This window comes from Molothrus aeneus, chromosome 1 (genome assembly GCF_037042795.1).
Source record: "Molothrus aeneus isolate 106 chromosome 1, BPBGC_Maene_1.0, whole genome shotgun sequence".
Lineage (NCBI taxonomy): Eukaryota > Metazoa > Chordata > Aves > Passeriformes > Icteridae > Molothrus > Molothrus aeneus.
In genome coordinates this window covers 116013016-116157194 of record NC_089646.1, presented here as the reverse complement: position 1 = coordinate 116157194, position 144179 = coordinate 116013016, and the positions used below count along the sequence as shown (strand labels likewise).

Here is a 144179-nt window from a genome sequence, read left to right as displayed (position 1 = left end):
AGGGCCAGCTGCACCCCTCCCCCCGGCCTCCATCCTGCTGCAGGAGCCCTGGCAGGGATGCAGCACTCAAGTGCTTCTTTCCCCACTTCCCTCCTGCCCCACTTGTGTGATGTAAAGCAATCCTTTTGTTTCCTCTTTAAGACATTAGCCTCAGGGGCCATTACAGGGAAAAAAAGGTAGCTGAGGCTCTTTTATCTGAAGGAATCCATTAGGAGTGGGGGTCTTTTCCTTCTGCATGCCTAGGGAGCAACTCCTGCCTTTGCACTGCTCCAGGGACATCTCGTTGCTCCATGGTCACCTCCTCCCTGCCTCATGGCCATCTCCTCCCTGTTCCAGGGACATCACAGCACTGCTCCAAGGACATCTCCTCACTGCACCATGGCCTCCTCCTTGGGGCTTATGGCCAGCTGCTCATCCCAATCCAAAAATGGGTCAAACGGTGTCACTATGCAGAAAGGATGAGTCTGCTGTTCAGAGCCCCCTGAAAGGAGAGGCTGAAAGGAGGAGGAGGAGGACGTGTTTTTAAATACACCCCAGTGTAACAGATTGGCTTTCTCTTTGCTGACATTTTGGGTGACTGAGGGGTATTTAGTGCTCTGGCACGTCTTTGTGGCTATAGAAAGCAGAAACTCATTCTTGCTTTGTTTATTCTTGCACCAAAAGCAGCAGGCTCTGTGCATTTGCAAGATTCCAGGACCTGAGGCTTTAAATAAAACCCCTGATATTTTGATATTCTTAATAAACTTGCAACCACTGAAATAATAATAAAAAATGGAAAGAAAAGAAAAAAAAGACAGGAAAACTAATTAGGTAGTGGAGGGGAGGGGTTCTTTTTGAGCATACCCTTTGCACTTCCCCAAATCTGGAATCACAGAACAAACATTTGTGCTGTACAGTGCATGCCACTAGGACCCACAAGGACCTACCTTAGGCTAATATAAATTGCCTGAGTTCCAGGAAGGCATTAGCAACAGATAGGAGTCTGCCCCAACCTCACCGGAGACCAAGCAGCCGTGGTCAGCCCAGAGCCAAAGCCAGCCCGCCGGCCCAAGTGGGTGTATTTACCCAGGCTTGGTGTTAACTGCTAGCACTATTATGTGGCTTTACCGCAGATAGGAGCTGGCTTGCACGGCAGTGATTCAGAAGACAAGCAGGGCGAGGACAACGAAATAATCCTAGCTAAATACTGTGCTCAGCACAAAAGATGCAGATTAGGGTAGAAAAGGTGCCAGCGTGCCTCTGCCTTGCTCCTGTTTAAGTTGTGAGATATTGGATGCATTTAAAAGGCCTTACTCAGCGCCTGCCTGTATCCATGCAAGGGGAAGCACCTCTGGAAGCCTTCCCCATAGGCACGGCCATGATGGGCACCACTGAATAGTTAAAAATAGTGGGAACAAATGAGAGCAGCTGCCAGAGCCATGGTGGGAGCATGCGTGTGAGCAGAAATACATGAGAGCCCTTGGCCAGAGCTGGTATGAGCAGGAGCCTTACCATGCCTCTTTGTCAAAGTCATTGGGGAGAGAAATGCCAGTGGGCTGACAGCAGGAGATCACCTCCCTGGGCCCTGCCCTGTCCTGCCCTGCACTGCCCTGCCTTATGATGGCTTTAGGAGGGAGGTGGAGGGTGAGGGAAGGAAGGAGGTACAGGCTTCCCTCTCCAATTTTGTTGCTTAGAAAATGTGGGGTCATGGGGAAAGCCATAGGGGGGATTCACACTTTGTTCTTTAAAAATCAATGGTTGTACGTGCCTTGAACCCACATGCTTAGTCTCCAGAATGTTTCAAGTTCATGCAGTAGGCCCAGAGTATAAAAAATGAATGTAGGAGAACTCCTGCCAGGAAGCACACATGGGAAGGCCAGTGTCTCTGCTGTTGCCCATTCTGACAGGTCTCCCTCTGCTGTATCGTAAATGTCCTCCCCACTCGCCATATGTCGCACATACCCTCCCTGGGCTCACCAGCACAATTATGCTAGGCCTCAGCACAGCCAGGGGACAACATCACTTTCCCATCAGTTTAGTGCTGTTGTCGGTGGCTGGGGAGATGAGTGACCCCCAGCTAGTTCTGTCACAGCCAGCAGAGAGTGGGAACAGGGTTGAGTCCAGTTGCTCGAGGCAAGACAAGTGGAAACACAAAGGTAGAGGGAACAGCACTGGTGTGAAAAATATTTAAACATGTATAATATTGTAGAAGCAACCTCTTTTGCTATGATGATCCTGCTTCAGCACAGGCTAGTGCCACAAAACAAGTGGACATTTGTGTTGTCTGCTGGTAGGACAGCACATGAGCACTGACCTAAGCAGCCCCTCTGGTAGGGCTCCAGCACCAGGATCCACAGCTCAGGTCTGGTGTCCTACTGTGCAAACTCATCAGCAAAGTGTCTACACCAATCTAAGCAAGTTTACACAGGGAGAGGGGTCCTACAGCAAGTGTATATTTTGTATTAGGGTTTTGTGCCAAGGAATAAGATGCAGGAAGGGCGAGGTGGGTGACTCACACACATCCCAGCTGCAGCAACAGCCTGGTGGGAAGCGGGCACCAGCGAGCATGCAGGTCTCAGGACAGGCCCTGAGCACGTCCAGTGGTGCCTGTGAAGATGTGTTAAAAGCAGCCTGATTTCCAAGCCTGGGCATACCCCAGGATTCCCTTCAAAGAAGGAAAGTGACCAGCAAGCCCATGGCTGCCCATTAAGGTGACATCCTGGCTGGTCATTTCTCAGGGCTGTGCTGCCAGCCCCTCAGCACTTCAGGGTGCCGTGGCTGAGCATGACTCCACCACAGCCATGTAGTGGGTGTCTTCTGTCTTCTGGCATGGCAGAAAGTCACCGAGCAGCCACAGAGCTACATCTGGTGCTGGAGGTAGCATAGGTGTCTTGCTCATCCTAGGCTGATGTTTCCAGCAAGGCTGGTGAGCAAACAGAAGTTTATTGCCTCCAGTCAGGGAGGATGGCTGCTCAGGCCTGCCCACCACTGCATTGTGCTCAGCCATGTAAGTGTGTGAGGAGTGTGTGCTCCTCAAACCGTGCAAGTCAGGCTGATAAGAGCCAGGGAGAACTGCAAGGGATTTTGAAGAGAGTTAATACAAATAAAACAGGTAATCTTTAGGAGAATTGCAAAAAAGTCTTGTCTTTCTCTACCTGGAAAGTTACTGCTGACACCGAGAAACTGTCCTAGCAAAGAGCTCCTATAAGACATTGGAGGGATGTGATGGAAACCCCACCATTTGAAATGTGATTGACTGGACAAAACATTGAAAATATGACGGCTCCGAAGCTGCCAGAAAAATACATCAGAGCTGATCTCATCTATGACAAGTGTATTATGTACTTATGGATGGATCTATACAATACCCCACATCTGACCCGGGGTCACAGGCATAAAACAGTGGGAGTCACTATAAACACACTTATAATTATTTGGGAAATTCTTCTCTTCCTTCCATTCATTAAAGAATACTATTTTGTTTCTCTTTCCACTACTTTACTCACAAAGAATTTGAACCTCAGCAGATTAGGGTTTGCAGAACATTGTGGGGTTTGGAAAAGACTTTAAAATTCAAGCCACTCACTGGAGGAATCTGCTCTGCCAAGATGTGGAGAAAATGTACTCCTTATCCTTGGGAATCGCTTCTATATCTCATTGGTGTGCAAACAATAAACAACACTAAGGGTGATGTTTCTGACAGTCCTTGCAGCCTCATGAGCAGGATTTATGCCAGGTGCCTGTTACACATTGCTGTCACAGTCCTGTTGCTTCCTGTGCAATTATACTCAATCTTGGGAAGGTGGACCTGGCATTTTTGCCAAACACTGCTCTATGCAGAGGCCATATGAAGATGATGCTGTGTGAAGGGATAGAGAACTTTTTTCACCTGCTCCCTGCCCCAGTTACAAGCATTTCCTGGGGCAGAGGCCAGACATACTGGGAAAAAGGGCTCAGGGAGTCCAGTTAGCCCAGCTGGTAGGCTTGCACACCTTGGCAAATAGAAAATAACTTATACCCAGAACTTGTTTAACCCAGCATGTTTTAACCTGTTTGGGTGTCAGCTCTGGAGTCTGACCTTGGGTGCTCCCAACCCTCAGGAGAACACCATGCTCTTTCTGCAGTGGTGCCCTCAGCTGCAAGTGCCCAGGGCTGAGGTGGCCTGCGAGAGGCAGGTGGGCTTTCCTCAGCCCTTCCTCAGCCACTTCACCCTTGCACTCACAGAGGCAGGAAGGTTGCTGCCAGTCACATCTCCAGGCACTGCAGCAGCTGGGGCTGGACTGTCTTGACCCAGACTTTGTGTCATTCATTTCTCCTCCACTGGGGAATGGCTCTCTGGGGCCTTCGACATCTGCTGCCTCTTGCCCAGGCTGCAATGCTGATTATTGGAGCTGGCATGGGTTCAAGAAGGGACTACAATATTTTATTGTGCCAGTGCTGGTTTTCTGAAACCTACCCCAGAGGCTAGGAGGATGGATGGATAGGGAAGAGGTGGACACGGTTCTCCATATCTCTGTAGCATGGGAGGGCTCCCATTCCCAAGGGTGTTGCAGCCAAAGTGCCAGTATCCAGTGGGAAGGGCATTTTGCTTGCACTTGGCAAGGGGCTGTGTGAGGAGAACACATCACTATGAAAGGGAGAGAGGATGCTTTCCTTGGCTTGGCTGGGGAGGGCTGGAGGCAGGATTGGGTAGAAATCCTCCTGACAGGCAGAAAAGTAGACAGGGGAGTAAGATAGGAAAACCAGGAAAGTTCAAACAGGAAGGCAACATCAACAGGCAAGCAGCATAACCGAGGTCACCTGTTGGAAAAGCTCCAGGAAAGTTCCCACTTATTCAGGGAGTCCAGAATGTGTTGAGTCAAAGTCTATTAGGAAATTAATCTGGTGGGCCGAGTGGGAGGTGCCTTCCTCCATCTTACCCTCAAAAATACTTTGGATAGTGTCTCACAGCTACTGCCCTGAAAGGCCAAGAAACCCATTGCAAATTGCTGCATGATCCCCAGGACAGCACTGCCCCCAGCCAGGAGCGGTTTGTCAGCAGGCTGACAGGGAATAGTGGAAACAGGAGCCATGGACTCCTCCCTAATTCAAGAGGGAAGATTTTTCCCAGCAGGATCTTGACAAACCCAGTAAACAACCCAACAGCACACCACTGAGGCCATGTCAGTCCACACTCTCCCATCCCACACTCACACACCCTGGGGACAGAGCCCTCAACTTTTGTGGGTGTTTTCTCAGCCCTGAGCACATCAAACCTGAGGGACATGTGAGATGGACCATTGCTGGGAGGAAAGTGGCTGCATCCATGAGACAGAGAAGGAGGGCTGGAGCTGTAACAGCTCACCTCATGAACACCACTGCAAACACCACACCAGAGGATTAAGGTCTCCATTAGATGGTTTCCCAGGGTTTTACAGATCAGCTGTAAAACTGTGAACGGGGACAAAAGCTGGCAGCATGGGAACAAAGTTGTTGCATCATTTTTCCTATGCAGATTTGCCTCAGCCATTTCTCAGCCCTCACCCTGCTCAAGAACTGAGCTGGAGTGATGACATTTGAGCACTGCATGGCCAAAAAAACCTACATGTGCAAGGAGAAGTAGAGAAGAATCCTGTGCAGGATCGGCATTACCGAGCTGTCTTGTGCCTCTGGGATAGCTCTGTGCTGAAAGAAGACAATAAATAACAGTGACTGATGGCAGTAGCAGCATGCCCTGTGCAGAGGGCTCTGTGGAGGACACCAGCAGGATCTGCAGGCACAGAGTCCTGAAAGCAGGAGGGTGGCTCGAAGTGCCCATGTGGTGCCCAGCCCCACACTCTGTGGGCAGGCACTGCTGCCTCCCACAGAAGCAAATTAATACCTCCCCTCCCTCCCTCCCTCCCTCTCTGCTTCCCACCCGCTCCTGGCACCACCTCCGTGGCCACCGGGGAGGGAGCCCGGGGGGCGCCCGGTGGCGCAGGGACACAGGTGCCTGTCACCTGCTCCCGGCGCCAGCTGGGCTAGAGGAGGATGGAGCCAGCAGCCTGGTCTTCTCTCTCATGCCCTTTTCCTGCCTGACTGGGGCAGAGTCTGAACCCTGCAAGAGGGGAAGTCAGTTTCTAAAAACCACAGCCATTTGCAAGGTGTATGGGGTGGAGTGTTTGAAATTGCTTGAAACGGTTTTTTAAAATAAAAAGGGGAGGGGAGGGGAAGCAGAGCTGCTGTGTTCCAGGTGGGAAGCAACAGCACAGCAGCCCCAGGTTCAGCAAATGGCCCTGGCAGGAGATGGACTGACCTGCCAAGGCCACATGGTGACCACAGCGGTTTGCACCCTCTGACATCCCCTGGGCTGCAGGGTCCCCATTGGCCCCAAAGCTGTGTCACATCTGACAGTTCCCAGCACAGGGGCAAGCAGGGCTTCTTGTCCCTGTAATCCATGGTGGGCTTGGAAACCAGCACCTCACTGGCTCTTCCCCTGGCCTCCTGCTTCTCCCTGTCCAACTTCAGCTCCTTTCCCTTGAAATCGAGTTAAGGGAGGCCTGGGCTTTTCCTTTCGCAGAGATGAGGTGGGGGGTGCAGCGGGGGAGGGGTTGCTATAATTGGATCACTCACTGTGTGACTAATCACAGCGCCGGTAACCACAGTGACTGTGGTTTTAACCTTACTTGGTCATTCCCAAGCCACCGGATGACCCAGCCATCTGCAGCAGGGCAGGCAGCCGTGGCGTGGGGCCGGGGCACGCACCCCACACCCTCCCTGCCAGCCTCTGCGTGGGTGGGGCAGCGGCAGCGGGACATCAGCACCAGTCCTTCTGCCATCTCTGTGCCGGTGGCCTTCTGGGCAGCTGTGGGGAGGTTGAGAGCGTGGCCACACAGCAGACAGGACCAGGAGCTTGTGGTGGGGATGGGCTTCAGCCAAAAAGTCCAGGTCCAGATGTGAAGTTGGAGTGTTCCCCAGAGGAGGGGCTCAGGCTTGGCCCAGGGACAGACCCATAGCTCTGCACCTCTGTGGCTGGATATGACTGGTGGCATCCGTGCTTGCTGCAGAGGTGGCATCTGACTGCCCTCAACTCGCCCTGGTGCATCTATTTCTGGCAAGAGAGAAACAGCTAGATTATGGATGGTAGATCAGATTAAGTTTTGATTCTTATTCGTTTGAGTAAGAACAATCCTTAAAAGCCATTATTAACCTCTTTACCTTTAATTACCCAGCCAATTGCTGGGCATCCTGGCAGTCTTGCTTTTACCAGGCGACCTGGTGAACTTGAATACGGATAGGGGCAGCACTGCGTGGGCTGCCACTGTTTGTTGGGAAGCAGAGCAGCAGCGAGGTGTGTCAGGGCACTCACCTTTCTCTGTAACAAATACAGGGCAGCAAGGTGAGGCCCGGGCACCCCCACCTGCCCCATGCAAACACAGCTGCACAGGAGAGCCGGGTGGATGCTGCCACCATCGCTCCTTTTGAGCCCCGTGTTCAGTTTCTCCAAAGGAGGACGGAAGGAAGCAACAAATGGGAAGGAAACGGGCCTGCTTGTGAAATCCAAAACCGGATCGGTAAGAAAAACATCATAAATTATGGATCCCCTGGAGCCGCCGGCAGCCTGTCACTGTGCATGATCTGTCTCCATTGTACTTTTCTGTGTGGGTGAAACTGTTGTAAACTAACACAGGGCAAGCTTTTTCTGCCGAGGATCGCTGCCCACTGCTGGAAGAGCCCTTTGCCTTCCAGCACAAACAGGCCATTGCAAACCAAATGTTTCGTGTAACCGATAGCAGCCCCAGCGGATAGGCAAGCCCTTGAAGAGGGTGAAGGGGAATGAGGCTTTCAGCTGATCCTGCTCACTGGAGCTTAGCACCGGTGGACGCGCCAGCTGCAAGGACGGGGACGAGCAGCCTGGGCCAGCACAAGGAAGCCCATTGTTCCCCAATACGCTGCTGGAAAAGACAACTGGATAAGGGGAGACGAGTGGCAGCGCTGCAGTGCAGGACACCCATGCTGGGGAGCCAAGGGGCTCCGTCCCGACCCCCAGCCCTGGCTCCCAGGGCGGTGTGGGGGGCACATGGGGAGCATCCAGTGTATGGTCCTCCCACATCAGCAGGGGTTATGGGTTGTGGGGAGGGGGATTTTCAGCCCCCCAGCTGCACCAGCCTGTCTCGGATACCAGATGCAAGCGGGCAGGGGGAGGAGGGGAACGGGAGCAGAGAACGAACTCAAGGTCAAATAGCGAGGGGAGGGGAAGGAAGAGGAGGTGGCGGGGAGGGGAGGAAGGGTGTCCCCCACGCGGGTGGAGAATCGCTCTTTATCCACCCTCCTTCCCCCTTTCCACACGCCAACCACAGAGGCAGCCTCTCATCAGGATATTTATGAACACAAGCACAAATGGGAGGCTGAGGGGAGGCAAAAAAAAAAAAAGAAAAACACCAACAACCACCCAACCCTATTTTGCTCATTCTCTTTCTTCAAAGAGCAGATGTGCTGTGGCCTGCAAACCGAGAAGGACACTCCCTTGCTGTTAGCTAATTTAGGCTGACATGTTAGGGTTTTGTGGTTCGAAACAAGAAGTTTAGTAATCAGCCACTAACATTAACCAACACCTCTCACACAACCGCCCGCACTGGGCTCGAGCATCCTTATACGTAATGGGAAGAAGAAAAAAAAAAAGATTTTTTTTTTCCTTTTGCATAAGACAGTGCTGCAGTACTGCTGGCAAGTCCCTGGCCACAGGAGCTGATCCAGCAGCCTACTCTCATGGAAGCCCAAAGAACAGCAGTGGCAAGGAAAAGGCTGTCGTATCACCCTGGTGCTCGCCAAATGTGTGCTACCCCCATGGATTCAAGGAAATAAGTCTTTCTAGCAGGTTTATATAATTTTAAGGGGTCTTGTCTCTCCTTCCAAGCCACTTTCCTGCTTATTTTCTCTATTTCTGGCCATGGTTCAGCAGCTTATCAGAAGGTGGGCTAGTTCCTCATTGAAGATTAAAATGTGCTTCTCTGCCAAATTGACCTGCTGTTATCCTCCCTTTCAGCTACTGTAACCAACACCACACAAACAATGAATTATGAGATTAGAGTTACAGAAAAATGGCCTCATTCTGCAGATGTTATGTCTGGAACCGGCTGCTGTGGACTCGTGTTTGTTGTGTCATCTCCTTCGCTTCCCTCCCCTCCTCCTCCTCCTCACAGTCCCACCTTCACCAGGTGATGGTGGGAGCCAGGGATCCTGTTATGCAAAGGGTTAATTAGCATCTTCCAACTCTAATACACCTCCCCCAAAAAAGAAGGAAAAAGGAGAAATGAGTGAGAGAGGAAAACATCATTGATAAGAGAATAGCCATTGTACAGGCAGACAAGCAAATAATTGAACTGGAATTTAAAATGCCATAGCAGAATTATTTTAAGAGATATTGGAGTTTCACACGGAAGCTGCATGGTGGGGACAGCACAATGCAGGGAGGCTGGAGAGGGCACACGGGGCTTCTTTGTTGTGTGGGTGTGTTTTGGGGGGGGGTGTACATACATGTGCATGTGTGTGTGTGAGAGAGTGCACACACGAGTGGGGGGGTCACACAGGTGTGTGGGGGTGTCACACAGGTGTGTGGGGGTGTCACACAGGTGTGTGGGGGTGTCACACGCGTGTGGTGGAGCTGGCACGCTGCCGTCAGTGGCTCAGCATCGCAGCACCTGTGGACTGAAAGCATCAGAACACAGCCCTGCAGCCTCCAAAGTACGTTTGCTACCTGAGGAGCTACCTGAAGGGTGCTCTGGTTGGTTTTTTTGTTTTTTCTTTTTTTTTTCTTCCCCACAGTGGATCCAAATTTTCATGTTAAAAAGTGGCGCTTTTAAAGGACATCTGGGGACAACAAAATATTACAAAATTAAACAAACACCCTAAACTCCTGATGCTGCTGAGAGTTTTGCTGTTGACTACAGCTGGGAAAGGAATTTGCCCAGGAAGGCAGTGACTGATGTGGATTGAGTCTGGCAGATACACTTCATCATTCTTCTTTTTCCCACTATGCAAGGATTACACAGCTCAATAATTATATCTTATGTGCAATTTTTAATGCACATTAGGGAGTGATGAATGGAAATAAAAGCTTCCTGCATGCTGAAGGAATAAAGTTATGCACTTGGTTAGTGGTGGGACAGCTTTGTTTCAAAGTCAGTTGGAGCTATTTGCCAATTTCATCATATTTTAGGGGAATAGCTTTGACAAATAAAACAAAACAAAAAAAAATCACCAGCATTTAATTTGGAGTTTTCAAATGAAAGTATCTACAATTTTCAACATGAAGAAAACTCAATTCTGTGTTTTAAAATTATGTTTCACTTTGGAAATTATTTATGTTTACAGACTTTACAAGGCAAAACAAAATGAAATTATCTTTGTCAGAGTAAAATTAATCTTCACTTATTTCCTGTGTTACTGAACATTTTTTTCCCAGTTCAATGAAACCTTTTTTTCTTTGTTGTTGTTGTTAAATTTATGTAAGACAGAGTAATGGGTGCCCCAGCCCACCTGGCTCCCTCCCCCAAAGCAGAAGGAGTTGTCACTGCAGGGGAAAGTAATTGTCCACATGATGACAATAACTGTGAGTTCATCAGGATGCAGCCAAGTATCCCTATGAAATCATAGGTCAGGCACCATGGAAGTGGGATGAGTGCAGTGAGGCCAGCAGAGGACCTAGGGCCACCAAACCTCTCCCTCCTCCACTGCTCACTACCCAGCCTGGGTGTCCCAGCCTGCATTGGAACATCCCCTCTGCCTCTCCAGAAAGAGCCTGGGTGTCATCTTGCGCCAGGAATCTGGGAGTTTCTGCACTGAAGAGCAGATGGCTCCTTGCCCCAAGGTGGGGCAGTCCCGTGTCCTCCAGAGAAGACACAAGTGTGTCTCTGAATTGCCGCGGGTTGCATCCATCCTTCCGCTGCCCCCCACGGGCAGCCTCTGGCACGCTGTGGTGCTGCCGTGTGCCTTTTTAGGAACTGGGACTGCCGTGACACTCCAGAGGATGAGAAAGCACAGGACGGGGACAGGAAAGCGGCTGCGAGAGGAAGCCCCATGGAGATGCTGCATCTGCTCCATCTCTTTCTTTTCTGCTGGTATTTTAATCTCTCAGCTAAAATGAACAGCAAGTTGCAGGATTTGGCTTGATCTTTTGTGTTTTCTGCAGATTTCTCTGCCTATCATCACATCCTGTTGTGCTCCAGGCAATGTGTACTTCTGGGCTTTGTTTGACACCAGGCTGCACAGGCTGGAGCTATAGGTAGGCTCTGGTACATTAAAAATAGGTAGTGTTCCTTGAGGAGAAACACACTTTTCTGAGAAGCTGCAGTCCTGTTAGGCAGCAGGTTCAAGATCCTCTTCTCCCTGTGTCTCTGACCTCAACTTCTCAACAGCATCAGTTCTCTTTCCACCCAATGCTTTTGCCCATTGTTTTTATTTCCATTTTTTTAAGGCAAACTCAAATTGACATTCTCATTCCAGTCCTGTGCTGGTAAGACAGGTTATAAGCATCAGCCTCCCTATTAGCAAATTCAACTAATAGTATGACAAAGCAACATTTGATAAACACCAGTTATTAAGACCCAACAGTGACAGAAAAGGACATTAGATTCCAGCAGCCTGAGGTCCTTATCCCCTCTTTAGTTCCTTTGTCTGTATTCACAGCAAGTGTTTTCTCCTGCGCTGTTGAGAGGTTTTGTATCCCCCCGTCCATTTGCCTTAGACATTTCAGTAGAGCTTAAGCTTATGTATTTCAGTGAAGTTTGAAATGATGCTCAGAGGCAGCCCAGGAGAAAGAGATGGGGAGGAAAAAAATTAGAAAGGTGCTCAGGAGCTGAATATGATCACAGTTGTATGGTAACTACACCCCAGCCCATTAATCTGGTATTGCCATGTCTATACAGAAAGAATTACTTCAGTTTTCTTGGAATTTGGATTGTTCCACAGGGATTTATGAGGTTGTGCTATGGCTGAACAAAATCTATTTGGTTTCATTTGAAATATTCAGGTCAAATGGTTGCATTTGGTTAAACCCCTCTGTAAGAAGGAAAAAGGAGGCTGGATTTCTGGTTGCATTCCTGCTTTTCTTCCCCTCCCCCACCCCTTCAAACAACAAGTTGCTCATGAGGAAAGCTGGAGCAAGGAAACCTAGAATTAATTTGAGAAAGTTACAGGGAATGATAAAAAGGTCTAGTAATGGGAATTGCATTAACTTGAGTGCTCAAATCCACTATTAATCGCAATCCCCATGCTAAGAAGCCACCATTTGGTGCTACGATCCTCTCAGCAGTACCCACTGATAGGTCAGAGGGGTCATTCCCAGCAAGGGGACCATTATGGTCACAATTGTTTTTTGGCTGGATGGTGCCAGGATTGCCGTGGCATCAACTCAATTCCATCTGCTTTGTGCGGTAGATGTTTTCCTTCATTCAGGTAATACATGAGCATTCAGGCACCTGGCAGCATCCATTGCTTGATTTTAATCTCTTTTCTTTTTAAATCTGCATTTGAGTTACAGCTCTAACCTTTGCAGCAGCATCTTTTTTAACCCTTTTCAGAATCACCCCATGGCTCACACATGGCATCTCTGCTATTTGGTATTCTGTCTCTTGGTTGCTACCCATATGCATTTTAATCTCTCACTGCTCATATTGTCCTTATATAGATGCCATACCAAACTCCTCCCCATCAACTACAGCAGTGAACACCTGTTCTCACATCATTAACTTTATGTGCTTAAATTCTTCAAGAATATCACTCCTGTCCTGTAGCACTGCTGCGTGTTGAACCCTGATGGATAATCTGTAAAATCTGCAAAATAGCTTCAAGGATGTAATACAGAGGATTTTCCATCCAGATTCACCTGCTGGTTCCCAAACATGCCACTTTTATTTGTAATATATATGCTTGTCTGTTTGGGAATAAGTTTATTAAGCATCTGGGGTTAAAAAAAAAAATTAAAAAAATAAATCCCAGTTTATCCATCCATTATTCTTCCAGCTCAACTGGTGGTAAATCAACAGCCTTAATGAAGTGTTGAATTTTCCAAATGAACAAAAACCACTTCAGGACTCCTGGAGGACAGCACGAAAGTCTTTCAAATCTCCATACAGCCAGCATCAACTTCATCACCCTCAAGGCTCCCAATTTTTTTTTTACTCGGGTGGCAGTTTGCACAGGAACACCTTGATGTGCAGCCTGGTGCTTGCTGTCCCTTATCCTAAATATCTGCTTCCCATCAGCAGCAGTATCACAGATCCTGGGGCCAGTCCCCTCCCTCCCTCTCTCTCTCCCTCCCTCCTCCTTCCTGAGCCTTCCCCAGGAGGTGCCGAGTGGGCTCTCTCCACGTGACGGGAGCAGCTGCACTCCTGCTCAGCCCCCCTCGCTCCCCCTGTGCTGCAGCTGCAGCCCATCCTGCCTACAAAGGACGAGGAGCTAACTTTTTGTGGCATATGCTGTTACAGTCGGCTTTGCTGCATCTTTTGTCTGGATTTGTTGTCTTCAAAATAGCTGAAGCCCCTTTGCTTTCTCAGCATTCACTGAGCCTGAGCATTCAGCCAGCACACACATTAGTATTTTGTCTTTGTAAGCAGTCGTGGCTGCTGTGAATGCAGCCAGGAGTTGTTAGATCTGGGACATCCTGGCATCCTCTTCCCTTCTCTCACATCACAAACCGGTGCTTCCTGCTCAGAGAACTGACCTCAGTCAGCCACCTGCTTGACTATCAGGCCATCCCATCCCATCCCATCCCCAGGTCATCACTGGGGGCTTGCCACCTTCACCTTTGCTGTGCTGGGGTCCCTGTTCAGCCCTCCAGACCTGTGTGATGATTTATGACCTGAGACCCTTCCCTTCCCAGCATCCCCCTGAGCCTTGCCTTTGCACTGTTGCAATGACTCCAAGGTTAGCAAGAGCAGACATTTTCCTCTCCTTCTGTCTGTAATGCTCCCAGAAAGGTTTAGGAAGACTTGCTCAAGAATTATTTAGGAACAACAGATGTGCCTTCTTCACAGCCTGATGTGCAGGGAGATTTGCCCATGATGTAAAGGTCACCTTTACAAAGAGGAGTGATGCTGGCAGCCCTCTGGCATGTTCCACAACATGTGTGCCTCCCAGGGTTTTGGGCACGTGGGTGTCAAGGCTCCTGTCACCAGGAGCCCTGAAAGCAGCATGCCACCTGAGTTGTGCACACAGGGAGTTTTGGAAAGCTTCCACAGCCACAAAACTCACTGTGACTTCTGGGGAGGGTATCCACAAATGTGATCCCAAATTCTCTATGATCTCAAGTATTTTTTAGAGTACATAGAAAAATATTGTCCTTTTCTAAACTTCCACAGTATTCCAAAATGCAACTCTTGCTTTTCTCAGATCTGTCTTTAAAGCCAGAGGGAGTGGGAAGGCTTCCTTACACCCACAGACAAATGTGGCTCATGCGTAGGAAAAGAGAGACTTTACAAAATAACACCAAAACACCTCATGTGGTGTTGTCACATATGAGAATACAAACACAGCTTTGGTGCAAAACTGTTTTATGCCAGGGAGTCTGGAAGTAGCTGGTGTGGATAAATGAGTTTCAGAGGCGGTTAAGTATGTGCATATTAGGTGAGAAGTCTTATGCTCAGGAGAACCTTAGAGCACTGCATTACACACGTTAGCAGCTGCAAAAATCAAAAATGTGCATTTAAAAACAGGAATTGGAGGAAACTATGTTTTTTTTTCTTCAGCATGCATGGAGAAAATGAAACGTTTTTCACTCAAACTTTTCATGATGCCTCGTTTATTCTGCATACTCTGTGCATAATACCAGTCTTATTAACCTCTGCCTCCTGCACTCACCCATCAAGTACAATAAAATGGCTCCTCTGATGTCCTTGGTCTGCAGGGAGTTTCCAGAAATGGCATCTGTGCTGACATTGAAATAATCTGCAGTCTGAGGCAAGTATGCAAGTTATTGACGAGGCTGCCTGGCAGTGGCCGTCAGCTCTGTGAACTGCTCTGTTCTTGTTTACTTAAAATCCTTTTCCTTCCTCTCTTTATTTGAGAGCACAGTATGGCATGCCACAATGCTATCTCATAGCAGTCCCACACACAGAAGGGCTGGCCAGGGACTGTGGCCCAATATTCACAGTGTCACAGAGGATTCATTGCTCTCTGCTCCTCCACCAGAAGCTGTGGGCTTTCAGTGCCTCTGAAAATCCGGTTTCTGCTCTTGGTCTCCTGGCATCAGTCCCACAGCAGGGTCACAGTGAGAGCAGATTATACCCACCACATGACAGGAGTCAATTCCTACTGACTCCAGGTAGCCGGCGCTGCCACTGTTTCAATCAGTGTGCTGGTAATTAAAAATTGGGCAAGATCCAGCCACTTCCACCTGATACATTGGGCAAAAGCGTCTGGATGAGATGGACGAAGGGGTCCCGAGGCACAGATGGCTTTTCACAGGTCCTGCACAGCCTCCACGGGGAGCTGGAGCCCTGTGGAGGCTGTGCACAGCTCAGCCCGTCTCTTCCAGCAGCCTGCAGGGCAGGAATGAACCCAAAAAAATGCACACTGGGGACTGCACCACAGTGGGGGACTGCATAGGCTAGAGCAGAGCAGGACACAAGCAGGCACGTAGGCAGCAGCAAAAAGTCATGGGGCTGAATTTGGCCATCCTTCAGTTGATACAGACCACAGGAAGAACAGCTCTATCTCATAGTAATTCCTGCACTTTTCAGTACAACAATAAACATGTATTTATACAAAGACATCAGCATGAGACTTTTCTCTGATAGCACTTCCAGTCTGCTGTGGCTGAGAAATACAGAGCATAAAGTTAAACCCCGAGAAATATCATTAGCAAGCCATAGTATCTGGCCTCTCAGCACACCCCTGACTGCTCCCCACTTATCCCTTACAGAAAGAGGTACAAAACCAGAACAGGGAGCCACTGTTGCCCAGACCCTGTACAGCCACTTCCAGCCTGTCAAAAACTATGGCTCAGTCACAACATATTGAGATAAACCTGGTGCTCCAGCTTTGAGCCTTTGATCTTCAGCTGGTTTGCAAAGAAAGAAAGAAGAAAAAGGTTAATCACAAACAGCTGATGGAGAAGTTGCTGGTCAGGCAGCAAAATGGCAGATTCCCCTATAATCACACACCTCCCAGAACAGGAGCTTTCACCAGAAAGCAGTTGCCTCCCCATTGCAGGAAAAGGCTGCATGGCAGGTATTTCCAGAGAGATGAGCAGGTTAAACTAGTTTTCCATTTAATGTGAGCATTGGCTCATTAGGGATACCAAGGAAGGATATTCCTTGGTAGGAGCTCACAGCTCTAGCGGCTGTTTATAACACAAGCTGCATGATTTTTCCAGCTAAGCTGCAATTTCAGTTTCTACCGTGAGGGTTACACCCAGAGATGTTAAAAGGGATGCTGAAAGGACTCTTAAGTACCTAATGTCTGTGTGTTTCCCCTGGATCTCATCCCCTTTTTGCAGAGGCTCATGCACCTCTGGGTAGATGCAGCAGCCTGGCCCTCACTGCTCCTTCCATGAGCTCTCGGCTCAGCCAGCCTGGCCAAACCTGGCCATGCCAGTGCTGTCTTCTTTACCATGAAACCTTTCACCAGTCCCCGTGCCAGGGCTTCTTCTCCACTGTTTCCTTTTGGGGAAATGGTGACAATTGAAGCTTAGTGGCCTTACAAGAAAAGCAGAGGTTCCCAACACGGTGCCCAGCTGCTGGCACTGGCTCACCCACTGCCCCATAAGACCTGGAGCTGGTTGCACAGGACACTCACCAAGGAGGCTTTGGCACTGCTTCATTTCTCACCAGGCCATTCAGCCAGTACTGGAGGCTGAGGCCATCATGGAGGAGAGGGGGGAAAAGCTGGTCTCTGCTCACTCCGGTGCTCACTAAAAATGAGGAGAAAACCTGGTCTTTGCTCCAGGCTCAGGCCTTTCCCGGCTCCATCGCAGTTTGCCACTGAGATAGGCAGTGCTGGGTGAAACAAAGAGGGAGCAAGAGCAGCTGCGGGAAGATTTCCAGAGAATAAATATTTCTATTATTTCCCAGCCTGACTGGAAGCATTCATGGGCTGTGAGGAGATGGTTACTCCCTCCACTGCCTCACTTATCTCAGCCGCTCTAGGTGGTGGTTGCAGCAAATGGCACGCTTGCGAGATAACAGCGGCTTTAAAGGGCTGCTGCCTCGCAGGGAAAGGGAGATGCTGACTCAGCTGCTGGAAAAATCAAGCAAAACATGGAAAAGGCACAAAAGTTTGTTCACAGCCTGAAGAGGAGAAAATAAGGGAGGGATTCTGAGAATAGGAAGACGCTGAATTCAGGGTGCATCCGCTGGCGAGGGGAGGGGGGAGGCCGGGCCAGCCAACAATGGAGCAAAACAAAACAACACAAAGGCAGGAAATGCAGAAGTTCAGGTTCACACCAAAGTTCAGGTTCACACAGTGTAGCTGGGGCAGCTGCCCCACGCACGGCACAAGTACAGCACCTCCTGTGGTCACTGCACCCCACAATATGGCTGTGCCCACCTGGAGTCTTGGGGGGTCTGTCCCCACCCACTTTGGTGGTGTTGGTTTTGTTTTTGTTTTAAATAAGCATGTAACACCTAGTAAGAGGGCTGTGGAGCTAAGCTGGTGCTGTGAATGGCACAGCATACAAAGTACCTACACAAAGATGGTTTTACAGTACACTGGAGAAGCAGAGTATTTTATTCAAAGACAAAAATTATTAAAACATCAAAACAGTGGATGTCCCCTGTGACTTCTGCTTTCTGAAGATTTGTTAACTCACTAGACAAGATTTGCAGTCCAGCTACTTTAGCTCTGATGAAATAACCAGACTAGTGTAGAAGCTGAAGTCTACGATACTGTGCTCATATTTCTATAGCATTTAGGGAGGTAACGAGGTACCAAAGCAGGGCCATATCAGCAGTTACTTTTCACTCACTACTAATTGTGTGCGGGGCTTTGCTATAATGTTCAGAGTAAATAATATTTACAGAGGTCTCTTAACCAGAAAGTCTTCACAGTTTTATTTCCATTGCAGAAACCAGCACCTCTGGATGCTGAGCAAGGCAGCAGAGAAATGGCTGCTGGCATAAGGGACAGAAGCTCGACTTGGTTAGCAGGTGTAGTTAGAACCAAAGATAAAATTGTTGATGTGGACTTCCAAACAAACATATCTGGGAACTGAACTCATCTGCATGGCTGGGGGCTGAGCTTTGAACAACTGCTCTTGGCCCTCCAACACAGTGACAGTGGCTCCCAGGGCACGCTTTGTGAAACCTCTCCAGCCAGCAGAGGGAAAGGACGCTGGATGCCCTCAGCCCACCGGGAACCATTCCTGCAGAGTGGCATCACCCTTCCTGCTGCAGAGGTGGGTTACAGCTCCCAGAGACTGAGCAGGGGAGGGCTGGTTTGCATCCCGGGTCTTCTCTCCGTCCTTTTGGAGATGCTGCTGCCAGTTTTTGGGGCCGCATGCAGCTCGCAGCTGAGCCCCCCCGCCCGGCTTTGCTGCTGCCAGAGCAGCTGAGCTCATTAGCATGTAAAGGAAACGAAACTGCAGCTCCCGCTCTGCTTTGGGTGCAGACCAGGGGACCACAGAGCCACGCAGGAGACACACAGATCCCTGTGCATCTCCGACCTCCGTAGAAAAGCAGGAAGCCAAAACCATTTCTGATGGGGAGGCACCATTTGCTTGGCAAGAGAGAGATGCTTTGCTCCCATTTGGCATCCGCTCTGCCACTGGAAAAGGGGGGGTAGAGCCCTGTGGAGGGGACCCTCTCACTGGAGCCAAGCAGCCAAAGTCCTCTGGGCAGCCGGGGGTCTTATCCAGTGTCTGTAAATCTCTACATAAATTTATGGCACTATATAAAAGTTTAAAAAGAAGGAAGAGGCTTCTGTTCTGTAAGGAAAGGAAGTGGTGGGGAAAGGAGTAGAGACAGGCTTAATTTGTGCAGTAGCCTGGAAAGAGTCCATAGGGAGTTTAAAAAGCAATTGTATTTTGGATCCTGAAATTAAGCAGCAAGCCGTTCGCTGTTTGGCTGAGGGTGAAGTGGTCAAATGTCATGACATGTGAGGGAAAACAGCAGCTTTCCATGCCCTGTGGGAGTGCTGGAGTGAGGGGTTTGGATGGGGAGGGAGGGTTACTGCACCAGAGGAATAAAAAAAAAAAAACCCAAACCAAACAAAAAAAACCAACAACAACAAAAAAGAGGACAGGAAGGCATGGACGGAAATTTCAGCAGAAGGCCCAAGCCTACCACAGCAGCAGCACACACAGAGGCTGTAGTGTGGCTGGAGAAAGGAAGAGGATGCATGTGGCAGAGGGGGAAGGGTGAGGGGGAAGGAGGGCTGGGGACTATAAACCACTGTCAGCCTAATTTTACTCCTCAGGAAAATAAAAAAAAGGTTTGTAGGCACACCGATGAGAGCAAGGAGATGAGATTCAGCCAAGACGGGTTTGTTAAGAACATATTGCCTCCAATCAAATTAATTTCCTTGTGTGGTAAAGTAATAGGCTTTGTGGATATACTTGAGGTTAGCAAGGCTTTTGACAGAGTCTTACAAACATCCTCCTAAGCAAATTGGGGAAGCACACTCTAACTCAAAGTCCTGCAACATGATGGAAAATCAAATTGGAAACTGTATGAAAGGATTTAGCTTGTAGTTAAAAGCAGATTCTTCAAGGTCTCTCCCAGGACCTGGCACAAACAGAATTCAGCAAGGAACAGAGATCACGCCTTCATGGAGATGCTTAAAATATTTTAAACAGCAATGTTCATGGTTGAAAAAGGTCTTCATTCAAAATAATGCAGTGGTGAGGCATCCATGCAATCTGGTGAGAAGCAAAACAAGAAAACAAGACTGGAATCAGGCAGAAATAAGACATGGAGGTGTGACCAGCCAGGGGGCCACTGAGAGGACATTCTGGGAAACAGGATCACAAGGTGAACACAAAATGACAGGACATCATGGCAAAAGAGGAGAGCTGGTTAACAGAAGGTGTGAATGGGAAGAGCTGAAGCCCCAGATGAAGCAACCTGGCTACATGAACTGTCCTAGCCCAAACATGGGGCCAGTGCCAGGATGTGCCTGAAGACTGACTAAGGGAGAAGTCTGGAAGGGACAACCTGTAGAGAGAGACTGGGCCAATCATGGATCATTCTGAAGACAAAAGACTGAGGGCAAACACAGCTGATTTCCAAACTAGAAAATGCTGTTGCCAAGGAAAAGGGATTGTTTGGTTCTCCATGTTCACAGAGAGCTAAGAGCAACGCAAAAAGCACAAGCTACACCAAGGAGAGTAAGGTAAAATGCAAGGGAAGCACAGCATGGTTTGTGGGATCTCTGTCTCTCAAGGTCTTTAAGAACTGTTTAAGTGAATATGAACAGAAGAGCATGAAGGGTGGTTGGCCCTCTTCTAGGCCATTGGGTTGGTTAAACCTCCAAAGGCCCCTGCCAGGCCAATGAGAGGCCAACACGCTTTGACATAGTAGTGAAACAAAATGGTTGAGCACAAGCCCTTCAGTAATAATTCCAGGTATGCAGTCTAATAGCTTAATAGGATGGTTTAGGTTATTTTGTTTAGGACTTGGATGCTGTAAGACTAGAATCCATAGTCAGGATTAGTTTTACTTCTGCCTTCAATATGGCCGAATTTTCACCCTGGGTTTCCAGCTGTCTCCACTATCTTCTGCAACTTTCAATAAAATGTTTATATCACCCATTTTTATTGCCTTTTTCTCTCCTTCTTTGTCAGCTGCTCTGTGAAATGCCCAAGAGAGCCTGGCCCTTTTAAAGTCACACACAAACACATAAAGGCCCAAACAGCTTTTCCTGTACCCATAGGCACCACTGCCTACACTCAGGTCAACATATCCTATTATCTTCATGTTTTGCTTTGCTGACATTTATGAATGCCATTGCTTAGTTAAAGAAAATTTTATTGGGCTAAGAAAGCATGATATGGTGATGTTCATTACTGATATAACTTCTCCTTTCATTCATCATAGCCATAATTAATTTTCTAGCATGGATATAGCTGAGATTTAAAGCCATCCTTGTGAAATGAATTAGCCCCTTTTCTCATCTTATTTGGAGTTCCCTATTGTGAATATACTCCAAGTGTAATAGAGAAGCAATTTATGAGAATGAAATCTCATCTGTGTCCTATTCCTTGCCCTCTCTCTGGTGATTTTATTATGCTGGGGTGCCTCTTGCCATTTGTTTAGAGGCGGGCTGCATTTGTTATTATAAGTTCAACAGGTTGTTTTGCATACATTAATGCACAGCAGGGAGCTGAGACAGAGCTTGGATGCATGACTTCAAACAGCCAAAGGATGCAGTTGGGGTCTGTGGGTGAAGGGTGCTGCTGCACGTCACATTCAGCACCAAGGAAATCCTTACTAAAGGCCCACAGTGGTCCAAGACTCAAATCCCACTAAGCCACAGATCAGTCCTGGAGGAAGAGGTGGACACAGTAACTTGTGGGCATGAAGCTTGACCTGACCCTGGCACCAGCACACCTCCTGTCACTCCCAGTCAGGTGCGTTCACAGAGCTGAAAATGCAAACATGGGATGGATCAACTCTTTTCATCCAAAGTCTGCTATCAGTGCATCTGGTAAGATTTAAAGAAATCTCTCTGAAATGAATTAGCCCCATTCCTCATCTTATATGTGAATTTAATCACAGCAGTGTGTGGAGAAAGCTGCCGACTTCCCGGACATGAGCAATCAGCTTCAAGGGAGCTCAGGAAAGCTGAATGGAAGAAGCAACGGTTTTTGCAAAGCAGTGCACTGCAGTGGCAATTCTCCAAGGCCCTGCTCAGGGACTCTGGTGTCTGCAAGCAGCTACAGCTCCCCAGGCCTCAGCAGAGGAGCTCGTACCTTTGGCTTCTGTCAGGAAGTTCCAGTCCCCTTGGTTTACTATTCAGCAACTTTAAAAAGGCCCGTGGCGTCAAATGGTGACTTCAAGCCTTTAAACAACAAAAAACATCTTGCATAGAAGAGCAGATCCTGGCAATCAGAGCTACAAGGGTCCTCTTGCAGGAGGACACGTGGATGTAGCTGGATCCAGGGAGGAAACAACCATGGCCACCAGCAATGCCCCTGCCAGTGGCTGGAACTGCTGCACAGGGTCATGTTTTGTGGCTGTCATGCTGAATTGAAAATAAAAATTAGCCTCGGTAACTTTTCACATGTTTTTTACCTTTGGAAAGTGGCTGCATTTGATTTTCCAGAAAACTGGCATATAGCTAATTAAAACTGCACATATCATCCTAACATTATATCCTCACTACTGAACTTCTAACCTGACATAAATACATTGCATACTATAACCTGTTTCTCCTGATTATTAACCTTGAACATGGCAACCTATAAATCATCAGTGAAACAGCTGGTGCTCAGCATTGCCCCAAAGGTGTATGATTACGATCATTTTATATATATCTTGCTATGCAGACATGAAAAATTCATTGAAGAGCTTGGTATTGTAAGACTTATTGTAATGAATTTTCTTTAAAACATAGATCATACTTAAAATAGGTGTCTGCTCATTATAATGTAGCCATTTCTATCTTCTTGAATTACTTGTGTGGAGCTTGGCTGATTTCTAAAATATAAATGTAATTCCTAAACAAATTCAGAGTGGTCAGTTTGCCTGTACTTCAGATGACATTTTCGTTTTTAGTTTTATGCCTTTATTTCTATGAGGGTAAGGACTTACACCTGCAAAAATATTGAGAGGATTACAGATTTTTTTCCCTGCAATACTTGGTGTTCCATCCATCACTACTGGGATTTCAGCAGCTGCCGTTGGCATTTTAGCTGTGGGGATGGTAGTGGTAGATTCACCAGAGGTTTGGTGCCAGCAAGCACATGAATTGTACAATTGTAGGTCAGTAATAGAACCAAAACCAGGATATAAAGTAATAAAATAGGATATAAAGCCAGAACCTGAAAATAAACTTTTAAAAGCCACGAAATCTGATGGCCAGAAACTCAAGGAACATGGGGAGGTAGTCCAGAGACAGCCGGTCATCTGGTGACATTTTGGTTTTCGGGATGGCATCCTCACCTTTTCCATCCTCCCAACAGCCATGTGCATAAACACAGCCTGTGTCAGCTAAAAATGTGCTCTGTGATTTAAAGCCACCCAGCACCCATCTAGTGAGCACTGAGAAGCCTGTGCCACATGTTCCCATCCTACACACATTTTACAGAGAGGCTCTAACTGTTTGTGTCTAAACTTGAGTGGTTGTTGGCAGGTGACAGGAATCATGAGAGAGGCCCTGCATTTTGCTACTGATTCATACCATCAATTTATCATCTTGCAGAAGAAACCATTCTTTTCCACGAGGTTATGAGAGGATTTTATCACCTGTGGCTCCCCTCCCTCCTGCAGCTGCTCAGCCAGAAACCCTGCCTGGGATGGGATGGTGCGAGAGCCGCTTGTGCCAGCCCTTCCCATGCATTTTGCTCAAGGTAACAGCTTCAATTGAGGGAGACTCTCCCTGCCCTTGCTGTAGCCTCCATTAACAAAGTCCACCAATACCTGCAGAGCTCCACCAAGGACTCTTGCACTACATCAGCCACAGACCTCTTCAGTCTTCACCTTGCACCCCAGGGACATCACTGCCACCTTAAACCTGGCAGAGAAACCACAGTATTCCCACAGAAATCTCTACGTTCCTCCTTGAACTCCTGGTTCTGATTTTGCCTGTGACGATCTTTGTTTGCTGCAAGCAGCAGACACAAAGACATTTGCGTGCAACCTTATTGCACATTGGTCATCAAAGAGATCTGTGCAGATTTAATTTGCTTTTGCCTGCTCACAACATATTCTCCCTTACGTCTCAGAAAGAGTGAAGACAAGCATAAAAACCAGCTCCACAATTGCTTGCAGATTATTTCTGTAGTGCAAACAGTAAAGGTTCAACAAGAAAACCTGACACCACTGCACGCAAATGTTGCTTGGGTCACCAGAGGCATGAGGCCTAAGAAGAGATCTAAAAAACCACCTCTCCAAGAGGAATAAGTGAAGCACATGGCAGAGAGGCATAATTTGTTCCAATTTTGTTAAGATTCTCCATGTGAATTCACAACTGCTTAAGGAAGACTTCATTAAATGGTGTGCAAGGAAGCCCACTCATCCTTTAACTTGTATATAATGAAATTCACTGATAGAAACAGTTTTGCAAATCCCAGTCCAAATCCAGGTTAAAAGCAGCCACTTCTGAAATGGTTGTGGTGAAATGCTGCACACATTGGAGTGCTGTTACTGAATGGCATGATCCCTACTAGCCATCAGCAGCAGAGAAGCCGATCCAAAACCATTAGAGACTGTTACATAGGAAGGGTGCCAAGAAGAGCTGACAAACATGAGGTATTTAGCAGCATGTACTAAAACAGGCTGAAAGATATTTTGGAGCTTGCCCCTCATGGTTTCTAGAAAATTGCTGTTTTCCTTTGGATTAAATATAAGCATACAGTAGGCAAGAAATTATGGCAGTTTTTCACATGGCAAGGGAAACTAATAGAGCAATAAAAAGCTTGCTCAATTCAAACACTGAGTGTTAAAGCGAGCAGAGATCTCTTTCTTTTCCTGAATGATCCTTTTCAGTGCAGTTGTATAGAGCAAATGACGGGTGCTCCTTGGTAGAAACTGGTACTTGGAAAGCTACACTTTAGGCCTTTTGAAAACTACCAATTTCTGCTAGAAGACCAGTAGACACTGGAAGCCTCATCTAACCACTTCTTGCTGATAGAAAGTGGACAAGGATGGAAAATCCAGGAATATTATCTTCTCTCTGGCTGTCCCCAATGTATCCACAAGCTCCCTTACTGAGTCAGCTGTAAGCAAAGCCAAGGAAGCACTAAGGGAGGGCTTTTCAGCACACCTGCATGACCAGGGAGAAAGAGAAGCTGTTAGCTTAAGAGTGTACTAAAACTTTAGCAATCACCATCTTAATTTAAGATCTACCCTACCAGCAGAGCAATGTGTGCAGCAGAAGCCTTTTGAGGAGAACACGGAGTTGCAATAATGCAAATCTTGCCTCTTAGAACCAGTGCCTGAACTTGCAACTTCATTAACTGTATTAGTCAGATGAAGCAGCTGCGCCGTCACATCCAGGGATAACCAAAGGAATATTAAAGAAACATGAACTACCACCATCCTGAAGAAGTCAGAGTACTGATTTATGTTCCCATTTCTGTGATGTACTATGCAGTCAGAACAAAAAGCGGCCCCAAGGTCAAGTGGTAGCAAGTTGTGCAGCGAAAGCAATAGCCACAGCCCTGCCTCGACAGTGGGCACTCAATGGGACAATGAGAAGCGAGACCCACAGCTCAGCATGCAATTTTCCATGGAAGTGGGAGACAGAGAGAAGGCAGCAGATTCGGTACCTCACAGCCAGGTACCAGGTTTGCCATCGTACCGTGGCAGCCGCTGATTGAGGGGGGCCGTGCTAGGACAGCCCAAGATGTAATGAAGACTGTCATGCTCAAGGATGAGCTGGAGTTCTACCCAGCCAGTCCTAATCAGGGTGGTTTGAGTGCTGCATGATTGTTGCTAACATTAGCCTCACAACATCTCTGTGAAGAAGGCAAGTGTCATTCTCCATTCGGAAGATTGGAAACCGCAATTAAAGCAACTGCCTCAGGGAAGCAAACAGAATTAGAAATTGAATCTGGAGTCCTGCTCTGCTGATTCGCCCACGGGTTCACCTTTCAAACTTGGGAGCAGGCAAGGTAAAAGAGTCAGAGGGCACCTTTTACCTGCAGCCTGAGAGACGCTCCCTCAGACTCCAGCGATAGCTCCAGCCTAATCAAACAGGCACAAAAGAGCAAACGCTGCTTGCAAAACAAAGCGCATACCTCACTGGTCACTAGAGTGCTACAAGCTGGAATCAATGCGATGATTGTGACAGCTGAGAACAAATTCAGCTATGTTTGACAACTTCCAGAAAATATTGGCAGAGGACGGGGAGTCTGCACTGCCCAGCAGCACCTTTGTGAATTGATTAGCCATATAGCAGATGGCAAGCCTGCTGCAGACTGAGACAGCAGAAGATGGCCAGTCTGGTTGAGAAGAACTTGAAGACGACTGGGAAGAAAAAGCATATCCTTACAGTGACAGCCCAAAATTATATTTCAGAAATGTCACATGCATGGCAGATGAGGAACAGGACTGATTTTTAACATTTTCTTCAGCTATTTATTACCAGCACCTGTCTGGCTCATAAAGCAAAATTATATGGCTTAGTTTAAACCCTTCAGTTTCAGCTCTTTCCTTCACAAAAAACCCTTAATATTAAAAAATCTTTTTTTTCTTATAAAATATTCTTCTAAACAGGACTCAAGTAAGTCCTCCCAGAATCAACTGATATGTTTAAGAGAATGTTTATGCTTTCTCTGAAAGCAGGCATGCCTTGAAAGTTTAATTTTAGGAAAATATATTCTGGACAAAGAGCAAAGACTTTGCTGTCCTCCTCCTGCCACATATTTTTGGGAGGGGTTTGGCACATGTTTGGGGAAAATTCATATTTTTTAATGGTTTTAGGAAATGCCTTAGGCTATTCAGAGTCTGCCCAGCTGCTCATCAGTGGCCAGCCATGGCTGAAAGAGCAGAAACTATGGTTCAGAAAAATATGCTATCTTTGTCTGGTGCAGAACAATGCTGCTGCAGTGAAATACAATGGCCGTCTCTTATTTTCTACTAGCCCTTAGAAGGGTGGAAGCAGGGGGGGGGGGAAGATGGGAAAAAAAAAGGGAAGGATCACGGAGTTTCCTTGCAGGGCCTCTGAGCGGAGGGAGGGAACATCAGCTCTGCACTCACAGATATGCAAATCCTTCCCCAGGCCCAACAATAGCAGAAACCCTGTGGGAGGAGGAGACCATGGCACTGCTGCTCCCAAGTCCTTTGCCTGCAAAGCCCACAGGTTCCTGGCAGTTCCAGAGAACTGGAAAGCCAATGCATCATCCAGGAAGAGGAGAGCTGTAAAGCTGTGGTATCAGATTTGACTGCTCTTTGCCCATGGAGCCGTGCACCATCACCGGTCACTTTAAAGCTTACAGTTTGCCTGCCATTCAGTTCATGGGTGCAACAGCCCAGAAGATTGATGAATCCATGGTTAATGTCTCCATATTGCCCCTTAGGTTAATAAAGAACACGTATAAAAAGCTGGAACTAAAAGAAGAAAAGGCTTTCTGTGGCGAGACCCCAGTTAACAGTATTTGCATCAGCACACTCCAAGCAAATTTTCTAAATGGAGGGATGGGGGTTTTGTTTCTAATGTAACTACAACTACCAGGATTTAATGAAGTCTCTGACTTCCAGCGATCACTAATATCTAAATTTCTTAAGCAAAGACTGAGGGAGGACAAGTAACAGATTGGAAACTACCTGCACTAAGCTATTACATCATAGCTCAAATGATTAAGTTTTGATGGTTTTACCAGTGCTGACAGCAATCCATAGGACCTGGAAAAACAAAAACATCCAGTGACATGGATTTATCCCCTTCTAGAAAATATGTATTTTGCACTATAGCTCCTAATACTAGTAAGTGTGTGTTTGCTCTTTTGCATCAAATCTATTATCTAAAACTGCATGCAGACTGAGCTGGGACATTCACCCTGCATTCCAAGAGAGGTCTTTGTAAGCCCCATCGAAACTTGATCATAACAACTGTCAATCATATAATTGAATTTCCTTCACACATTCTCCTCAGAACAGCTGACTCAAGCTACTGATTAGACTTGATGCCTAAAACATCACCTGTCTATGCAGGAAGCCATCTCCCGGTCTCTCCAAGGCACCACTTGAAGCCAAAGGAGTACAACAGTTTATTGTTGTACTGCATTGTACAGCATGGAAGCAAAAGCTGTAGCCAGCACTCTTTCCCACTGAGGAGTCAGAAACATTCATGGGCTGGCACCTTTCAGGTGCCCAGAAAACAGCGTGGAGGCAGCAGGTCTGAGAGCCCTCACATATCCTGACACTTCCTGACCCCAGCCCCAATGTTAAGGATTCAGAGGTAGCGGAAACGTGAGGCGCAGAAGCAACAGAAGTCTTAAATGTCCCAAGCAGTTTTGTTCACAAAAGTCAGGGGGAAGGTTAATACAGAAAATACAATTTAATACCCCTCCCTCCCCTCAATCTTAAGCCCTTCTCAAATGAGGAAGTGCTCAGTGGCAAAGGTCCTCAACAGAAGTGTGCAATTCCAATAAGCTATACACTTTGATATTTGACATCAATACAAAACAAGAGACTGAAGCTGACTGAAAAAACCTGGGATTAGTTAAGGAATTTGTCCACTATTTCAAGAGCAACAGTTTTCAAGACTCACACTTGAACTGGTTCTCCTTTGTAGTTCCCTTATTAAAAATCATGTCTATAGTAGCCTGAGCAGATTTGTTGCTGTTCAGTCCTTTCCCTTGGCAGGGTTGCACACCACACACACAGAACAGGCTGTGTTAGCATGCAGACCACTGCTGTACTTTGACACAGGTACTTTCTTTTTGAAAGCAACACAGAAAGTAATTTATATTCCTTGATAACCCCATTAACATTTCCACGGCCATTAGGAGGTCCAGCAAAAACTGCTTGGTGGCAAACAAAAGGCTCCTCATCATGAGAGACAGAAAGGGTGCTCCAAATGTGAATCAAGTGCAGAATAGTTTCTGATCTATGCATCTTACTCACGTAAGCTTTTATTCATTTAGACACACTTTTAAAACTCCGTAAGAATCTTTGCAATAATTAACATGTAAAAACTCTGTCAAATCAAAGAAAAACCTTCATATTTTCATGTAATACATTTCTCGGACATTAGATGGCAATCCCCCCACTTCATTTTTCATACCAGGGGCCCATATCCCTTCCAAAAATCAAATGTCACCACCTTTCCAACAAGCAAAGGGTCTGTTTGGCTTCTAGGAAGCAAGGCTGTTTGGGAAGCATAGAGCATGGAGGCTCTCCGACTCCCATGGCATTTGTTCTGTTCCACAGTTCTCCAGTTTTGCCTTTTTTTTTTTTTTTTTTTTTTGAGTAGGAAAGGCAGATGAGTAATGCCATCATGGAAGATACTTGCACTAGGGGTAAGATTCACTCATTTGTCACTTGCACACCCTACATCATGAGTTGGATGTTTCCATGTCAAAAACCTATAGGCAAAAATAGAAGTTACCAGAACTTCCTCATTTTGACAGAGGAGAAAAGGACTAAGTAAAGCATTTAACAATATAATTTCTAGTCTTGCCAATTAAAAAGGGTTCTCCCAAGGGATATCATTAGTCTCTGTAAATCTCTTCTGGAAATTATAAAAATCGAACTGAAAAAAACCCCTGCTATTTGGTACCATGTGTGGAATACACACAATGGGAAGCACCTACAAACTCTTACAGTGGGAATTTTATAGGTAGAAAAAAAAATAAGGCAAGGCATTTAATAACAACATAAAAAACAGCTCAAATGAATTCAACAGAGCATGTAACACACCTGCCCAAGTCAATGTGCCTTTGCTTTCAGCCTCTTACTTTTTGCCATGGTCTACATGTGATGTTTTAGAAAGAGGCAGGAATAACACACCTCATCAACCATTCAGTGATGTCCATGCAGGGGGAATCCTTCCTGACCTTCATTAACTCCCTATGATCTATTTAAGTGGCAGTACAAGACATCCTGACATCTGTTCATTTCAACAGTGTGTGCCTGTGATTCATTCACACAAAAATCACTTCCTAAGCCTTCATTTCTCATCTACTTTCATCGTCCATGAAATATCCTTTTCAAGCCAAGTTCACCCCTTTTTATATATCCCCCTCGGGACCAAATTTCGGCCTTGCAATACTTGCCCGTTTGAGCTCTCGTGCAAATTCACAGTGTACATGAGAGTGAGGTTTGCAGCTCTCCAGCATTCCAAAAGCACAGATAATATTAGTCCTAAAGACAGGGGTCCACCCACAGCTGGCTACTGAAATAGCTAATTTTTCATGTACTCCACTGAAAATCTAACCTTTTATCCTCACTCTGGAGCTTGTTGTGTATGTGTGTGTCAAGGTGACAACACCATGAAAACAGAAGTTCCCAAATGGTACATTATCTCCAATATCAAAAGGTCACAAAAGGGTACAAATCGGTAGCTCTCCAGAAGAGACACTGGTTTTTATAAAAAGTGGGTCAGTTTTAGTTTCATGTAGGTTGTTTGACACAGTGGTTTCTGGCATCACAAGCTCTGGTCTACAGGATACCACAGAGCCTTTGTATCCCTTGCTGTCACTACAGCATTGTGTTTTTCTACCCATTAACCAAGGATAAATGACCTAGATATTGTGCCTATTAAAGCCTCATTTTTCTTTTGCCCTTTTGTTCTTTAGTGTACCACATTATCACATGCTGAACACATTTAAAGTATTCTCAGTCTCTCATGCCCCTTTGAAGGAGTAAAGTAGGGATTTTAGCGTGCATTTCTGTAGAGTTACTTAGAGTGGAAAATATGAAGGCAATTCAAGGTTTCTCTTCCTGCCTAGTCCCCTGAAGACGATCAGTTCAGCATTTACAGCCACTAATCTATAAAGAATATAGCAGGAAAATGCTATAAAAAAGCCACAAATACAAATACAGAAAGTGAACACCAGTTTGGTTGTCCCTAAACACTACATTCTATAATTACATCTCTGCATATCATGGGTCACTTTTATTAAAAGCATCATTACTACAGTTGGCAGCAATTTACATCTTATCTTACATGATAGCAGTTTCCAAAGAAAAAAAAAAATAAAAAGACATCACAACAAAGAAAAACAATACATTTACAAAGTCATGTCTGTAAACTTCAAGGCTAGTTTAGAGTTGAGGTAATGCTGTTTAGCTTTGTGGCTAAAGTAACAAAGTCCTTTAATTTAAAAAAGGTACCTGATTTTTTTCTTTTTTGTTTATACCAGTGCATTACAAGATCACGAGACGATTAAACTGTAGCTTTATCCTGTAAGAACCTTCTCCGCGGGTTAATTTCCAAAAGGTACTCTTCACATTCAACAGCTGCCTTATTATTGCTGCGTCTCAAGACAGAGACATTCACACTATCATGAAGATTGTCAGAGAGAGAGTGTGTGTGTGGGTGTGTGCGCGCACGTGAGCGGGTGAACTCCCATACAGTCAAAATGAAGCACGAGTACGATATGTATGGTAAATTTCATCTTGACCTTCACAGCAAAATTAAAAAAAAAAGGAAAAAAAAAGAAAAAAGGAAAAAAAAATTAAATATATAACTTCATCCTTCCTTTAAGCAGCACTTCCTTCTATTAGTGCCACTTGATTACAAATTGCTGCTTAATTCATAATACCAATGGTACCAAAAGAAAAAAAAAGCAGAGCATTATGTCAATTTCCTTAAAAAGACATGATCACCTCTCAAATTTCATCTCTCCTAGGGATAATAAATAATGCACTGCACAATACTTAATGACCAAGATACCTTTTGACACATCTGTATAACATGACTTGAACTTTTTTTTTTTGCTACACTATGTTACAGAACAGCTTATAAAAACTAAGTATGGACATTAACTGTGAGTGTAAACAGTAGGACTACCACTTGTCAAAAGTTTAAAACACTTTAACTGTAACTGGTACTGGTTATTCATCGTTTTCATTGTTTTCTATTTCTTCCCCCCCATCAAGTGAGTCTAATTCTTCACCCTGTGCTATTTCATCTTCTAAAACGGAGGAATCTGCAGTTTTATCAAGGCTCTCCTCTGCATCACTGCCTTCGAGATTTTCTTCATCTTTAAAGGCAGCTCCTTCAGTTTTGTCAGTAGCCTTCTCTTCATTGGAGCCCACTGCGTTCTGAAGTCCTGCTAGTGCTGGGAAACCGGGCAGAGTCAATCCTCCCAGTCCTGGAGGTAGAAACATAGATGGATAGAAGAGGCCAGGAGCCATGGTAGACAGCAGGAAAGGATTGAAGGCCAGAGGGTTTGTGGGCAATCCAGTGTTGGTGGTGGTGGTAGTGGTGGCAGTGGCGGTAGTCGCCGCAGTAGCAGCACTGACAGATCCATTCGCAGAGTCAGTAGCAGAAACAGTGTCTGTGCTTTTCTCAGAGTCTTTGTTCTCCTCTTCATTCTCATTTTTCTTCTCTTCAGCTTTTGAAGCGCCATCCTCAGTCTCTCCTTGACCGGAAGCAGTAGTGGCATTTCCAGTAGTAGCCGTGATCGGGTTATTCAACAATCCGCTTAGTCCAAACATATTGGGCAGTCCTGCCATCCCTGGCAACATCAGAGGCAACATGGCAGCCGGATTTTTAGCGTCCCCCCCAGCAGCAGCAGCTGTTGCTAGCCCTGGTGGAAAGCCCATGAGGCCTGCGAGCTGGAGAGACTGCAGGTTCTGTAGGTTCTGGAGGCTTGTGAGGTCCATTCCAGCAAACAGACTGTTCATTAGTAGTGGGTTGATTCCCGAAGTTGATGCTACAGCAGCAGCTGCTGCAGCTGCTTTGGCAATTTCACTTTTTGGCCTTCTTCCTCTTCTGCTTGCTCCTTCCTCCCTCACAACCGGTCCAGTGAGAAGACGGTCAAACATGGACTCTGGAACAAAACCCTAAAAAGAGAAGGTGAAAAAACAAGCTTTATCCTCAATTGGCTTTTTTAGCTTTCAGCAGTTAACTGATGATGATAGAAGAAACAGAAGGGATTTCAGCATACTCCAAAAGTGGTTTGTTTTTTCACCCTGGCAAATGGTGACTAGCTTAGTACTATAGTGAATGGCAGTAGAACAAGTAAAGAAAGCTGAAGGAATCAAGATCACAGATTTTTTTATATTTAAACACAACAGTAAAATAATACATGCTGAAAACTCTGTAACTTCATTAAAAAAAGCCCACCCTGATATGTTGCAGTTACTAGTTTGTATCTTCATAATTCATACTGAATTTTAGAATAGCAATATTCTATTAAATTGAATACTTGAAGAATTTTACCCTTTATTTTCAAACAAGTGTTGTAAAATAAAAGACAGAAAACCTATTCCTTTGATGCTGCCTGTTACTGAGACAGTGAAGTGTATTTCTGTTATGAATATGACAAATATTTTCTTAGTAGTTCCTAATGTACAAATACCTGTGCTTTTTAAGGATTGTTACTAATAAAAAAAAATGCTGAAGGCTGCCTTAACTGTAGCTGATTTTTTGGTGTATTTCAATCTGCAGCAGCCTTCTATCACCACTCCCTCTGAGCTGGGTAACTCCTACACAGACACCATGATTTTCTAAAAACCTAAACCTATGAGATAAAGACTTAATGATCAATTTACACAGCCTTCAACTTTTCTGTGCTATAACCTGCAGTGACGCATGGAAGAGAGTTTCACTTACAGACTGTTTAACAATGTCAGTCCAATCTGGAGCAACAGCAAACTCAGGATTTTCTTCCAGCCATCTTGGCAAGTCCTTCATTGGAGGGGCCATAGCTCCACCCATCTAATGCAAAGGACAAGGTTATGACTTTAACAAAAACGCACCAACAAAACCAAATAACTACTTATATGGACATTTTCTATTTTTCTTTCTATTTTATCTCTGAAGGACAGCAGCAAAGACTTACAGTTTATTGTGAAAAAATACTTGGAAAGCAGCTAGTGATACTTCAATTGACAAAATAATGTTTTAAAAAAAATGGTAAAGTGCTGTAGCTTAGGCAGGTCTGCTAATAAATTTTGTATCTAAGAACAAAATGTGCCATGTAGGTTCAAAAAATGAGAGTTATTCACTCAGGTGATTAAAATGAACACAACAGAAGAGCAAAGAAGGAATTAAAGGAACCAGGTGGCACAGTCCAGTAAGAAAAACTGCTGGTACCAAATTATTAAACTTTTAAAGAGAAAGCTTGGAGTAGAAAACCTGCTTTCCACATGCAAAGACATTATTAAAGACCTTGACTGAAGTAACTCAAGTTTTACCTTCTTTCCATTTCGTTTATTTACAACAGGTACCCTTTCTTCTCCTGTCAAGGTGTTTATATCCAGTTTATTAGGGTTTCGACATCTGTGTCGTTTTTGTTTCGGCTTCTGAAATGGGGAAAACAGCACATCTGCACTCTTCTAGAAAGAAGAGAAATTTATTGCTTTTCATTTCATTTCTTGACAAAAATAACCAATCATGGTACCCCTTCTCACAACAATTTTAAGAAGGGATCCATTACTTTACTCTCAGATTACATTAAAAGAAATTTTTTTTGCATCAGATGAAGAAATTCTACAGAACTTGACAAACGTGGTTCTAACATGCTGTTACATACAAATGTTAAGAAAGGAAAAGCAAATCCAACACCCCAGTGTCACTTGGGTGTGGATGAAATAGGAATGCTGGATAAAGAGAAAACTTCTGTTGAAATGCAAGCTACAAAATCAAATTACTATGCCCAGTGTGAGGGAATTCAGTCTGACCTCTGTAAAACTAACTTTTGTATTCATATAATAGAACAACACTTTTAGAATCACATACTTACTGGTACATAACTTGGCATATCTACAGTGTAAGTAGGATGCAACTTAAGCCATTCAACTAGATCCTTGTTTTTCGGGGCATCCTCTCCCACCAGCCTGGTCCCATCCTCTAGATTGATTACAGGGATGCGAGTGTCTGGGTCTAATTGACCAGGAGATGGAATGTTCCTTGCTGGTAGGGCTTCCATATCTTCTTCAAAAGCTTTGGTCACTTCTGCATCCTCCTGAAAACAATCACATCCATATTAGTCTTCCCTTCACAGGAACACCTGGAGAAATAATTTCAGGCACTGACTGAAATGAAATGTTCAAGATTTTGCATGCACAAGAGTTAATGGGGCTAAATACTCATAATACGTAACATAAAGTAGTATCATTGCATCAGGGAATTTTGAAAATTTTACATCCTTGAACAATAAAGAACATAGTGCTAAAGGCAAAGCAGTTTTTTTTGCATTTCCTGCACATGTGCTCCGAGATTCTTCAAGACCCTCCCTTTTCAACACATCAAGAAAGACATACTTAAACCTCAAAATGTATATTGTTAGAAATATATTCTGTAAAAGAAGAAATAAAAGTAAGTAATTTTGAAAGTACAAGCTACCTAAAAGTTAGAGTAAAATCTTGATGTGCATATTTTGTTTGGTTCAAAAAGAATTAACAGCTCTAAACAAAGAAAAACCTGCTTGGGAAAAAAACTGTATGTTTCTATTAGGGAGAGTATAATAAGACTTAAAACACATTCAGGAAGTACCACAGACAGAAGAACAAATATGAGACAAAAGGAAAAAGGTTGTGGTCTTACTACAGTCAATGATGTCCGTTTGTTGCTCATAAATAACAGATCAAGCCCTTCTACATTTTTCCTCCTTCCTCTCCTCCTCTTCATGGGTGGTTCTCCATCTATTAAAGAGCCATTTAGTAGATGCCTTGTGGGTGTGCGTGAAAGACCTGCTTGCAGCAGCTCCATTTGAGTTTTAAAGGCATCAGACACAGGTGTGGAGACATTAGGCAAGATAAACTTTGAAGTAACAGATGAAAAATTTGAGGTAGAACTTGTTGCCTCTCGTGAGGCCTTTGATAAATCTACAACCTTTTCTTGTCCATTTTCTGAGACCACCTGAGACTCACGTAACTGGGCAACCATTTCCATAAGATTTCTCCTCTTGGCAGCTCTCTCAGCCTCAATTTCAATCTTTCTTCGTCTCCTCCTCCTCTGACGTGGAACTGATAAATTGAGTGCATCTTCCTAATAAAAAAAAAGCATTTCCAAACATTAGCAAAGCTCTGTTTGCTATGCTGAGTTAAAAACAAAACTCCAAACCCATAACTCTAAAAAAAAGGCTTTCATTTTATTCAAAGAAACACTTTTATGTTTTTCCTATTTTATTCATGCTGCTTTATTTTCTATTATGCAAGAGAAGCTCAGGCAAGATAAAATGTTGTATGCAAAAAAGAGAATGCTGTAGCCTTGCCTTTGATAACTGAGGAGAAGCAGTGAGATCTTCGCTGCCACTGACGCTGGCTTGACCAACCATGGAGAGCTCTGCAAAGCTCCTTTTCTGTAGAGGGCTGTCCACAGCTGTTGGAGTGTACCCAGGTATGAGCCCCTGGAAATCAAACATCTGGCGCCTATTTACTGGCCACTTCCCTTTCAGCACTGCCTCACAGATGTTGTCTAATCGGTTGATCATTACTCGGTCCTGCATAAAGGAAAAGTATGTAATGAACCCTCGGTGTAAACGTCATCTTTTAAACTCAAATGATTCTTATGACACAGTCCAGTTTCCATAGCTTAAGGAAGACATTCAGCAAACAACTGTTCTTGCATGCTAGGAATAAACTGATCACCTTGCAAGACGCTAACACAATTTTGTAGAATAATACCTTTTAAAAGTTGCATTTATATTGTGAGGGGAAGGAGAAAAGACAGACAAAGTTTTCTGTATGACAATGCACTAATTGAAAAATTTAATAGAAACTCACTGTTGTTTTACAAAACTTCAGTAGTTAGAAACATCAACAGTTAGGAAGGGAAAATAAACACATCTGCAATCAGTATATTAAAGCTGCAGTTCTCAAGATCCAAGAGGCTGGATCTGCAATTCTGTCCTAGGAAGTGGATCCTCATTAGCGTCACTATTAATAAAGTTCAACATTATGAAACGGGCACCAACCTAGGGACATCTAATGAATGTCAATTTTCATTCCACGCCCATTATCACTTCAAATTTCACTGAAGCGTGTACACTAAAAATCTCTAATTATGTTTATTAGTCTACTTATGCTGAACCTATACTGATGAAGGATTTTCTGTTCTACTTTCTACTTTCACACTATGACTGGAATAAGATTTTAGCCCATGTTTCCAAAATACATGCTGAAAGTAGAGAAGATGAACATTATTTGATTTTTTTCCATTTCAGTATTCAAGCACATTCCAGACTAGCCTGTCTGAAGTAGTAGAAACTTTGGGACTCTAAGAAATACTGCTGGTTAGGGAATATGAGCATTCATATATGAATGCATTTCAGCTTCCTGAAAAGCAAAACAGTGCAGAAGCCACTAGCAAATCTCAGCAGCTGCAACAGACTGCTTGCTTTCCCCAGAAATAAGCCTATTAAGAGCAAGGTCCTCTTGCCCTGCTACCCCCTTCCCCCTCCCTGCCCCAACCAGATGGCTCTGTTATGGTGATTAGTAAGCTTAAGACTATTATTACTTTATTTTTCTCTCTCCCCTTACTGCAAAGGAGAGTACTAAATTAAGTATGGATTTATTACAAGGTTACAGTTTTGTATTTTTAAAAGCATTTTATATTAGATAATTTTTTGCACTGTTACCAAAATAAGATACAGCTTTATTCTATCTAAAACTGCTGCTTATGTTTGCAGGATACCTTAATACAATTACATCTGTCAATATTACATAATGGCTTAGATCATGTAGGTCACCAAAACTCTTCCCTACAATCTCCTCACCCCAAAATAAAAAGGTGATCTTTTAAAGTCTCTGCAGATTGCTCTGCAGGAAAAACTCATAATTCAAAACTGTATAGTGGTGCAAGAGGTGGGACTCTGCTGACAAAAAGTTATGGACCCTATGAAGAGTTCATGTCTGCCAGCAATCCATTGTTTTACTAAATGACACTATTTTACAAAAAAAAGGAGAAATTTCTTTCATTTCCACTGCTAGTTTGTATGAGCTTAAAGAAAAAAGTGCCATCCCACAAAACATTCACAGAAAAAGGTCCCTTGCCTGCCAGAAGTGCAGTACCACACAAAGCTCACTGTTACTTTTCAAGCACATTTCTCATATTTTACTGAAATTAAAAGACATACATGTCTTTCCACCCCTAACCAACCTTAGGCCAGAATGAGAAGGCAAATGTTCTCTCATGAAGCAGCTGAACCACAGAGGGATCCCCGTCTTCCATGTAGAATCCATCACGTGTTTCATCCCTTGCGGTACTCATAGAGGCATTGCTTTCTTCATCAAAATTCTTACCCTGAGAAACTGCTCCTGCTGAATAACAATCATGACCAGGCATTAACATCGAGTGTCTACCCAGCTAGATAAGCTAAGGCAACCAGGCTTGACACAACATTTCTAACTTGGGCTTTTGTTCAGTAATTACTACAGCAGAGCCCCAGCCTTCCACATTTGGCACAGAGACCATGCTTATTGACTCAGTGAGCTTTCCCGGAAATCATCCCTTGTGGGGGAATACCCTGCTGATGCTGGATGGTTCTTATGAAAGCTTATTTAGCCACCTGATATGTGGAAGGGCAGAGAAACTGCTGCATGCAGCCCATCCCATACTCAAGAATGGCACCCTGTGTGCCACTTACTAGCTGGCAGGAGCTACAACAGCTGTGGGGCTTGTGCTAAGCACACAGAACTGATCTGACCAATGTATTACCTTCAGGTTGGGAGGATTCTTCTGATTTATCATCATCTTCCAGTTTCTCCTCTTCATCTTCTTCTGAACCTTTCTCAGAAATAGATTTTGGATCTACATCTGTATTCATTTCTATGTCTTTCAATTCACATTTAACAGAGCCAGGCTCAGCCTCAGCATCACAGTCTGGTTTAGTGTCCTTATCTGTAGTATCTGTCTCCTCTTTGATTTCAGATTTTTCTTTGGCTGCTGGATTTTCAGACCCTTCAACTTTAGACTCTGTTGGTTCTGTAGTCTTTTCCTCTTGTACTGGTGTGGATGGGACAATTGGGGGTGTTTGACTGCAGCCAGCACCCAGAGGGTTTACAGAAGACACAGTATTTGCATTACCCGTCCCTCTGTTTTGAGCAAAGTTTTTGTGAGCCTCAAGAAAAGAGAGTTCAGGATCATTCAGAATGTGATAATCTGTCCTACTGACTCCATGTTTAGCAGCACCAATCAGTAAGTCTTTATCATGTTTACCACACTCCCACCACTCTGGAAGGTCCAGACTTGGCTGGCAAAGCTTTAGCCTCTCCCCCAGCTGCGGGTGATGGAGGACCTGTTCGCGGATCTTGCGCAGCAGCTCGATGCGATATAAAGTTCTAGAAGCACGCTCCTCTGTGATCGGCTCAATCAGCGTGGAAAGATCAGGAGGCTCTGCAAGGACACCAAGTTGTGCTGTTTAACATGGACTGAATGCACACCCATTTCAAAATCCTTACACCTGGGCATGAAGTTTCAACAGTCCCCTGGTATCACAATATTCATGTTGATTTCCAGAGTTAGTTTAAACTTACCATCATCTGGTTTGACTGGCATTCGGCACACTCGTCTACACATATTCACAAAGCCATTAAAATACTTTTCCAAGCTTTCATCCGATTTTTTGTCAAGCCTGGCAAATGCTCTGAATTGATTCCACTCAAACTGATGTTTTACAGGATCAAAAATAACTCCAAAAGTAGACACCACACGATAAAAATCTGCTTCTTCTCTTCTTGTCCATCTAGTCAAGGAAGAAGCAAGAAAAGTGAGGCCACTGGATAGATAAGATTCCAAACACTTTTAGAAGCCCCAAAACCCCTTTATTCTTTCAAAACAAAAGAGCTGTATGGGTGACACACAAGCTCAAATAAGATTTAAAGAAAGATTATCACCAGGAAACTCACTTTTGTCGTTTCTCAGTTATTATGGCTTCCCTTTCTGCCTCCAGTGCCCTCACTTCTTCTCGAGGCCGACGTCTCCTGCGGTCAGTCTTCATTAGTGCCTCTTGCCTCATTTGTTGCCTTTTATAGCTGCGCTGATAGGCAGTAATGAGGCGACGCAGACGGGTAGTCAGGGTTGAAGTGTTGGGCCAGTAGAGTTGCCCTAACTCAGCATTGCTTTCACTGTGCTTGCCTAGAGAACAGAGAAGTATTTGCACTGCAAAACCAACACTAAACATTTCAGTTTCTATGGCTATAACTGGATTTCTGTTTTATCAGATAAGAACATGTGCCTCTAATACTGGTGCATAATGAATTAGAAACAGGCTAACTATTGGTAAGAGGTAGAAAATAGAATGAAACCATCCAACTCTAAGAACTCAGAAATGCTTGTAAAGCATTTAGAGATAACCATCAAGCACTATGATTCAATGTTTGAATGCAAACATATTATGAACAGTGTAAGTATTTAAATTAATGCAATGCATCTTTAAATACATTACTAAGAAGATCATTCTGCCTCTGAGGAAACACCTATGCTTATCATTTCCCACTTTATTATTCTCACTTAAACTTGGCAATTTTCCTCCATACTGAGGAAACAACGTATTTGTAACTTCCAAGATTATATCGGCAAAACCATCAACGGCTGCATTATGAAACATCCGGTCTTTATCACCACCGTTTCTAATATGTAATTAGAAATCCAGAGAACCATAATGTGGATTTTTCAAAGACAGTATGTAATTGTTTTGAAAAATGTGAAGCATGAAGAGATTTGGCAGCAAAAAGCTTTCTGTGGTATTGTCCCAAAACATCTCTTATCCCCTCATGTGGTAATATAAACAGTCCACCTTTCACTAAACGATTCCTTTTTGCTTTTTAAATTTTTTTGCTATAGACTTACTTGGGTGTAATTCTATGGACTCCTCTTTGTCTTCTGGAGGTGAGTTTGCGAATTCCTTAGGGAGAAGACAGAAGTTATTTTAGTTTTCAGTTTTGACCATATGTCATAATTTGAGAAGAAAAATATGTCATCTCTCAAACACAGCAGCAAACAATCTTTGTAAGGAGTGTTTATCCAGTAGCTCTCAAACTTACAAAACACACATTAAAATAAATATGGAGAACCGGTTGTAGTTGTACATATTTGTAATTAAGAGAAAATTGGGAGCTCTTACATCAATTTCATCCTTGAAGGGAGTTCTGGTTGGCTTATATTCTGGATCTTCATCCTCTCTGTCGAATTCACCCCTATAAAATATTTTTAAAATATTTTCAAGAAAAATACTGGTTTTGAGAGGGGGCTGATTTTCTGGACAAAAGCAAAAAAGCTACAAAAGCCATCAGTATGGTGTACCAAGTTACACATTTGTATTTCATGCTCAACTGTGTAAACAAATCTATGTACTTTGTACATCATACGATCACTTCATATCCTCAGGCAACATGTAAGTATAATATGACATATGAACCCATGCCAACATATACAATGCTGATAAAGTTTATTAATTTTTTCATGTCCTCCTTACCCATCACCGCCATCTGCTAACATGTCTGTCCCTCTCTGTTCAGCAGCTATGGCCTTTGCATCAGGCATGCCAACCCGTTCCAGAAAGCACAGTGCTGGATCAGCTCTCATAGAATTGTACTTCTCATAACCTGTGTGCAGAGTGGGAGACAAATGCCTTTTTAAAAGCTATGACCAGCTGTGAATAGAACAGGTCTAGGCAGTAGAAGTACAATTTTCTGGATTCATTTATTTATTATTAAATAAAACAAAGGCGCTATCGCCATGCTGGAAACATTTAATTAATATTAAAAAATTGTTCATGTTGGTGAATTCCAACAGCACAGAAACATTTTCCCATCAATAACATTAACACACATAAGATTTTGAAGAAAGCATCAAATTTCATGTTGTTATAAAGTAAAGTAAAAATCTTTCACAAGTGAAAAACTTCTTAAAGTTTCCTTTATGACTTTCACAGTGGTTCTTGACATTCAATACTGGCCAGTGGAAACACGCAGCCGCAAACAGGAGCGCGCACACACACACACAGACACACACACGTATTTTCAATAGCTCCAGCCCTGCTGGAACCCTCAATATAGGCTGCAAAAATGCTGCATACATGGGTTATACGTAAGGCCAACGAACCTGTCTTATTAGGTTTAGGATGATGCATGTCAGTAAGATGACACTGTTCCCTCTATGGTTTTCAAACTGCTGTTTGCTTTTTTACTGCCCAAGTTGACTAGATGGAAAATGGCAGATCCCAACAGTGCACTGCAGGAAAATGATTTTTAGACTAGACTTGCCTCAGCTGAGCCCACAACACAGAGCTGCTGTACATAGGCAGAACAGCACAATTCAATTAGGATTTGTACTACAACACACTGCTCCTAACTGCTGTAGAGCCTCAAGCCAAACTGTAATCATGAAAGGTTTTATAAGCCATCATTCTCCCCTTTAGTCAGGCTGGGCTGCTGAGAATACCTCTGCGACCTCCAGAGAATTGGGATTATAATCAGGAATCGCTCACTGTATATATCATGCCAGCTCTGCATCCCCAGCCTTTCAAAGTTAACAAGGCTGCATCCCACTCAAGGGAGCCGGGAGTTCTCAACACTGACATTTGTGAAATATTGCTTGGAACAAAGCCCAGGAGGCACTTGTACAGATTAATAGCAGAGGTTAAGCCCACCGTCCACTTTGACACTGGTTGGCAGAGTTAGCAAGTGAAGCAGTGCTGGAAGCAAAGTTTATGGAGATCTATCTAACTATTTGGCTATTATTTAAACAAATATGGCTTTGTTTTATTTACAGCCAAGAAAGTAATGTTTTCTTCTCAAATGTTCTGCAAACATTTAAAAACAGCATCTGATATTTACAGCTCATATTAGGTTTTTAATGCAGGCAAGAAAAAAGGGAGATACAAGCCAACAGTTCTTTGGAACAATACTTGTTAATATTATGACTGAACAGTCCTACACGCTGAAAGCTTTACAACTGAGTTTTGTTGAGAGTGAGACGCCACTTACCGTGTTTAAATACTCCAATTAAAAGGGATTTATCTGCCTCCTTATCCCACCAGTCTGCAGGAACTTCGGCATGGAATGGCTCAGGTATCCATACATCTACTTCACTGTGAACACAGCATTATACACATTCTCAAAGGTATTACTCGACAAAGAGTAAAAAAAAAAAAAAACAAACCATCCTAAAAAAATCCAAGTGTTTTACGCTGCTCTGTAAATATAAATTTTGAGCTGGAAAACCACCCCAAAACCTAATACAGAAATTGAAATACTCTTAAAAATAATTAGGATGGTTAAACAAACAAATGACAAAAAATAATTAATCAACCAAAAAAACCAACAAAAATACTGCCCCCCCCCCCCTTAGGCTATTTTGGGAGTCAAATGGTTATCTAAATATGATTCATTTAAGGTCTTAGTATTTTTTAAATTTTTTTAATTGAGATAGACTAATCCCTCAATATTAGCAGAGCTGCAAATCCACTTCTGTCATTTCCCGCATCGTTTCCTCCCCCAGGAAAATGACCCACTGCACTTCATAAAACAGTTCGGTTGCTTGAGAACAGACATACAAGAGATAAAGTGTGACCACCTTTAAACGCTGCATTATTATAGTATGTGTACTTTACAAAAGCCAGAGTCATAAAGCAAAAAATAAACCTGCACTTGCACTAACCTTGAGTCAGCACCCTCTAAGATCTTGTCTGCTTGGTCCCCTATAACTTCTTGTCGTAGATAGTAGAGCATGCGGACACGCAGCAGGACCCTGGAGAGGAAGGCAGAGGGGGGAAAAAGTTCTTAACTTCAGGACTGTTTGCCAACAGTGGCTTTTGGCAGCTGCTGCTGTTCATCCATCATCCTGCCAAGGCTGATTAGCCATGCTGTATGGTAGGCTTGAAGCGTGACAGATGGTGGCACATAATCACCTCTGTGTGGTGCTTTCTGCTGGCTTCCAACAGGCCTGCCTGGCAACTGCTTACACTGCACAGAGAGGGACCCAGCTCAGCCCGGCCCCGGCGCATTTCATTTAGTTCTACCTAGTGCAGCTTGTGAAGTTTAGACACGTACTCTACCACTGCCTCTGAAGTATTGAAGCAAGTTTGTAAACAACTGAGCAGATGGCTTTCAGTAACTGTTCTGCTTCATTATCTCATAAAATTTCCTCAGCTGCTGCCTTAATACCATTTTTGGAAGCACATCAGAAGTTGTAGGAATAAACGAGATATAAAATCTGGTTTTACTACCTTACAATAAACCCTCAATATGGAATGTCAGGTTTTTCAGATTATACAACTTTTTGCTTCTGAGAATGGGGGGGAAAAATAATCCCCCATTTCCCTTGGGAGATATTAACTATTTTTACTCTTTATAGTTCAAACTGCTATTACATTTTACCTATGCACAACCTAACTGTTACAAGGAAGTGAAAAATCTTCGTTGCCAAGTTTATTTTTCCCCATTTCTGCAATACTGCAGACATTTTTGGAAGTGCTGTCAGGTGTTATGGTCACACTCAAAGCTGGCAGGAGAGAGAATGGCAGACTGGCTTTTCAAGGAGACTAGAAAAGAGGTCATTTCTGTAGAAAAAGTATCTACCTGAAAATAATCTTGCTCTCCTATGTTTGCCCAATTGAGGGCACCCCCTGCTGCCTAGTTCATGAAGTAAAACCAGTACCAGCTAAAATGGAGATTACTCAACCTGCCCTCTCACTGTACCCAAATTCATCACAGCAACTGTTGAATTACTGCTGCTCCTGAACAGCAAGGGTGACCAGGGAAGCAGTAATCTGATCACCCACTTGCATGAAAAATTTAGACCACCACCAGTTTTGAGAGGTCCTTGTTAGAGATCAGATGCAACTAGAGCAATACCCGGTTTCATACGTGTTATTCAATCAAACCTCGGAAGAGCAGAGATGTGAATGAAGGTCATGTCTGCAATTCAAAACATGTCAGACATGCTTCTTTCCGTATGCACAGTAACTGGGACCAGTAAGGTGTCCCTGCTCCCTGTGTGGCTATGTAAATAAGCTGTTGAGGGTCTCTATCATCTTAGTATTAAGCAATAACAGCTGTTACATCAAGCCAAAGAGGAGAAGCACGAAATAAAACCCAAGATAAACCAAAAACCAGAGGCTCTTTGCACCTTCCAGGAGTCCTATGCATTAAACCAGCATATATGCTGCTTAAGAAAAGGACACCAATTCTTAAAAAGCCAACTTCAACTGGTACCTTTTCAAGGAAATTACTCAGATTATTAACTGGCTCCACCTCTGTTTGATTTTACCTGTGCTAAAAACATGTGGCTTCTACAATTCATTTAGTCCTGGTGAATCTGGGAAGTGAAGGAAAAAGATAGCAACTGAAAACATTCTTGCATATTTACCAGTCTTCCCAGTCCTTGCAGTTGTTCTATTGTATTATTAAAGCAGTATTTAAAAAATTAAGTCAGATCTGCAAACTGATATAGCAAGTAATGAAGACATGTTACCTGAGAGATTAAAATAATGTTACAGGAAAGAATTTTATTACTTTAAGAGTAAGTGAAATGTAATAACAGACCTGAGTAACAGTTCAGAAAAATCAGAAAGCCGTTTATTTGGAAGTGCACTCACTAATGTAATTCTATGAGTATCTGTTGTCATCAGCTAAGAATTAAGCTTGGTTAGCATCTGGAAATGAGCTAATAAACCCCTTAAATGCCTTTTCTCCTTCACATCACACCCCCTATTGACAGCCCACAGGTACTTTTCAAATCAATAGTATCTTTCCACTAAACAGCATTAATGAGACCCAATACATATTCAAACCACAAAAGTAATGATGACCTTTCAGTAACACAGCATTACAACTGCATGATTATATATCTACAATGAAGAATAGAAATTTAAAAACAAAACCAAACATCCCAAAATCAATCAACCACGTTTCCAGCTCTAAACCAAGGTATTTTTGGGACAAGGTTCAGTGCCTATATGGAGAATATAGTAAGCAAAACTGAGATGGCATCAAAGAAAGCTGACACAAAAATAAGATACTATAAAACAAAAGCCAGAAAATATGCAAGGAAGGTTCTTAAGAGACATTAATGAAACAATAAAACATTATATACCTTTATCCCCAAAAGCTTTTGGTTTAGTAACATGTTTAGAATTTCAAAAATCAAATCAGGACAAATAAATTCAGATAAAAGAGTTTGGTGAGGAATTTCATCTCAAAGGAGAAAGAATAAATATTCTGTATATTTATTACATATTATATTATTGCCTATTTATATAGATAATTTATATATATTATATATACATAAATATTCTCTGAGGAGAGCAAGAGAGTAAAGGAGAGAAAGAATAAAGAGAAAATATATGCCACATATAGGTGAATTACTACATGAAACTCCTGAAATTGAGGACTGGATATATGAGTTTAACATCTATGGAACAGAACTTTAAATACCAGCCTGAGTGACTCCATAAGAAGGTAAGAAACAAACAGCTTTTATTTAAAGATAGCCAATTGTCAAGTGAAATAGACTTAGTGTAGGACGATAGTCTATACTTTCCATGGTAAAAAAATAACCTTATCTGATTCCATTCTTATTTAATAAGAAGAGAATAATTTTCTTCAGAACTGTGCTGATCTGTCACAAAGAGCTTACACAAGTGTCCAGATATCTCTTAAGATGATTATCCCCAAATTAAAAAGTAATAATAGCCTTTACATCCTCATAAATGTCCCTGTGTTCTATCAATATATCCAAAGTTGTGGACTTTTCAAAAGCATGTAGTTTTAAAAAAATCCCAAACCTCTAAATGAAACATTTATTAGTACTTACTTATTACAGTGATGTTTAAGATGTTTCCTATAGCTGTCTTCTTGAAATAATACATCTGGATTACAGGTTGTGAGCCAATCAGCATCTTGCAGCATTGGCTGTGAACTCTGGGCTTTTACTTTCTTCCCTTTCCTCCCTCTGGGCACTGGTGCAGACAGACCTAGAAAACCCCCAATATTTCTTACACAACTGGAATAGAAAAACTCTCACCCCAAACAACATTACAAACATACGTTTAAAGCTAAGTATTCATTACTTTGAGGGCAACACAACCACCAAAAACTGAACAGCAACATGACTCAGTATAGAAAATTGCAAGTAACAAAATCAACCAAAACTTTCATGCAAATTTAGGTGTGAAGATTTCAAAAATTCAGAGTGCTAGCCAGAAAATGGTGTTATATAAATATTTCTTGTAAAAACTCTCATGAATCTAAATGGCCGTAAGGAAACAAGCTTTCTGATTAATGACAATTTAAAAGAGATTAAATCCAGCAGTAGGTGCCAGCAAAAAATAATGCTGGAATATCTGTTTAAAACCAATTTAAAGGAAAGAGAACTGCATTCTACAAAGTGTCTGAGGGAGACTTCCCCTTTAAGTACAGACCAAGTCAAAGCCCACCTTACTCATAAAATCTGACAAGATCCTACAACATGTCAGAATGGCTATAGTTTAAGCCAAACACATAGCACGACTGAAGCAATTCTTTCCTATTTACTAGCATCATTATTTGATTGTGGTAGACATACCGGAATGATTAACCAAAGCTCGAGTTTGCCCATCTGCAGTTGGAGTGATCAGATCCCAGATGAAACTTTTGATATTTTCATCCCCTTTGTAATGATTAAGACAATACACCAGGATAGTCCGGCAGATGGTTTCCACATCTTGCTCTGTTAGCTGACGTTTATAGCGCCCATGTGAGAGGATGTCAGTCCACCGACCCCAGCTACAAGAAAAATACGTTCAATACAACAGCCGGGGTACTGGTATTTTAATTTGTGACTTTCAATTCAACTCCTGGTATCAAGCAACTTGGGACCTCCTGTGTTAGTGCTAATGCATTTTGCATCTGCAGGTTATGTCAGGGAATCAAACTTCCAGCACCAAAGAGTTAAGAATGTTTATTTTACAGAACAGGCAATAAGTTCACTGCTCGTAAAGCTGCAATTGAACTACACTCAAATTAATAAAGTACATATGTTTAACTCTAAAGGTCCCAGTAAGCTACAAATAGGAAACTCAACCAATCCCTACAATCATGGGATTTGAGGAACAATTCCTATTTTGAACCAGAAACCTATTACTAGCAACTTTTGTACACTAATTTCTAAAAATAAAGACGGTCATTCTGAAGGCCACCATGTTAGAAGTCAAATATAGCTACCTGCTTGCAAAGAGATAAAATTCAAATTAGCACACTCAATGGGGAAAATATCAAGTATCTTAATGTAAGTGGTGACAAAGTCTAGATTGACTGTTGATTTCAAAACCACTTTGTTCTTTACAAATACACTATTATTCTCTTCAACACTTAGAAAAGAGAGGTTGAAACTCATTAAGTCAAGAATTCTTTACACTGAGAAACCAGAAACAAATATTCTGTCATCACAAAACCACTTATCTTACCAGTGAGCTCATAGCCATCTGTGACACACTCAGATACTTTAAACTAAGTAACACATATAAGTGCAATTTATATATATAGCAACCAAAACCAAATCTGACTGGCATGTATAAGCATTATACAGTATGATGGTATACAGTATGATGGCATGTGAATGTGTCCAAGAGAAGGATGAGTTATTTACTATATATAATTTATTTTCAGGTCCTTAGCCACAATTAGTATATTCTATTTGCATATCTTACCCATAAACCAACAAGTTCTTCTCCACCCTGAAACATTCACTTCTTGCATAACCTTGTGATTTGTCCTGAGGCCTACGGGGCTTTGTGCTAGGCTTTTCCTCAGAATCACTTTCCAGGTCTGAAAACTCCATCAGCTCATCCTCTTTGACTGCACTGTAGAGTCTGGTTTGCTTCCTTACTCGTGGTGTATCAATAACTAGGTTGTTCTAAAATTACAGGGAAAATGTATAAATTTAAGAGGGGATGGAGGGGGAGGAGAAAATCTTCAATTTAATTGTACTAGAAAGAGTTATAAACCTTACCCTTCCATTTAGAGCATCGATATCCAGCTCAGCTTTCTTTGCCCACTTCTGCCAGAAATTAGGGTCATCCAAAGAAATATCTGTCCTGTTCCCAGATGCAACAAAACTAGCCTAGTAAAAGTAAAAGCAAGTGGATTGATTTCTTAACTGTATGCTACAAAAAATACCTGTTTTTCACAAGCAAATACAATACTTAGGAAGAAGCAGTATCAAGAAAGAGACAAGTACACTAAAAAAATAAATTTACACAGAAGGCAATTTAATATACTTCCATCTATTCTGGTCACGTTTTATTCATTTTCCTCTGAATGTCAATGCATACCTTTGCAAATGTTGAGCCTTTTCCTTCAGATTCAATAGTAATTGTGTGTGTTCTCCTTAAGAGAATCTGATCTATATCCTCTTCACAAAACTTAGACCCTTCATCTTCCTCATCCATCAGAGCACCATATGCCCCCTTTCGAAGAAGATCTTCTATTTCTTTTTTAGATAGCTGTTGCACCTGTAACACATAAGAGGGGTTACAGTTTTGGGTTTTTTTGACACCAGCCAATGTGTTCATCTGACAGCAAAATCAGATGGATCATCCTCGTATTTGGCATTTTAAGAACTGAAACTCTACGATAATGTGGTCATGGTCAATTAAACATTCATACTGAAATCACCTTTTAAAGAAGAATACAAACAACAAAATTCTCAGGGTGAAGTTATGTGAGTGGTTTAAACGATTTAATAATTCATTGTCACTGAATCCCTTTAGCTTTGATGACTGCTAAACACCTCCTGGGAGCAGATGTAACTTACTAACCTGATGAAAAAGCTAAAGCAAAGTAAGTCCCAAAGCAAAAAGCCTACACCAGCAAAAGCTAACTAGAAGAACTCCATAAAGTGTCAGGATCAACATAATATAAAGGGTGGAACGATGAGAATGGATCAGGATTGAAGGAACATGACTCCACTTGCCCCCTTTTGGCAATAAGTGAGCCATTAGATAGGCTGAGCCAGTTCATGGAGCCAATGCCCTTATTTAACCCGACTAAACTATCAGCCACACTCCATCTGAAAACCACTGTTCTCTAGCTAAAACACAAACAGGCAAGCAAAGTGTAACACCTTCATAGCATTTGTTGATAATGCATCTTAAAAAAACTATTTCTTACCCCATTTGTGGCATTTTCTCTTCCGCTCATAGATTGTAGCACAGCCTTATCAAGGCCCAGCTTCAGGCTAGCTTTGTCAAACATTTCCCTTTCATAAGAATTCCTTGTTATCAACCTGTAAATTTTCACTGATTTGCTCTGCCCTATTCTGTGACATCGTGCTTGAGCCTGAAGAAACAAAGGCAGATACTCAGTTACGGGTTACAAATGGAAGAAAAAAGAATTTGAAATAACCAATAGAGAGAACATACTTTAAAAGTTTATTTTTTTTCAATATAAATAATATTGTTTATGCTTTCAAGAGAGCAACAACAGATAATTTCTCTGGTAGGTGAAGAAAATTTCACAGTAAAAAGGCAAAGAAAAATTTAATTTTCAATAAAATCATCTCTTGTAATATTACCTGGAGGTCATTTTGGGGATTCCAGTCTGAATCAAAAATGATGCAGGTATCAGCAGCAGTAAGATTAATGCCCAAACCTCCTGCCCTTGTACACAGCAGGAAAACAAACCTATCAGAATCAGGTCTTGAAAACCTGTCAATAGCTGCCTGACGCAAGTTCCCTCTCACTCGACCATCAATTCGTTCGTAAGGGTACCTGAAAAAGAGATGCATTATAGGGATTGCTTAACTGCAATGGCACTGCTTCTTTAAAAGAATATGCCATTAAAAACAACAAAGACAAATATGCTTCTATGGGGTTAGAAGAACTACAACAAACTAAGAGACTAACTTAATCAGAAAAGACATACTACTTTGTCTCTTTCTTTGGTAAAGAACAGACTTTGACTATAAGGTATTTGATAAAAATTTAGGCCTGAACTAAAAAACTCTAGAGCCACCAAAACATTTAACTGAGAGGTTTAAAGCTCTCCATATGAGGTCATTTTGTTTTCATTCAAAAGAATGGGCTCAGTACTTGCAACCTCCAGGTTTGCTCTTTCCCTTAAGTCAGATCACTATAGAAAACACTGTTTTAATTTCTTCCCTTTCTATATGGATTACTCACAGGTTAAATGCAGTGGTCACAGAGGAAGGCACAGTTTATTTATAATTGTATTATATTGTTGCTCTCACCGTCTTTGAATGAGGTAGTCTTCCAGTATGTCCAAGCAGCGCACCATCTGGGAAAAGATAAGCACCCTGTGGCCACCAGCCTTCAGTTTTGGCAGCAGCTTGTCAATCAGTACGAGCTTGCCAGCAGCCTGGATCATTGCCTGGAGCTGAAAATCTGGAGAGTCGGCATTGTGTGTTTCTTTAAACTCTTCCAAAATTTTCTCTTCAGCACCTGCAAAGATTGGACAGCAATACATGAACACTGCAAAGGGTTTTATTAATAAACAATGAGCTCGCCTTCAATACCCTATAGAAACTGCAGGAATGTTTTAAGCACTATGTGAACAAACATTTATAAAAAAAATAAACATTTATAAAAAATATTAAGCTTAAATTTAAAGCAAACAGATACACAAATACAGCACAAATAAAACCTAGCTCTGAGAATTCATTCTTTTTTTTCCTCTTTTGAACAATACTAAACTCTTTCCTAAATAAATGCATAGAAATATTGACACACACAATTCAATGAAAAAAAAATGAAAAAAGGTGAAAAAAATTAAACATATTTCAACTAATAAAATTGATTTTTTGTTCTTTTTAAAAATGTAACATGAAAGAAAACAATGTGTTGTTTCTACAGGAAAATACAAGGGATGCAAATCACATTTAATATCTGCCTCTAAAATCAGCCTTAAACATTCACATGACCTGATCCTGCTCCTTTCATTATTAATTTCAAAATAAAAATCCAAACAAAAACACGGGGGCAGAAGCAGCTATGAAATTATTATTTTACCTTCTATTTAGTTTTTTCTCACTGCATGTTTTTTTTTTGTCCAGTTTGATGAAGCTATCCAACGTATTTATTCTTTCCAGCATTAGTCAAAAGTTCTCTCTTGCCACTCACTTTGCCTATGAATGATACGCACAGCAGCAACTATTTTCTTGTTCTGCTTAGTATTGGAAGACTACAGACCAAGTTCAAGCTTTCTCTTCAATCTCTCCTATGCTTTTATTCCATTTTTAAGTCATTTCTACAAGGTGGGCAATTCCAAGAACTATCAGATTGCCAATCTTGGCATGTAAAATGTTAGGAATTTTTGTTCTAAGCTTATTTTACTCCCAAAGAAGCCCTTTTTTTGAGCCATCCTTTTTTCCCCTCTGCTTTTCTTTTTGGCAACAAAACGTAGTTTATAAAATATTTCTAGTTTGTCTTATATTCAGCTTCAATACTGCTTTTGAATAGCACAAGGCAAGATGGAAGGGTTGGGGGGAGGGGGAAGAACAGCTTACTGCCAGGCTTCTGCTGAGCATCCCTGTCTCAAATCCCAGCTCTAAGGAGATGCCTGTAAACAAACACGGAACGCGCCCTGGCTGTGCGAAGGCTGGTTCAGTGCCTGCTGTAACGCGGTGCCTGCAGCAGATCCCACGCGGGGCAGGCTGCCTGACAGCTCCGTGCTGCTCCTGAGCTCACACCGCTCCCTTTCACAGAACCCCACGGACTCAAGATGTGACCGCATTTCAAGAGAGTTTTACATCCCTGGATTTTCCTGATCTGGACTCCCTGGATCATCTTAAAGGTTTGCACATAAGGAAAGTAAGCCCAAATGAAATGAGTGTAAGCAGACACTCAAAGTTCCCTTCATTCATATCACTGCCCATCTTGGTAACACGGGCAGAATTTTGGGCAGTAAATCTCCGATTCTGTACTGAACTTTGGCAATTCCAGGATACAGCAGGCTGTCAAGCAGCTCCCATACAGTAATTTCAGTCATCTTTCCAGGTTACAGCAATTATTTCTGACTCAACTGTGATATCCAGATGTAAGTTTCACTACTGTGAAGCAAGCCAATTTGCAAGAACAGCATCTGCAAAAGCAAACCCCACCACAACAAACCCACAATCTGGTCTACTGAATGGTGAATCTACAGTATCAGAGCTTGGTCACACCAAGACCCAAATTCAGTACAGATAACTCCAAAAATCTGTTCTTTCAATAACTCTGTCCTAGCTAAATCTTGTAGAAGACCAACCTTTTTTTTTTTTAATTCCTACTTCAATTGTAATTACGTCATGTCCACTGAGCAGCCTGTTACCCAAAAGTTACTTGATGCAGTACTTGCAGGTCTGTAAAATTACTTCCTATTCTAGCTGATATTTAGCAGGGGATGAAAGGAAAGTATTTGAATGTGTGCTTGGTCAGTCAGGGAAAGCTCCACTTCTACTCTTCATTAGGAGAGGCTTCCAGGGCTCAAGAGGGCACAACAAACAAGAGTAAGGAGCCTTTCTGGTGGTCAACACTAAGATGTGTAACTACAGAGGCATTCCCCACTGCTGGTTCTTGGAGATAGAGAGAGGAACAATGTATAAATACTTGAGAATGGTTGCTATGGAGAAAACAAGGAGTCCAGCCCTAAGAAAAATGACAGACAATGCTTTATCCAAGCTGACTGGAGAATACCCAACATGCTGTAACTACTTCTAGAAGCCTACTCCTAGTCTCAGCAGAACATATCCATCAATCAAGAAAGAAAAAACCACCCCACTTTACATTCAACTCCTACCACACTACTTCCATCATATAGCCTTAACTGAAGTCATATAGAAGACTTGTTTGCAACTTTTACACAAAACAAAACAGATTCAAATGTTCAAATAAAAATGCTTGTTCACAAACCCCACAAACTGGGAAGAAAATGAGGATTCAGAGACACTTTTATAAAAGCAGTTAAGCTTAGAAAACAGAACTTGCTACTGCAAGAAATCATTCACCAGGAGAATACTAGGCAACCTTAAGTACCCGCACTGCAAAAACAGAGCAGAAATAAAATAAACTTGTGCCATTTCACTAACTACAAAGTTGTTAAATTTCAATCAGCAAAATATAACCTTGGGCTCAGATGACTACAGCATGTAGGAGGTATTTTCTGCCCTAGAACTACAAAGAATGTATTTGTTTAGTTCCATCTCCATGCTACCACATCAGGATTTCTTTTTCCCATCAAATCTGAAGGCTCAAACCACCTGCCATGTTGCTGAATGATACCAAGCAAGTCCCAAGGTTCCAAACATCACAAAAATGTTTGATAAAGGCAAATGCATTAAGAGACAAAACCACCTCCCTTTATTAAGATACACTAATCAAAAAATATTTGAGGTTTTCTAAATTAACACCTGAACTTTATCAGTCTCTTAATTATATTAAATGATACAAGATTTCTGAGGGAAAAAAAATCACTGCTGTAGGCAACACTGCAATCACTGCTCATAAACTCTATTTGACAAAGTAGGAGAAAAATATTATTTTTTTTTCCTTTCAATAAACATGAAATAAGGAAAAATAATAGCAAGGTTAAAAACTAGCTGAAAGCCAAGAAGCATCAATTCAAACACCCATAACCTGAACAGCCTAAACTATTCTGATAAACTCATTTATATAATGGATTAACTTAAGCCAAAAAAATCAAGAAAAAAACCCCAACAAACTCTGCACTAGAACCACAAAGCTACTTTACTGTATGTCATATGAGTTTAGAAACTGAGCAGCCACCAGCATGGACAAGTTGAAGTCCTTTGGAGTAAGCCTATATTATGTCTTTGGAATAATTACTTGTGCATGAAATGTAATTAGATGTAATTTCATTAATCAGTTTAAGCATTCCCCCCCCCAAACAAAAAAATGTCAAGGAAAAAAAACTTAAAGTACTGCAATATGGAAGTCATACAATAAAAACCTGAAAACACATATGGCTCTGGAACAAAACAGTCTTTCATCATGAAGCCTATAACCAGCATAAACCAACCTTAAATCATATCTAGTAAGAAACAGGAGTTGGGAAACAAGAAACTAGTAGAATGCAACCCTGTATGGAGGATTGTGTTGCACCCTCAAAGGGAAGAACTGACCAGCACATACAAGTTAAGCATAACTTCACACAGAGCTGGCTGGTTCATCACAGGGCTGGTCACTGGAACAGCCTCCCCAGGGAAGTGGTCATGGCACCACAAGTAGAGCTCAAGGACCATCTGGTCCTTAAGTGATATGATTCAGTTTTAGGTAGTTCTGTGAGGAGCAGAGAGTTGGACTCAATAATCCCTATGGCTCCCTTTCAACTTAAGATATTTTATGATTCCATACTACTTGCCAAATATAATCCTGATCTAAACCCATCACACAGAAAAAGCCACTGAAGTCATCCTAATCTTTCTCTTACTTACTCTTACTCTTTCATCCTAATCTTTCTCTTACTAGTCAAATTAAGAAAAGTAACTGACAACAGGTGGTCATAAAAGCAAGTTTGATCACAATTTCTTACTCTGCAACTTTTATTCAGAAGATTTAAGTTACTACCTTATGATGTTTGACAGCAAGAAAGTAAGTAGCAGCTAATGATAAGTGAAGAAAAAATTACCATATTCATGCTAGCATCCAACAACCTGCATGATAACTGAAGTCTTGTTTTTCACAAATAACAGAAAGGAAAACTTAATAATACCAACATTAACACAGCCTGGGCTAAGTCTGTCAGGAAGCCTTGAAAAAAAGCAGCACAGAAAAAAGCAGCTGCAACAGCAGCACTGTCCTGGCTATCAGATATCCATACCTATGAGAATCTAAAAGGTTATCTCACTTTTCTACTTAAAATAAATGAATAAATAAAAAGATATGCTAAAATAGAATTTATACCTAGTGAACATTTTTATAACCATTTTTCAAATGAGGAGAAAAGTAGGCAGCCTACCATTAATAAGGTATGGATGATTGCAGCATTTTCTTAGTTCCATCATAGTGTTTAAAAGATTAGGTACATTTGCCTGACCTCCGCCCTTGGAAAGAAATGTGAAATTCTTTTCAAGAATAGCACGATAGTATTTCTTCTGAATATTTGTCAGCTCAACTTCAATGATGGTTTCCTCTTTGGGGGCCAGGTTCTTTTCCACATCCTCCTTGAGACGTCTCAGCATCATCGGCTTCAAAATAGCTTGCAGTTTTTGCACCTGGAAAACAGATGTTTAATAAAATAACTGAATTAAAACTGCTAGAAATCAAATATTCTTTTTTCAATTTCCTTCATTCTAAAAACCTTGTTTTCTACTTCAAATGCCAAGTAGAGATCATTGTAAAAAATCTTTCTTCAGTGACTCAGCAGCAAGTTCTCCTTGTTAACTCATTGACATACACATTTCTAAAGTCTGTTTTTGGTGTGTAGCCCTTCAGTTTAGTGATGTCTGTAATTAAATAGATCTCACTCAGAACTATCCTTCTAGACATGGACAGTACTGCACACAAATCATGCAGAGTAACCCTTTGTTAAATTAGCAAATCTGACACTTTTAAGATAACTTTTGCAGTTCACTTCTAATTACTAATCAGTATTTAATGCTATTTTCCCACTTCAGGTATCTGCTTCTAATTATTTTCTTATTTCCCTAGTTTTGACATCTACTGAAGTAGAAAACTATTTAGGACTGGTCTAAAAATATCATATTTCTGTTACCACTTATGACACTGATAATTTTTAGTGTCCCCAGGTTTTCTGGAATATTCATTAAGACACATCCTAAAGGGTGGGAGGGGCAAAGAAGAAAATGTTAGTTTTCCTAAAAAAAAAAGGCTAAGTTTAAGTTTTTGTAAAGTCTCTTACATAAAAAGCTCAAATGTATTCCATATTAAAAAAAAAACAAAACCAAAACACCTGGTATTTAGGTTGTTTTAGGCCGTGCTTCAACGTACAAACCATCTCAGTGCTGAAGAGCTAAAAATTCACCCTGAAATTGGTCATCTCCTGATGCAGAGCTGCACAGCAGAAATATGAACAAAAGATACTTTCTCCTGAATTTACATTATTCCCTTAGTAATAATCCAACTTCAGAACAGAAAAGGTAATTAGCAGAGAGGGATGAACAATTGAGAAAATATATGGAATACAACTGCAAGGAATGGAGAGGAAAACCCAAGCCACTAATTAACACATAACCTGTCCCACCACTTAAAAGACAAACCCAATTCCAAAACATCTAAGTGTCAACAGATAAAGAAGTTCTCCTGAACTTGTTGAACCAATCTAATTCTGATCTGCTATTGGCATTATTTTAGTAATAGTTCCATGTATGGATTCAAAAGCTTCCAGTCATTTTGAGCTGGCCATACAAAAGCTATGTTGAGAGCTAGGATATATTAGCTCCAGTTCAAACAGTTCATTAACAGGTCTACATGGCTTCTGCATCAGATCTGGCTCACTTTCAGTCAGGTCAGTGTCCATTCTGACTGACATGTAATAGCATGCACAACCCATGGAAACATATCCTATTTTGCCAGGAGGCCAGGGGCCAGAGGAAGAGCTATTTTGTAATTTAGACTATGATGTGTGAAAGAGTTGTTCTCAAAGAAAGTCAACAAATTCAAGCAGTCAAAAGTTGAAAGATATCAAAAATTGAATTTTCAGACAAAGCCAGCAAAGTTGCATACAAAAATACACACAGTTATTACCACAGGAAGCAAAGGGCCAAATTAAGATGCCATGCTTCAGTTACCTCCTAATATTAAGGTGGTTTGGCCTTTTAAAACATTTTGATACATACAAAGAAACATTTTACATTTGAGATATAACACACGTTGCACCTAGGGTCTTTCATTTTGTATAATTTATGCACTTCTTCTCTTGGACAGCTCAAGAAATCTATTTCTGAGTAAAAAACCCAAATTCCCTCTACTTGGTTACCTCTTGTTAATCTGGGTTTCTAGTATGTTCCTGGTTGCACTTAAGTCACTGAGAAAACTCTCAGATATTAATTCCGCAGAAGTTACAGGGAGAGTCCCTTCACTCTGATGCTTAAGGAAGAATGTCAACTGACAAGTTAATTCTCATAGAAGTATTTTCATCCAGAAACCATTACAAGACACCCCACCTCTATTTTTTAAACACTACATTTTAATAAAAGGAATGTCTTCCTGTTTCTGCAAGACCAATGGACAAAGAAAAAAAAAAAGAAAAAAAAAGAAAAAAAAAGAAAAAAAAAGAAAAAAAAAGCCCAAAACAGTGAAAAGGCAGAATTACTTTTGACCAAAAGCAAAAAACCCTCAACTAAATGAAAATAAACAAAGAAAAAAAAAAGGGATAAACCCACCATGGTATTCCAGGAAAAAAATAGGTATTATTTTAAAAAGCAAATAAGGAAGTTCATATACAATAAAATGGATAAATTCACAATATCTAAATAGAAAAGTAAGTGTGCAAGATAAGTTTACCTGCTCTTCAGTTTTAAGATCCCCAAATTCTTGCATGAATGTGGTTTCTGATGGAAAGCGACCTGGTTCCAAGAAGTGAAGCAAGCTAAACAGCTCTTCTACTGTGTTTTGCAAAGGGGTTCCAGTAAGCAACACTTTATGCTCCTGAAAGGTTAAGAAACAGTTGCCTAGGAATCCATCACTTTAATTTCCAATGGAAAAATACACAAAATTCTTTCCCCGTGTCACCATATGTCTGTCTCACCTTTGCTTCCTCTCCCCTCCCCCAGCTACTTACATAAAACTGTTCTCAGGACATTTCTAACTGGTACTCTGGTGTTCCTTCAGTGATAGCCCAGAAAAACACTTCACTACTTAAGCAGCTTCAAAAGTCCTCCAAGATACAAGAACAGATTTTACTGGTCCACAATGTCCCATCCCTTTCACAAGTACAATGAGCTTTAGATGGCAAAGAACAGTTGAACCTAATCCATCATTTGCAGTAAAAAATCATTTATTTACCACACCTCCAATTCCCCTCAGTGCACTGATCTCCTCAGGCCAGGAGATCAACACAGGATCTAACAGGAAACCTGAAGCAGAGTTCTACCTTCCTACTACATGCTAAAGAGCACAAGAGTGGTAGAGACTAAAGTAGCTGTAGAGAAGGAGCCCAGACAGGTTCAGCAACTAGCCCAGAGCCAAACATAAATTTAACAGAGTAATAAGAACTAATGTGAAAAGTCCCATATCTCTATCTGTAGTCTGTAAGAGTGTAAGCTCTGCTTTCCTCTAACAGCAACCACAATAAGAAAAACAAAAGGTATACAGCATTTTAAAAGACCGAATTACAGGTATTAGTTTAGCATGACTGCATTGTTCTCACATTTTAAAAGAATATTCTGCCCAAAACAAAGTAATTATTGTGTATTTTAAATGGTAAATATCTTCACATTGTCTTATTTTTCTCTATGAATTTAATGCACCTATTTTGTACACATAACATAACACATATTTATGTAAGCATCAGAAACCAACTCACTTGTCCTTCCTTAGTAAATAAGAAAGATTATCCTTATGGCCAAACAACAAATTAACATAAGAGCTGAAATTAATGCAGAGCAGTTTAACTCTCATGGCCAAATTGGGCCACCTGACCACATTACACTTTTAAATAAATGTCTATGTGAAGAAGTGACTATGGATTAATTCACATGAAGGGAGAGAAAGGAAAGAATAAATTTATTTTTATTGTCTTAAGAGAATCCACATTATTCTACACCTAAATCAATGAAAAATCTTATTAAATATCAGCACTCCAAAACTGAAGGTATGCATATGCTTCCAGGTATTTTATACTTTCTCATCTGCATTCTTTTGTTCTTCTTAAAACCTGATGATTTATTTGAGAAAAAACCCTTTTATTTTACTTTTTGATTAAACCATAAATCAGAAGTAATAAAACTACAGAAGACTCAAAGATTAGAGAGATTCACACTGACCAGATCCATCATCTTGAGTCCTTCCAAAAGCTTACAGTTCCTGTTTTTCAGCCTGTGGGCCTCATCAATGACCACGCAACGCCATGGAATGTTACGCAGCTCTGGGCAGTCAGTCAAGATCATTTCAAATGTTGTGATAATGGCATGGAACTTGTAGGACCCCTTTATCACACGACCCTAAAAAGAACAGCAAATGTTAAAAATAAACTCCCTGGCAAAGAAAGGAAGCAATTTGTTTCACCTTCAAATTTTATTTTTTAAAAATACAAAATAGTAGAATGGACAAGACATTTAAAGCAAATTAAGTCATTGTTCCTGACTAAATGGGGAAATCCAATTCTGTAAGCTTGCTACTGGCTTCATGATAGCTGTTTTTAATCCTGTAAATAGGCCTACAGTATCACTGCACATTGATTACCAAGAAGTTCTACAAGTATTTCAGTTGTAATTCATATGGATTATACTAATGCCTTGAGGCATTAATGTATTGCTGCAATATTGAAATAAGGTTTTCAGACTCCATCAAGAGAATTCTCTTTTTACTTGAATTGAAGGTACATGAAGGTCCTCCCAAACAATCCAAATACAGCAAAAGTGCATTAAGGTTTGTTTTTTATGACTATTTGAATATTGTGCTCACTGTTTATAATTTTTTTTCCCCAGTAGACACTCGGGATTCAAAACACCTACAGTTCATAGAATGGCTTGGATTGGAAGGGACCTTGAAGACCATCTAGTTCCAACACCCCTGCCATGAGCAGGGATGCCTTCCACTAGACCAGGTTGCTTAAAGTTCTGTTCCATCTGGCCTTGAACACTTCCAGGGATGGGGAATCTACAACAACTCTAATGAACAGCTTCAGCAGAAGCAAATATCTGAGCTTTTAATTGCAGAATGTGTATCTGCATACAATTCCATAATACTTTCCTAAGTCTGTGTTAAACAAAGTTCAACAGGACAATTAACTTGATGTCTGACACCATATTCACTGGTTCATTAGTTCAGTCTTATTTTCAGCACTGATATAAAGACAGTTTAAAAAAAAACCCTGAATAAAGTTTATTCAGGAACATGAAATGAGCATCTTTCTGACATTATGCTAAGCTTCTTCCCAATGGTGTTCAAAGAAAAATGTAACTTGGTATCTCCAGTGTCACTGGGTCTGTGCAGAAAAACTGTCTCTGTAAGGATGAGCATTACACAAGTTCAAAGCTATTCCACATTTTCAAAGGACTCTGTCATGGGTTGTATATTGAATACATTTCAAAAGAAACACATATTTTACAGTAAGGTGACCATTTCTTCCCTCAGACCTGTGCAAGACTGAATCCTTTTATAAGTGACCTGCATATAATCCTCTCCAAACCACGGGGATCAGAACTGGCTACTGACTCAATGAAATGATTGAAAACCTGATATCCTGAACTCAGCATTAAATCTGCCTACTCAAATCAAGAACATTTCAGCGAGAGTAATGACCTGCTCAACAATGCTTTCTCGTGGCATAGTCCAGAAATATTTATCTTGTTAGGGGCAAAAAAGCTGTTACTTAACAAACAGCAGATGAAGATACACTAAGTGGGCAGCTTTGAAAGCCAGCAAACTGAAATGCTGTAACCTTTTCACGAGCCAAGTAAATTTCCACCACAAACCAAGTCAGCTCTTTTCCAAGTCTCTGTCATTAGCTGTATTTGGCACATATAGGTTTTGTAATCTTAAAGCAGAACTCCTTCTCAGAGGTAGGATAATACAGAAAAAACACATGGTTTGTTTGATATTCCAACCAGGGAAGGGCCCCTAGGAAGACCTTTCAGTTATATTGCTCAAGAACACCAGAACAAGCTTCTCTATGTGAACCTCTTCTCACAACAGAATGTCTCTGACAACACCATGTCTTTACTGATGAAGTCACACCACTGCAGAAATTTATTTTATTATTGACTACTCTTTAGCATTTCACAACAACTTGACTCTGGTAACTGAGGCTGACCCTGAAAAATCACACTACCACACATGTATTCCTTATGCACATTCTCTGTTGTTACTGCCCTTCAAAAGCCACTCACACACTCTCCATGTCCAATTGTCTTTTTGAGAAACAGCTCAGATTGAGAAGCCTCTTTTCATATTAAGACCTAAAAAGCCAAAGATGCCTGATGTCTGGGTTGATGTGTCTGGCAAGGGAACTAGAAATGATGCTGCTAAGCCATGTCTTTCACTCCCTTTTTGTCTCCCATCCTATTCCCAGTGATGGTACTTCAGAGAATGACAGAGTGAACACTATGGGGACTCTTTTTTTCGGAACATGGAGATTTCTTCCCTGTAATTTGGTTTCCACCATGTGTTTCACAGCTGGCACTCTTACAAAGAATGGAACACAGAAGGTGATTTTGTGACACATCTAAGCTAGCTGCCACAAAAAGGATGAGTTCTTTCCATTTCTCCTTTATCCCTAAATGCAGTAATTGTCTGATTCAACTCTTAAGACAGTTCAGGGAGCAAAGCTAGCAGAAAACCATTCATTTTTCTGTGCCATGAGTGCCTTGTCATTACTCACTATGGGGTAAAATGACTGCCACGCTCAGGGCAAGAATTGAGTTAAGAATATGGCGATGGGGGAACAAAACTTTCTGCTGCATCTTGCTGTAGATCCCTTTAGTTACCTTTAAATCAATGAAACAACATTGCCAAAATAACTAAGAATTTGCACGGTAAGTGGGATTTTTCAGATGACATTCCTTCAGGCTTCATGCTAAGTAACTGCTAAGGGGAAGAACATGCTGAGAACAAGCACCACTCAAATAGCAAACAAATATGATTTTTAACACAGGAAACAATTCAGCAGAGACAGTATTTGTATAAACCAAATTTTTAAATTATATAAAATATCAATCTCTGCTAAGAAATTATTTTAAAATCAGAAAAACTGATTTCAATTCCACTTCATTTGTGTATTATACATCTAGGTAAGAAGCTAAATGTGAGAATTATTATAAAGAATATTAGAGATTAATAGAATGGCCTGGACTGGGACCTTAAAGATCATCTAGCTCCCGCACTCCTGCTGTGGACGGGGACATACACAACTTCTCTGGCCCACCGGACCTCAGTAAAGCAACTGTTACTCAAATAAATCTTCAACAAACACAGATATGATTTTAATTTAAAAGTTTCTTTGATAAATTGCTGAGAAAACAGTAATTTTCTAGACCACACAGCTGTAACTTCTAACTAACATAAATTACTATGTGTTTCTCTACTATGTTTAAATACATAGTTCTTTCTGTTTGCCCTAACGGCATGTCAAGTTGTGCCGCAGTCATACCTTCAAAACAGTTTTTAATCAGTTTTTTACCTGTAAAAGTATATTTTCTATCTTGCAATCTCTCTCATAGCTTTGCTCTAAGACTCTGGTTTTTCAACACACTTTGAGGACATGGAAGTGAGAACTAAGCAGAACTGGACCACTGATCACATCACTGACAGTGAGGAGAATGCTTTTCTCATCTTTATATTAAAGATTTGTTTTCTCCCATGCACTTTCACTACACCAGCCCTTTTAACCACGGTGTCACAGTGGTTTAACTGGTCATGTGCCATGACAAAAAAAGATCTGCTTTTGTCTTACAGCCTTCCCAGAGCAGAGTTCTCCCTATGGTAAGAATCATCTTTATTCCTTGTCCACAGACAGCCCTGTATTTAGCTATTCTGAGTATTGCTAAATTGGATCCAATTTATTAAGTAATACAGCTTACTCTGTATCCATGAACTGTCTTAATCATTTACCACTCTCCACATCTTTGTGTCATTTGAAAACTTCCTCAGTAATGATTTTGTGTTTTCTTTCAGGTCATTGGTAAGTTATATAGCTCATGGACATGAACCAATCCCTGAAGAACTATGCTGGAAATGCAAATCACTTCTTATTAACAATTACATCAAGAAATATCAGCTAGCCAGTTTTAAATCCACTTAATGTGTGCCATATTGATTTTATATCTCTCTAGTTTATTAATCAAAATGTCCAGTAGTGTAAAATAAAATGTTTTTAAGAAAATCTAAATGTATGAATTCACCACTATGACTTTTTAAAGCTCAGCTGAAAATAGTACTCCACAGGTTTAACTTCTACCCTTTTTCTCTCTTACGTGAGGCAGATTTTATTGTTCTGCAATAACATTCAATGTATGCACATTTTATTTTCCTTAATTCTGTTTACCCTGGGAAAAGACATGCACTTAGGAGTAGGGATCTGCTGCTCCTCTTAGCTTCTGTTTTCTGTTTCTACCCCTAGTAATTTCTGCTTTCCTTCACTCACAACTATTCAACCTAAGCGCAGTAACACACATTCAACATATATCTGACTTACAAAATTTGATAAAGAGGCATTGACAAGTTTAATTTCTGCAAGCAGGTCTTTCCTGGAATGGTAGGCAAAGATTGATTTTTAAGCTTAGTTCCACTTACAGGAGTTTTTCCATTAAGAATCTCTTCTGCCAGCTCCCCTCAGAAACACAAAATAACAAAAACCTTGCATGAAAGAATGAAACTCTAAACAAAAGTTGCACCATTTCATGGTGCCCCTTTATTCCCAGAGAGATACTGGCCAATATTAAAAAGCATTCTTAGTATATTTATCTGTATTTCTAACTGAAACCTAACATACCAGTACTGAAAAACTAATTGATCCTTAAATAAATAAGCAACCATAAAGCATATACAAAAAAAGAGAAAAAGAAAAGTCATGAAGATTTTTTACCTGTGGATCTTTGAAATACATTTCATACAACTGAATGGTCCGCCGACTCGCCTGACTCCCATGATACACAACCACATTCAACTCTGTCCAGGTGCGGAACTCCCTTTCCCAGTTGGGAATTGTGGACAATGGTGCAATAACCAAGAAAGGACCATGGATTCCTTTCAAATATATCTCATAGAGAAACGTAATGGACTGGATAGTCTTTCCCAACCCCATTTCATCTGCTAAAATGCAGTTTCGTCTGAAAACAAGAATAAAAACTGGCTGAATTATTTATTCCTAACCTAAAATATAGAAAATCAGTAAGGCAATAACCTGAGTAAACCAGATACTTCTAGAATGCAAAGGCATCATAACATTTTGCATTTTAAACAAATGTTATGATTTGTGATGCAGTCAGCATGGATATATCCCTTCTATCTACCTCTCAAGTTCACAAGGGGGAGGAAGGAGCAGCAGGGGCATGCATGAATCCAAAGCATTTTCTACAAGAATCTATCTGAAATATTCATGTTCCACCCCAAATTAGTTTGGATATGACTCCTGCAGCAAAAAATGAGCCATGTAAACAATTCTAAAATCTCACTTTAGCAGGTTACTTTAAAAGGCTGCTATTTTAAATAAGCTTCAAATAAAAGCTTTTCCAAAGCAGGATTCAGCAGTAAGCTATGTTTTACGTACGTGTTGTACCAATTGAAAAGAAGCCAGTTTACTCCCTCCAACTGGTATTCCCTGAGTTTGTTATTGTTTTTATACTCCCTGGAACTCTCCGATTTCTTCCAGTCATCGGCAGGAGGTCGCTCCTGTTTCAAATACAGCAAATCCCATTAGTGGTTTCTAAAAGACCACATTACTTTACTATTTTCAAATAAAATCCTCTATTTAGAGCCAATTCTTACCACACGCTCCATTTCTGGCTCCCTAGACATCAGTTTCTCAAATTCTTCGATCTTGGCTTGGTCGATGTCTTGCTTGAGCTCCCAAGTGCTGTCTTCGTAAGGAAGCGAACACCACTTCACCAGATAATGCGTGACAGGCTTTGTTAAGACAAAAATTACATTATCTCACAATACAGAAAGAATAAAAGTGTACCCTTTTTACAGGAGATCTACAGGCTAGATGACATTCAAAAAGCTTGATCAGACCTGAATGCCTGACTCAGCCAGAAGGATAAGCAAACAGCAGGCTGACACCTTGACAACCTAACAAAGTAAGATGAGAACCTGGAGAATGCAGGCTTACCACCAAATTGAGAATAACACATTTGAAATCAGTAAGGTTAGGCTAAAATTTAGAAGCAAAACAATATTCCCATTTCAGCCCTTAAAATTCTATGCTTTACTACGTAATTAAAGATCAACTGTTTTATCAGCGTCATCAGAAACTTCATAACAGACAAGTCAGCCAAGTCACCATTCACTGACAGAGCAACATGGAAACAGTGACACTGCCAGTGAAGTTTTCTCTTCTCCCAGGAACAAAAAGGAATCTCCTGGAAGACAAAATCATCTTCTTTGCAGAACAAGTCATTAAAAATGAAGTAACAGTGAGCTCAGGACTTCTTCTGTAACAGGTAGTCTAAACCATTATGACATTTAGCTAAGACTCCTTCTTGCAATTTTCATTTAAATTCTGCATTACATGCATGAACATCATAGTTCCACAATATTAAATATCTTCAATGTATCTACAATATTAAATAACTTCTTTGTTGTTCTTGCCTTTTGGTTGGTTGTTTTGTGTGCTTTTTTTAAAAAAATAGGTAACTTATTAAAAAGTTTGGAATTCTCACTTAACCACCTTTATTTAAGAGAAACTGCTACATTAGCTAATGTTTTCTCAAACATGTTCCTATTTTATATACATATATACTGTGGTAGTTTCTTTCAATGTTTAATAAAGTCTAATTAATATATTAGATAATAATAATATTAATATATAGAATTTAAACAAGAAATTCTAAACACAATGTCTGTATGACTAGAGATGCACTAAACAATGTTTTGTTTACCTCTCCATTATCATCTGTGCTACGTGAAAAATCCATGATTCGATCAACTTCCACATAATCTGGATTAAACAGCTCATCATCAATCTGTTCAAGGAGAGAGGCAAAAATATAAAAGATATCTCTATTAGCCCTTCCTGAGAGGGAAAATGATTATATATTTCACCAGGCAATAATATTTTGGGTCACGGTGACACAGAATTTATATTTGGCAAACTTCAACATGTTAATTGAAATGCTACAATTCAGCAAGATCATTCCCCGTGAGGGAATCAGACTTCTCAGACTTTGTTAACTGGGCCTCTTAATTACTGTGTGAAACCTTTTACTGTGAGAGAATGTTTAAGAATATTTTAAATGAAGTGTGAAATTACAATTCACTAATGAGCAATCGAAAAGGCTTATGGCATGCAATGCATTTAGCATTCTTGAAAACTACAGCTTGCAATAAAGAAATTAGAGCCTTCTACACTAAGTGCCTTTGGATTATTTTAACTACAGGAATTGCCTAACGCTTTACAAGCAAGATTTAAAGATTATTATTTCAAAAGCAGAGAAAACACAATGCATGCATACACAGTTTCTCTAAAAATCACAATTTGTCAGGTTCGTTCCTATGCCTTAAACAACTTACAGGATTCTCTGCCATACTAAAGCATTGCGTTTCATTTTAAGTTTTAAGATCCACTTCAACCAAAGAGACAGCCAAAAGGACTAAAGACTGTATATTTTAAGAGTTTTTTCTGAAACAATGACAAATTCCAAATATTTACAGTAACTTGTGATCCACTTGGAAATATATTAAAAAGAGAAAATGGAAACAATTCCAGCTATCTTCACTTAGAACAGGTGGAAGTTTTCAATTTGCAACAGGTTCTTTTGTTTCAGCTTGAATGATACAGTAAAAATAAATATAAATAAATAAACACAGTAGCTCATGAAGACTATTTTTTTTTTCTTAAAAGACAGCATTTTTCTAAAAGGTAATCTTTCAGAGACACAAATCAGCAGATCTGGTCTTTTATTGACAGGACCTCTGCCACATTACTGCTTATGGCTCTAAGTGAAATTAAATTGATGATAAAAAGCTTTGAATCCCTAGTGAGCAGCAGTCCATAACATAAAAACAAGCATGCATTTCTTCTGGCATAATCAGCTCCTGAGAAAAAAGACATGGTACTGATTCAGTCAGGCTTACAAGGCTAATAACCAGCCACTCACTTAAAGGAAAAAAAACCCAATCAAAACTATAGGAAAAAGCATACTATCAGGATAGATGACTTTCATAAACTTGACTTTTCTAAACTTGCAAGACTTGCATCCAGAATGCTTTATGTTTTATACCAGAATAGGTGCTACTGATATATCACAGAGTTATTAAAAATGTTCTGCTTGCATACAGAACAAGAATTCCTAAGAATATTCCTTAAACACCCAAAACGAACAAACAAAAAAATCATACTTCAGAAAGGAATTTATTCTGGCCCTGTTTTGCCTTAAACCGCTTAATCTTCTGCTGAATTCTCTTGTCTTTGTCCAGCTCTTCCACAGATGCCCACTGACAGTGAAGGTAAGAACTAGAAGATGAAACAGAAAAATCTTACTCAAAACTCTGCTTCCATTGCACTCCTGATTTATTCCACTAGGATAACTAGATCTTTCCAGCACGTTGTGGTGCTATGCTTGGAAAACTTGATACTATCTTCTTTACCATAGAGGTTTTTAACCAATCATCTTTACTCAAAGTAATTATACTTACTAATAGAGAAACTTGTCAGGAAATAGAAACAACTCCCACTCAAAATTTGAAAACATACCCTCTATACTTAATTTGGCACAAAACTAGGATGATTTTTATTGGACATATTTAAAACATAATTACTATACAAGACACTTACGGTAAAGTCACTATTTAACATCATAGTCTAGCAAAAAGTAGTATTTTCATAAGTTAACCAAAAGATGCAAATATTTTAAGTACTACCATCCTATATAATTTTTTTGTGAGAACAGCATTGTAACTCAAAATTACTTGTGAGTCTTTCAAGACTGACAGAGAGAAAAGAAAACCCCCTCGTAAATGCAGTTCCACAGTAACAACATAGAAGAAGGAACAGTATCTCTGCCAAAGTGACTTGCCCCACTCCATAAATTTAGTCTGTCAAAAGCTCTAGTGCTAAGACAGCACAGTTAACACAAAAATTATGTCTATGTAATAAAACTAAACAAAGCATAATTAAGCAATTAAACATTTTATAATCAACAATATAGTGCAAAGGATGCAAAAATGACAGCATATTTAAAGTGAAGTCAACTACGTGCAGTTAGCTGCCACAAGTACCCTTAAAGCAGATTTCTGTCTCTCAGACAGAAAATTTGGTAAAAATACACAAGGTGTGCTATTTTCCTAAAAGAAAAGTGATCTTATCCAGCTATGAAGCATTTTATTTTAAATACTGATTGCATTGCAGTTTTAGAGTCCAGAAGTGAAACAACATGCTGCTCTCACCATGATTACATTCCTCTCGTGGAGGGCTAATGATCTGCTGGAATATTGAAAGCCATCTCATTTGTTTGTTATCTTAGACATTTTGTTTAACATAAATCTTGTTTTTGATACAACATCAAGGGTTATGTTTGAGTAGTTTGCACACACTCTAGACTTGCAGTTAGACCTACATAGCACAGGTGTGTGCTCATAAGCCTGCGTGCATAATGAGTCTTTAAGTATTTAATAGCAGAGCAATTTAACCTGTGGATTTAATTTTGGAGAGAACACAAATTAAAACAACACTCTCAAACCCTGTACCACCAATGTAAGGTAATCCCCTGTTTATTTGTCACTGTTTTGGATTAAACATTAGATATGCTTAAAGTTTGATAATAATTTGTATCAGTTACAAAACCAGTTTTGAATGCTATTTGGAAGTTATATGAACTTAAGGATAGCAATCAAACCCATAACTTTACTTACAAGTTTTTGTACTTTACATAGAATTCCTCTACTTCTACTTCCTCTCCGTTCTCCGTCTAAAAGAAAAGAAATAATGAAACGTGAATTAAATCTCTAAACAGCCCAACTTATTAAACTATTTAAAAACTATCTGAGATATGGACTATGGTCCCCACACAGAGACACAAGTGGAGGTGTAGGAAAAGGTTTGTGGGGGAGGACATGGGTGAGGAGTTTCCTCCAGCTGCTTACCCAAGTACATACTGCACTGCTTACTACAACTTCCAAGACATGAATCATTTGAACTCCTCCCTAACCACATGCAGCTTCATTCACAACCTCACCCCAAATCTGGCTTTCTGCCAAACCCACAGTGTTAAGTAGAAGCCAAGTGTACCATTTTCTCAGGCAGCAGCCAATTAGCAACTGCACTCCTGAATGCCATATGTATTATTTTTGGCTGGCTCATGGCAACTTTACATTGTGGGTTTTGTAATGTTTTAAAAAAGAGTTTTAAAGGGGGTTTATTCCTCCATATAGTTAATAACTCCAAACAAGAAGCCATATAAAACTAAACCTTATACCTCTGCTAGAATTGTAGTGCATCAGTGTTCATGGCTTTAGTTTTACTCAATGGTGCAATTAAATTCACTCAGGCAAGATGTCTCACATACAGAGCAGCCAAATTAAATTAACACCCAAAAACTACATTTAAAGCAAGGTTAAAGTTGTGACATAAAGCAGCAAAACCAAGGGCATTCAGTGCTAAGAGTTGAGCTACCCTTAACTTATCCCTGGTGCCAAAGTATTGCATAACATATGGCATGTAATACTTTGTTGAATTGCTCCTTAACCCAGCCACAGGACAAACTAAGGACAGTGCACCAGGCACACATTTAGAATTCAGATTATGTCACAACATTAACTGTTTGTTTTCACTAATGAACTTTAGGAAAATTTTAAACAGAGCAGCATTTTCTGGTTCAAACATTTCATCAGGGACAACATCATCTGTAATAAATACTGTGTATGCAGCATTAAACAGGCAAAACTGTTGACTGCTGCATAAATCAACAACTTTTGTTATTTTTCTACATATATTTAAAATACAAACACACACGCACACAAGAGGGACTACTCTGAAACTTGAACTGTCATTTTTAGTTGCTGGCTAGATTTCACCTCCACAGCAGTGCAATTAAAGAACAACAGTAGCAGCTGCATTAAACTGTGTTCTAGCACAGTGAAGTTCATGCATTCCCAGTCCCTGATTCACACAGTATTCCTTTACTTCCTGATTAGCAAGGGAGTTTCAGTTTAGTATTTACATCACTCCAGTACAGTCTGTTTGTACTCCTTCCTAGAGAGAGAGAAACAATACCAGATTCTGCCTATTTCTCCCCTAGAGGAATGGAAGAAGATTCCTGGTGCTACGTCTTGATCTTGAATCTTCCATCAAAGTAAATAAGCTATCCAAACCATCCTCTAAACCCAAACAGAGGAGAAATTCTCTGACACTCACAAAGACATTGTTAAAGGAAAGAAATCTGAAGACCATCAAGATTCTTTTTAAAACAAAAAATTCAGAAGAGCCTTTCTCAAGATGATATTAATATTTAGAGATCAAAACTGCATTGAAAAAAGAAGCTGGAGACCACATTATTGGAACCTATTCATTGCCCTGAGGCAAAATTAGTCTTTAAGAAGTCAACCCTAATTTTAAGACATTAACTTCTTTTATTATCTAAAATGTATTACAGCCAAGTCTCTTTGATTACTCTTAAACCAGAATCCTTTGAGATCCATCAGTATTACAATGACAACATCATTAAACACCTTTATATAGAGGTTTCATATTAACCAACTTCACTCCCCTCAGCAGCATTTCAGTCAAACATATTTTCTGTCAGCTGCCAACTTAATAATAATAATTTACAATGCACATCTTGATAAATGCTGTAACTCTCGTGAGTAAAACACAATTTTGTATTGTCTAATAGGTAATGTTAACTGGTCTATGTTATTAGATGTTCCATAAGAGTGCATGAAAGATTCACCTAAGCAAAAAGTACTTCAGAAAAAATATTTTTAAAATCTTAGTCTGCCATTCAGCCTTATGTCCTCTTCCAAAAATTTAATCAAATTACAACTGTCAGCACTCAAGCAGAGGTTAACAGTACATCACTTTAGGGTGTATGAGACAGCAGCTTATACCTCTGATGTCACTGTGCACTCCTCACTACCTGTACACATATGTTAACCAGGCAAAAGGGTGAGATAGAGCATTTATGCAAAATTCTCCCCAAACTGATTACACAGACGTCCTAAAATAACACATGGCAGACTTGGGGAATGCAGGACACTTCAAATTATCATTTCCAGGTGTGGCCAGGATCTGATTCACAGTCTCTGCAGATAATTGAAGAAACAAATGACTCCCTCATTCAAGCAAATATTCAAAAGCACATAATCTGGCATGCCGTTGCCACAGAGGTGATACAGTAACACTGCTAAGGCAAAAATTAGTTTTATAAGCCACTCAAGTGTAGAGACAAAAAAAAGGAAAAAAAAGCAAAAAAACCCAACCAACCAACAAAACCTAAGAAAAAAATAAACCATGAAATACCCCAAACCACCACAACTATCAACTACCAGAAAAACAGCAGAAAGAACTCATTAATAACAGATGCAAAGCAACACACAAAACCCAACCACCTCAATTGATAAACAGCCCAAAATTGTAAACTTATTTGAGGAAGAGATACAGGTTTCATACACATTTCAATTAGTTCTAATTCTCACATGTACTAGTAGGCAAAAAGAGACATTCACATGTTTAACATGCAAGTACAGGGTTCTACCAACTCCCTGTATTTCCAAAATATGCGCTATTTCTGCTGGATAGCATAATCAGTTCTAGCTATTCATTTTCAAAGTTAAGAAGCAGGAATTCAAAGGGGACTGAATGAAAAATTTCAACATCCAAACTCATCAGGTTTGGAAAGAGAGTGATACACATACTTCATGCTTTCTGCAAGAAGAAAGAGTATTCAAGGGAATTCAACATTCCACATTAGGAATAACTGTGAAAAACGCCACCTTTTTTACTTCAAACAGGAACTCAGCTCTACCTTTTACTCTGTACGTTTCAAAAATGGCTGCAAGTACAGGGCTGCATCCTATCTGGTAACTCCAGAGCTAGACTAAGGCTATTTCTCAGAAAACCAGCATGATTTTATGATAAGAATATTGCTCCAAAAGCGTACTCATTATCTAATGTCCTTTACTTGAATGCAACATCTTTGTTACAACCTAATCCACTGAAAGGTTTCCTAGTGAAGCCTCTCCTCGCGTTTATTTTATGCATTGGTCCTGATCGCAGCAATTTTACTTTGATTAGTAATCTAACAACCAGGGTTTTGATGACGTTAGTAAGAGTGTAAAAGACCTTTAATAAAAGCACAGTTGGATACTTCAGATGTTAAATATTAACATCCTGAAATCCTTTTTTTTTTTTTAAATTTGGAGAAGAGGGTTGGGGAGAAGAGCAGGGAAAGAAGAGACACCCCTCAAACCTGCAAATACAATCCATAAAAAACATTAAAGAAAAAGCTCAAAATAGAGCTTGCCTCCAGCAGAGCTTGCAATCAAAGACATGTAGGCAGCAGACCAACTACTTCCCACAAACTGCAGCAAAATACACACTCCCCATGAGTAATCACACCTTTGTTTGCAGGGGAGAGGAAGAAGGGAAGAATAATTGGTGAAAAACAGCTTCCCCTGTAAAGACATTTATGAAAGGACCACATCCTCCTCTCCTGCCTAGCAGACCATCAGGACAAGTAAATACTCACTTTATATTGCCTCAAGTTTATCTGAAAAATAAGCCTATGATTTGAAACACAAAATACAGCTCTAGACTTAAAAACACTCCAAAAAGCCTTAGAAGCTTATGCTGGAAGATGCACAAACAGGCCAGATTGAATCACAGGAACTCGTGACATTAAAATGAATGTAGGTTTACAAAATTGTTAATTATGTTAGGACAGTAGTAATAAAATTGAACTCACACACCCCCACCTTGCCCAAGAAAACCAAACAAAAACCCAAACACAAACCCCAAACCACCAGAACACTGAAAAAAGAAATCCATTAATAAAGGCAAATTTCCTTTCTCCAATTTGAAAATTAACACTGAGGCAAAGATGAATTGCTGGTTAATAAAGATCAACATGATGCTGTATCAGTCTGATCAACATGATGCTGTATCAGTCTAAGTCAGACAGTTTTCTGTCCAACTGTAGTACAAAAGTCAGAGAATTAGCTCCACAATGGCATCTATAAATATAATCATGCCCTTTTTGGAACAAGTTCTTTTCTACTTCCTTCTCAGAGCCCTAGTACTTTGGAAGTGCAAAGACCAATCAAGTTGAGAAGCAGATTAGAAAAATCTGTAAGCAAAATAAGAGCTTAGCTAGGAGGCAGGGCAGAATTATAAGGGAACCACACTGAACTCAAGTGTTTCTTTCACCATCTTAGCATAGTGACAAGGAAAATATTCATCACCTGTGATGAATATCATACTTGGTCACATGTAAATTTTTTTCAGCTGCTAAGCACAACTGACATCAAAAGATGCAAAAATTATGGGCATGGGTTTTTGAGTGCTCTCATTCCTCAAACTCCTATGGAATATCACTCTGAAGTGAAGAGCACCACAGATTTCACTCAAGCATGTATATTTGCAAAACTCAAATTTTTTATCCAAAAAAAGCAAGAAACAAGTAAAAGATTAAACAATCTGTTTTGTGTATGTCTACTGAAAAACATGTTGCATACCATCTGAATACACTTTCAGGGAACCTCCTCTGTTCAACAGAACAGTTTTTTAATTGGGAATATCCAAGGCATTTTAAGAACTGAGTAAGGGCTTCAGAAGAAATACGCTTAGCCTATTTAAAATACAAGGGGAAGGAAAATGTTTTACCTTTTTCTTGACTAAACGGCTACTCATGATTTTCTCCACAATAGGACCTTCAGCATCAGCAGATTCCTACATCATAAAGAGCATACAAGAGTTATGGGAGTGCATCTTCGTTAAAGACTTCATTTGTTAGAAAAACTTTAAAACAATTTTTTGTAACAGAAGCTTAATACCAAGAGGACATTCTCCTGCTAGCAGGAGAACTTTGAGGATTCAAAGAGATTTAATACCATAATAAATGATCAAAGGATACTTGTTTAAGCCCATTTTTAAGACCTACTGCAACTCCAGCTCCCTCAGTTAAGAAGGCTGATGTGCACAGATAAACAGATATAACAACATGAGCACTTCCCCTGTCCTAAAATGCTTTCAGCACCATACAGTCTAAACAGCAGATGATGTTCAGAAGCTCTAGTTGGCAGTGCAGGTATCGACACGATCGCTCTCAAAACTGCCTGCAATTCTCTATTATATTAATTCACTATTGCAACGGGAGGCAAACCATCCCAACCGTCCTGATAAAACACAATTAACAATGGAGATCACATACAATATTTCACAAGGCTTAACAAATTGCCAAATGAAATACCAAAGAACATGGATATATTCTCCAATAGGTCATCAGTTAAATGAAGTAGTTCTTTGAAAAAGCACTACAAAACAATGAGATTGTTACAACAGTCATTTCTACAGTATTACCCCTCATCTTATTCAAACTATTTTATCCATCATTTACATTGCATGGAGAATAAAGTGTACCCTGCTGGGTACTACAAGGCAGTAATTTCATAAAGGAGTTCTTATGGTGCCTAGCAGCAGGGGACAAGCTTGAGTGGTTTATTAAAGTCACAGAAGCCAGACCACTGAATTCACAGAAGTACATTCTAGATTTCTAGCAGTACAGTTTTGGTTTCCTTTACCTAGGGATCACTAATTCCAAAGAACTCAGCTTGAACTTTCAAGCTGTATATCATCAGCTTGCAAACAAAGCCATGAGTTGATATATTCTTTAAGAATGCAAAAACTAATGCCTTGTGGCACATTCCATCAATCACATTTCAGGAAAAGGGCACATATTTGATTTCTGAATGCTGCAGTTATGGCCACCTTTCCAGCCTGTTCATATCTGACCTGTTGCTCTGACTGAGAAGTATTTGAAGGAGAGTCTCTTCCAGCAGCATCAGCATCATCAGCCTCCTCATCTGAAATCTTGAACTCCAGGTCTTCAGTATAACGCTTCCTCTTCACCTGCCTGCTGGAGCGTCGTTTCTGAACAGAAAGCATTCATATTTTTCATGAGAAACAAAACTGATGAGAACCAGAATAACCAAGAAAACTTCTCTGTGTGTCTCAAATACATTAGTGTGCAGTAAATGCTATAATTTCTACAACACCCTGATAGAAAAAGCAGTCTCAGGACACTACCATTCCCACCTGTTAGCCATTCTTAAATTCTGCAAGGAAAAAACAACAGAAACCTAAAATGAAACAAAAAACCAACCACAAATAAAAATTGACTTTATGCCTGTTCTAAGCTGGAAAGTAGGGGGGCATTTTTTCACATTACTGAAACTACCTTAAAAAATTAGGAAGCCTATCTCAGAAAGCAATTAAAACCCAAGAATCTGCACCTCTCCAATCACATCTGTAACAAACTTTGACAGATGACCAGTGCAGCAGCCAAACACCACCTTTCCACAGCATGGCCCACTGTGTTGCTAAGCAGTGACAACATGCTTTCCCCCTCTCCCCATCCACCCAGTTGTACTGGGATTATCTTGTAGGGGAAACACAATGAAATACGATTTCCTCACTTCACTGACCCAGCACTGTTCAGAAAGGCATCCTGCAGCACAGCATGGGAAAAGACCCCAAACTAATAGAGGAGAATGGAAAACTTGAACCACCCCAAATTGAAAACATGATTTCTGTGCTCCCATACCCTCACCACAAGGATGAGATAAAGCTTTAGCAGTATTGCACAAAACAACCTGTAAAATACAGAAACATGCATTTGACAGAATTTGCAACTTGATGTTCAATGCTGGGTATTGTTTTTACAACAATAAAATTCAACTTCCCAGATAGTCTGCATCAGGTTACATATTTGAAAAGCTGTAAGCATATGTTGCTGAAGAAAACTGTCAACTGAGCTTCAAATATCTTAATGGAGTAATGTATACATTAAAATTATGTTGACTATCGAATGTTAAAAAACCCCATCTTAATGACTTGATGCACTACATATTTATATATTTAACACTACTCATTTATACATCTTTCTCAGCCACTGCACATCTTCACTGATACATGCAAATACTTATGTAGCTTAACAGACTTACACACCTGAGTCTCTCAATATACATAGACAAAGTCAAATACTTACTTTTAGATAACTAATTATTCTTTTTAAAGCATATATACTTGGTGCACTTCACAAAAATAGAAATTACTTATTTAACTGCAAATGAAAATTTTGAGCAAAGGCTAAGCTTACATCATCCTTTTAAACAATGGTGACGTGACTTCTACCTTTAATGCAGTAACTTATGGGGGTTTCCAGAAAACAATATTTTTATACTTCAAAATAGTAACACTTGACAAATTTGCATCTTGATTTACATGATCACTGATGGGAAAATACCAATTTTCTTCTGACTCTGTAGGTAAGTCTTACCATTATTTTTGGTGCCAAAAATCTCTTCTTCCATTTCCCTAACAGAAAGAATACCTAAAACATAATGGTAGCCTTTATTTGATATTTTTTCGACTTGATGAACTTCCTGTTTCCTCTTACATTCAATGTGGTTTTGCAATTGTTATGGGCTGTTGACAGAAACTGTGCATGTATTTACCTGCACCAGATTAACTTATTAACTGATCTACTGGTAGGAAGGTGAGTAATAGGTTTGATCATGGAATATAAAAAACCTGCATAACACACAAGTATTTCTCCTCTTTAAAGAAAACAATGCATCACTGTGCATTACTACCTAATATGTCTACACAAGGCTCAGGATTTAACACTAAGAAAGCAACTGTGTCTTAGACAACTGAGTAACATCAATCTCAGTTGAGAAATACATAACAAGTTTATTAACTGTAGCTGCCCCAGCAAACATGGTTGGAACCCTTTCCTAAGTTCATGCAAAGAAGTGCATTATAGCATACACTGTGCAAGAAACAGAAAGTTTCCTGAACTACTCTGCTACATTTAATTAAAAAGTGATGCAAGTGCCCTAGCACTTCTATTTACAAAAAAAAAAAATCAAAATAATAATAAATCAAAATAAAACATCACTCAATTGTGTTTGACAAAAAAGAAAGGTTTTGTTCCACTAGACTGAAAACAAGCAATCCATGCAGAAATGTTGAATTATAAATGGAATATAATCACCTACAAACTAACCCAAAAAACCCATCCGAACCCCTGAAGTTTCTTCATCTTTTGCCAGTGTCATCAATCAAGCTGGCAGAGATTTGCAGCACAGAACAGAAAACTTAATTCTTCAATCACTTTAATATCTGCATGGTTTAACTTAAGTTCTCTAATTCAGAATACACCATTTGAAGGAGTCAGGAAGAGCACGCTCTTCTACTGCTTCTTTTGTTTTTAACTAGAATATACTAGATTGCTCACATTTCATTATTTAGTACATTCTTCTTGAAAATAGTGGGAGGAAGGGCATAAACCATGCTTTTGTAGGACAACTGTTTGCCAAAGTCTTCACCAGGCTACTTTGACCATTCCCAATTGATCATTGGTCTGAATATCTCTGAATATCTCTCATAACCAGAAGCAATCCATCCACAACCTGATGTGCAAAGGACAAATGCAGTGCATTTCATGTACACTGGTATGACTACATAGGAGTCTCATACTTTCCCCACCACAATTTGCCCCCACTTCTTCATGAGGGGATTCTTATTTTTAGTGTCCACTCTAAACACTGCCAGCAGAAGCAAGCCAGGAGCTGACCACTTCTTAACATGCCAAATGACAGAGCACACAAAACTTGTGCTACTCTATTTCCAGATTTGCTTTACGTGAAACAAAGGTTGGACAGAAGGTGATAGGTGTGCAATGGTCAAGAAAAATGAATCAATGTGAGTCCATGACTGGTAGTCCTGCAAAAAAAGCCCTTCATCCACTAAAGCAGTGTAGCTACAAGTGCCTGAAATGCATATTTCCAACACTCTGCTCTGGCACACCTCATTCTTGATTTCAGAAGGTTTGCAAAGCCAATGCAAGAATAAACACCAAGCTTATAAGCAAGACCTTGTAATAGCACAGAAGTCTACTATTAAGTCTACAGAACAGAACATTCAGCATCATAACTGCAACAGCAATCAAAGAGAATGTGTGATAACAGCAGCAGCACTATACACATATCTGCAAGCAACAAGACTGTAAAGCAAAATTATGATGAAAAATACTTGTTTTTGTAAAATATTCACCATGTGGATTTTCATTTCTCACCTTCTTTGTAAACAACACAGAAATTATCTAAATACCTGTATCTCTGTAATGAAGACCACAAGAAATAGTATTTTATGCTTCTAAGTTGTCAATGCCTACAATGAACTTCAACAATAGCATTACCTGAACTCCTGGATCATCTTCATCTTCAGGATGAGGTGATGGTGGTGGAGTTTTTTCCAAATCTGAGTTTTCAGAACCTTCCTTTCCCTTGTTAACCTTTTTCTTCGCAGCACTGGCTTCTGAATCTTGCTTCTTGCTACTGAAACAGAGGTATTTTTAATCAGTATTTGTAGAAAAATATAAGCAAGAGGTGCTTAAAAAACAGTTGATCCGTGAGATGTTTGTTTTGAGTGACTTCATTATTTTCAACTGCCTTTCTTAAGTATTTCAAAGTAACTGCAAAATCAGTGATGCATGGGCCATCACTACACAAGCCTTAACAGACACCTCCCTTCTTTCCTTCAAGACCTTAGACAGCGACACTCGATGTGTACCCAACAAGGAACTAAATATGAGATGGGAAAGGAAGAGCTGCTCTCTTCAGAACCTGCACTTTCTGAAAGCAGTGTTTGGACAACCTGACACATGAGAAGAGAAACAGGATTACGCATGTGCTTATCTTGTATTAACTGTGCAGCCCAGGTAAGCAGAACCAGGGCAAGCATTACCAAAACAAAGGACTGAATTCATCTTCTTCTACAATCCCTGCTATTTCCAAGCAGGAAATGCACTTTAGTGTCAGTGCTGAGGGCACCCATACAGCTTCAATACATGTAACCACAGCTTGTACAGGGGGAAAGAAACACCCAGCTAGCACCTCAGCATCTACACAATACCAGAAAGCTATATCCACTGACAATGATGTTTTGAGTGTAGTTCCTTCCTTTCCTCCCCCATGAATACATTCATCACCTGAAGAGCTGGGACTGTCTCCAGTTGCCCTCATTGGCTTGGAAATGTGTGAAGACATATGTATCAAAATACAGCTTTAAATACACCGTCACCAAATCACAAACTGAAATGATCTGCAGCATGGCAGGGGGGAAATTTTTAAATGGCAACAAAAATCGACGGTAGAAGATAGCATTTTAAAGCACATCTAGCCTTTGAGTCTGAGGCAGGTTTTTACTGTTTTTTGTGGTCAGCTCCCAGCAGCCCATTTCCAGTGTGAGGGGTTTGATATGGGAAGTTGCTGAGATGGCTGACAGCAGAGCAGAGCTGTGTACTGGTACCTGACACATGGCAAGCACAGGTCACCCAGCACTATATAAGACACTTTTATATGGCTTCTACATTCTCATCACTTTACTTTCATACCTGGGAAAGTGCCCAGGTTTGTTTTTTCTTCATGATCCTCATATTTGTAATTTCTCATTTAAACAACAGCTTTAAGTTTGTTCATTTTGATCAGTACGTTAGCCCACCAACAGTGTATTTTGGATCTGTAATTTAAAATTTTCCAGTACAGTCACATGTCTCTTCAGGACTCTGACAACTTGGCTACAGCGTTATTTTCTCCTTGCAGCCTATGCATAAACTAGCACTGATTTCCAAGTTTAAAAAAAATTTAAAAAAAAATTACGAATGAAAAGACTGTGAGTTTTGAACATGGATTTGTATTATTGCAAAATTGTCTCTACTTAGCCCTACTGAGGCCATATCTGGAGTACTGTGTCCAGTTCTGGACTCCTCAGTGAAACAAAGACAAGGAGCTAGTGAATAGGATACAGAAGAGGGGCACAGTGATGATTAGGGGTCTAGAGCGTCTCTCTTAAGAGGAGAGACTGTGGGAGCTGGGCCTGTTTAAGAAGACAACTGAGACTAGATAATCTACAGAGGTCACTTCCATTCCTAAGAATTCTGTGATTCATTAATGCATATAAGCATCTCAATAGCAGGTATCAAGAGGATGGTGCCAGACTCTCTTCAGTGGTGCACAGTGACAGGACAAGGAGCAATGGCCAGAAACAAAACCAGAAGTTCCGCCTCAACATGAGGAAGAACTTTCTTACATTGAGGGTGGCAGAGCACTGAACAGGCTGCCCAGAGAGGTTGTGGAGTCTCCCTCCCTGGAGACATTCAAAACCCACCTGGACACCTTCCTGTGTCACCTGCTCTAGGTGACTTGGCAAGGGGCTTGGATGAGATGATCTCCAGAGGTGCCTTCCAACCCTAACAATCCTGTGAAATTAATAGGACTCGACACAGCTCAAAAAAAGCCCACCTTAAACTGTGAAAATTTTAAAAAGAATTAAAAATGAAAGGGGATGTGGGGGGAAGAGTTCGACACGGCGCAAAGAGCGCGGGCACAGCGGGGGCAGAGTTTGGCACGGCGGGAGGAGCGCGAGCAGAGGGCGAGCCCCGAGAGGCGGCGGGGCCGGGCAGCGCGCGTCCCTCCCTCCGTCGCTCGGTGCCCGGCGGGCTCCCCTCCCTCCCCGCCGGCGCTTGTTTCCGCTCTGGCTGCCACCAATGGCACAAAAAGCCGCAGCTGAAGCGGGGCCCCCTTCGCCTTTTCATCCGCACGCCGAGAGCGCTGGCGTCGCCCCGGCAACCCGCGGCCACGTGACCAGCACCTGCTCCGCTGGCCGGCGGCCACCGAGCGCTGCCATCTGCTTCCCTCAATCAGCGCCCGCCCGCTCCCGGCACCTGCGCGGCCGCGGCACGGGAACCCCCGCCGCACACACACCGGCCTCCAGCAAATCACCGCCGAACCGCTTCCAAAAACACCGGCTCCAAACCGAACGCCAAACAGCGACAAAGCAAAACAAACACAAAACGCCGCTTTACGCGTTTCTCGAACTTGTTTAAATGGAAGGTGACGGTCGCCGCCAGGTGAAGCGCGCTGGCAGCCCGGCGCTTTTCCCCCCTGACCCCCGTAAATCGGAACGGGGCGCGCAATTAAAGCTTAGCCGCCGTGCCGTGCCCCCGGTGCACGGCCGCCTGTGAATAACAGGCTTAAAGCCGGGGAGAATAGCGTGGGCTAGGCGGGATAAAACACCAGCCTGCTGAAAGGCCGGGCAGCGCTAACGAGGGCCCGCCGAGCCACCGACCGCGCTGCGCTGCCGGCCGGCCGGGCGCAGACAAAGAGCCCGGCGCTGCGGGCAGGTCCGCCCCGACACGGGTTCCGGTCTGGCCTCCGGGAGAGCTTTCTCTCCCCGAGCCATGACCTGCATCTACCCCCGAGCCGTGCGCCTCGGTGTACACAGGCACCCTCGGCAACGGAGACGCGGTCGAAGCGATTCGGACAAAGTTTCAATCACTTCCCTTCCCAGACCAGTTATAAACACACACGTGAAAGAGCGACCAGCTTGCGGAGAACAAAGCCCATGTGCAGCTCCACTGGGAATTTGAAATTCTAAATTCAGCAACAGAACTGCTCTTTTTAAATGCACAGCTACAACTTCTTTGAAGGAAAGGGAAAGAAAGAAAGAAAAAAAAAGTGAAGTAGAAATAGAACAGCACCACCCCTCTAAACGCAGGGACACATTGCTTCCCAGTGCATCACACATGCAGGAGCTTCATCTGGCCAGTGAAAGCATCAGCTTCCTTGCATTGCCAGCAACTGTTCTTTATCCTCCCACGGAGCCAGTGGGATTTGCTCCCGACAATTGAATGTACCCACTTTTGACTCAGCCTTTGCACTTTCCAGAAAATCACACTCAGCATTAGCCTGGAACAGAATTACCTTTCCACATGAAGAGCAGGCAAGTACTCAAGAGATTATTCTCAGACTCTACCATTAGGACTCCCTGTCAGTGCTCAACACTGGGTGCACATGATCAGTACTTTCCAAGTCTGGCAACAAGGAAGGTAAACTGTAACATACACATTTTGACAACTATCTCTCATATTTGTTATTACACAGGCATGAATGCAAAATTTAGCCAAGGCCCACTAGTGACAAAGTAAGTGTCCAGTCTCAAAACAAGAACTATAAATCTAGGACAAACTGGAGCCGTATTTGCCACACACAAAACTTTGAAGTATTTAAAAACCATCAGTTAAACTCATCTCTCAATTCAAGTGATATAAATACAGACATTTCAGATTAGATGTTTTACAATCTCACTGTCCAACATCTCTTTCTGGTTTCATCCTCTTACCCCTGAGGACAGCACACCATACTGACCAGAGAGGATCAATATGAAGACAACCTGCAGAAGGTCAAACACGCAGACAATATGAAGAAAAAGAGGCTGAATAGGAAAACAGTAAGTAGGACAACTAAAATGAGAGCTAGATTTACAATTTGAGAAAGATCTCCAAACTCCGACAAAGTGTTTTGTATCAGCTCAGCAGCCCCCAAGAGAACTAGATGAAACTCTAGAAACTTACAAGGGCAAACCATCTGACTCAAAAATTACCCCAAAATCATGACATGCTTTGCAGGATTAAGGGAGGAATTAGCCTGTATGTTTACCCTGTGTAACTACTTCACTTGATCTGGGTAACTGATAGATCTGTTTATTAGTATAATTTCTGACATGACAACTATCATGACTTGGATGATCCCATAACAGATTCATGATTGGAACCTAGCTTAGACAAACTTTACACATTCACTGTGAAGCATAAAAAACATTGAAAAACAATCCCACCTTCTCAAAGCATCAGAGATGTGAGACTTATACTTCACTGCCTTACCCAAGGAAAACAATTATTTTTTAAAACTCCTAGTGTAATCAAAACTTCTTTTAAAATCAGTTTTTACATATGACAAAGTAGGAAAAACAATACATAACAAGGTTTTTTCCAGCCTGAAAAGTCAGCCAAATTACTAAAAGGCTTTGGTAATAGTGAAGCCTACAAGGCCTGCCCTGCAGCACAAGCAAAGGTAAATATCAGGCAGCTGGGCTGGTTCAAAAGGGAGATGAGGACAGGTGTGAACAGGAACAGCCTCAGCGGACACATGCATGGAAATCTCGCACGATTTCCTGTTCTCTCCCAAAGGCAGCCCCTTCCTGCCTCGCTCAGGATGATCTGACCTTGGGAGTGGAAACTACCACCACTGCCTCGGGACCTCTCTTCCTGTCCTACAGCTCCCCAGGGTGCTGTGTCCTGCTGTCCGCACCGCTCCCCCACGCAGCAGCCTCTTCCCACTTCCGTGGCCAGGAGCCATCCCCTTTCCGATACAACAAACAGCCAAACCGTGTGCCAAAAAAGCTCTTCTCCACCTCCCTCTAAAAACTTTAATTATGCTCATGTTTAGCACTCCCCTTTGTAAACAACAAGCCACTCGCCCTACACTGTGTCCCAGGCTGCTGCTGCTCAGTGTGTGGGGAAGATGAAGCTTTCCCTGCCACAGGGAGAGGAGGAAGCAGATATGAGCAGCCCTGCAAAGCACAGCACACTGCTTGGAGGAGATGGGCCGAGGCAAGAGCTCCTGCAAACAGCTGCCATTTGGCCCTTGCAAATAGTTACTGCTCCTGCCACCATACTCGGTGGCCAGTCTCTAGGGTTTCATAGGAAGACGGCAGGAGAGAGATCAGCTGTGCTGCAGCGTGATCTTCTCAAACAGGTGGTCCTCATCTCCTCCAGGGACAGGCACAGGAGGAACAGACATCTGAGCCATGACTTTGCAATTCAGTAGGATTACTTGCCTTTCCCTTTCCTCTACTTTTGGAAAAATCTGCTTTGCATGTGCCTGAAGCTGGTTTCATAAAGCTTAGAGCCCACATAATACTCAGTACCCACTCAATTTAATGAAAACCCTTCACTTGTGATCCTAGTTTGCTTTCAGACTTGACTAGTTTGGTCCACAAGAGATTTGTTTTGCCAGTGTTTTTTTTTTTAGCCACCACTGTATTTGTCTTTCAGTATTAGTAGGATTGGGCAAATATCCATTAAAAGTTAATAGTACAATATTAATGTGTGATCTTTCACTATGCAGTGTAACATACAAGCAGAAAATCTGGGCATTTTCTTTCTTTTTGAGATCCCATGACACAATTCAAACTACCATTAAACTAATCAGGTTCTTCTATTTTCCAATCTGGCTTGTCCCTCACATGAAGGTGCATTTCAGTGAGGCAGGCTGCTCATTTTGCTGCAACTTGAACCAAAGATAACAGAGATGTGAAGGATAGTTTCTGGGGTTTTGTTTTTATTTGTTACATAAAAGGATTATAATTTTAGTTGGAATTGGAACTAAAATAACAGGGTTATGAGCTATATTAAATTACAAAATGGTTAAGATAATTAAACATCAGATTTTTTCATCCATGTGTATGCTCTTATACAGCCTGTGTCAAACTTAACTATTAAGGACTAGTTATACTCTATCCAAAAAATATTGCTCCTCAATAAATACCTAACTTTATTTACCTTAATTTTACACAATTGCAAAACTCTTCTATTGAAGCTGATCATCTTACTCAGGAATGAGGACTGTTAGTTACACATAGCATTTTTAGATTTCTAAACCACACTATTCCTTTCAATGCTTAGAAGCAAAATAAGCAGTAGCAGTAAAGACATGCCAGACAGTAACTTTATAAAAATATTTTACTTCTACCTAATCATCCATAATCTGTATTAATATGCATTAATCTCACTCACCTAAGCTACTGTAATATTTCCTTTCTGGAGTTAGTGCTGCTGAAATACTGTGATTTAGATGACTTGGACTGTTGATTTATTTAAAAAACTTGATTCAGTGATCTGTCACTGGACAGGTTCCCCAGTCTTTGATGTTGCCAAAGTAAGCAAGTTTCTTTCACTGATTTAAAATTCTTTGGCAGCATAGGGTCCCACACAATCTCTGGGTTCTTCAAAGAAGCTTAATATTGAAGCTGACAAGACCACAAAATGAGAACAACCTTGTTTTCAGGAGAGCATTTGGTAACAAGAGACACAAGCCCATTATGGCAAAAGTAGGACTTTCTCTACACCCCTGATTAAGCACAAGGAACACCCAATGCTCTTGCTGCTGCTCCAAACATGTTTATCTCACAGGTAAAGCAATAGAGCTTAGTACTTACTAGAATACAGTAAGTCACCTAGCCAGCCAGGGACAAGAGTCATTGCACAGGAAAGCAGATAAAGACTCGCCTACAAACACAATTAAGCAAGCAGTGTTTAGTTCCTTCAGAGGAAACACTGCTCCTTTAATCTGCACTGCATATCCCAAGATTTAGAGAAGATGTGCATAGAGGTATTAGGATGGAGTGGATAGGACAGACCAGCTCTGAGCTCTGATGTCCAGATCATCAGGGTGTTTTTGAGGCAGACTCCTTCTAACCAGGGTTTAACAAACAAGAATTCAATGTAGTCCATTGAGAAGTCCTGCAGTAAACAGTTTTTACTTTTTGGCAGCAAAAATCTGGGAAATGCTCAGTAATATTTATGATGTAGCCTGATCAGCCTTTAAACCTGTGAGGCTAGGGAACTGAAGTACCCATCTTTAGAGGAAAGTCTGAGGAAGCTTTGCCTGTTTAGCCTGGAGATGACTGGGAAGAAATCTTACCAATGCATACAAGTATCTTAATGATGGGTGTGGAAACAGTGGGGCCAGACACTGCTCCTGCTCAGAGGTGCTCACTGACAGGACGTGGGACAGTGGTACAAACTGAAAGACAGGAAGTTCCACCTGTCTAAAAAGAAAACCTTTACACTGAGGGTGACAGAGCACTGGAACAGGCTACCCACAGGGGCTGTGGAGTCTCCTTCCCTAGAGACACTAAAAACCCATGCAACCTGTAATAGGTGAACCTGCTTTAGCAAGGGCGTTGAACTACATGATCTCCAGGGGCTCCTTTTCAACCCCAACGATTTTGTGATTCTATGAAAAGGCTATTTTAGCTGATACAGTACTTTCATTTCAAAAAGACATATTGTATGATATATAACTTAAGAGATTTTCTAAGCTGTGAATTGCTGCTATGTATGTAAACCCAATCCTTAGGACAGTCTGGAAAACAGCCAAAGTAAATGCTGTAATTTACTGATCAGTTAATATAACCTGTACACAACAACACTTGATTTTACAAGCCAGTGTTTATAAATTCTTCAGGAAACATCATCTCTGCTAGTACAGAAACTTTTCTGTCTTGCTAAAGCAATAACATCTTACTGTCCATCCTCATTTAGCTATAGAGCTGTATCAAACCTAACCAATAAATAGTCAGTCTTGTAGAATATATGCAAAGCTGATTCATTAAGTGCAATTTTTAAACCCTAATACAAATGGATTTTGCAAACTGATTTGGATTAACCAAGTCTGGCTGTGCTTCCATCTGGAAGTTATATTTTATAACTCTAGCCACATCTTGAAAAACAGATTCAGATGTTTGGAACAAATTCAGAACAGTTGTAAGAAATTCTAGGTACAAATGAAAAAAAATATTGAGCTTTAATGTCTTTGTGGTCTCCGTTTTCTTCCAAGTAGGCATTTATAACCACAGTGTTTAGGGACTTGAGGGACAAGGAAAGAATCTGTGTTATTACCTATGACATATTTACTCATGTGTAATGACAGTTTATGCTTTCTTGTACTACTCTGGAACGTTTTAAGCCTATCCTGATAAAGGTACACGATTCTGAATGGCAAGTTAAAAAACCCAGTTAAGAAACATGGTTGAACCATCTGGTCTAACCACAAAGATTTTCTGCTAGGAAAATTGTTTTTATGTGAAACAGGAAAATTAATATCATCCCTAAGGTGAGGACACATCAATATCCATATAAAAAATGCCTTTTAATAGCAGAAATTAAGAGCCCATGAGTTGTGTTAGTATATAACAGCGTCTGTAAGGGTTGTACAGCATACAACAATGTGAAGTACCTAATCTCTCTTATGTAGGGAAAAACATCATCAAACCATTAGACTCAGCCTTCATCTCTGAAACCCTACATTAATATTGAAGCTGTTTAATTCCTCAACACAAAAAACACACACAAAGACAGATAAGCATTAGAGGAGAAAGAGTTACTTTTGAAATCTAACACATCCAGAAACTTTTCTGCCTTGAAAGGAAAAACTAACCTTCTGCCTTTCCAGCTTGCTTAAAATAACTGTGAAGCCATAAACAGGAAAGTCAAACAAGAGAAATGTGCCCAAGCTTCTCAAAAACATGATGTTGTAGATGGTATAAGGCAAACGACAAAACAAGATTTCCTCTCCGCCCACGCCATTTAGCACAGATGCTCTAGAAATCCCACAAACACACTGTTTATCTCTTATTGCATATACAAGTTTCCTGACTTACCTAGCCTTTTTGCTGGTCTTGGGTTTTGGCGTGGTATTTTTTGCTTTCTTTTCCTTTGGCTCTTTAGGGGTCTTAGGGACTTTGGGGGTCTTGGGTTCCTTCTTTTCCTTGGGTTCTTTAGGATCCTTCGGTTCTTTTTTTGCCTTGGGCTTTTTCTTTTTCTTCTTGTCTTCTTGGGAGCAATCCACTGAGTTTCTGCTTAGATTCTGGCTGTCAAGTCCCCCAGGAAAGTCTTCCTTACCAAAACCTTTACTGGGACCTTCTGCAGCAATGTGATTGTTTTTCTTTTTCTTTTTCTTTTGCTGTGGCTGCGGCTCAATTGACGGCAGATAATCATCACTTTTCACTAGCTGGGTATTCGGTCCACTAACCTGAGTCATATCCGGCACTGGTTTCTCTAAAAAGGGTTCCGATGGAGAATGCTGAGAGAGATAAAGAGAAATAAAAATTGGAGATCTGCAACTTTGATTTCTCAAACTTTGCTCTTTTGGAGCATGAGGTAACAGAAGGAGAAAATATTAAGCACAAGATTAACCTGTTAACAAGAGTCAGCATATCTGAAACACTGTGCAGTAATACAGTAAAGAACAATGCTTTTTGCAGTCAGAACAGCAGCAAAATGACCAGAGATTCTTGATATATCAAGGGTAAAATTATTCTAAAGCTTGTATAAAGTGGAAATATAGAAATATTTAATCTACAACACATCAATACAAAATAAAAGCAATTGTTGTTTCAGACATTTCAAAATAGTTGTTAGTAAAATGATTAACTTATTAAAAATTATTAAGCTGCACTGGAATTCTGTCCTTTGGGGAGAAAATTGTTATATTTTGCTTCTAGACATTTGAAGGAGAATAAAAGTGTATTCATTCACAGGCTATATTGACAAAAAATTAATTAAAGCAATTTACATTGGTTCATCTGTGACAGGAGGTATTTTGATCAGCAAGTGAAGGATTAAGCCACTTGAAAATGTAATACAAGGTTACATTTTATATCAAAGATCCACTGCTTCCAGGTTGTACTCAAAACAGATTTGTTCCTGCTCCAGACTGGACAGAGAACTACAGTAAGTGCTTATAAGCCTGCATAAACATCCTATTTCAAAGTCTCCATAGCATATCAGGTTTATACCAAACTTACAAACTACAGGAAAACCTATGTATAATTACACAAATGTTAAATACCTAAACTAAAATATTTTGGATATATTGACAACTATTTTCACTTCAATGGTTCTGTTCTACACAAAGATCCATGAGTGTGCAGTCAAAATATATCTAAGCTCCACCATGACTTTGCAGCCTATCAAAGCTCTGACCTCCTTCTCCCTGCCTGCCCATGGTTATAAATGCAGGACGACAGTGCTTTTCTAGAAGAAAAGTAATAGCATGACACTGTACTGATGCCTTTCTCGCACCTACATATATGGTCAGATCATTTACCACCCCTCTTTCTCTCTCTGTTTCTCCTCCTTTTCTCTTCCCTAAAAATTAAGTCAGGATGACACTAGGTGAATTAATCATGGTATAAAAGGACAGCCATTTGAAATATTTGATCTGCTGAACTGTGGAGAAGAAAAGTTAATAAAAAATAAGAATTTTTCTTCTATGAAAAGCCGTGCCAGTGTAACTGCAATGTTCTTTGCATTTCCTTTTCTCCACTTTTTTTCCAGTGGCACTTACTGAGAAGTGGCAAGCATACAAATGAATGACTACAAAACCAATCCCTAAGCATGAGGAGAACTGATGGACGTATACTGATAATCAACTTCAGCCATCTAGATCTAAATAAAAATGCACTTAAGATTTAGGAAACAAAATTTCTGACAATATTACATGAGAAAGTGAATGCATGTGTATATTTCCAAATACATTAATACAATTTTCTGAATGTAAACAAACTGAACCAGTGCAGTCCCAACTACTTCTGCCATTTCTTCACAGTAACATAAACCCACTGTGCACTGAGCACACTCAAATACTCAGAAGCAAAAGGAGCAAGGTTGTCAGGAAGGTAAGATAGGAATTTTTTCTGCTGTCTGAGAGGTCTGAATGGTACACGCTACACACCACAGTTCTTCATGGAAGAGACAGAACAAGAGGGAAGGCCTGAGTGACAAGACTGATGGTCTGCATCTCTTGGCTTAACCAAGGACTTCCAAGGGTGACTTCTGCATGTTTCTGTCCTCCATATGTTTATTAAGATCATTTTTAGAGCAAAAGGGCCTAAGTTGCAATGGAAATCCAGCTGTAATGAAAGCCCCATGCACTCATTGCATTAACACTGCATCCATCAGCCCCACTTCAAGACACCTCATGCTATAGGCAACGTGAAGAATCAACCAATATCTGTTCTAGAAATCTGTAGTCACCACTGGCACGTACAGCTCTGTGCTGGAAAGTTCACAAAAACTGGGTATCTGTATAGAAAACACTACCCCACAAAGTCAGTGGTAACAATGAGTTCTGCAGTCCAATTATGCATTACATAAAATGGAGGTCTTTTAAAATGTTCTGATTGGTTGTGAATTTGGTTGACTGAATTAAGTGTCTCAGATTTGTTATATGACACTGAATAAAACTGTCTTCTCTGTACCTTGGACTGTTATGTGCTTGCACTAACCATAAGTTTTAGGTAGGAAAATACAGGAATATTACTAATATTACAGGAATATTACTTCTTATCTCTGAGTTTTCAGAGCAGTACTTTTAACCTGTATTTTTGAAAGATAGCCAATATATTTCTGCATTACCTGCTATTTTGTATCTCATGCATCCTACATTTTGCAGAAATTCCAAGTGCAAGTTCCATCAATTTTTTTCACCGAGCTGTCCCCTACCATACTCAATTCTGTTCTATAATACTGCTCACCTGCTATACATAACATACAAGAACTCCAGGGTTTTCTTTACATTATTTACAGATTTTGTATTGAGCAAGTACCTTGAATTTGGTACTACTTTATTAGTTTGCAATATTAAGAGAGACTTTTACAATTACCTTGAAGGCACAACTTTCTAGAACATGTCAGAATCAGTAGTTTAATTTTTCTTCCTCTCATGCATACAAAACAGCCAAGCCAACAAATATTAAAAACCACAAGAAATCCAGTAATGCCATGTACATTTAATTTTACAAAATTTTCAACATTGCAACTTTATTAGTGGTATGACCATCACTGAATAAATATTATATTTTATAAATGCTTTGATATAAAAAAAAAAATCCTTGCTGCCTTTGTAAGACTTGTGGGTTGTTTTTGTTTGTTTAAGTCTGAACAACAACTTTCAGCAGAGTCACAAGCAAATCTTTCCAATCTCCACAATAGCAGTGTCAGCTCTTCATGACTTGACATTTCCAGTTTTAATGCAAGGTCTGGCCAGAATGCAAGGCCCTGAGAATGGCAGCAATTGCTGCCACACTGTAGTACCCTGTGAAATTCCAGATTCTTACTTTTCAGAAACCTTATCCACATGAGTCATTCTCGGGCTCTAGAACAACTATATATTAGACTAAAACATTATGCCTGAAACAAATACTAAAAGAACCCCAAACTTACTGCCTTTTATTTAAAGGATCAAGTTATGTGCATTACCAAGCATAATAATACTATGGTTTTGGTTCATATAATTCAGAATCTCTGGAACTATAGCTACATTGCTGGGATTGCAGCTACAAAAAGACAATTCTGCCCTAATTAGGCTTTGTAGGCTGTATTTGCTATTACATGAAAATATATTACTTTTGCCACATGCCACTCCCCTTGCAGTTTGGCACATTTTGTAATCCACTTACACATGATTTTCTAAATTATAGCACTCTTTCAAAGAAAGAGCTGTGAATACTTTTATTTTTCTAGGAAGTCTGTGGCTGTACGTCTGCAATATGCTAAAACCGTTTATCCCTAACTGACAACCCCACATTGCTCCCTAGTGTGAAGCTGTGTAGAAGCAGCACAAATCTACTGAGAAGAGTCTGGAAGCAGCTTGAAAGATGCATTTTCTTACCCCAAACCAGTTGTCTGCTCTTTCTTAAGAAGGGAGAAAAGGACGAACAACAGGCTTTCACTATAAATATTAGATTAAGCCTACCACAGGGAATTATTTCAAATAGTTCTACTTCTTTAAATCTAGAAAGGATTAGCTCTAGTTACAGGGTCACAATTTCTAATGAAAGAACCCCGTTTTCCATTTATAGAATTTTAAAAAATATGTATATTACAAATTTTTTATCAAAAGATTGAAAAAAATTATCTGCATACTTCACAGAAATTGCTTCTCCTGCTGCTTTTAGTACTAACAAAGCCATAATTTAGTGTTAGTACAGAATTTAATCTTCCATGGGAAAGAAACCAGTGGAGATTAAACAGAAATAGCTATTCATCCTATTTGATATTGCAGCAGAATTATTTTTGGTATTATTTGAAATAAGGTGAAAAAGGTGCTCAAAAATATTGGTGTGTTTACTAGACCCACATCTCTTTAAATCTTTTAGAGAAAAGCTGTTTTTGTAAACATTTAACAAAGAACAGATGGCCTGTTTTAATCATGTGAAAAAACCTGGAGCTCACATTAATACTCCTACCAGCGACTACTGGGGCTAGTCACCTCCCTAACCAGCAGCATGGCACAGTCTTCAGTAATTCCATTTAATTTTATAATGGACATTTTCTCATCAGTTCCCACTGCTCGACAGTTAATCAATGCTATTAACATGCGATATCACAATGCAGGACACTCCTAAAGATTGCAGCTTATTAGAGAAAAACAGAGATTCTTCAAGAACTCCAAAGTGTTAAAACAACAGGCTATACAGCATTGTCAGTAAGAGCCAACAACACCCAAGGAAATTAAAAATGAAAACACTATTAGAGAAATAGAATTGTCTGATTCTAGACTGCAAAATTTCTGGAATTCAAATCTATTTTTAAGCTTCCAAACAGGTATCACCAAGACCTGAAAAATTAAAACCAATATGCCTGTGTTTCACAGCTGCTTACATTTTTAGAGTGTAAGCTCATTTTCCCCAGCCCAAAGCACTGAGAGCTGTTTTAAACCAGGTAGGTTAAATGAAGTAGCAAGATGGACAAGATGTAGGATTAATCCAACGAGGGCGAGTGGCAGGGAGGAAGGTTAAGGACGAGAGCCTATCTGTTGCTTGAACAAGGACTGAACCACAATCAACTGTACTGAAAGCAGCTGAGTGTCACTTCCCTAACAGAGCAGCAACTTGAGCCAACACTGAGCTTTACAAAGTATGAAGCAAGAGCAGCAAAGTATGTGATGTGACTCAGCTAACTTTGTGAAATTGAAACATGAGCGCCAAACGAGAAACAATTTTTAAAAACCCCAACTTTTTACTGGGACTACACTCTAATTTCCCTTGCAGGTATTATTTCCAGATTCCATGGTCTTTTCCATATTTAAATAAAGATCTACAATAACAACACTTCATTTAAATTTTCTTGAACATTGGTTTACTAAGTTGTCTAACAGTAAAGCAAGTGCTCAGTCAGTCCCCACCGACTTCATAATACGAACTGCTGTGGTATGATCTCCATACAATGGATAATTTCACTTTAGGTAAATCATTGCAGAATATTCTCAACTGCAAGCCTGTTCAATTACCACCTTCACTTTGGAGAAATTAAAATAACAACCTGTGCAAATTCTTTGAAAGCAGAACACACACTACAGCATGCTTCCAGCAGCAGCTCTACCTAGAGCCACAAAGATCATTCATTTTGAATTTATTTCCTTCCTGATGGGACAGCCCAAAAGGTGTTAAAAGCCATGACATAACCAAATTGCTCCGGGATTCTTCCTTTCAAAGGTTAATAACAGGATTCATCCTCCCTCTGGATTATTTAGAAGGAACTGCTCATCTTGACTAATTTGGAAAGTTTCTGAGTCATGTCTCTATACATTGCTTTGTCCCTGCAATTCTCAACTTGTCTCATGAATACTTTCAGAATTAGGCCTCTCTTAGTGCCACCTCAGTGTGAAACATGTGTCACCCTTTCTAGACCTTCATAAATACTTTCCTGACATTGTCCATATGCAGAGCTCACATATCAGTAAAAACCTTAAACAGGAATCAACACCACCACCAACACTCTGGCCAAATGCTAGTATCTACATTCAGCAAAAGCTGTACAGTATTTTTTCTATACTAGGTGAAGTTCTGCAACATCCTCAAGACTACATTCACACCTTGTTTTGAAAATGTTTTACTAATTAGTTTCTTCTCCTTTATTGTGAATGATGATCCCTTCCCTTTTCTGTGAAACTACTACCTTGAAGATGTGTAAGTTTCTTTTACTGTACTGTATGAAAATACTTAATATTAAAATGTTTTGGGGAAAATGATTCTGCTTAGAAACAACTGCTATCTCAGTAATTCAGAAACCCTAAGAAAATTGTAGTTCCAAAGTGACAACTGGGATTTATAAACCAACAAGTGCTTTCAGTGATCTCTGCAATAAAGGGAAAGACATCACACCACAGGAGAGTGAAAGTCTATTTTGCAAATACACTTGAAAGGAATCTAAATTTCTTGACATACCTCTTCAGAACACAGATGAAAGTGTACAGAAAACAGAAGTTCTAGTAATACCTTTCTAGAAACACAAAACTACTGTGCATAAAAAAAGTTAATGTTTTAGCAAAGTGCTGCTGCAAGACCATTTCTTAATCAAGTCTTAGGAGAAAACAGAATAATCTAAGACTATTCTAAGTCATCCCACTCTGTTACTGCTCCTGGGAACCTGTTAAAAACATTACAACTACAAACAAGTTATAACTTGCTGATATGGAATTTTTTTTAAAACTCTGGATCAAAAAAAAAATAAATCTGATGCCAACAGCATCCTAACAGTTGAGTGGAAGTGATTAAAACCAGTGTTAGTGCCCTCTGCTACCATTGTAAAACTGCCATAATTTCTGATTTGGTGGAGCTGAAAATATCACCCAATTACACTATTTGGAGGAATAAAAACATGCTATGCAAAATACAGAGTTTCTTAATCAAGTCTCAGCACTGCTACAGTAATAGAATTATTTATTTACTGGTCATGTACTCTGTGAAGAAACACAGATTAAAAAAGATGAATGATACTAATGTGGCCATTCAAAAAGCAAACATCCCATTATAATTCTACAGCAATTATATGTAGTGCTTTGTGCTCACAGAAGAAGTGAGACCTATTACTAAGCTATGGAATATTAGCCAGTGCAATGAGTGCTGACAGTTTGTTCACAGCTCAAGAAACAACTAACTCGTCCCATAAGAGATGTCCTAAGTTGCTGTCCATTGATCAGAATTGATCAGAATCAGTGTTGACCAGGCAATCTCAGACAACTGCCACCCCTATAGTAATGAAGCATGCAGGCTCCAAACTGTCTTTACATGTAAGACATTGCAACAGCTACCACAAGGATTGTATGTAACTGGTGATATGATGGTCAACAAGACAAATGTTTTATTAATACTTTTTTTGCCAGAGTTTACTTTGCAATATAGACTGACTTAGCAGTATAAGGTTACCACTAATGCAAGCAGGGCAGGTCCTGAGTATTACACAACAGCAGCCTGACTCTCTACTCTCCATCATCACTTTGTAAACTGGCTGAGGACTCATGATTTTGGCAAGTTTTTACTAGCTCTAGCTGTAGAGACACATAGAAAGGGTGGAACAATTAGGTACTGAATTCTACTGGTGAAAGCTTATTGCTCATGTTGACAGCCTGTCCACCTCAAGCCTGCCCTCTGCACATGGCCACAGTAAAAGGAAACTTCACTTTGCATGTACTCCATTATCAAGCAGAAGACATGCCAGGACATGCCAACATGTTTTACCACAGAAGTTGCTGACTGTCAGACTTGAGGATCTTAAAGGTCTTTTCCAACCTTAATGGTTCTTTGATTCTGCCATGTAACATTTGTATTTCAAAATGTGTGTATTCTCTTTGTGAAGTTATGTCTGTGAAGTTATTCCCAGGCACAGCTATCAAGATACCTAGTGCTTACTAGAGAATTCCTTGGATTAGAGAATATCCAGGAGGATTTACCATCAGTCTTTTCCAACCCCTCTAAGACAAGGGTGCTCATGACCAGGCAAGATAGGGAAGTCACACAGTAAAGTAAGAATGTGTCAGGATGAAAGAGTCTCCAGAGAATATAGTACAATACTTCAACTTCTCCAGTAAAGGGGGAATATAGGGGAAGAAACATCTGCACGTACTCAACCAAAACAGTAAAAATGAAACTGCTATGATTAAATAAATTAGCATTACAAAAGACTACCCAAACATTTTAGTCTATATACAGACTGAATTGTTGCCCTTGGGCTTACATCCATGTTCCTCACAGCCCCTTTGCTTCACTGTAGAGGCAAAGCAGTTCTTCCAAAACAGTCAAATGCAAACACCCTTCTTCTCTTGGGCACAGCCATGCTTTGGAATTCAAGGTCCTGAGGGGAGAGACAAAACTGTACTGCCCTGTACATGCAGCCTCCTTCCTCCCCCAGCAGAATTCTCTCCATTCAGCTACCGAATGTCAAATGCATGAAGATCCAGCCTCTCTGAAGGCCAACCTGTTCCTCCCTACATTACATTGTATTGCTATCACCATAGTTCATGATGCTCTGGTACCAACGATGATTTCCACTAAATATCCCATTTCCTACTCAGAAAATGCAACACAACAGTCCTGGCTGACTTGATATACTAAGCACTTAGGGCCTGCCCACAGTAATAAAAGCAATAAATGCCCTCTAAAACTTTCCTTTTTCTACAGAAGACTAAAGTTGCTCACAGAACCATTTTCAGAAGGACCTTAAATAGATCATATCTACTGATATCAATAATCTTCGTGTTATCAAATTTAAATCACAGTGACATGCAGCACACGCCACCAGGTTTAGGAGAAAATCAAAGACAGGCATATGTGGCACAAGTGCTGGTTCTTCTGACCACAGACAACTGAAAAAGTTCCATCTGTGCTTTCACTGCTGCAAGTAATAGTAGCAGTAATAGCATTACACACCACAACAGCAAGAGCATTTCTATTCTGGTACTTTTTTCCCCCACCCCTTCTAACATCCAAGAGTTACAGGAAAACTTACTTAACAGGCTATAAATGTAAAAAATATAAAGGTGGTGGGTAATAAGATACTATACTGTATGTTTACTTGATAAATACATACTATTAAAAAACTTACAATACAAGGTGTATGTGTTAAGGCAGAAGCAATACTTCTTTTTTGATTTGCCAAAGATCTAATAAAGTATTCTTTATCTGAATTCAGAATAAGTACACTTCGTCTTCTTGTAATTTATAATAAAAAAGTTTACTTTAGTCTAAGGAAAGGAGAACAACTATAGAGAGAAGGGCAGTATATTTGGGGTGGGTCTTTTCATTAGATTAAGCTGAAGACTTGCAGGTCAGGAAACATTTTTCTCCTGCCTGCTCTGCAGCACTTAAGGATAAGTAAATACAAATGAGAGAAATGTCCACCTGTCTGATGAACATCCTGTGAGCTCCAGTTCATTACTTGTAAGGACAATACTAATGTTTTTTAACAATGAATCACTGAATCATGGCATATCCTGGCTTGGAAGAGATCCACAAGGATCACCAAAGTCCAGCTCCTGACCCTGTACAGGACACCCCATCATGTCCCTGAAAACATCCAAATGCTTCTCTGTCAGGCTTGTGGCTGCGACCACTTCTCCAGGGAGCCTGTTCCAGTGCCCAACCACCTCTGGGGAGAAACCTTTTTCCTAATACCCAAACCAAACCTCCCCTGACACAACTTCATACTGTTCCCTATTGGCCGCCAGGGAGAAGAGGATTAGTGAGTGCTCCTCCCTACACTTCCCTTCATGAGCAAGTTATAGACTGCATAAGGACCAAACTGCAATAGACTGTAAGGAAATCCACTAGGAGCAGATGGGCACCATGTGGCTACAACTGCATGCTGCCCCAATCTGATTACTTGGCACCACTACACGCCTCTTTATTTTATTACAACATGCCTGCACCAGGAAGTCCTCAAATTCAGCCTTCAGGGTGTCCTGCTTGTACCCTGTTTGTGTATGCACACCTGAGTGGCCTTTCTTCTGGGCTGGTCTTCCAGTCTTGGGAAGCTTTAGAAAGACATCAGTCACAGCCAGTCCTTTCAGCCTTCCTGATGCAATTCACACTCTGTTTTGCCATTCTTACCTGCCCCAGGGCAACCTCTCACCCCTCTTCTGAGGGCACGCTAATGCAAGGGTCTTCAACAGGACTAGCCCACCTCTGAGAAGGCCATCCCAGAGACAGCCTAGGGATCACAGCTGCCCAGTAAGTCCTCACTCACAGATGTGACTGAACTGCCCTTCACCAAGTGAAGAACACAACACCAAACATTCATAAACAGTAAGATACAGCAACCACCAGTAAAATGCTTTCAAATGCATTTTTAGTCCATTACATTTATTATCATATGATGTTTGTTCCAATATAGTAGGAACAGATATAACTTCTCCATCACTTTCCTATCCCCTGCCTTATATACCTAGGAAAACAAAAGCCCAGCATTTTTCTTTTTAGAGTTCCCTACCATCAGCTTCTTGTTAAACATCCATATTTAAGAAAACTGCATATAAAAAAATAAACCAGTCACAATTTAATGACAAACATGCATCAGATGACAAGGCTGGTGAAAAGAGGATGCAATTCAGAGAGTCTTTACTAAGAACTTTATCACTTCCCCTATCTGCACACCCCAAGAAATAACAAGTTTTCCCCAAAGGTATAAATATCTATATCATGTTCAAGGAAAGGCCAATGGCCTTAGATGTTAAAGATTTCAACAGATGTGAAAAGGACTAGAACTCCTGAGTTTTTACTCCTGTCCATAGAAAGGAGTAGTCCACTGAAGTCCCAAGATACTTCCACAATACCACCCCTAAGTATTTTTATTAAATCACAGAGTACTCTGAATGTTCTGTGGTTTGCAATAAGGTATTTTTATAATTTCACCAAGATATCTTGCAGTTAAGAGTGTACCAGATCAAGAAAAAATAGCTGAAAGCATTAGAAGAAACACTACCAGCACAGATGGTTTGGTTTGGTTGGAGGTTTTGAGGGTCCACACTTTGGTTTCAGTTTGGAGCTGACAAACGTTCACTTCAATGACATTTTATCTGGATGACTGGAAGAGATCCACTAGGCAAATAATGCAATACTCTTTTTCTTCCCTTGCCATCTTTCCCTCTCTGCAAGGTGAAGTTATACACTATCCACAAGCAAAAGATTAAATCCTTTTCATTCATTACATGTGCTGGTGTCCTTTTTTACAACTTGTACTCAAGACTTTTCTGCTACATATTTTAAAAAGCACACAGAATTCTCTGATCACATGGACTTCTAATACTGTAAAATACTAAGGTACCACCAAAGAAAGTTAAACCACTCTAAACCAATTACTATTATTTAATGATTCTAATCTTTGCATTTGCTAACTTGCTCTGATTAAGAGCCTCATCTCAGAATTTTCTCCCAAAAGACCATATTTGATAAATGTTTTCTGATACCATAAAATTACATCCAAAGTATTTCAATCAAGCTGTCTCTACTGTTTATGCCTACTCCAAATCTCAAAGTGTTTAATTGCTGCTGTTTCCATCTCATAGTAAAGGTGAGCACATTTAGTACTAGGAGATTCATAATTTAAAACTGTAACTTTACGTTTTGACATTCTAAATGCCATTTCCTTAATCACAAAGAAATACCACATCATGAGAGAAAAAGAAACTCCAAAATCCCACTGCCACCATCACTTTGACTTCTATTAGATGTCAAATAATTTGGAATTACTTTGCTAACCCATTTTTATCCAATATTAAACTGTTCTTGTCCAGCAAAAATTCAAAACCTTTTTTTCAGGCACTGAAGAATGAATCAACCTGCAAATGAAACAGCAAACATGAAATGCTATCTTAAAAAGATTACTTGAAGTTCATTGTATCCCTAAGAAAACACATTGTAAATTATAAACATTTTTTATTTTTTTAATTAGTCTAAATTATTTAAATATTTCAGATACTAGAAAACAAAGAATAATTGCTGTTACTAAATGGATTTTATGCCGTATTGCTTAACTTTCCACAAGAACATCTCTACCTACAGCATCTCTTCCCTAGTTACTCTACAACTGCTGCCTTGTGCAGTTCCCAGGATAGATGAGACCTCTAGATTAAATCAGATCTAAATGACAATGACATTAACCTGAAGACAAGGCTCATGTTACCTTAGGAAAGACTACAAGGAGTGATGAAAGCAGTGAATGTCAGGAAAGATAAGTTACTTTTTCCTACCAGCCTCAACTCATTGCAATACTTTTTTTTTTCCCCCCTAGATGGGCTTTTGTTTTGTTGGGTTTTCTTTTTTCCTTTTCTTTTAAATTAGATACTCATTTCTTACTAAGAGGGTTTCCCAGCAAAGAACTTGCCATGGACCTTCTTGAAAACTGCTCAAGGATGACTGCCAGAAAGCACCTACTAGCTTCAGCTTCGGGGCAATACAGCCCAGCATAACACACACAAAGAAGCCCCAAATCCCATTACTATCACTCTTGCCTCAGGCAATTCCCTATCCCTCTGTACTGGTTTACTCATATGTAAAATGGAGAATACACTCTATAGGAGACTTTATTTGATGAAAGAATTAGTGGCTAGTGAAGTTTTGATGCCTTGTGAAGGCTGACCTAGAACAGAGGCTGGACAGAGTTAAAGAATAAAGTAGGTATTTATTAGAAGGCTTTAATGGATACACCCTGGGCAGTACAAGAGCCCAGCCAGGGCTACACCCAAGATGAACCCAAAATGGTCACAAAATGGATAACCAGTCACAGAGTTTCACACTTTTATAAGTTCCAGCTCATTTGCATATTGAAGCTAATTGCCCAATTATAGCTTTAGATTATGAAGTCCCATCCTTCTTGTTTTTCTCTCTTCAGTCCACCGTTGTTTATGCTCTTGGGCCTGAAATTTGGATAATTTGTTCTTGGTCCCAAGCTAGAGAAGGAATTGTTTTGTCTACCTACTCTGTGAAGAGAGCCTACTATCCCCTGACATGAAGCTCAGAACTACACACTAAAGCAGTACAGAATGTGAAAAATATTAAAGCTAAAACCTGAGGCATCAGTTTAGCTATTTTTACAAAGATATGAAGAGAGACACTGTTTGTAGGAAGAGTCCGTCTGGTTCAAGGGATTCAGTGATATTCATTATCGGGTTTACTGGATAATATACAGTCAACAAATTATCAGGCCATACCTCAAACAATAAAACCAAAGTCATTAAAAAGCTACTTCTATCACAGAAGGTTACATACACAGATTACATCCTGTTTTATAGGCACGAGGAACAGGAACGTGTAGTGTCAGTCCTACTTCAGATCTTCAACTGCAGCTGCGCAGCTTGCCATCATGCCGTAAACACAATCACAATAAAATTTTGTGTTAAGTAACATAGTTTAACGTTTTCTGTCACTTACTTGATTCTTTCTTTGATACTTACTTTCAAAAAGTATATATAAATGTTACAACCAAGCCTTCTTGCCAACTGAAGATACAACAAGGCAGACTCCTCAGATGTAAGAAACAATTACAGTTTTCCAACGCCCTCATCACACGCCTCTTTCAGAGCCACTAATGCTTACACCAACAAATACTGAAACATTTTAAGGGTCCCATATTTAGTATTTGGGAAAATAACAAAAGAAGAGTTAAAAGCTGCTATTGTTCCTCATACACATGCATTTATTAACATATACATATGTATTCAAACATTTACTTTCAGTGTTTAAATTGTTTCTCATGATGTCTGACTCCCTTCCCAAACTACAGCTGTTTCCATGTTCACTTTCCAATATAGTACAAAAAAATCAACACAATCAAAAACCTGCCAAACCAACCCCAAAACCAGCCTGCAACAGGGGAAAAAAAAGTCAACTACACCAAGCCAGTTCTCCCCTGGTTATATGCTCAAGAATTAACTTCTCCCATTCTGTCATGTAGAAGATACCCAGTCTTCAAGTTAAATAATTTCTATGAAGATAAAACAAAATGCAAATATAGCTTTTTCCTTTTTCTTCTCCTGCATCTATATAGAAAAGGAAAATAACCTAGAAAGTAATGATTTGAGCAATGGCCCTCTTACATTTTGTTTTCAATACACTCCCAAATAGTTAAGCAGTAATTATAAAAAAGTCTGATTAACCAGCCTTTGAACACCTATGGTTGATCAAGTCACAGAAATCAAAGAGCAAAAGGTACAATATATCTTCAGCAGTGATGCATTTTATACCAATGACACCTATATATTACGAGAGAAAAACTACTAAAGATTTAATGGTGCCAATTAAAGGAGCCAAGAGTTTGCATGGCTCAATGGCTGAGTCATAGACCTTTTCCCCATAATAGGTTCCATTATAGTCCTGAGCTCAAGCTGTGGGAAGAGGATTACAGATGAGCAAGAGAATTAGTATTTTTAAATGTTATTGCCAAGGAAGGTGTCCTTTAAGCATAACACAGCTGAATGTCTCTCGTAGCAGTAGAGCAGCTTGTGCTTACTCACCATCCTAGCTTGAAGTGAAAGCCTCAGAACTCACTTCTGAGAAAACACTAACACAGAATCAGTGTAGAGCCCTCTCAAATTTAATCAGTTTTTCATATGCATTTCCAAACTTGAAATATTTCAGTACTTGTAATTTTTGTGCTATTCTATTACCCCGATTTTAAAAAATTCATATATACTTACATAAAACAATGTAAGACTGTGTAGCTAAAGACCAAAACAGTTTGTACTTAAACCATAGGATTGTCTGTAAACAACTGGCGGGATGTACAATGAAGAAAATTAAAACATTCAACTGCCTCTCAAGATTGCTTCCAGTAAATCTAGAGAAGTATTTGTGCCAGAATACAACATTGCACAAAATTCTGATCATCCACATCAACAACAATCACACCTCGGGTACAATGACAGATTATCCTGAAGAAGTCCAAAGGGAATTTAACTTACTTTAGATAGATTGCTATTTATCAAAACACTGACAGATCCTAATACAGTAAATGAAAATAATTAAGATGGGTAAAAATGACACCAGAGCAAATTCAGTAAGAAACCAGCATCTAATAAATTTAGGACAGTCAGATGTTCCAACATTCAAACTGATCTGGGTAAGAATATCAAAAAACAGGAATACTGGAAGCAAAAGCCAAGTGCTCTTTGACCTTGATGAGATTTAGAAAAGCAGTTCATAAGATGGCAGATGTGACAGCTAGAAGCTCAACTCAATGGCCCAGACAACCTTTACAAGTACTTTGCTTCTAATGACTGGGAACAATAAAAATCAACATTTAAAAATAAATGGATTTTAACAAATCCAATTTGGAATATGACAAATATCAAACATGCTAGTAAACTAGAATATTTAACTAGAAAAGAGTTAAATATGCTTAGAAAAAACATTTATGTTTAATTTTCTTGGGGAAGAAAGCATCTATTAAGCAGACTAATAGGGCTGGTAAAACAAGCTCCTGCTCACGGGAATTTTATCTTCAAACCTGAGAAAAGGGGCTGGCTACCCAAAAAGCTTTTATAACTACACTGGCCAAAATAGTCAGAAAAAACTCTGTAGTATTACCTGGTTTACAAGCCTTACATCACACATATCCTTAAGTCATCACAGCTATGAATGTGACTGCTCAGATACCCCAAAGAAAATCTCTGCAATTTCAAATGTCTGTTTTTATAAAATTTTTTCTTTGGCAAGTAATTGTCTTTGTATCATGACTACCATATGCAACAATGCTGTTTAAAATAGAAAGGGTTGCTTATTAAATAAAGATGTCACGGTTATCAGTGTTCTTTTGCAATAAGTTTTCTATTCCTGGGTTTGGACAATTTTCCCCAAAGATTGCAGAAGTCATTTTTATTTTCAAGTATTCCAGACAACAGAGACTTGAGAAAAACAGAAGTTTGCAATTTATTAAATTACTGATCATCCATCATTTGTTCATTGACACAGTTACATCATTTCAGTATTAGGGATATACTTGTAAGGGTTAGTGCAGGAGGGAGCCAGTATCCAGTTGCTGGGCCTGTGTCTTAACCTGCCAACCAGAATTTTGCAACTAAAAAGACTCCTGAGAGAATTTCACCTCTTTCTAATACTGTGTTGGAAAACTTGTTCTTCCTCAAGAGCTTCCTACACACATCCCTAATACAAGAGATCAGAATCAATGAGGATAAATGAAGGTAGAACATATTCTTCCCTCAGAAAAAGAGGAACTTCTTCCATAGAAATTACCCCATAGTTCCCAGTCCAGAAGTCCATGGCCTGCTTTGAGAACTCTCCAGACTAGTTAATCAATAATCTAAAAACCCTTCTTCTATCCCCACCCATTGGGGAATTGAGTGGCTTATAGAACTGCTTTGTTTCAGGTTAAGTTTGATACAAACTGATGTAGAGACGCTTAGAAGAGACAGAAAGGAGCAAAAACTTGTTACACTACTAGTAAGTCTTACACAGTTGATCACTGAAAAAGCAAGACAACCTGCAGATGACACTTCAACTACTTACAACCCAAGTTTTCTTAGATATTTCTTTTCTGCCCCACAATGTTTTCTTTGCTTCACTTATGAATACAAGCATCTACCTCTTCAGCAGCTACAACTCACAGGCCATATTTCTGAGTTAAAAGGAAAAGATGCTGATCAAGATTTAAGTAATTCTGTGTTTTTAACTTGCAAGAAATAAACTGGTGGTTTTCTAGCATTGAAGCAAGGTAGGCATTTTCACATGCACTGCTAGTATGCTTTTTATGTACCAGTCGCCACAGTTTCTGCATGAAACTTGGACAATCAAAAATTATCCAATTAGATATAGTCAGTAAAAACCCTTTAAATGCAGGAAGTCAGATACTGAAGCTGCAGAGGTTATATTCTAGATCTATTAGAAGACAAAGTAACACAGAAGACACCCAAAGGCTTTTTTGAGAACTTGTAAATCCACAGGAGAAGTCAAGCTGACATTCAAGAAAGTGTGCAGGAGCACAAACTAGCAGTGCTAACTCAAGGTAGGCCTTCTGAGGCAGGCACCCTTCAGAGCAGAGCTCCAGGCAGATGTGGAGGATCTCACCCAGGATGGTGGGGGTGGAAGACAGAGGAGGTTTGTGGTCACCTCCATAACCCCAGGCGTGTTACTATCTGCATGGTTCCACCCTTTGAAATGGAAACAGTGATCGTGTATGTATGACCCACCAACAAATTCCCACTGATTCAAGTTACACAAAGGTTATCTGATGGAAGAAGTTAACAGATATGGAGGGTACATATCACAGGCTAAAGCCATCTTTTTCTAGGTGGCTTACTAATACTGACCTGTCAAACTCAGGTAACTTTGGTTTCATGCTGACACTTCCCACTACAAATCTTACAATCCCCCAGAAAAGGCTCAGCTATGTCCAGATCCCTTCAAAACAAAAGGCAAATATAACACATAACAAATATAACACTGGTCCTTTCACAGCCTTTCCAAAAAAAGTGGCACTATACAATCCATAACTTTCAGGTGAGGTGTGGATACACTATCAGGAGCCAACAGAGAACACCCTCCTGGAGAGATAATAGAATGGCTTGGGTCAGAAAAGACTTTAAAGGCAATCTAGTCCAATCCCTCTGCAATAAGCAGGGACATCTTCAACTCAATCAAGTTGCCTATCCAACCTGACATTGAACATTTCCAGGGATAGGCCTCTACCACCTCTCTGGGGAACCTGTTACATTGCTTCATTACCCTTATCATAAAAAAAAAAAAAAAAAAAAAAAAGTCTTTCTTATATCTAATCTAGACCAGTCCTCTTTCAGTTTAAAATCATTAACCCTTGTCCTATCACAAGACCTAAAAGGTCCGTATCCATCTTACTTATAAGCCCCTCTTTAGGTACTGAAGGACTGCAATAACATCTCTACAGAGCCTTCTCTTCTCGGTGCTGAACAGCCCCAACTCTCTCAGCTTTTCCTCATTGGAGAGGAATTCCAGGCCTCTGATAATCTTTGTGTTTTTCTCTGAACTCACTCCAAGAGATTTATGGCTCCCCTGTGCTGCAGACCCCAGAGCTGGATGCTGCACTCCACGTCGGGGCTCACAAGAGCAGAGCAGAACAACAGAATCCCCTCCCTTGACCTGCTGGCCTCACTGCTTTTGGTGCAGCCCAGGATACAGCTGGCTTTCTGTGGTGCCAGCACATTTTGGCAAGTCACACACAGTCCTTCATCCACCAGCACCTTCAAGTCCTTCTCAGCAGGGCTGCTCTCAATCTCCTGAGCCCCCAGTCTGTAATTGATGGAAGTGTAACAGCTTGCACTTGGACTTGCTGAACCTCGTGAGGTTCACACAGACCCACTCCTCTGGCTTGTCCAGTTCTCTCGGGATGTATCCTGGACCTCAGGTATGTCAAGCTCCACACCCAGGCTGGTGTCATCCACAAACTTGGTGAGGGTGCACTTGATCTCCCTGTCAGAGTCACTGATGAAGACATTGAGCAGTACTGGCCACAATGCACTTTCTGGGACAGGCGGTCTCTGCACTTTGCTTTACACTAAGATGCAACCACTGTCATTTCAGACACCAGCCTGAGCATATCCCATCAGAAGTGAGATTTAAGTTACAGCATAGAATTCTGTTCTGTCAACTTTCCCTCTTCCCTCTTTTTTTTTTTCTGTTGCCAAGATCTGCATGCTTCTAATAGTGGACATATAATTCTCCTAATAAACTTCCCACATGCACATTGCTGCATATCATGTAAACCTGCTCTCCTTAATCAACTTTCCCAGGCCACATAAAAGTAGTCTGCAAGGGACTTCAGAGGTATAACTGAAGATGGTTTGGAAATATCAACTAAAAGAAATCTTAATAGATACAAATGTGACACAAAACCAGAAGTAATCAGCAGTAATCAACTCTATTTTTCTTTTGGGGTGGGAAGACAGTAGTTCTCCATATGGCCTTTTCATTGCACTGTTTTACTAACTTCAATATGACAAAATGAGCTTGAAATCACAGACTTGATAAAAATCCATTGATGTTATATTTGCTACTAAGAGCCATTTATGTAAAGAGCCCAAGATACTTCTCAGACTCTATAGTCACAGGAACAAATGAAAATAGCCTTTGAATATGTTAGCTATGGCATGTCAAAGGTAGGCCTTTCCCCAGCTCCTCTAGTAACTGAACTAAACTGATAATTAAATACAGTGTGTCATTAGAACTTGAGGGAAGATGGGGATGATGGAAAACAAAGTGCAAAATAAAAAAAAACAAACAAAAAACTACAAACAAACCCTCCAAAACACACACACAAAATCAAAAAAAAAACCTCACCAAAAATCCCACACTTCATTTTCTGTGGACAAACACCTACTTCATTTACCAACTGAGGTAACTCTTAACTTAGATTCCCCAACCAGTTTGATTAACATTGTTCTATGAAACACCTTATCTTTAGTGCAAATATCTTTAGTATCTTTGCTCCAGACATTCTTAACACAACCTATAGTAAAATGTAAAAATCCCTATAGGCAGATCTTAAATCAGACATGCCTACAGCAATACATCTAGATTTGGGTTTATATCATAATGTTATATTACAGTTGCAGAGCTGTGTCTAAAACAACACTTTTAACTTACCCCTGGCTGCCATAACAGTTTCTGAGTTACATTTTTAGGTGTTGTAGCAGAGAACTGCAGAAACTCACCACTGCTGCAGGGCACCTCAAGCACACCCACCAGGACACTGAAATACTGACACCAAACAACCAACCTGTGTCAGTCAGCAAAAATTCTCCCAGTCCCAGTCTAATACCCTAGGTACAGCATTATTTGATTTTCAACAAGTTTTCCTGAGGTATTTCAAAGGAGGCCTGCAGAGAGAAACACAACCAAGCAGTAGTCCAGTACTGCAGGCATGTGTCCCTATGTCCATCTGTGACAATGCTTGCCCCAGTAGACATCTGCAAGATCCCACTAACAAACAGACACAAATAACAGCTGCAGTGCCCAAAGTTTTAGACCAGTTTTAATGACTCTGTATTTCATACACAGCTGTACAAGTAAACTGTGATGTCAACTTTTTAAGGTAAGGTGTTGCTTTAAATTCAAACACTCACTGCATATTATAAGCCTCTCTCTATATTTAGCAACAATTGGCTGGTACAGAAAGATTTCTTCCAAAAATAAAATTAAGGACTTCATATCATCCAGTGCTCACATGTAAGGAAAATTACAGTATTATCACACTTATCAGCATCTTGCAGTGCCAAAAAAGATACCAAGTACCAGAATGCAAGTGGATGGAAGGCCATCTGGAGAGAAAGGAGATGTAAAAGCAGAGTGGAAAAAACAAGAGTTCATATTGACTACTAGACATTAGAAAGTTTGATATGAAACTTGTTATGAGTCCTCTCTCCTCTTCCAGGAAAATTACATCCAAAAATCTGTGGAACTATTAACTTCTCAGTCACTGTAGTCACGTTATTTTGTTTGTGGGAGTTACATAGACATAACAGAACAGAATTTAACTAGCACAATTAACATGGACTATTTTTTTCTGATTCAACCAATTAAAATATTCATTCTGTTGTAAGAAAAGTCTACTGTAAGTTGGTATATATTGGGAACTTGTGTATAACATGAAAATTTCCTCTACAGCCACAATAACAAGAGATTGCATTTAAAAAATATAAAAAATATATATTTTTTAATATAAATATTAAAAAAGTGGAAGTTGAAACCTAAATAAATGTTTGGCACTTCCTACAATGTTATAGCAATGTACCAATGGCACATTTGGTTTTGCATACTATAGAATAAGTGTTGCATTCATGAAGACAAATACTTGCAGTTTTCCAAAATGAAAAGGTTAATAATATGTCATAGAAACCTGCCAAGATTCAGAAATCATGACTTTAGAAAGTTAAGATTATGGACTTTCAGTACTTAAAGGGGGCTTATAAAAAAAGCAGAAGAGCAACTTTTAGATAGGCAGATAGGGATCGGGCAAAGAGGAATTGTTTTAACTAAAAGAGAGGATTTAGATTAGATGTTAAGAAGAAATGCCTTCCTCAAGACAGTACAGAGGTACTGAACAGGTTGCACAGAGAACTTGTGCATGCCCCACCCATAGAAACATTCAAGGCCAGGTTGGATGGGGACCTGAGGAACCTGATCCAGTGGGTGGCATCCACCCAGGGTTAACCCACTCCAGCATCCCTGCTTGTGGTGGGGTGGTTGGAACTAGATCCTCTTTAAGGTCACTTCCAATGCAAGCCATTCTATCAGCCTGCAATTTCTTAACATTTAGTTTCTAGAGCAGCAACCCATGCAATATGAACCCATTCCCAGAAGTTCTTAATAGTTTGCTTGCTCAGCCTAACACAAGAGCTGCTCTCTCCTAAGCTTGGCTAACACAGTAAAATCACTGAGGAGGAGTGCAGGCAAGAGCTGCATCCCGATCCTTGGTACTGAGGAACAACAAAAGCAAAGGAACAAAGACTACTCCCAGCCCAACAGTGAAAAATCAGAGAGATCCACTTTTCTCTTCTACAGCTTGTATAACTGCACTACTCTCACATTAACCTCTACAACTACCAAATTCCTACACAAGAAGTGGGATTTTCTGCTTTTAAGACTGGTTGCCTCAGTCTTCTTGAGTCACACTCTAAAGCAAGAGTAATACTGGAAGGAGTGACAGAGAGCAAAGAGGTGGCACAATTTAGAGTAACAGATACCTGAGTAAGAATTAAATTTGGGGTTTTACGAATTTTAGTTTTGAATAAATAACAAAATTAAGGGCCATCATCTCTATGTTCCTCTTCATAAACAGAGACAACACTATTGGCTACACCAATCTTGCCAGGAAGACAGAAAATTCTAAGTAGGTAACATATAAAGTACAGTAAAATCAAAAAGAATCATTTATAAACTCTGGAAAGAGCAAACACACAGATCACTTAGTCATCCTATCTCTCAGTTCTGTTTCCTCACAAAAATGACTAAAAAAATTAATCTGAGTTTTATTCCTAACTTGCCATGCTTTTAAACAATTCTCTATGCTAAGAAAAAAAAAATCCCATTCAGTGCTCAAAGAAGACAATTCACTAACTGGCACTGGAAGCATCCTCAATATTACACACATTGAATGAAATTGTGCCAAGCTCTCTGGTAGAAAGGGGATATTCTTTCACCTCTTCAATAACAAAACAGTTGCAAATACTTTAGTTGGAAAACAGCCACACTTTTCTAAAAAAGAAAACACTCCTAAAATCATATTAGTCATTAATATTTGTGTGGAGTAAGAGGGAAGTTGGTAGAAGCTGGAATGTGGCCTGTTTGTCACTAATTCAATGAAGACAAAGCTTTCTAAGACTTCTAATGGAAGTTTTAATTTATCAAAATATGAGGGAGGACTCAAGGGCTGGTTACTGAGGGCAAGTACTATAAAAAAACAAGCTGTGTAGAGGTATTAAAGGGCTTGAAAGCTCACTGCCAGAGAAGAGGCAGTCCCCATTCTGCCCCAGCAAGCATTCCCACTCCTACAGCACCAACTTGGGTGATCCTGTGGTCACACAATGGAGAGCTGCCAGGAAAATGACCTGGCCAGATAAGCCCGTTCACCAAATGATCAGGCAGGTGCAAGGAAGAAGCAAAGGTTCTGTATCCCAGACCACAGCCACCTTCATCTGCACATTTTTTGGTTGTTTTTTTTTTCCTAAAGAGATTAGATATTGGGAGTTACTGAGCTCACACAGCTATCTACACTGGGAAGCTGTCAGTGGGCTACATGCCCACAGCAGGGTGACACAGAGGTACACCCTGAAGCAGTGGGAAGAGCAGTAACAGGCACCACTGTACCAAATGGCTGCCTCTGGCAAGGGCTCAAGAGGCAGGTGACTCAAGCAGAGAGAGGTGGAGTGACTCCCTAAACTTCTCTGTCCCCATTTTAACACAGACATTGGCCATTTCCTCTCCATTCCTGCTGTTCAGCACTGCTCTGTCAGATGGGCTCAGCCTTTCCCTGCCCCTTCCCTGATCATTGCTTCCTGCCCACACTTCCTACTCTGCTCCTATCAGCTTCCAGGAAGCAGCTTCACCATCTTTAAACCACACTGGCAAATTTGAGAATATTTAAAAAGAACAGATGTACAAATAAATGCGTTAACCACTCACAGGTGTCAAACCTTGCTCTTTAGCTACCACACTTTACAGCTCTTTTGAGAAGTCTATAAATATTTACAGATAGCATCTCAAAAAAACCAAATAAGTGTTTTGTTTGGGTTTTTCCCCCCAAATCCAGACTACATTGTCACCAGTAAAACACATGTATCATCATACAGTTAAAAAGAATTGAAATCTGAAAACTCAAAAGTGAAAAGCGCTGGCTTAGTAAACTGAGAGAGAAAACAACTTGTACAGACAAAAGTTACAAATTACACTTCCAAGTGATGGCGTCCCATCATAGTGGGAATTGACACTCCACAGTGTCAATTTACTCCACAGAGGAAATAAGAACACTTATAAAAGTTTGTGACACTTTCATTCAAGATACAAGCAAGGACAAGATAGCTTAAAATAAATGGATGCCTCAAATTCCATGAGAAAAAGCAGGACAGAATCCCAGGACAAGGATCCACAGTAAAAAGACAGGAAATTATTTCTTCACCTGCAACTTGTTCTTTATTAAGACTGCCACTGTATTTAATGAAATTTAAAAAAAAATCAAGGGGAAAAAAAAATCAAGCATTTTCCTTTTATTTGCCCTGATTTTCAATCCTTGTGTCTGTAGGTCAATGATGACACAGACATGAGGGTTTTTATTAGACTATCAGCTTTCAATCATGAAAAAAAGTTTCTCTGAAACAACAGATTTAAATTTGTTCAAATAAATATGAAGTAGGACAACATCTTCAACCACGGGAAAGTAAGATAGCTGTCAAGTCCCACTGGAAGTGACCATCAGCAGCAGGTAGGAACACAATACTGCAGTACTAAACAAGCAGCATAAATTAAAAAAATTTCTAGTAGGGTGATTCCTCAGAAAATGCTAATGATTTCAGGAAACAATACATTCAGGTCATCTACATCTCACAGAAACCTTCAAAATACCCACGCTGAAGAACAAGTTGGGTAACTCTTAAACCTACAAATCACTATGCTGATTCAGACTTATGTTTTCATGTTAATGCTACAAACTGGCTTTACCCAAAACTTCAGAGCAGACAATTTAATGGCACAAATTATTTTCATCACAGTCAAATCATGGCACCTGAGGGAAGAAGTATTCTTGAAGTAGCTTGTGCCTCCTCAACAGTAAAAAAGACCAAAAAGTTCATAGCAAAACCACCTCAAAACTACAAATCTTTGGCCCAAAGGCCTATTCACTGAAAAATCACTGCAAGCACTTTATTTACAAAAGCACACATAGCCTTTCAAAAGTGAGGAAGAAATAAGCCTTTGGATATGTTAATATTAACTGTTAGACTCAACTGCAAAGTTTTAGAATATGATCTTTCATTGGACACAGTACTTCATAATATTATGAACTTTGAGAGACCTGCATGGAAACTCACAGATGGATCAAGTTATCAGTGTAACAGAAAATTCTACTCCACAGGGGTGAAATAACTTCAGCACTTCTGACTAAAGGTAGATTTTACGGTCTGTTTTTCTTTTAGTTGGAAAATTTTAGTTAATTACATTGCTTACATTGCTCAAATACAAGAATTCTTCAGAACCCCAACAATATACAGCAGAAGCCTGTAAACTTTTAAGAAAAAAATACTGCTATCAACCTTTACCTTAATACGAATACTATGGATTTTCTTCCCTCCTTTTCTCCCACTACTATCCACAACCTCTTATTTTGCCTACATTTTCTCCATATATATTATATAAATACACACACACTCATGCTTATCTATACCTAAAATTGATACACAATTGTAGCTAATAGAAGTTCAGTATTAGTGGGTTCTTAATTCCATTTACTCTGTCAGTTTCAAAATTCTTGCCAACATACACTGTTTTGCTGGCCTGTGAATACTTGAAAAAGGAAACTAGATTTTCTAGGGGCAGGCAGCCACGAGACTTTGCTGAACATGCGGCATACACAGTACCCCAAAAGACCAGCTAGCAGTCATGTGAAATAGCCTCTGCATCAAAACAAAAAGTACCCAATAGTGTTTCTAGGTTTTTTTTTAAATAAATTCAATTTGTTTTACTTATCAACAGGAAAAATAGTCCAAAAGTTAAATACTTGAGGGATTAAAAAGCCAGCGACTCTCTCTGGAGATGTGGGAAATTGCTTATGAATATTATTTATGGGAATATCCTAACTATTCAAGTGGCATCAGTTGTTACTACATAAAGTTACAGGAAACACCGAAAGATAATTCATGTGAAGACAGTAAGGAGTCTATCACTTCTTATTAGGCATTAAAACAAAAACCCAGGAGAGAATAAACTTCATTTTAGTGTGCCAGCAGAAACTGATTTAACCTGTACTTTCTGCCAGGTTAAAATATTGCATCAAACCAATACAGCTGATTATAGTTTTCATTAACATCCCTTTCCATTCACGAATATCCAAGCATAAATTAAACTGAGGCAGCAACACAGAGTTTGAAATTGCAGGAAGGGCCTGTGAAAGGGGTGACCCAGCTGGTGACTCAGCAGGACTTTCCCTGCCTCCTCCCCTGCAAGGGAGGGCAGGAAATTTCAAAAGAATGTGTTCATACCAAACACAGCTATGAGTTATGATTTAAAGCAAAGTCACATGCCCACAGATAATAAGGCCAGAAGAACAAACCTGGCAGTGAACCGGTAACACACACACACAAAATTAGTTCTTTCTCCACCAGAACCTGGACACTGCAACCCAGAATCCTTCAACACTGTTTGTGCCCATTGTGGAGCTCTCCCATTTAGTCAGGCATGGAGGCTATACCATACTTGTTTGTCATTTAAATACTCCTGTGTTTGACTATAAATAATGTAGATTGCATTTGTGGAACATGATTAATGAACACGACTCGAAACTTCAGCCCACACAGTAGCTGTGGGTAAATAAGTTGTGTGTAACAACACACCCAGGACAGCCTATTCTTGGCAAAGAAAACTCCCACACTTCCTCTATCACCAATAAAATGCTCCGAAAATAACGATATGTAAGAACAACTGCATAGCATTAGGCCTCCAAAGGCCTGTCTAACCTGATATCACCTCTGATAAAGTGTGTGGAAGAGGACAAGAACCAGACATGCATGCAGGAGATGCAACCCAGTAACAAATTCTCAGTCACTTATGTATGGCACAGATCTGCTGAGCCAAATGTGGTGCCTTTATGTTTATCAAATGATGATGCATTTTTCAGTGAAACATCTCAGAGATCAGCATCTTAATGTTCAGTTCTGAACTCATCACTGGACAACTTGCTGAATACCTAAAAATAATTCAAGGAGACAAAAACAGGTGAAAAACAACCCTTCACATTCATCCTCTTCATGCACCTGTATCACTGACAATTTAGAGGCTTTCACCATCTCTCTCCTTCCTTCCCCCACTAAAACACCCCCCAGCCTGCCCCCTGCCAGCTTTTTCAAGTGCTGCTGTATTTTCTGAGGTCTGAGGAAGGAACACAGAACTTCACAGCATTTGCCTCACCAGCATACCGTACATACAGGTAATAATCTTTGTTTTGTTCTCTACTACTTTCACTACAATTCCTGCCGATTTATTTCTTTAACTGCTTTAGGTCATTTTCAGACAGCCATCTAACACAGAGACCTGCTCCTAAAAAGATGGTTTTGCCTGCCATTTCACTGCTCAAGCACCACAGAGCCATAAAATCATTTAGGCTGGAAATGACCGTTAAGATCAAGAAGTCCGACTGTAAACCCAGCACTGTCAGGTCCACCACTAAAGCATGTCCTTAAGCATGTCCACATGGGTAGCATGGGTAGACACCACATCTATATATCTTCTAAATACCTTCACAAATGGCAACTTTATACCTTCCCTGGGCAGCCTGTTTCAATGCTTGATAACCCCTTCTGTGATGAAAATTTTCCTAACATCCAATCTAAACCTCCCCGGCCATGTCTTGACTCACACAACTTAGTGGCCAAGTAATTGACTCTTCTATTGTATTTCTAATTATTTTATTTCATTCTTGTTAGGTTCTTCACCACATCAGCATTTAGTACTCTGCTTTGGGTACATCAACAGCAGCAGCAAATTTTGCCACCTGACTTTTCACTCTTCTCCAGATCATTTATGAGTATTTTGGAGAACACAAGCTCACAAGCCTAACACAGATGCCTCCACTGTGAAAACAGGCAATGATTTGCTCCCTGATTTGCTCCTTGGTGGATTGCTCTGCCACAGCAGAACCAGCCTTCCCACCTCATGGCCACCAGGCTCTTCCAAAAACTTTTAAGGAAAAGTGTTTCAAAGGAGTGCCTGACAAACCAAGCACACTGACTGAACATCCCAACACTGCAGTGGTTCTTATGGGTCTATCACACTCCACTGCATCCAGCAGCTCACAGCTAACATGGTCCTAAATAACCATGTCTAGTTTTCAGCTATTAATCGAAACCAGATGAATTGTCAATCACCAGCTTCATCTCACAGCCAAAATAATTTGCAGTTTTCCACACAAAAAAAGAAATAACAAGCCTTGGAATCAACACAGCAATTTTTTTCAACTTAAAAGCAAAAGAACTTCACTTTCCTTCCAACATATCTAACAACAAAACAATAATTTGGTTAACCACAAGTATTACAGCCTTCCCATGATAAGGCTAGCTTCAAATCACTGAAAAATAATTACTAAGATGACTTCTGTTGATTTTAAAGTACATAGTGATTTCCATTTTCACTGACTATATTAATCTTGTTGATTCATTTTATACAAATAAAAACAAACCAGTCATTTAAATAACTGCTCTTCGTGAACAGTTTTCTGCCTACTGACATGAAAGGAAAACCAAGACACAGGAGAGCTATCAACTCTGTATTCAGGCTTAAGAGCAGGGGTTTCACACATCTGCATTTTTTCCCCAGGGGGTGGGGAGGGGTTAAGTTTTCGTTGATTTGAACAGTACTCATTTCATCCAAACAGTTTTCAAGGGGGAAACGCCTGCCTGTTAAGAGTTTCATTACTACAATCAGGGCTCAAACTAATTACTTAATGGGAAGGTACATGAACATTAACTTTTACCAGATAAAAACTTAACAGAAATAAGCTAAGAGAAAAGTTACTTGGCTTGCTACAACTGTCTGAATTACTGATTTTAATCAAGTAACTGGAGTTATCATGTGGTTTTCCTCTAATTATTTTGTTTCAGCACTTACCTTTCTTCAAGCTATTCATTTGCAGTTCAGCACTCTGTAATAGGTTGCTTAGCTTATTTAAGGGTTGAGCTGTCTGTGTTTAACCTCTTCACTGATTAAAGGGAAAAAAATGTCCCAAGAACATTTAACAAGCTTGTACATTTTTCAAGTAAACTTTCTTCTCCCAAACCACCTTTTAATGCCAAATATAGGCTTACTGGATGGGCAGATGAAAACAAGGAATTAATGCTGGTGAAGAATACCACTGCTTTAGGGTACAGTCCACCTCAAGTATTTCCTCCCACATCTCCACCATCATGGGTTATGAAAGATCCTAGTGACACTGGTTTTTGTTCCTTTACTGCCTTAGAAGTCTTATGTTATTACTTCTATAATTTTCTTTCAAGTTTTTTCTACTAGATGCTTCAGCTCTCATCTTTATAGTAAAAAACGTGTCTTATACTTCTTTTTCTCATTCCTACCCGTTCTGAACTGATTTCTCTGTGCTGTCATTACCACCTTCCCAAATACTCGTTCATTTTTTTCACTTTTTCCCTATAGTCTTGAGCTCTCTCCTTTTCATCCTGCTTACCCATACAGTTGGTAACAGGAGGCACTGGCAAGAGCTGCTGTCTCAGACAGGAACACACAACTCCACATGCATGCAAGAACTGTAATTTAAGTTCTCCAAACAAAGTCTGTGTGTGGAAATGCAGAGAGAGGAAGAGACATCTAAAATTTCAAGCCAGCTTTGAGGTAGGCAGGGAAGAGAAAGATGGTCTTGAAGATATATTTTGACTCTTCAAGAGAGCCTCCTGCTCCCTCAAGAGAAAGACAGTGCACTTTTCTCCTTGCCCAGCTTAGTCCCCCCCTCCTCCTCTCTTCCACGGGGAATGTGGAAGCCTGTCCCAGCTGCCGAGCTGCTCCATCCAGCATTCCTTGTCAGCTGCCTGTCCGCAGAGCGCGCGTCTGAGTGCCAGCGCCGGCTCACGCTGTGCGGAGCAGCGAGCAGGAGCAGCCGGCAGGCAGCAGCGGAGGGGACGGCCCAGCAGCTGCTCTGCGCACAGGCCCGGGACACTGCCCAGGACAGCTGGCTTTATCATTTATTAAGCGTATTGTAGCATCGTGTCCTTACGACTGCATTCCAACAATTGTCTCCAAATATTTATGGGCAGAGCTACTTGGCATTAACTACTGACTGATCGGAAAAAAAAAATAAAATTAGTAAATCTTTAATATCTTGACCACTAATTCATCTGGTACCAAAACCTCCTGAATTCTGACTGACTGAGTCAAAGGCAAGCAATGGCAAATGTGAAGATTCCAAAAAGCATTTTTTCAGCTGAAGCTTAACATACTAGCATGTAGCCAAACCCGTTAAGCTACAGAGGATCAAGATGTTTTACCATTTTTAGTTTTTAATTGAAAAATTACATGGGAGCAATACATAGCCATTGAAACCTGGCAGATCAAAGCCTCAGTAAAATAAAACTTGCATTCTATTTAACATTTCATTTGAGCCTCAGAAGATTTAATTTCAGACTGATTCACATTGTTGTCTTCTCCTTGTATAAACTGTTTCCCCATCACTTCTTGGTTTCATTACTTAGTGCTAAAGAAGTTCACATCAGAAATTTTTTTCACATGTAACAATTTAAGCCTTAATTTAAAACCACAGAACATTCCCTTAGGATTTAAAAAAAATATCTTGGTTTGGCCAAAACAAACACATTATAGCACACACTTCTTCCTCCAAGCTGCAAATACAAAAATTGAATAATTAAATGACACTTCTCACACATGCTTTCCATCTTCTCCCCAAAGGAACCAACATGAAAAAAATAGTACATATTCTGCTTGTCCTGCTGTCGTATCACATTATGGTCTATCCATAATGTTATCCTATAACAATTACCATAAGGATGTTAGAAAGATACCTGAACGTCATTTTACCTTCAGCCTCTGTACACCAAGAAAGCCACACAACCAATAACAAACAGGGGAGATGAACAGGGGCAACAGTTTTGAAACCATAGTTCTTGTGTATCCTGAAAGGCATTTACAGTCATTTAAAACATTTTCAACTAATTGGAAGTAGCTTACCTGAAGGACAGGCACTTTTTGTGGTGTGTTTTGTGGTGACTGGTGAAGCTGTGCCCAAGGCTGATGATGAGGATGTGGGGGTGGTGAAGACTGGTGATGTATCCCTGGATGAGGCTGCATGGGAGGACAGGTTGGCATTTGCTGTTGAAAAGACTGCTGTTGACTAGGAAGCTGCTGGCCAGATATTAGTCGCTCTTGTATTGCTTGTGGATCTGCAAGGCCAACACCTGGACAACCATTTGGTCTCATGTGCCCACCCATCTCCCGTGGTGTCGAAGACATACCCATAAATGGACGATTCTGCTGCATGTTTCTGGGGCCCATATTCCTTTGTCCAATTCCCATGGCACCAGGGGGCTGGTGTGACGGCTGAGGATGGGGTATATTTGGGTAACTGCCAACTTCCATTGGTATTCCAGCACTACCGGGTCTAACCTGTGGAGGAGGTGTACCTGCTGGATTACTCATTGCTTTCATAGGTGACATGGGAGGTGGAGAGGCATAAGTTCCCTGAGGCTGTGAAGGGTGCATAGTTTGCGTGTTCATTTGGTTAAGTGAGCCACTAGGGTGGATGGGCTGCTGGTGCATTAGTCCTTGACCACTGTTTGATGGAAATCCGACAGCATTTGGGTATCTTGGTACAGACTGATTCATTGGAGTGTTATTTGTAAGGCCTAAATTCTGATTCATCCCTGTATTATTAACTAATCCCTGATTAAGGTTACTGTAAGGATATCGAGAATACTGCCCTGAGTTGTTTATAGTAGGTGAGGGTACCGTCTGGCTCCGAGAACTAAAATTAAGTGTTTGCGGCCTAACAGCACCCTGCTGGGGAGGATTAGGGGAGAATCTGGGACTGTGGGCTACTGATTCCCCATGGAGAGCAGTAGGGGGATGGTGGTGAAATTGCTGGACTGAGTGTCGCAAAGAAGGTGCCATACTGGGATTCTGCTGGGGCACATGAGACAAGTGGCCAGGTCCTGAGGTGGCAATGAAAGGGTTTCCCTGATTGAGGCCTTCTTGGCCTTGAGAAAACTGGTTCATCCTCTGCTGCTGCGGCTGACTGTGCTGCTGCATTGAAAAATCACCACGAGCCATGTAGTTTCCCATCTGCTGCATGTGCTGAGGATGGCCCTGCCCAGGGGGTCCGGAGGGTGCCTGTGGCGGCTGCGTGGGTTGCGGCTGCTGCTGCTGCTGTTGCTGCTGGTACGGTGCTCTTATCTGGTCTGGCACTTGAACTGCCCGTGGTCCCCACATGGAGCCACTGTCTACGAAGGGCTGGCCGTGTCTTTCGTTCTGCATGCCGGGATAGACTCCCATCTGACCACCGGCACCACTGCTGTGAGGAACCTGAGGAACTGGAGGGTTGTGATACTGCGAATGAGGAGACGCTATACCATTCCCAGGGGCATTGCTTATCATCCTGTTCGGCTGATCCATCAGGTGCATTTTCTGCTGTTCGTATTGATTATAGTGATCAAAATGGGTCAACTTGGCTTGGTTCTGATTTGCAGGAGGATGATGAAGAGATGACTGTAAAGTGGGAAATCCTTGATCCATGGGCATTTGCTGACCCATAGGATTCACTGTATTTTCAGGATATCCACATTCTCCGAGACCTTCCAACCCTTCACTGAAAATATTCCCATCTTCTCCAAACAGACTCATCATTCCTGGATCTGCCATCTTTTTTCAGCACGCAGCTCCTTGGAGCTACAACCAGAATGTTAGTCTGTGCTTCACCTCGGTGAGGTGTTTTGTCCTCAAAGCCTTTAATCCTCAACTAATCTCCTTCATGTCATTCCATATTTCCTTAATTCTTTTGGACCACGCAGTGTCAGGCAAAGTCTGGTTACTGCTCCTAGAAAAAGCAGGGGAAGGGGGAGAAATAGAAGAAGATATTAAAATAAGTAGCATCAGGCAACATAAAGAATACATACTTGACTGTTTTTTAAATGCTAGCTACTTTCAGCCCCCTGAAATACATCTTAAAAATCTATTTCACATTACGAAGGATTCATTAGCTTTATCCAAAGCTTTATTATGATAGAGAGTTAGGAAGCAAGCAAAACACTAGTCTTAACCTTAAATTAATCCATTCACTGCACTTCCTAGTGCTCCTTTCTTGGGTGAAACAGAACAAAAGAACACAACACGCAGCAGCAGCAGCTGCCACAGCAGGTAGGCAGATGTATGAATATAGCTGAGCAGCCCATCTGCTGAACTAAAGCCCTGAAAACGCTCTAGTTACCAACAGCATGTCCTTAACCTTATTCCCCTGAGCTGCGTAATCAGATGAGCAAGCAGAAGTGCCAGGTCCTACGATGAACTAAAGTTAGTTATATGCACAACAGATTTTTCAAATGCATATAGAGATGACCCACTAAATACAGACCAAACTCCAAGACTTAGCCTTTAGGAAGAGATTTTTTTTAAATTTTTTTTTAGACATGCATTTTAGCCTTATTTAATGAATTTGTACACTAAAAGACACAATATTTCTCCCCCTTTCTGCAAAGCTATATGCTTAATTTGTGTAAGAAAATCAAATTTACAAGCTTCATCATATGATAGGGTGGATTTCTCAATCCTTCTCCTAATTTCCTTTATGATGGTAACACAATAGTATCAATGAAGTTCATTACTCATCTTCAGGTTATCATGCTATACTGCAACTACAGCACTTTGCAAGACCACACTGAAGTTCTGTTGTCCCCAGAACTTGCACACCCACTCAAGAGAACGAGTAATGGCAAAATGACTTAACAAAAAGCTAACTTAACAAGGTACACATTTGGACTTGGGGAATAAAAAGCAAAAAGCAACAACACAGTAACAACAGATTCAGAAATGCTCTCATTCAGGTTTTCCACAGGGAAGACCTATCTATTCCGAAATGTGTCCCCTTTCCTCTTCCCACAAGAACTCCAAAGATTTGTTTGGATCCATTTTTTATGAGCAAGGGTAGTCTAATGCTGTCTTTTTCTTAAAAATCAAAATTTTAAACACTGTGTCTTACATGCAAAATAAACTTTAAGATAGTCAAGGGAGTCCATACACTTAGCAAATAAAACTATTTTTGTATCTTGGTCGTAATTCAGTGGCGACTCTGCTTGCAGATACCAACTGCCCTTAACCAGCAACCAAAGTAAAGAAGATTTAAAAGTTTATACTTTCAAATCTTGCATCTTTTGTGGAGGAGAGATGCTTTCAGTCACTTTGGACACAAAATACCAGGCCAGACTGTTTGACTGAAGGTGATTTGTCCCAAACAAGTTTTAGGGAGAAAAATATCAGCACATTTATTACCCTTCTTGTAGCCACTGTCAAGAGGACCTTCTACAGCATGAAGCAGAGGGCAAGAGGAAAGGCACAAGCATTTATCACTCCTCTTAAAATAGCATTTGAATGTCACCTTTAAAACCACACACTTAAATCTCTTTAGTGCTCGGCTGGGATATTAACACTTCCTAAATCACTTGGAGGTAAACTCCTATGAGCCATCTTCATATCTGTAATATCTATTTGGTTTTATTTCACTTTAATTATTAGGCAGAAGCCATCTGTAATATTTACCACCTCATTCAGTTTATTAGAGCACACCATAAGGAAGTTTCAACAAGGTGAGAAGGAATCCCCTTCACCAAAAGAAGCTTTTGCTATTGGAGCAGTCTTGCTAAGACTGCTCCAGAGCAGAGACTGCAGTCATGATGAAGATCCCTGATGGCTCAAGGACATCTGGCACTGCGACTACTGATGCTCACTGCCACCAGGAGCTGTTAAAGCTGGACTTCAGTGTGTACTGATAGTCTCCAACAGAACAGTTTCTTTGCCTGGAAACACTAAAAAGCAGAGCACACAGATACTGTAACCTCCCAAGCACTGATGTAATCTGGGCAATATCAAACTGGAGCCGAGTAAGTCTCACCCATCCATTAGAAACAGCCACACAGTTAAGAACATGTAAGCATTTCCACTCATTTTATTATACAAAACATGCCTGCTAAAAGAACCATTTTTTAAGACAAGAAGGCTCTACTCTCCTGAAGCACTAATGAAACTTCATAAGAACTTAAAAGAGCATCTCCAGAAACAAGATTACATGCATCAAGCAGGCATTTGAACCTGCTTTGTTTCCTGTTTTTCAGCTGACAAGTGTCCAATAAAATTCAGGCACGTCAGCCACCGATAACTGTCAACATCAGCTCAGTAGTTTGGATCTGCTAATATACCCAGAGAACCAAATTAAAATAGGGTAAGGGTTTTGCTTCACTTAACACACTTTGCTCAACTCACACCATTCCAATTTGCAGGTTTGGGCCAAGTACTGTCCCTCACAACACAGGAGATGTGCTAGAGAACCTAGCACTCGCCTGCTTCCTGAGCATACACTCTTTCAAAAGAAAAGTAACCTTTAAGTTTATGATGCAGCTTGTAAACAAACAAATCCATCATCTAAATTAAGAGCAAAAACGCTGCTTGCCATGACGTGATTTTAGATCTGCATTTTTATCTGAGGCATGAATCAACTTCATGTTTGAGCTCTGGATGCTGAAGTTACTATGTCTGAAACACAGCCTAAGTCCACAGTAAAGAACTCCCAGATTTTAGGAGTATTTCTTCAGATTTAAGTCCAGCCTCAAATTTAAGGACCACAGTCCTTAACACTCAGTTGTGCTCTCGCCAAACCTTACTCTACTTTCTCCAATAAAAGTCACACCTCTGATGTGATATATGGCTAACAGCAGCTGTTGAAGCATGAAAGACAGTAGCAGCTACAGCCTCATCAAAATAAATTAACCAATGTTTTGATAAGGAAATAGTCAATACTGGAATTACCTACTAACCTCTCAACCTTCCATTTTAACAGAGTAGACATTTAGGTAGTTAAGCAAGTCACAAGAGTCATACCTTATTTTAAGTTGCAACTATGTCTGCTTCTTTCAAAACAAAAGGAAGCCAACACATAAATAAAAGCAGAACCTGCATCAAGCAATAATTCTAGTTAAAATACTCCTTCAGCACCACTGTTCATTTCCCCATAAAAGTAGACACACTAACAGCAAGACTAATGGTGATAAACTCAGCTTATATTCTTTTTTTATTTTATTAAATAGTTTAAAATAAGGGATGGCACATCTTCTCTACATTCCTGCAATTTAAAATCAACATACACAGAAGCAGTGTTTGCTGGGTACGAAGTGAAGAGTATCTGAACCCTTAGAAAGGTGGATAGCTGAAACAAAGTATGAATGTATGAAAAGACAGTGATTATTTTTTATTACCATCTTAAACTATACAGGTTCTGCTATAAAATTCTATCACTTTTCTGTTCCTGAACATGAAAGATGGCTCCAAGAAGACTGACCTAAAGAGTCAATGAATAAATTTCGTTAAGGCTGCCTAGGCAGCCTTTTTCTGTTCAAAGCAGTGGTGTGATCCCAACCACCAGGACATGGTCAATTGCTTAACAACCCTGTTGTCTCAACAGACAAAGCTTACATTTACTCCAGTTTGCAACATTCCAGTCCTAAACAGCTAAATCTCAAATTTAAGTAGTAGTTAACCATTGTCCAGCTTAATATTCCAAAGCTGCATGCACTCAGTTGTCTTCAGCAGCTTCCCACTTTTGTAAGTAGAACTAAACTGGCTGCTGCATACACATAACTTATCTAGGGCTGCAGACACTAAAATCCTGAACTTCATTAGTTTTGCTCCCAAAGCAGCAGATGCAGGCAGTCAAGACCAGGAAGCAGCAAGGTCAGCACACAGATGCCCATGCCCTCCACACTATCCTCACATTCTGCCATTCAAAAGAACACTTTGTAAATCAACAGGTTCCTTGATTCAGCTATCAACCCTTCTACAGAAGAAATTCAGCAGCATTTGGCCATGCAGCAAATAAACTGAATAAACAGAAGGTGAGAAGGCAACTAATACTGACTGCTCCAAGCTTGAAATGACATGTGTCATGCAGAGTTGTCTTTTTACAGCTATTAGTGGATACCTCTGACAAAACTCTGAAGTACTTGACAGACACAAACAAACCAGCTACTCACATAATGGAAGTATGCCCTTACATACAATGCAATAAACACCACAAATACCGTGCTATTTTGAAGAACTAGGTTAAAAAGACCTCTCATGCTAAAAACAACACCGTGGCAAAGGTCATTTTGAGACCAGAGCCTCAAAATGTAGGATTAAACATTAGGCTACTAAATCTGCATTTAAACATTGCACATTTAAACTGCTTTTCAAAACTGCTAAGCTCCTGCTGGCTGTTAGGGGTAGTAATTTAAGCATTTGCCGCATGGAAGGACATGACATAAATGACAGCAATGAAAGTCACATTCTTATTTTACTCACAAAGTTGAAGGAAAACATTCACCAAAAACTTCATAAACACATGTGACGCCATGACAACACAGAAAAAGTCACGACAAGACATTCAAATTGAACAAGACGGCTGGTGAGGCTTCTACATTTCACCTCATTCACCTACTGAGCACACAGCACTGCTGATGCCAGGACAGTTATGCAAGTGCCTGACCATGTCTGTGGGAAGCATGCCTTGTCTCCTCCGTGCTTAATGCTTACTTTTCATTGCTGTCACAGACGCCACGCATGGTACGCTCCTCCTGCATATAGATTAGCCAAAATATAAGACCAGACCTGTAAAGTGATTGCAACATCACTTCTGACTGAAGGTTCCAAAGAAACTTGGTTTCCTGAATGCCTGAAGACCCTTTTTTTTTTTAATTCACTTAGAATGCTTTCCTACTATGCACTTCACACAGCACAGCTGCGTTAAAAATTAAGTTTGTACAGTTCAGACATCAAAGGATGGCAGGAATCTCGTTCCCCCTTGTCCCAGGAAAGGAAGACAGGACTTGCAAAGATGAAAAGAATGACCTGATGCACTTCAGGAGTATTCTAACTTAGTGGGAAGCATCAGCAAATATGACTTCAGCATTTCTTAAAAGTTTGGCTTCACCATTATCTTAGTAGAATTCCATTAGTTCTTCACAGAAATACATCCTTACAAGAATTTGCAGTAGCAACTTAAAGGCTGTCAATGTCTCTTGTTAAAAAAGAAAAGGGGGGGGGAGGGAGAGGGGAGAGAAAACCTTAGGTGCCTTTCCTCAAAGGTCACAGGTTTTGCCAATGTGCAGTCAGCTAAAATGCCATCAATGATATTCAGTAATATTTTTTTGCCAAGAAATCCATGAAATTCTACATTTCTCATAAAATCATTCTGCAAAAGCCAGATTGGATTTTATTTCCCTAATTTATGATGTATGTTGGCAAAAACAGGCTTTCACCGAGGCAACTGAGGGCACTACAGCCTTCGAATATTTGGCAGCTTGCTGCTGTCAAGCAGCTGATGCAGGAATGACCAGCCCAGAGTTCAGCCTGTGCCACACATTTGGAAACAATATCCTACGTCATTCAAGTTCACAGGAGCTCTGACAGGAGACCACAAAAGCGTCACTTAGGAGGACTCTGATGCAAACCTACTGAGCCTTGCTGTTACATCACACCAAGGCATTCACCACACCAGTTGGGCTGCAAACTCTTTGCCCTAACATGGGAGCACTCCTAATTTCAAGCCAGCACCTACAATATCACAGAAGAAGCTCCAGCATGTCTTTTCTTTCCTGATAAGAAGAAAAAGAATAAAGTTTAGAGCTATTTATTAGAGCATGTACTTGGAGGCCTTAATGAGGTTAACCAGAGTAATAAAAAAAAATTAAATAAATTTTTAAAAATTTTAAACACCAACAAAAAAAAAAAAAGAAAGGCATTTTTTATATTTAAGTACATTACAAACATGAAGTGAGAGAAGAGGGATCAAGCCTAATCTAGAAATACTTCACTTTTGATGTTACGTTACCTGGAATTTTAAGAGGTCTTTTTCATTGCATGACCACCCTCTCTCCCCACGTAACTTTAAAACAGAGATGTGAGATGGTTAATCTAAAAATAGTCCCAGATAAGTAAGAGAAACAATTGTGATCACAAAAATATTTCAGGAATACTCTTCAAAACGTTTGACAGAGGTGCTAACCTCACAAATATCTCCATAAAGGGGAGCAGCAACATGCTTAACATGAGCCCTTAATGAGGTTTGACCACGACAAGGCAGCAGTGCAGCCAACATAAAAAAAAAAAAAAAAAAAAAAAAAAAAAAAAAAAAAAACCAAAAAAAACCAACCAGAAAATCGTATGGCCTGCATGGCTGCCTTGTTTCGGTGGGCTGGGGACAGTGAGCTGAGCGCTCAGCGCTCCGCGGCTGTGCGATGGCCAGGCGAACACAAAGCACTAGCAGGGCCAGCGGGGCGGTGGTGTCACGGAGGAGACCTATATTGTCGCCATCAGTCACCCAGAAATCTCCCCGCAATTACATTCCCTTCTCAAGCTGACACTAAACCGGCCCGGGTGTTCAAGAGGTGGGGCCAGCGGCGACCCCGCTGAGGCGCTGAAAAAACACCCCGTGCAAGCGATGGCTCCGGGCTTTTTGTGCACCTACTGCAGTTGTCACTGATTAACCAACTGATCTGGCAATTTCCTACATTCTTTTGCATTTAAAAAGGATCTGAGAGGCCCGAGAGTCATCCCCTTGCATATTCCCGGGGGAGTGGGAGGCTGCGCCCCGTCCTGCTGGGCCGGGGCGCGGAGGGGCCCCGCCACTCTCCTGCCCTCCTCCCCCAGCCCGGGCCTGCAGCTGAAAATAATTTATCTGCTCGCTCCGCCGGGCTCCCGGCATATGCGATTGGGAGGGAAACGTATCCATCATGGATAAACTTGAGCACAAAGACAGGCTGAGTGTCACAGGATACAAAAGGGCAGAGGTCGCCGCGGCGAACGGGAGGGTTTGCGCAGGGCAGGGCAGCATGGCCGCCGCACCGCAGCGCCGGGTCGGGCCTGGCCGGGCACGGCCCCCGAAGTAAACAAAGCCCGAGCCACCAAAAGCGGAAAAAAGCCCGCTGAAAACAACGGAATAACCGGAGGGGTTACGAAGCTCTAACTAACACGGGGCCTTTCCCACTCCTTTCGCCGAAATCAGCTCCTGGTGTTTACACCCAGAAAGTTGGGAACTGTAAAAATTCATGAGGTGGAGACTCAAATGTTTCCCAGAGTTTCTGAACATGTGATTTTCACCGAAATGTATTTTTTTAATCACAGTCAGGTTTTAAGACTTAATCGTATCCCAAAAGGCTATTTCCAGGCATAGAATTATGAGCGCTTTAAAGTAGCCAGACCCTATATTTTACTTTACCTGTTACAAGGCCAATACAATCATGTTTCATTCATAGTTTATGAAGTCTGAAAAACCACTTGATGAAATTACAGTCTACCGATACCACACATGGTATATTTGTCCACGTATATTCTATAATCATTTCAATTTATGACTTGTACTTAAGAGTCATTTTCCTGTACATGTGTTCTTCATAAATAGTGGTAGATCGCAGTCTGCGCTCGTACGGGAACCACATATCCACACTCATTTCTGTGAAGATAAATACACCCTGTGCACCCAAAGTGAAAAGCCAGTTTTCACATGACTAAGGAGAACCCATTCAGGACTCAGGAACAAAATGGTAGTTCCTCCCGTACACTCTTTACATGTGGCAAGATGAATTATCCTACATGTGAACTTAAGCTCTCACTCAGCTTCCAGTATTGATGATCCTTTCTGCCTCATACACTTAAGCATACCGTCTTGACCCTTTCAGCAAAGAAAAAAAATATTACATACTACACCAGGAAAGTATTACAAATAGCCTCTTTTAGAAAAAGATAACATCAGCATTTCCTAATGTATTTTAAATGAAATCATACAGTGAATGTCTTAGGTTGGAAGGGACCTTAGAGACCATCCCAAGACCTAAACACTGGATTTTACAAATTTAAAATTTTCTTTTTTTTTTTTACAGATTTTAACTTAGTTACAAAAAAGACCTGTAGCATCAAATTAATTGTGTATTTTATCATATGCTATAGACTACTTAAAAGACATGTTAAATTATTTCACTAACTTAAAACTGGCCAGAAGGAAATAGATTTCAGAAACCTTCATAGGTGGGCCCAGTAACATCCCACAGAATACAAGGGACAGCTGAGATACAGGACAGATACCCAAATGAACTTTTACAAGTACTTAAATTTGAGAGGTTTCTTTGTTTTAACAAAATCAACATATGCACCTTGAACATTCTATTGGTTTTTTGGAGAAGGATATGTCAAAAAAAGAGGTTTATTCTTGGTCAGTGCAATGGAAGCAGGCTCTTGCACATACAAATCAATTCTGAAATTTTTTTGGTGTTTTTTTAAATTTAACACCTGGCTCACAGTGATCATCAGTACTTAAACCACAACATAAACAGCTATACCAAGCTGTTCTCCCCTGTGGACTATGCCAAGGGAGGAGCTCTCAATAGCTTCTAGTGCATAAGACTAAGATACTTAAGAGTAAACTCAAGTTCACTCAGACAGGGAAAAGGGATGCCCAGACAGCATAAACAATAGTGCCAGAAATTTTAAAATTGCACTGGGGACTGTCAGATGAGTGCAACCCTTGTCAGTCCTCATGTGCAGTGCGGCCCTTCTGTCCAAGCAGGACTGAGCTCAATGTTTTTCCTCTATAAAAGCAGGTTCAAAGGGAAGACAACCAAATTGTCTCGTGCAAAACTTTAATGGGACATCAGTTTTTTATTAACACAGAAGAAAACCAACTGGGGTGTTTTCAAGCATTGTGCTTAATCAATTTGCAGGTCTAAAATTACTCCAGGATAGTTAAGTTCAAATGAACAAAAACAGCCTTCCAGGGAAAAATTTGTCATGTAAAATTCTAGAAGTATGCAATTTCAGTCCCTTCTCATCAAGATTTTGAAGAACTTGGAAGTAACTGTCTTTTGATGTGCAAACTGCTGACCCAGAACCCAGAGCCAGAGTCATTCAAACTACCACAACCAACAGGAGCAGCTGACATTCATCTACCACATTTTTTTACCCCCAACAGGGAAGTTCTTCAGCTATCTTCAATTCCCCACAAGCTCTGCAGAGATAAATTATGAACATACAAGAGCAGTGTTGCATTCACAGATTACATGTGAAAGGGAATTTTTACTCATGTAGAACTGAACTTGGAAACCTTCTCTCAAAAAGCAGGGCTCAACTTAATTTATTAATAGAAGGCACTATCTTCACTGTTCCTAATGATTCACAGCCTATTTAAATTACCTGTTAAGCTTATCAATTTTACTGCAGCATCTGCAGAGAATTAGAACTTTACACACCCTTTTCAGTTAAAATAAATTTTAAAAAAACCTAAAGCCCCCAAAACCCAAACAAACAAACCCAAACCAGAACTTTCTACATTGTTGTCCCTTCAACAAACAAAAAAAAATATTTCTACTCATAAAAAACTGAGGTTAAAATTTAGGGCAGAAGGTCAGGGGGGTTTGTGTGTTTTGTGTTATTTTGTGGGGGTTTTTTTGTGTTTTTTTTTGTTGTTTGTTTTGTTGTTGTTGTTGCTTTTGTTGTGGTTTTTGAAGTAGAAAAAGCAAGAAAATTAAAGGAGTGGGCAGGCTGCCTAAAAGGTTAGAGTATTATTTTACAAGCATAGGAAATAGGAAGGCTTATTTTGATAATTTTGGAAGAGTTTGATTGCAAACTTTGCTTGACTAGCAATTTCTTTCATGTTTGTAAATACCTGGAAAAGTGAAAGTATGACCAAGAAAATGGCTCATTAAAAAAACCCAAGCAAACCCATTTAAGTAGCAAGGATCCCAGAAAAAGAGAACTGAGGACTCTTAACCAAATACTATATGAAGACTGCTACCATACAGATTTTTGTATACAGCCAAGTTTAGAGCTATTTCACCTACTATTTGGAGTCCAGTTCTCAGAACAACACCTATAATGACTAGTGAATTATCCATGCAGCAGTGCAATGTAGAAACACTACTAGGAAAATCTTTTTCCTATCAAGAGTCAAAAACCTGCTAGTTAAAGGTGAATAAACTCCAACACCTAAAAGTGTATTCCTTTGCTTATCAACTATGTAGTGAGACAGTTAGAACATTTCCAAAGTTACTTTATCTCTATAAAAAAAAAAAAGCCTCATCCAGAATAAGATAGACACCAAAAGACTGAAAGATTATATACTATGTTTTACTGAAGCATTATAAATGGCATTACTGTAGCATAGACTTAGATCACCTGAACCCAATAATGAAGTGCACAGCTGAGGAAAAAGCATGGATGAGGCTCTGCTAGAGATCAATTGATTTAGAAGTCACAGGAATTAGTGGCAGATTAAATACTTATGCTGTATTAGCAAATATTATTTGGATCTACAGCTGAGACTCAGGTAACTGTTTAATTAATTATGCTTGCAAAGCAATAAAATCTGGCTCCTTGTCCCTCCAATTACATTCACTATATAAAACTAGTTACAAAAGTAGAAGTACATAAAGCTACTTGAAAGGGAGGATGAACTGCCTGCTGTCACTACACAATGAGCTTTCCTCACCATTTTACAGTACTTTTTAAATTACTGTATCTGATCACAAAGCATCATCCAAAAATCTGAAACACATAAAAGCATGATTCTTCCTTTCCCATCCTGCTCAGCACCTGAAATCCATGTACCTGTATTTTCAGGCAACAGTTATTCCAAAGTTCAGACTTGAAATAGAAGCAAGAGAGATCACCCCAGAGAAGCCCATGTTATGCCCTCAAGTGAGACTGCAGCTTCAAAGCAAAGCAAGCAATGAACCAGCACACCTCAGTAACAGCCAGACATCAGAATCAGACTCCTCTGGACACTGTATAGCAGTGTGCCAAGCTTGGACTGGAGTGAATTGTTCAGGAAGAAAATGCTATTTGAGAAACTTCAGTGCTTAACATTCACAAATAAATGAAGACTTAATAGACTGATCTTCTATCACTTGGTCTTTATATGAACTGTAAAAGAGGCTCTTTTGCCTGCATTTCCCTCAAAGCCTGGTCTTACTTCCCAGAGCAATGCACGCTAACACCAACTCCACCTATCGTATCTCCAGAGCACTCAATATATTCTGCACAGCTCAAAAACCAAAAGTGAAGAGTCAAGCAAAAGGTACTGGAACCAGCTTCACTGAGATGTCTACAAGGCAGTAGAACAGCAACAGCTGTCAAGCAGATTTGCTCATTGGGATTGTCAGGAGTTCCAGCCTCCTTCTGAACATCCAGGTAAGCCAGCTGCCACCTTCCCTTTCATATGCACTCCTCACTAGTCAGCCAACCAAGCCTCTCACAGCATCACAGTTACACAACAGGCTGCATTGTGATCATATTAAAAAGCTGTTGCTAGCAAAAACTAGAAGTATTTATTTAAAATTAAGACTTCTTTGTGTGTGTGTCTTTTTTTTTTTCCTCTGGGGAAGGCTGCGTTTGTGTTCGATTTGTGGCTGCTTATAAATTAACTTTCTAGGAGCAGGCTAAGTGAAGGTTTTATTGAACAAATTGTAAGCTTTAGACTTGACAATATTGACAGTCTCTTATCAAAAAAGAGAGTATCTATTCTTATATGCAAAACCATAAATGGCATCAGACATTTTTCTGATTATTTAATACCTGCATTTTTAGGCACCTGCATTTATAAGTGCTCTGGTTAGGTGTTAGTAACACTAAATGCTAAATGGTGTATGTATTCTAGTAACTCCTCCTGATGCCTCCATATGAAATTGATTCTTTAGAATGAATGGAAGATGCTACAAAACAAGAATTACTGTGTATTTATAACCTTTTCAGTAATTGAAGCATTAGGTAAAAAGAAAAATCATCAAGAAAACCCAAACAAAACCACTTCAACATCTGTGTGCTTAAAAGGAAAAATTCCCCTATTCTTTAGGGATCTCAAGATTGTAAACAGCATCACATACAGGAAGGATTATTACATTTTTCACAACATCAAGATGCTCTACAAAGAAACAGGAGAAATCACTTTTTCTGTCTGCAATAAACATGTAATTCAATTTAGTTCATTTAAACCAGAGGAGTCAGCTCCACAGTATCAGCCTGGTCCACAAATAGCCCTTGTTGATAATCTGAGAATTTGAGATTGTTGCTATGGCCATGACATGCTACTTTACCTGAGGATCAACAGTTAATTTTTCATGTCTCACACCTATGCCCTATGTCTTCTTCACAACAAGGACAAAACAGAGCTCTCTCTCACACCTTCTAAAAAAGTGAGGTACCAGCATTAAAGCTGGAGTACATTTACAGTAAGATCCAGAGGAGTATTAAAAAAGCCTTTTTCTGCAGAGTTGGAGCCAACTAAAACAAGTTTAAACCAGAGTTTCATTTGAGAGGCAAGGAGAAAGTATACATCAACAAAGCAGCGATGCAAGGAACATCTACAAGATAGAAATCTATGGAGCGCCTCTATTTCAAACCTGTGATGGCAATATTGTCCAATCATTTATACTTTGTTGGAAAAGCGGTGTCCATCTTATTTCACCAGAGACATGCTGCCTTTTAATGTAACTGATACAAATTAAACAGTGCTATAGAACACACTGAAATCTTTTTACAGTTTTGAGAACTAGATTGAAGATTTCAGCATTTATCACAAGCTTCACATTTCACAGGAGCCAGAGACCATCCAGCCAGTTTCCCCTGCTTTTCTGATCTAGGCATCTGCAGTTTTGAGCAAACTAAAACCCAGATAACTACTAAAGCATCCATTTAAATTAATTTCCTATTTCTGCTGCACTGTACTGTAGCTACTTAATCTGAGAGCCTTATAGCCAGACAGACTAGCATACCAAATAACCAAACTCCTTAAACCATCTGTAGACATTCACTCCACTCTTTGTTGTTCCCAAACTTCAGAAATCACAAGCTGGATTCCCCTTGACCCTGATCTTGTGTCCTTCCTAGTAATGCTCCAAGTGCAGAACACAGAGTGGGGATGATTCTTTCCAAAACATTGCAGAGCCTTTCCCCTGACTTCTCCATACACACTATTCAGCTGAACTTCCAAACTATTAACATGGTAACTGCTCATGACTGAGCACAGCTGAGAGGCTGAGTTGTGCAAATGTTGTGCAAATCAATGAAAACACTTCCCACCAAGTCCTCCCCTTCTTGGTCAGTGTTTCATCTGCTCCATGTTTTTCAAGACAGCAACACATCTCATGAGCATAGAGCTTCTCTTCTCACGGAGCTTCCCTTCTCACTCTGCCAATGTGTGGCAGCTGCATTTGCACAGAAAACCATCCAGAAGCATATTACACTTCTGTTAATGCAATACATCTATCATTCCGAAATGCAAACATTGCTCCTATCAGCAACTCTGTAATATTTTATTTCTTCAATCAGTTTCTGCCAACATGAAGCTAATAAATGCATGATCCCTAGTTAGAAATCAGTGGTTAACTTACATATACTGTATTAGCCAGGATGTGGGGGCAGAGGGGGGGCTAATTTGAGAATACATAGAAACCTGGCTTTCAGAAGAATGAAAATTAGCACTTTTAATGTGCTCTGGGATTTCAAGTTGAATGTCTGAACCACTTTAAAAAAATCACTTTACAGTAATTTCCAACTGGTTGCCTAACACCCATCTCCTAAGTGACTATCATCAAAACATAACCATAACACTAGCAATGAATTAATATTAAAACCCTTCAGTGAGATCACAGAAGTCCTCAAAAAACAACCCAAGTTGTCAGAGCACACTTTTCCCACACACTGAGTAGTAGTCAGGTTCTGGAAATAAAAGCTTTGTTCAATTGCTAAAGTGGGTGCTATGTACACTTCTCATTTACACATATAATTTTGAAATCCAAATCAATTTGATGATGTCTAAACAGATTTTAAAAGCCAAGAACAGCTACTTCCAAAAAGATGATGATGCAGTAGTCAGAAAAAGGGAAGATACGCTCACCCACCAGGACAACTTGACTAGCAAGGGACTGCTCTCTGACAGTTTCATATACTTTGGCAGAGATAATTAATGAAGTTTTGCAGGGTTTCTGTGTACCATCAAGTCAGAAGTGGCTACAGTTCTTCACTTATGAAATGGACATTTTGTTATCCATCTATTTTGCTTTACAGAAATACACTGTTGCAGGCTTGCATTGCCACTCTGTCTCTGCTGATGTTGGTAACTCACCAGTGTCACTCACGAGAGAGCAACAGCCCAGCGATCTGTGAAAGGCATCATCTAAGCGACTGCAAAATGGAAGTGCTAAAGACAAGAGCGGCCTAAAATAGCAGTCTGAGGATGGGCAGCAGGCATCTGCCTGCCAAAAGCAAAACACCTCGCAGAGTAAAGTTCCCCAGCTCCTGGGCCGAGAGGGTGATGGCCACTCCAAGGTTTCTTAACACCTCCCTTGGCTCCCTGATACTTCTCACTAGTTGAATATTTTTGTCCTTACAAAGGAAGCTTCTGCTATTTCTCTTGTCTGCGTGCTGCAAGTTAACATTTACCATTGCTGAACATTTTGTGAGCCCAGCAGAAAGAAGCACAGTGACCCTCCCAGGGCAGGGGGCAGCTGCCATGTCAGGCAGGCCTACAGCATCACATGTGCAACTAAGATGAGCAAACACATTTGCTACAAAGAAATGAAAATGCACCTAACAAAGTTTTTCAAAATATTAGATGTGCATGTGTTGCATGCCAGGTTTCTGAGAAAAAAGGAAAATAAGAATGCAAGCCATTTTCTCCAAAACCACAACCCGTTAATTCCCCAGGTCAGTGCAGTGTCTGGTCCTTCAGCATTGCACTCGGCTCAGCAGATGAGGAAACAGTCGCACCAGAAGGCCCTGTAACAGATGGAAACCAGAGCAGCTGGAGAGCAGGGAAATGTCTGTGTGGGTGAGGGGGTGGGGGCAGAAAGCCCATCCCCACTCCCGAGCTCTAAAGCTGTGTGCAGCCATCACACCCTACTGCAAACTCAGCCCACGGATCTGCTGGGGAGAAAGTTGAAGGAAGCCAGTATGTGGCCAGATGATTTAATGCTTCCCAGACTTCCCATCGGGAGAGCAATACTGAGCCATGCAACACAGGGTTGCAAGCACTGGGTGTGAGCCCCTCAGGGATGCAGGAGATAGTAGAAAAGAGCAAGCTGAGCATTTGCCTTCTTCGTGGAAAGCACAGCAGATGAAGAACTGCCAGCTGGAGAAAGCCTAGAACTGGAGCAGTAAGGAAGGAAACAAAACTACAAATGCATACTGGAGAAATGAGTAGGGAAACAGATATCCAAACCTGTCAAGGTTTGAGGGATCTTTTTTTAAGTAAGAGGTATCACCAAAATTGCACAGAGATACATTTTTATAGAGGAAAAAACATGGTAAATGTGGAAGAATAAGAATTGAAGATAAAGCTCCTGCCATATGGTACAATTATTCCACTACAGTTTAGGTTCACAGCTTTACAACACCTGCGCAGTTAATAACCATATTAAGTCATACATGATGTCACCAGTATTTCCTTTCTTTCTCAACTTGGTTAACTATTAGGGAAATACATCTAACAGGGGTTTCTATACTTTTGGAAAGACAAATGACTGTCCATGATTAAGATGCCCATCCCCTGACACAGTTTGGAAAGCAGCCTATCCCCAGTTCCCAGATGAGGGAGGGAAAGGGACCAAGCCTTGTGAGGGAAGCCCAGCCATTAAGCAGGAATAGTTTATTATAAACAGGATGAGTGAGGCAGGATTTTTTCTTCTTTCTTTGTTTCCTTTAATTTTGGTTGGAACTACTTTCTGCAATCCTTTTGGTTCCTCAAGTCAGGAGACAAGAAAACTAAACTGATCAACTTGTAAGACGGAAGTCCTCATATTAGAGCAGGAGATTAGAGCGTTAACCCAGATAACACAAACAAGGTCAGTCAACGCTTGTAAAAGGCACACAGAATACTCCATTATATATATACACATATAAAAGTGTTCGTTACCTGGCCTGCCACGTAGAATTAGACTTTGAACATTGATTTCCAGCAGCTGTAAGCAACTGCAAAATTGACAGGGCAATGGAAAGTTTTCATGACGATATTTCCTCCTTAGTTATTCCTCTTCCTAACCACAAGCATGATGCTTTTGTTCTACTATTACCCCAGACAAGAAACTGTTCAGGTGCAGTCTGGCACCAGAGGTAAGCTGATCTAACCATTAGCTGCCATCAGAAGATCATTACCACTGGGGTAGCTGAACAGCAATGACAGCACAAGGGAAGAAGCAAGAGTGGTATGGCTGATTTCAAGCATCACAACCCATTGGATCAGCTTATTACTATACCATGCATTCAAACTGCCTTCAGGCCACAGCCAGGTGGTTCAACAACCTAAACTGAAAGCACAGCAGTAAAACAAGCCAGACATTTGCTGTACAGAAAGATGGGAGAAAACAGTGTCTGCTGATATGACTTGCAGAAAAAAAAAAAAGGAATTCTAATTTGGTGAAATACGTGGAAAAAAAAATTCATCCAACTGATGAAACACACAAATCAACACCAAAGACTACACAGAGTATGGAAAGCCTTGCAGTTACCTCTAGCTACTCCTGCTGACTGGAAGACTGCGGACTTAAGAGCTATTTCATACCAATGTACAACTCCAGTGAAGGATGTGCAAATATTCTGGGATCTGGCATTAGAATTTCTTCCAGACAAAAAATGTTATATCTCGTTGTGATTTACAAAAATAAAGGCCATTTGTGAATACTAAGGATATTTGTCAAGAGACTCAAATTACAGGTTTTAGTTAAGACATTCCAAAAGCAATTAATCCATGGGTGCTCAGAGGACAGTCTCCAGCAGTTCAAGCCAAGCACACACAGAGTCCCTCAATGAATGGCTGTGATGGATAAACACACTGCTTAAAGGAAGAATATTTCATTGACATCCATTCAACACCTAAGATGCCTTCTGGACAGAGAGGTAAAACTTTCTTAGATTTTTCATTACACTTCTCTTGCTCACATTGTACTTGTCTGCAGTCTTTCCTAAATCCCCATACTAGAAGTCCATTAGCATAAGCTTGGATTTTACATATTCGGGGGGGTTTTAAAACATATTCACCACAAGAATTTTTAAATATATCCCACTATTTGAAACACTTTTGTTCTAAGAGCTGACCATTACAGACTATTTTCTAGATATGGCAGGACAAATTCCTTCCTGTCTGAGAGTTTCCATGGTAATAAAAGTCCCCTTTAAACACATTCACGGTGGTTTGGGCAGGCCAAACAGGCAGCCTTTGTACTGAAAAGCTCCCTCTTTGTACTCCTCTGTGCTGATCCTGCACAAACTACCGTAAAAGTGTATTTTAGTGGAGGCAGAGTAAAACTAAGGCTCACATCAGTTTCACACGACAATCCGCGGCACACAGACAATCCTCTGGAAGATTCCCTTCCCCAAAAATTTTGAGTCGTTGGAGAAAGCAATCTGCAGGACAATCTAGGGCATATTTCAAGCAGAACTAACCCCACAAACTTTGCCACTTCCACTATTAAAAAAGATGAACTGAAATAACCACCCTCCTTTTCCCATCCCCCCCTCCCCACCATAGAGTCTCACTGGTATTTGGAGATGGCGTATTTACACCAGTGCTTGCACCTCTAGTTAAACCACGTACTGGTCTCCATTGACACCTCCACACCAGCACAGAGATCTGTCATGGAAAGGAACTGAGAGAATGACCTAATGTGGTTCAGAATGTTTGGAGGAATATATGGAAACAAAAGAAAATAAACTTTTTCTAGTGTTCAACAAAGCACTTCTCTCTGAATTTCTATCTATTCATATTCACACTTGTGTTTCAGCACCTTTGAGTACTAGCAAAAATTTCAGCACATTTAGGTCTTGTTACAAGTGAAGGTCTTTTTATTAGGAGTTTACATTTCTGTAAATCTGTAAATAGTATTTCAAATTTACAAAGACTTTCTTTTCTGCTACCATTACAGCAGACCTACAGATGCCACATCAACTCCACAGACAACGATTTTCTTAAAGAAATCTAAAGCAAAATGCAACTTGAATTCACTAAGAATGGTTTCATAGCCATCCCTTAGATTCTTTTATTAATTTTCAAAAATTTGCATGGAGATCATTTTAGATAAAAGATCTCTATATCCTGGTCAAGTTTGTTCACTAGAATTTTCAACGTTGCAGACGTCTCAAACTCTTAAGTGCAGCTCAGTTCCCAAGCCACTTTACTTGCTTGTAACAAGGGAGAGGAAATTTAAGCATCTAATTTGCACAGTGAGCTTTTCTCCAGTGCTACCATTAAAATTTGTGGGAGTTTTTTCTACCTCATCTAGTGGAAATTTCAGCATAGCACAGTCAGTGTAGCACAGAACTCTCTTATCCTGGCTTTTGAGAAAATGTATGAAGAAAGAAGAAAGAACAGCAGGAACAGCTCCAAGAAACCAATGTAATGATTCATTATCTCATCTCCACAATTTAAAACACCCCTCAAAAACACACATGCACATCCCCTTTCTCAGCTCCCACCCCTGCCATGTAGCTCATGTCCTGCTGGGTGACACTGCTCCAGAGAAGTCTGATCTTGACTGTGGACTCTCTCTGCTTTCCAAAAACCAAAGCAGTTTGTATGGAAAGCATTATCCAGATGAGTGAAAAAAAATCAGTCTTGAGATCACTTTCACATGCATAAGGATGAAAATATCTGATCTTTGTCAGATCCAATTTAGAGGCATCTCGAGTTCCTTTTTGGCAATAGAGGAAACAGCCTTAAAATTACAGCAAATTTTAAATTGTGGGAGGGAGGCAATGCAGTAACATTAAGGCAAGCAGACAGAATAGAAGGTGTGAGAAAGGCACATTATGCAGAACTGTGTGACCCATAAACCCCAGCTACAGCTGTAAATTTCTGGAGAAGCTTTTAGGTAGGCAAATTTTAAGAACAAGATCAGACCAGATACAGGAAAACCAGGTGACAGCAAAGTATTCATTAAATGCTTCTCAAAATAACAGGTCTAGTAGCTCACTGACTACTGGCAACTGAAAAATTATGGGTTCAGCTTCAGGAAAGCTAACAGCATTCATTTTTTTCCAATAGAAAGTTTCAACTTGGGAAAAGAAACTGAACAGAATTTGTTTTGGTTGCCAGCAAAACCTGGTCTATCGCTTTCCTTGAAACTAGTCCAATTTAAACAAACATCAATGTAACATCCCACATTTCTCATGCTAGCAAATCTTACCAGAAAGACTTTCCACAAACACATGGTATTGATCAATTATCAACAACAAAATAGTCATATGCAGTCCTTAAGGATCATTTGTAGTAAATCCATCTACTTCAGCAATCTAGCCATAAATCTATCTCCATAAACAGACACAACACATTAGATGATTTTCGCTGTAGGTTGTAATATTTCTGAGTATGTTTAAATTGCTCTCAAATTATGCTTTATCAAGCCATCATGCTGATTGTAAGATAAGTGAATATAATCAGAAAAGGTAAACTCTAGCTTCTATTTCTTATGCACCCTCTTCTTAAAATCAGAGTCATTGTACGACAGAGATTTCATTACCATCCTGTTCTGACAGAAACCAATATTAATTATTATTTGAATTAACCTTTGAGCCATAGTTTTCATCAGTACCCAGTAAAGACACAGACAATTTCTAATTACATTCTACTCTCATTATAAGTCACTAGGCTGTAAAGCTGCATCTGACAAGACCACTATAGTTGGCCTTGAAATGCTCTGGACTTCGCTATAAATCTTTCAGAAACATCCAAGAACTCATTGAATACAAGAGCTATCACACAGGATGCTTCTCCAACAATTTAGAGGCTGTTTTAAAGGGATAGCAAGTGTGATATGACTGGATTGCAATACTACTCCTGAAGCAAAACAAATTAGAAGTGTCTTTATCATTCAGCATCACTACATAGATCATCTTTTACCAAAAGTTAGATACAGTAGATTCACTCAGCCTATCAAATGCAATTATTCAGTGATCATCAACTAACTCATAATCATATTCAACAAATAGTATAAGAAAATTAAAAATTTATAGACTGAGAGAAATCTGATTCCCAAGCTTACAGCAAGTATCTACAACATAAGCCATATTTATTACAGACCAGAGAGAAAGGTTTGATCTGCTAAAGAGTTATTAGTTCTCTAGCAGGAAATATGGATTTTAAGGGTCATAAATGAAGAATAACCTGTAATTAATATACAAAAATGAGTGCAAGTGGGCAATTTTTCTTTTGTAATTTTTCAGCTTTCCCTCACATAATCACTTTGCTGCAGTCAGTTATCTAGCCAGGAAAAAATGAAATATACACATGGATTTAGGGACAGTGAACACTATTCTGGAGAACAGGTTTCTACCCTGGACTATGCCAAATCTCTTGAACGAACAAATTAAACTTCTAACAGAGTGATTTCTGGCTCTGTAACCCGAGCCTCACTTTTGCAACTTCACAAAGCTCACATCTATGACTAACTCCAATCTCTAAGCAAAAGACAGTTTTATTTGAAGGAATACCAGAGGCTGGGATCTATCAGGTTTCAAAACCAGAACTTGACTTAGCTGCTGACTCAAGACATATTTCAAGATAACAGAAGCATATTTCAAGATACCATTTTTAACCTTCCACTGTTGAAAATACCTGTACCTTAAAACAGAAGCTTGAGTACGTAATCAGTCTAATTCCAGTGAATGACATTTAATGTTAAAGAAACCTTGACTTGGACTAAGTTTCACAACATGTATTACTTTAGATTTTGTTCTTAAAAAAAACCCCAACAAAACCCCAACCAATGATCTTTCCTTCACAGATCACTTTTATGGATGCTGTTAATTACACAGAAGATCCAAGGTACTAATTCCACAAACATTTTAAAGAGAACTACAACACACAAAAGAACCTAATATGAAGTTTGCAGATTTTAACAAGGAAAATGCCAGCTGTGCATGTATTTAAACATATTATGGATTCCATTAGGTAATGCACAGCAACTTCATAATCTCACAGAGTAATGATGTTCCAAGACTAGAAGAACAGCTAGGTTTAATCAAATTTATCACAAGACAAAATATGGTAAGAGAATTCAGATCTCTTGATTTTTGGAACTGGCTAGAGATGATGGATGGGACTCCAGTCTATAAAAATGCAGTGTTTGTAGCACTGGTGTCAACAGCGTTACCAATTCTAAACATGCCCCCATTAATCCTGTCCACATTTTCTGAAACTATCCAGGCCCTTCACCTTAAGGCCCCAACTTGCTTACCCACTCAAAGTGGCCATACTGTTTTGTTGCCTTTTTCTTTTCCTTGCAATTAGATGCTTTTCAGAAGTTACTCCAACATACAACTTCTCAGTATTACATTAGAATCTACTTGAATATTCAGATAATAATTTTTCTTTTATGCCCAAAACATTAAATGCCCAGATTATTCTTCTACTTCTCTGTGAAAAACATTTAACTGGTAGTTTGACTATTTCTTTTCTAGACATACAGGGGTAAAAGGAGACTAGAGGAAAGAAAAATCATCATTCTTGACCATACAGAAACTGTGCATACACAGAAACTGACAATTTAATTCCTACTTCTTATCCTTACCTATCTCATTACTAAGAATATGTGGTCAAGTGATGAGCAAATGTCTGATTCAGATCAATAATCACATGGAGAAGATGGAAAGGAGGCATCAGACTCATGGTGGGATTGTCCATCTTTATGAACATTTTCCACACAAAATTTCCAAGAGTTTGCTACTGCAGTTAAACTTAAGGGTAGACCAGAAGGACAAATATATATATCCAGGTCTTTGAAAAAGCAAAAGGAAAGGAAAGGAAAGGAAAGCTGACAACTTTCTGTCAAAGAGTCAGTTTTGATCTTATCCTACAACAAACCCTATATTGTGACTCTATTCTGCTAAGGCATAAGTGTTTCACAGGTCACAGAATCATAAAATAGTTTGGGTTGAAATGGACCTTAAAGATCATTTAGTTCCAGTCCTCTAAAACAAAGCACATTATTTCATCTCATGCCACTCATCAAAACTTCCACCCTTTTGATTAAAATAATACTAAAAGATTAACATCACCAACAAAATGTTGGTGATGTTGAAAAATCATCAACACAAAGCTTATTTGAAAGATGTACTTGGAGAACAGAAAGGTGGCATTTTAAAAGCCCCCAAAAGATACTGCCTTATTACTGGGGGTAGAGGGAACACAAGTGATATATGCCTTTGAGAAGGATCAAAGAAATAGGGGCAAAAAATCTAAGATCCATAGCTTTGTTCATGCCACTAGATTAAGACCTTCTTCCCCTTCCCAGTGCCACTTTCAAAATCCTGTGTTTCAGGGGGGGATAAGGGACAAGGAGGTTGAGAGAGAAAACAAGAGAATTACAGAACCTCGTTTTGCTTATCAACCATTCAAAGCCCATGACAAAATCCCCAAAGGTGCTCATGCCATTTTTTCACATCAAATTTACTAGTGGCATTTTTCAACAAGCCTATAAGCAATGCATTCTAATAAATCAGCCTATAAAAGCACTTATTCCATTTAAAACTCAGTGCTAAATGACTGATGGCTTGTGATCTTCCAATAGCAGAGATACATCCTACTATTGCACAACTACTCAGCTTTTACACAAATTCTAGATTTCCCCTCTATTCTTCATGAATGTTACTTAGGAGGCAAAATTCAAAATGCATTAGTTAGGGAAGAGATACAAAAATGAATGGCAAGAGCAGCCATTCACTAAACACCACCTAAGAGAATTTACCATGCCAGAACATGCTGCTTTTAATTGTGTCTAGGCTGGATTAGGTTCAACTCTTTTTACTTCAAATTCTGTTACCAACCTTTTCTTTGCAAACAGAAAACCACCTCTCCACCTTCTTTGAGGTGCTTTGCTTGTATTAGTTGAACTAAGAAATGACCACATCCTAAAATTCCTCTAAGTTCTTTCTTAAAACAAACCCTGTATTTCTGCATAGTTCCTTTTCCTGTTACCCTCCACAAATTTACCTGTACAGACATTGATTGCAATTTAACTTTTAAGCAGAAAACAAAACGAGTGATGAGTTTATTTTGTACATATGGCAAGCTATCTGAAAGCTGTAGTAGGTTTCATGAGAAAGCTTAAATATTAACTTAGCAAAGCAGGATCATGACTCCTCAACAACTGAAACAGGCACAAGCCTTTCATGACACCTGCATTCCTGTTAAAGAAAAAATTAATTTTGTAAGATCTCTTTTAAAATTCTGTTTATTTCTTCATCTTATGAACTCATACTTGGCACCCTTCAGAGCATCTATTTTGAAAATGTAACTGCTGCTTCTCTATAAAACCAGTTTGCCTACCTTCAAGACCATGAGTTCTTAAATATTTCATGTTCTTAATACAGCCAACATTTTCCCCTGTTACTTTAGTATAAAATTCCTCAAATTTCAGTTGCTTGTGCTAAAATACTGTGTGAGTGCACGTAACAAACTACTTTGAGAGAGCAAGAAACTTTCAGGAGAACCTCTTCCCTAACACAAGTCATCAAATGAAACACAGAAGTAACAGTGAAGCCCGTGACTTCAGATTTACAGACTTTAGTCTTTCCAAGTCATTCTCA

At 40.4% G+C, this 144179-nt stretch overlaps 1 protein-coding gene across 1 annotated transcript; it reads right to left on the bottom strand.

Annotated features, from left to right (window-relative positions):
• Nucleotides 1-28648: 28648 nt before the first annotated feature.
• CHD7 (chromodomain helicase DNA binding protein 7) lies at nt 28649-120305 on the bottom strand. Its single transcript, XM_066563430.1, has 37 exons — nt 118551-120305; nt 87996-88417; nt 78910-79048; nt 75438-75575; nt 74310-74375; nt 69344-69399; nt 67832-67946; nt 66373-66456; nt 65261-65398; nt 65043-65164; nt 64359-64602; nt 59599-59775; nt 58118-58261; nt 55611-55866; nt 50887-51097; nt 50212-50407; nt 49809-49976; nt 48971-49150; nt 48649-48759; nt 48347-48552; nt 47224-47423; nt 46474-46633; nt 43318-43407; nt 42645-42748; nt 41132-41261; nt 40781-40853; nt 40507-40561; nt 39564-39792; nt 39192-39400; nt 38374-39051; nt 37816-37976; nt 35930-36157; nt 35260-35703; nt 34457-34678; nt 33909-34049; nt 33325-33429; nt 28649-32552 (listed from the first exon to the last, which is right to left on the bottom strand). Exons 1-37 carry the CDS (start codon nt 120234-120236, stop codon nt 31599-31601), a joined length of 9042 nt encoding a protein of 3013 aa, XP_066419527.1. The 5' UTR covers nt 120237-120305; the 3' UTR covers nt 28649-31598.
• Nucleotides 120306-144179: the final 23874 nt, after the last annotated feature.

Excerpts from the sequence above, each read along its gene's own strand:
- CHD7 (XM_066563430.1), bottom strand. The coding sequence starts at position 120,236 with ATGGCAGATCCAGGAATGATGAGTCTGTTTGGAGAAGATGGGAATATT. Across the intron at positions 65,399-66,372 it reads GCACAGATGATAATGGAGAG|CCTGTCACGCATTATCTGGT; the intron begins GTAAACAAAACA and ends GTCTTAACAAAG. Across the intron at positions 65,165-65,260 it reads AGCCAGAAATGGAGCGTGTG|GAGCGACCTCCTGCCGATGA; the intron begins GTAAGAATTGGC and ends TATTTGAAACAG.